We start from the raw sequence: 126,683 nt of genomic DNA, 5'->3' as shown, positions 1-126,683 counted from the left end.
AAAAGCAGGTAGATTTATCGTAGAACTATCAACTGTATTTCAATGTTGTTGCGTACGGTATATTAGTTTTGAATAAAACATATCTCTTAATGTAAAGAATTGAAAATGTCGGTACGTTTTCTAGAGATGGCATGTGTCAATACATTCTTCCTCCGATATGGAATCTTCGAAGGTCTCATTATAAAACGTCAAGTATAGCGATCTGCAAAATGAAAATCAAACTACGATCAAGAATTCATATAATCGTGTAATTCTGAATATTTTAGTTTATACCTTTACTTTCCTAGTTATTTTCTGAATTTCGCTGTTAGGTCTGTTTATATAAGAAGACAGTACGTATATATTCTGTAAACTAAAATGTACTAATTATTGATATATACGAATATTGACATATGTTTCTATATATCCTCTTAACTTTTATGATATATTTTTTAAACACATGTTATTTATCTTTCTAATTATGTATGCGGATCTCTAATACGTCTTTTTGAGATTTACTTTATTGAACTTTATCAATATCTTATTTTGTTATATTTCCATAATCTTTAAAATCAATATCAGATTATAATTGAACCATTAATTTTTTATATAATATTGTTCTAATTTATATATCATAATTGTTATAACAAATAAATTATATCAACTTATAATTTAATTTTCCATTAGTAATATTATATTATTAACAAACTTTTCGCTGGATTGTCATATCGTAATTATTATTAAAAAGGTAATTTCAGTGTGTTATCAAAACTAACACTCGAGAAACTAATGAAAGTGATAATATCCTTTAAAAAACTAAAACGAAATATAAGAACATCATGATCATAATTATAAACAAAAATAGATATTACTATTAAATATTAAAATTTAAATTTAAATTCTAAAACGATATTCGAAAGTCAATCCTTTGTCATGTTAGATCTTTGCATCCATATTTTGTTCTTCTCACACTAGATAGATCCAGAAGCACACTTATCATATGTGTTAATTGACTCATTAATAGACATCATATTGTATTCCATCCAAGTATCAAATTGAGATTTCTTGTTCGTTGATTTCAATATACTATCTTCACCGTCAAGAATGGAATTTTGAACGTTAAGATGCGCCAATGAGTTCTCTTCATAAGATCTTGTTTCTTTACTGGTTTTTCTAGTTTTTTTTTAACTGGTTCCGGAATGCTATCCTCACAATAGAAAATAAATTGTTCTGGTTGAAGTTGCGAACGAAGTGCATCTTCATCAGCACCTGAACTTTTCTTGGTGGATCGACTAACTCCAAATGGACGTTTCATTATGATTCTGCACATATACATTTAATACATGTGAGTGTGAATTTACAATAATACAAAATAATGTAAAAGATTGATTTTTGCGTTACCTTTTACGTCAAACAGCAAGAACTCAAGAATTGGTTCAGCTTTTTTTTTTTTTCCAGTTGACATGGTAAAATAATAAGAGTTATATATATAACATGTAGAAGATAAGTGTTCACATTTGATAATATTATATTTCCTAAACTTTCGTATTGAATAATCACAATATTCAAAATTACCATTAAGTTTTTAATATAAATTTTTTGTTAACATAATCGTTAATGAACATTTTCCTCCATTCTCGTATTGAATATTCAGACTATTAAATTTGACCGTTTATTTTTAACGTATTATCGTTATTTTTGGAATTTTGATTTATTTCAAAATAGTTTTACTTTGAGCTATAGGGATATCCTAACTATCATTATTTCCCAAACGATTATATAGTATGTATTTTATTTATGTCATGTTATATATATAAATATAATATTTGTTTATTTCTAACATAATTATAGTAAATGACTAAAATAAATTTAAACCAATACCAAAACAATAAGATGTTTTGAAGCGATTGAAATTGTCTAAAATAATTTAAACTTTTGTTTAAAAACATAAACCAAGAAAAAGTCTAAAATAAATTTAAACCAATAACATGTTTTGAAGTGATGTAAATTGTTCAATCTCGGTGTTCAATTTTGATTTTTTTCCTTGTCTTCATGCTATGACTCTCGTTCGACACAACATTGCTTTATGTATTATCTCTCTTAGATGAAGACAAACTCGTTTCAGCTGGTGCGATTTGCAACTTATGATCGTCGACATCCGAAGAATTATTTGAAAGTTCATTCCTTCCATAGAGTTCTTACATTGAAATTATATACATTGAGATTAAAAATATATAGAATTCATAATGGTATTATGGGTATTTGGTTTTTTTTTCTTTAGCACCTTGCCAAATTGCACAACCATGTCATCCTTTTCCCAAAACTTATCGACAACATAAGCAGACTTATCGCTCTTTAAATTATCGATTGTAATCGAAATTTTAAACAGCATAGTCTTCCCTACTAAGACAGAGAGAGATCCAGGAATAGCTACAGTATCATCCTGACCATAGGTGAACACTTGATTCAATACTTTTTTATATATTTTAAAACCGAAAGGAATTCAAATGCTACTATACTTACTTTAGGTTTTTCCAAAGCCAGTTCTTCTGCTTTTTTCCAATAAATAGTTGGGCAAGACCGTCAAAGAAGAGCAGTTTAATCTTTTGAGAACTTCCGTACCCAACATGAAGTATGATTTTATACCTTTTAAACAGTTTGGCATCACTTAAAATGTGCGTATAGTTCCAAATCACAATTCTTAAAAAACATTTTAATAGACTAAGTGAAACCTACTTGTAATCAACATCCGTAAAGCATCACAAACTCCTTAACTATAAAGTAAATCTTTTCCAGTTTGAGATTCTAGTAGATACGGCTGCACCTTCTTATGCAAACTTTAAAGGCAATATAATACCATTTAGGCAACACTTCAATAGAATAAATTGTAGCGATTGTCACACATGTTCGCGCCTGTAAAGAATAAACCAAACGTTTGTTCCCCCCATAGAGTATTTAGTAACAATTTAAGTTTCACGATATCAATTTTTTCTTTAGAAACATTACCTCAAGTGCATAAACGATTTGGTCCATAGTACTCTTTTCGTTCATGTGACAACCCGTCCCGTTGACCCCACTAGCCCACTGCTAGCTTGCTCCCATAGACCCGAAGCTGGCCCTGCAGAGCATCGATCCTAACCCCTCACTGGGCAAATGAAACTATTCATCCAAATCCACAGTAGGTTATTGGTGCGCCAGGCGTTCCTCGAACCCTAGTCCCCACCCTTTAACAACCTTCCCTCAGGACAAGCTGTCACCAATTGAGTGTGACAACCCGTCCCGCGAACCCCACTAGCCCACCGCTAGCTACCCCAACGGACCGTCTGTGGACCCTGCTAGCCCACTGCTAGCCGGCCCAACAGACCCCAAGCTGGCCCTGCAGGGCATCGATCATAATCCATCACTGTGGATATCTCAATCCACCAGTAGGTTATTGGTGCGCCAGGCGTTCCTCGAACCCTGGTCCTCACCCTTTAACAACCTTCCCACAGGACAAGCTGTCACAAACATTAGATATGATATTCCAAAATAATTCTAATTTTAAAGAATATTTATTAAGGATCATTCGTTAAATCTTGCAAATCGAAACATAATTTGACATTATCCTTCCCTTTTATTTTAACGCTATCAAGATTTCCGACACCAACGATCTGGCCGATTACATCTACAAAAAACATATGAATTAATATTTTTTTTCTCTTCAAATTAACTTTTAAAAACAAAGTTAACAACTCACCAAACAATACATTCTTGTCTAGTTCTCCAGAAAAGATAGAAGTAAAATTCTGAAATATTTTTCTGGGACACGAACTGGGAATTCATCACATGGTTTCACGATAGTTGTTCTATAAAAGACGATTTTAAATCCCAAAGAGCTTGTCTTATAACTACTATCATAATCTACTAAACTGAATGTATCAACTATCTTAGATTCGCCGACAGCGAGTTAGTTCTGAAATCTGCTGACCAAACCATCTTCAATAGATGCATGTATCCTTGTACCCTATATATAACGATTAGAAGTTAAAAAGCTATTATCAAGATTTACTAAAAATTTCACAGAGATATCAAATAAACATCATGTTTTAAATATTTTATTAAAAACTTACATCACTGTCAACGAAGACCATTTGTAGAGACTTGAATGACTTCCAAACTCTAATTTTTTTATGGTCCAACGCAGGGTTGAGATTGCCTAACTGAACAAAAGGACGAACGTTCATCTTTTTAGAAGTCATATTGAGTTGTGCATACGACTCTTTAACACGTTAGTGTATCAATATATATAGAGATGTTATACAACCGACTTGATTTCGTTTTTTAGAATAATTACTTACTTTATTTTTAAGACGATAATGATGAGGAATGTAAACATATCATTTATCAATATTCTAAATATGTTTAATATCATTAATTAAAACGTAAATTTAACATATTTTTACTACTGCAAATTTAATGAAAATCATCAAGCACTTTTAAATTACCATATGCCGAACTTTTAAATAAACGTTATTTTGTAAATTATAATAATGAATTTTATATTTTAAAATTACACAAATCTCTATATGTTATCATTCGCAATTAACGTAATTTTATAAATAATTTGAATAATGTGATGTTAATTAATTTATAAAATCTCAACATATTTTGAAATAAAAACTAACCAAATGTGTTTATCAATAAGAAAAATGAAAATACAGAATATCGAAAATCGGATCTGAACAGAGTTCTCAATAAGGAATTCGATGCTTCTCAAAGGAATCCCCAACAGCAAGATGAATATAGGAGTCAAGTGCATTACTGTATTTTGCAGAAGTATAAATTTAAATCAGTATTGTTCGTATCAATTAATCATTAAACAAATAAAGTTCGATTTGTTTATTACCTTAAGTCCATATCGAACCTACAGTCAGTATCGTCCAAATCTTTGATTCTTCACTCTCCATGATCAATGTAATTGTACCTAAATGTTAGTGTAATTAACTTATAATTCAGATATATCCACATATTTAAAATATATAATCAAAAAATGATCTGATATAAGACTTTGACTTACATGTACATGTAGTCTGCAAATTCTTCACTTTTTGGGACCTCTATTATCTCTGAGAATCCATCACTGTTGGTTAGGAGAACATTATCATCTAGCATCACCGATTATAAAATAAATAAACTATTCATTATCATAATTAATCGCATTGAATTTCTAAAATAATATTTTATAAACATATGTAATCACCTTCAAATCTGATTGCTTTCCACATCTTGAACAGACAGACTCTCTTCCTGTTACGCAGTTTGAAAGTTTTGAACATATGATTGGCATAGCATCCTGTTGCGAAGCAGTCAAGTACATATCCCCTTGGAAAAAAATAGTTTATTGATATCAAAAAGGTCAACCAACATATTTTATCAAGTACATATAACAGTTTCAAAAAATATTTCCATTCATATATAAACTTACTAAATCGACTCGAAAGTAAATTTTATATAGCAATCCATCAAACTCCAATGATCGGCACTACCTTGTTTTTTGAAAATCTTGACTTCACCCATATTGGTGATGCATCCAATTAAATTAACTGTCATAAAAACGATTAATATGTATTATAAATAACAAATAAAAGTTTTCTAAAACAATCTGTTATAAAGTATGACTTACCGTAAGGCCATCTTCCATGAAACGCACTATCATAAACACGTTTAAAATCTTCATTATTAAAAGGTTTGCAAATGATAGGATCTCTTGCAAAACTGATTATAGTTTTTTCTGTGAAGAAGATCCAATAACCGATATTAGTTTTCTGGATTTGTTCTTTGTCGTCCTTAACTTCGAACTACTCTATAACATAAGTACGATCCTCCGACATATTAAATTCCGGAACACCATAGAGTGATGTCGGGATAGTAACATGTCCAAATGTACCCTAATTCAGAGTATGACTATCCATGGTATTTAGACACACCATACATATGAAGAAACAACAAAATAAATTTGTAAAACATACCTCTTCGTCTACCAAGATTAGCTATGTTGATACATCATTCAAACAATCTCTCACTCTCCATGAACGGAAAACTTTGACACAAATCATCCATCCCGTTGTCCAATGATTCAATTTGTCGAGCATCACAAATCTCGTCATTTTTTGAAAAAAAAAAGACAAAAAAAATTTATGTTAGAGAGAAGTTTTGAAAGAGAGTGAAATGTAGAAGTTGAAAAGGTAATAGTTTAGTTTTAAGTTTTTATACTCTACTATAAGTATTTATAAGGTGTTACTGGTTGCATCAAAAGTCTTGACTCAAAGGGATGTTCCACTCACACCTGTTGACTAAATAATTGAAAGATTCATGAATATGTAGATATCATTGAATTATACAGACGGGAAAACTATTATGAATACAAAGGGGAATTAATATAATAAAAGACTTCAATTTATGTAATATACAATTAATGAAATAGTATTATATATCAAATTTAAATCATACACTTTAAATTTAAAATCTAACTTCCATATCAGCAAATGCATCCAACATCTGTGTGACTTGAAGACATGGAGGATTGATCATGACACTCGTACAATTGTGCACCGTGGTTGCCATCCATGTATCTGCATTAATAAACAAATTTTAGTTAGTTAACTTATTTTATAAAGAAAGCAATTATAAATATATCAGCAAGAAATGATAATATCATATGATAATATCATTGTCACGATGTATCCAATGATCATAGAAGCTGTTCGCGTAGTCCTTTGGTAAACGATATGAGAAACGATCACCCCTACAATTTTTCATCATTGAGTACTTTTCAAATCATCGGGAATTTAAAACGTAAAGCTTAATAATTTAGAACAACTTACTCAATATTTTCAAGAACAACAAATAACTCATTCCATTCTTTGTATGGTGGACCTTGTTCCAAGCTATTTCCAACACTAAAGACTCTTCCGATAAGATCTACGAATATTTTCCAATAGTTAAACTAATCAAACACTTCAAACTTAACTTATAATATAATAATAAATTGTTACCCTTACCTACACAATTAGCAGAATCTAAATATCCACTTTTAATATCACTGAATGATAAAAAAGAGAAAAATTGATCTGAAGACAAAGGAAGAATTTTCTTAAACCATGTCCCATCTCTCCAATGTATTCTAAAACGATGGTCAGTTGGCCTAAAACCGCCATCAACATTGCTTAATGAGAAACTTGATAACATTATCCATTCAGCTTCTTCCAAATCGTTTAGAAAGATGTAACGATAAGGAGAACCCATCAATACATGGATTTTCATACCCTACGTAAACGTTATACATAAGTACATAAAAATTAAAATAAATTTAAGTAAACACTATATAATGAAAAATATACCTTCTCATCAACTACGATTAAGTCTGTTGATTTGAAAAGAGGATGACGACACTCAAATTTCCTCAGAATTCTTACGTTAATTTTCTACTCATGATCTAAAATATTAAAATTGTATGATCTACTCAATGAATAATTATAGTATTATAATTAAGCAATAATAATTATAGTATGATCTACTCAATGAATATAAAATTGTTTATTTTAATCTACGTTAATTTTTACTTTAATTTTCTACTCAATAAATAATTTTATATTTTAGATTAATTTACGTTAATTATTGCTTAGTTTCAAATTGTTTATTTTAATCTCAAACAATCTTAATGTCAATTAATCTATTAATACAATTTTCTCTGAGAATTACTTTAAAATAAGTTTATTGTATGATAATCACCAAAAAGATTATTTTTAAAATACATATATATCAAATTAAAATCCAAGCTCAAATTTCATAGCTATTTTAATAATATCAAATTACACTTTAATTTTTTTTTTAAATCAGTTTTCCATTAAGGCAAAGTACTCAAACATTTGCGTGACTTGAGGACATTTAGGATTGATCATGACCATTGTACAATTGTGCACCGTTGTTGCCATCCATGTATCTACATTAACAATATCTAACTAATTAACATATTTTAGTCTAAGCAATAATATTTTGAACGTGTAGAAATAATTCAAACCTTTGATAGTCTCAAGTTTGACAAAACGTAATACACATATGATATCAAAATCACAATGAATCCAATTATTGAAAAAGGCATTCGCGTAGTCTTTTGGTAAACGACATGATAATCGTTCAAACCTACAATTACACGTCGTTTAGAATTAGAGACATTAATGAATACGATTGTATTATTAAATTAAAATTTTGATAATAGAACGACTTACTCAATATTTTCCAAAACAACGTACAACTCATTCCATTCTTTATATGGTGGACCATCAAAACGATTTTCAATAGTGTACATTCTTCCAATAATGTATGTTCATAAAATTTCCATTAGAAGTTAAATTAACAGGTATATTTAAATTTATAATATAGTTTTTTTTTATCTCACCTACACAATAATCAGGGTCTAAATTTCCACTTTTGATATCATTAAATGATACAAAAGAAAAAAACTGCTTGAAAGACAAAGGATGAATTTTTCTAAACCATGTCTTGTCTCCCCAATGTATCATAAAACGATGACCAGTTAGCTTAAAAACCCCATCAACCATGGTTAATAAGAATCTTGATAACATTATTCATTCACCTTCTTCCATATTGTTTATAAAGATTTTACGATAAGGAGGACGCATCATCACTTGAATATTTTTACCCTACATTAAGAAATATATAAGCAACAAATTTTTTTTTTGGAAATTTATCAAACGCGATGTATACTGTAAATTTACCTTATCATCAACTACAATCAAGTCTGTTGATTTGAAAAGAGGATGACGGACCTCAAACTTCCTCAGTATTTTGACGTTAATTGTCGACTCATGAATGAAGGGGTTTAGGTCATCCACATCATAAAAATTGTCTCTCTTCCTGATATTTTTTTAATAGCATTGGATAGAAGGTCTGCCATGTTTACAAAAGGAAAAAAACTTATGGTAAAACGAAACCTACAATCTTGATTTTATAAAGTTGTAAACAAAAATATATATATATATATATACATAATACAATTTTTTTTTTTGGGAATTTTTACATTTTACGATATTGTCAAAACTCAAGATTTCTTTATCACTGGATAAACTTAATGGTATATGTACATTTTTCATTAATCACCAAATATATTATAAGATTTCCCAATTCTTTTTAGAAACTTACGATTTAAATAAGTTTTTAATATTTGTATAGATATCTCATTCAATGAATATAGGAACTATATAACCATGAACATTTTTGGAAAATATTTAAGTCCAATACTAATTTATGTTTATTTTCAATTTATAAAAAAACTTTAAAATAATTTTTTAGATTTCGTAAATATGTCAATATCTCTATTTTATATTATCGCTTTAACGAATTATTAGGTTTCAGAATAATAAAATAAATTCCCCGATTATATTTTACGTCAGATAATATAAAAAAAAAATACTCAAGTACTTTAAATGATTAAGATAAAACTCTTAACATTGTTAACCACTAAAAGGAACACAAACTTTATCCCAATCAATATTAGGAACAACACATTCTTTGACATCTTTCTCAATAACAACCCTAACATCTTCTAGCCTGTTACGCTCTGCAACCAAGTCGATTTACCCCTCCAAGATATCGTTCATTAGCGAGATCTGAGTATCATTTGTTTCAAGTTGACAGATTAAGCCAACAGATTCTTCCTTTTTCTTGATATACTCTTTCAACATATCAAGGATCGCAGTAAAATGTCTCGTCGTTTCCTTTACTACCACGTCTCTCGATTTTTGAAACGCTTCTTTAACCTTGTCGATTGCTCCATCTTCTCTTTCGAAATCTCACATGAGCTATTTCCGTTTCCTAGAACTTCCACCTTCCATCTCAAATTCTGAAAAATATTTATGAAAAACTTTAAACTTGCAAACTAAGAATTCATGAAACGAAAAAAGTAAGTAAATATCGTTTGAGATCTTACCACAAGGATATGGATGATAACAAACTTTTTTTTTTCTCTTTGTTGACAGGGGAAAACAAAAGGTCACAATATTATTATAAAGACGTAGAATGCTTAAATATTAGTTCTAAGAGCCGCGAAGGTTCTCATATTGGCGTCTATTAAGGCCAGGCCCATATAGGTTAACCAAGAAAAATCTTCGATCCTCTTTGTCAAAATTTAGAATAAAGTTTAATTAAGATCAAGTCAGACTACTTTTTAAGATATTTTATATAAGTAAAATACTTAATGAAATTAATAATAATCATTCCAAACATAATTAAATAAATAAAAATGAAAATTCATGTCCAAAGTTTCATCAAATTAGTCTTTGAAAGTCTAAAACAACAGTAGTAAAATTAACATAATAAGAAATATTGAGAAGTGGAACTATAGCTTGCTGCTCGAACCACAAAATCAATCTTCATCTTCATTGTCTTCATCACTGGAATCCACGTCTAGCCAGCGTCTGTAAAAACTGAATAATTCAGGATTAAAATTCTCACATAATTTTGTTTATACTATTTTTCTCAATTTATTAAATTAATGAAATTACAGCATATCGCCAGTATTAAATCCAGCCACTTCATCTTCAAGAATGACCTTTGAGCATCGTAACTGAGACATCAGACATTGCATACCTAGCATCCTCCGTGTTGTCACCGACCTCCACCACACACGTGCATCACCTGACAAGTAGTACACTGCCAAATCCACTCTAAACTGGTCGGGACACCGAAGCGAAAGGAAAAGATCCTCCATCCGCTCTCTCCACTCATCTGCTACACTCGGATCTGTACCTCCTGAGAAATACCCCGCTCCCACTCGCTGCAGCTGCACCATCATCTGCACATACTGAGCATCCACTACCTCGGCCCCCGGCTGCACACCTACCTGCAAACCCGCCACAGGCTGCACTGCTGGAACCAGCCCACCAACCACCGGTGGCACTACTGGAACCTGCCCACCAACCACTGGCGGCACTACTGGAACCTGCCCACCAACCACTGGCAGCACCACTGGATCCTGCACACCAACCACTGGCGGCACTACTGCTGGAAGTCGCTGCAAAACCTGAGTTAGCAAGCCCATCAAGACATCCTCCCTGCCTGGAGCACCTCCTGCTGCAACCCCACACCCGGGGCAACACCGTGACCGACACCGGGCCCATCCGCCCTGCCGTTACCCAAACCAGCCTGGTCTCCAGACACACTAGTATGAGCCGTTCCAGTCAAGTGGGATTCAGCTTTCGACGTCTTCATCAAAGTTATAGGTAATTGAGTCATCTTTCCAATGCTGTTTATTTCAAGCCAATCGGAGGTGTGGTTCAAGAGTTATAATCGTTTTAGTGGATGTGTATACACACACACGAGCCACTCTTAGCGGCACCAATCGAGCCACTCTCAGCGGCACCAATCGAGCCACTCTCAGCGGCACCAATCGAGCAACTCTCAGCTGCATCAATCGAGCCACTCTCACCCAAGCAATCGAGCCACTGTCGCCCACTCCGACTCGATGCACATGTCAAGAAGACGTTCTGTCTTACACGCTTCAGGAGATTCTCAAACCGACGCTTCACCTTGTCGTTTTAAGTTTTAGGATTCAGATGTTTTTACTATAAGTAAGTTTTGTTAAGTCTTGGCAGTGGACATCTTAGTTTTTATCTCGGTTTCTTTTGTAAGGTTTACCTAGCTACCAAAAACGTACTCCGATCTTGTAATTCAGATAGCTTTGATTTTATTGAGTTTTTGCATTGGATTTCTTCCACAAAGTTGTTCTTCTCATTTCTATTTATCTACTATGCTTTATTCAATATTTTCTGTGTTTGCATCCTTGATGATGATTTTCGGATCTGAGTAGTGTGGTAGTTCTTGAGGATGAGATAGATTAGGTGGAGGATCTTAGGATGTAGAGTGTTTAAGCTTTGATTGTATGATTCCCTTTTGGACTAGAGTTAGAAATACTAGTTTTTCTCTGATCAATTGGAACTAGGTTTTAGAAATTTCCGCACCCAAAAGGTGTTCGATGAAATGTCTGACCAACTATTGTTAGAGACTTACGTTCCTATCCTAAGAGATTAGTTGTCTAGGATGTTTGTTGACGTGAATGAATTTTTTTTTCATACCATGCTTGATCATGTTTCTCTAGCGAGAGCTAGGTTTGGAAGTGGTTGAGTTTGAGTAGCTTCTGTCAAGAGATTGGATTAGCTAAGAAGTGATGTTCATTGTTTAGGGATGGTTTGCTTGTGGCATGTTAAATACTCTATAGACTAGGATTCTTGAAACAACCTTTCCCGTTTTTTTTTTTAATATTATAAATCACTAGTGGTCCCATACCCACTAACATCCTAACAACAATCAACAACAGCGGATAACCAAGAAAAACAATTCCAATAATCCAATAAGAATTCCAACAATAATAATCCAATAACCAAATGCAATAATCCAACCAACAATGAAATAACAAAGTTCCGACATCCTACAATGTTCTATCAACTCAATACCAGCAACCTAACAATAGCTAGACCACAATCAATCAAGCCTCTAGAACATCCTCCTCCTCATCGCCTTTGATTCCACGATCACACTTTGCCTTTACCTGCATACCACAAACAACAATTGAGATGCGTAAGTATTATCTCAAATACTTAGTGAGGCCGTCCTCCCATCTACTAGGTTATACACACAAGCATATGAGACCCTCATGTTTAAGCAAGCAAACAAAACACAAGCAATACATCAAACCAGGAAAACAAGTCTCGGATAAGACTAGTGTCGACTAATGCTACATCGGTGCCGATCGATGCCACAAGACCAGGTGCCGACCGATACTGAAAGGTGTCGATCGATGCTTCACATAAGGTGTTGACCGATGCTACACAATAAGGTGTCGATCGATGCCTCTTCTGCAGACACGATCTGCGCGAACACGAACGTCGAACTTCCGTTACAATCCACCTCGAAACCGTCTCAAACTCACCCAAACACCGCAGGAATCTCTGGTAATCACGAAAACAACAAGCCCAAGCAAGCAAACACCACAAACAACAAAGAACACCCAAACAAAAGAGATCTCATGCTTAGATCAACCATGGTCAAGCACTCACCTCAAATACAGGAAGATTGGGTTGAGTAATCGATGGAATAAACACCTCCAGGAGCTTCTCCTTCGTTCACAGCAACAGCTATCACTTCTACAGCCACAGATCTCTCCCAAAACACCAAGAACAAGCCCAGAAAATCATAGAAACATTTTCTCTCCTTTTTCTCTCTTTTCTCACTCAACGGCGACAACAAGACTCTCCAAAACCCTTAATTCATCGTTTAGTCACTTATAAATACGATTTAGGGATTCTAATTGAACCAAACCAAACCAAACAGCAATTAAAACAAACCCGACCAAACCGAAACACATGGTGTCGATCGATACACCAAGGGTGTCGATCGATACACCAAGGGTGTCGATCGACACCCACACCAAAACCACAATATTTGGTTTGCGGATGTTACAAACCTCTTTCTTTCTTATTTTTATCACATTCCTGAGACTGTTTCGTTCCTTGCTGTTTTGTTCATGCTTAGACTCGTTTATGTTTTTATTCATTTTCGCTTCTTGTCATGTATTCTCGTTTCTAGTTCTGTGACTCATTTCCGTTTTGTATCGTCATCATTCTAGGTGAAAGGACCGACCTTTTTTTTTAATAAATAATAAATAATATATATATATATATATATATATATATATATATATATATATATATATATAAGCTACAACTAGTGGTCCCATATCCACTAACTACCTAACCACATTCACAATCAACAGCGGAATAACAAAACCAATATCCAATAATAATCCAATAATAAACCAAAAACAATCCAATATCATAGCATAAGCAATATCCAAATACCAAACAACAAGAAACATGAAACCAGCAACTTAGCAATGTTTCTAATGATTCAACTCTAGCAACCTAGCAATGCCAGACAACATCCAATCGAGTCCCTAGAACATCCTCCTCTTCATTGCCTTGATTCCACGATCACACTTTGCCTTTACCTGCACCACAAACACATATTGAGATGCATGAGTATTTGATAAACACTCAGTGAGGCAATCCTCCCATCTACTGGGCTATATACACAAGCAACAATGATTTCAATGTTCCAAACAAGCAACAAACAAAACAAACAAACCAGGAAATCAAACATCGTCTCGCTGGAAGGGAGGTGTCGACCGACACCAGCCGAGTGTCGACCGACACTGGCCTTGGTGTCGACCGACACTACCCCACAGTGTCGATCGATGCCCAATTTGCTGGTGTCGACCGACACCAAGTGGTGTCGATCGACACGCCCTCTTCAACTGCGATCCGCACGAAGTCGAGAGTCGAATCTCGCTCCCAAATCTCCTCCAAATCGTCCAATACTCGAAACCCAAGCCTTATACATCCGTATGAACCTGTATCAACCAATCCCAGCAAGAAAAACACACAAACAAGCAACAAACAAGCAAGAACAAGGAAATCAAAGGCTTAGATTAGCCATGGTCAGGCACTCACCTCTTGCAGGAAGATTCAGACCAAAAGCAACGAATCCAACACTCTCAGCAAGCTTCCCACACGTTCCTAGCCTTGAATCCTCACTCCCACAGCAAGATCTCACCCACAAAGCCTTGAAATCTCACAAAAACACCCAAAAACTCAAGAACAATATTTTCCCCTCTTTCTGTTTGTTTTCAGCGGCTAGACAACAACAAAACACAACCTAGGTCGTTCTCCCACTTAAATATCAAGGTTTAATGGTTCTCCTCAAACCAAACCAACCAAAAATCGATAATTAAATCGAACCGGTCGAACCAGAAAACAACTAGTGTCGATCGACACCATAGGAGGTGTCGATTGACACCACCACCAAATTACCTAAAATGGTTTGCGGGTGTTACACTAGGACTGTTAGACAAACACTCTCTTTAAATTTTCTTGACTTGTGATTTCTTGATTGCATCTTAATTGTTAGTAAAGTTTCCCAACTGGATTGACACCTTAAGTATTACAACTGCATAAGGTTAATTGAACCTGCTAGGATACACAAAATTACCAAAAATGGTTTGCAGGTGTTAAAATTCTCTCCCACCAATCTAGATTCGTCCTCGAATCTTGAATGACCATCAGCCAAGGACTCCCGTGCAACCGTCTCCACGGCCCGCACTCCTCCGACCGATCTACAGAAGGTCACCTCTAGGCGATAGACTCACGCTCCAGGCGTCATTTGCTCTCGACTTTTGGATTTTCCTTTACTCATAGGCCTAAACCTTGAGTTTTTATTGGCTCCTCATCAGACCTAAGTCTGCATGCCATAATGTTGGCTCCTCATCGGGCCTAAATCCGGATGCCATAATATATAAGGAAAATTCATACTCGTCTCTCGGGTTGCCACCTACAGCGCGCCCTCGGATCGCCATCCGAAGTCGATGTACCAACCATATTCCCAAGCCACAAAGTCTCTGAATATGGCAGTACTAGGAGAACCTAAGTCCTCCAAGAGTTGCGAGCAAACAATTCTGAACACGTTTGTGTCCTATCCCTATCCAGGTTTCCTTCCCGTGGCTCGCGTAAAACATCTCAATGTCCTACCAACCACATATCCCCTCATTGGAATACCTCATGACAACACAAGGATCATATACATGCCACAAAGGCCAAACAAAATGTCCTAAAGAGGACCGCCACCAAGGCCAAACAAAATGTCCTAAAGAGGACCGCCACCAAGGCCAAACAAATGTCCTAAACAGGACCGCCACCAAGGCCAAACAAATGTCCTAAACAGGACCGCCACCAAGGCCACTCGTCCCGAAGGACCGTCACAAAGACCGTCTATCCCAAAGGACCGTCACAAAGACCATCTGTCCCGAAGGACTGTCTAAAATAATAATTTTATGTATTTTCAATGTTATCGAAAGTTTAGAATATTCTCTTACTTGTGTTCAAGGATAGTGAATGTCACAACTTCACTCTAATGTAGCCATTTTGATGTTCAAGGAAATCAATTGTCTGCGGTTCGTTTACATGTACTACCATTCCTAAGGCATCTAACATAAAAGATATATCCAATGAAAAAAAAAATATATATATAGAATAAATAAGGATGGATTTATTAAGATGACTTGAGTATAATAACTTACCTACACAACGGTTCTTCTCGTCATGCGTCGAATTATGCATTTTCAATGCATCATACATAAGAATAAAATTGTCAGTACTTTGGGGATTTATTGGAATCATTTTTTTTTATCCTGGATCAGGATCGTAAACCGGATGGTTTGAGTTTCGGAATGATTGTTGACTTCAATCACCAAAAATCCAGAAATCTCGTACCAGTCTCCTTCATTGATATTTCCATAGTAACTGTCTACATAAAGTCCTGCATCTATCTTGGTATCAATCCTATTTCCCTATAATAGAAACATAATATAGAATTTCATTGATTTATTTTTGTAGTATATCTCATTTGATATTTGGAAAAAATAACGGCAAAATGGGATAAGGAAGAATATTTACCCTTTCGTCTACCAAAATCAAACTTTGATAAAAAGGCTGTCCTTGAATAAAATGAGGTGGCCATTCTCTTAGAATTTTCACAGCAACTTTCGGGTTACGTAAAATAGGATTCAGATCTTTCAAGTACAGCACCATCCCGATTGCCCTTTTTTTTTGCGTGTATTTATAAGCAAGGAAAAGTTTCAGAGAGAAATTTCAAATATTATAATATTTTTTTTGTTGTAGTTCATATATTCATAGACCAAAGAAGATAAAGATTATAAGAATCAGAGTTATAGATTTGTGTGGATTGTATTAAAACCCGTGGTCTACACAGGGAAAGCTGCATGAGTCTCTGTTCAATAAGAATGAACAATGTTTTCATTTTTTCAGAATACTTTATTTTTTAAAAAATAAACTGGACGGTTGAAACTCTAAATTTCAGATTGCAAGTCTAACTTTAAATTTTTTCAACTTGCATGCTGACATCTTTTAATTACCATGCATTGGGCTATCTTATCTTTGTTACGATTTTTGTTGAAACTTTATTGGAAACCTAAAAGTCTTTCTTAATATATTTTTGTAAGTATTTTATATGTAGCTATTTTTATCAAATTTTTGTTAAAAGAAAAATTTTATGGTTAATTTAACCATAAATCGTTATATGTAAATAAATTAAAACTTTCATTTATATTAAAGCAAGAATTAAAAATAATCCATCTACTATTTAAATATAAAATAATAAAAACCCCCTAAAATCCCTAATAAGCCATAAAAATGAGGAAATCAGTCTTCTATTTGCGAGTCCTCTTCCTTGGTCTCCTATAAATCAGTAAGTAGTACATGAAAGAATTTTAGAAATGAAATTTGTTTTCAGCTAATATATAGCATGAACAGATATGATATTCTTACAATTCCATCATTTTCGCCACCTCTGAATTTTGCGGATTGAGTTTTATTAGCGTACAAACTGTAGAAGATATACTTCTTTTTCCTGCAAAGTTATAACAGAATTTATTCTTTTAATACCCGATCAACAAAACTGTGCAATAAATATCATCAAATTAAATTTATACCTTGGAAATCTTCAATAACACCCCATCGAATAACACAAATTAAACGATCACCCCGGAAAGATTTTAAAGCATCATAGAATTTTGCAGCCGTTGTTTCGAATAATTCACACCTTATTAGGATTCCACTAAAATTTCAAGAATTAAAATTGTATGTTTCAATATAATGGCTCAATATTAAGATTAAGTATAATATATATATATATATATATATGTAATATATATATATATATATGAGTATTATAATTTACCTGAAATCACGAAGATCAAAAGAGATTTTGTGGTTAATTGAGTAATCTTCTGCTCTATTATTCATTTTAAGATATTCTTCAGTACTTTGCAGCTCATCGTCCTCTTCATCCTCCTCTAAATCTTGGACATATTTATCGTCATTATGATCATTGTTACCACTATTATCTGATTGGTATTCGCCCTCATCATCAGTTTCTTCTTCAGTATCATCCTGAAACAACCCGACCCGTTTTTTTAAAAAAATACAATATATAATTAAGCATCCCATACTACTTAATTAAACAAACCAAACCACAATTCAACAATAACAAATCAACATGCACAGCGGAAACATACCAAACATACAGAACCAACACGTCATCAATGCAATAACATACCTAAGCATTCTATCCATCAACCTAGCATAACTCTATCCAAGGTTCCAACATAAACAATATAACCAAGTCCAACAACACATAACCGAGACCCTAGATCATCCTCCTCCTCATCGTCATGATTCCACGCTACACAATACCTGCACCACAAACACAATGAGATGCGTGAGTATTACTAGATACCCAGTGAGACGATCCTCCCATCTACGAGCTATACACACAAGCAAATCAAGAGTACAACCACAAATAAAACATAAAAAACCAGCCATTGAACTGAACATCCAATAACACATTCATCACACCTACACAACTTCACACAAAAAAAGTTATACAACCCAATCGCTTAGATAAGCTCATGGTCACGCACTCACCTTATCAAACTGATTATAACAACGAATACAATCAGTTGATACTCTCCTAACGTCTCAAACAGCCCAGCAACGCCCTACAACAAGCCACACAACCAAAAACGACTTATAGCAAAACTAGACAGAAACATCATAAAAGAACAGTCTCAAAGATGAAACCCTAAAATAAAAACCAACCGTTAACTATTAAATCCCTCCGGTGACCAGCTAGCCCTAGACGTCAGGAAGCTTCTCACAAAAGCTCATGCCGATCAGGAACCAGACAAGACCACGATCTCAGTTACAATCCCCGATAGTTCCAACTCGCGTCTGAGGAAACGTGTCTCACAAAACTGCCAATAACTCATCGAGTTTAAATGAAAATCTACTTCCGTAAAAAGGAAAGACTTGGGAATAAACCTACCAAATTTCATTACCTTTGAAAACGATTTGATATGTCGAAACTGCTTCCTCCCAAACCCTAACGATTTTGCTCTCTTCTCCTTCTCACTAAGACAAAGCTTTGTTGATCTCTTTCTCTTTCTCTTTCAAACCAAATCTACCAAGGCTCTCTCTCTCTCTCTTTTTCTGATTACAATGTCGACAGTAGCACAAAAGGAGAGTAGGCGTCGACAATTAGAGGAGAAATTAGGGGTCTTTGGTTTAATTAGGTTAAAAAAGGATTTAATTAAACCGATAATTAAACCAATAATTAAACCAAAATTAATTAAAATCCACTCATTTGGTTTAATCAACACAGCCCAAAATGCAATCCCGGAACACGGATGTTACAATTCTCCCCCTCTAACAGAAGATTCGTCCTCGAATCTGAACACACTGCCACTCATCTGCAAACTCACCAAATCACCGTCGCAACGGTTCGTATCATCCAACCATTTGGTCTGCCGCAACAAGGACACCACTGGTCAAAACCACCCTGAACCCACTGGTCATTGAATTCGAACCAGACTCCCCCAACCATCATAACTTTGGTCCCCCCCCAACCAGCATGCACCTGACCCTCCCAGTCAACAGACAGAAACCCAGAGATTGAACCCCCATCAACCCCGAGATCCGCATCCAATCACAACCGGAAACCTGAGATTGAACCCCCATCAATCTCATAAATCCACATCTGGATACCATGCTTATCCCCACGTCCTTAACACTTTTGCCACCAACTCATCTGCTCTTAGGTCGAAACCTTCAAGCCATACCGATCACACTCTCAGACCCCCCGTCTTCGAGCCATACCGTCTCACCCTCGGGTCGTCACCCTCGAGATCTCGGTACCAGGAGAACCCCCATCTCCTCTGCCACCCTTAGGACCGCAGTCCCTCGAGCAGTCCCTCGAGCTATCGGTATCTAGGGAACCCCCCGTCCCCTCAGGAGAACCCCCATCTCCTCATGAGTTGTTCAGGACCCCCCGCCCTTATAGCAAACGGTCATAACGTCTATAGGCATTTCTCCAACCAAGACCACCCCCGTGATCCGAGTCAAACATCTCGATGTCCTACTAATACCATATTCTCTCCCAAAATATCATCACTACCATGGCCACCCCCAGGCCTCACTCTAAACACCCCAAACACTTCGGTGTTTACAAACACCATTTCCAAAAAAATAGACAAATTCTAACTAGTCATAGAACTTTCCATTTTTAGAAACTTTCTATTTATGACAACTTTCCATTTATAGAACTCCCGAGTGATTTCCTTTTCCACAAGACACACAAGTCAAAAATCCAAACGGACTCCATTTGCAAAACAACCACTTTCACAAGTCACCGCCAACGGTATTTCCCAATACCGGCGTGATCCACCACTTTCCAACAACTTTTCAATAGCCAACTGCACCTCCCGCACAGAAGCTAAAAAAAAAAACACTACACAACTAACAACACACAAAACCACTTACCGTGGAATCTCATTGAAGGCTCGAAGAGGATGATACTAGGACTCCATACCACAAACAAATTGACTAACTACTCATAATCAATTTCCATCTCACAACAACATGTATCAAGCAACAGGAAAATAATTCACCCAATTAAATTCCTAACCGCTCTAACCATCCACTTAACCATCCTAGAACCGTAAAGGCTCTGATACCAAACTGAAACAACCCGACCTGTTTTTTTTAAAGATAAATACAATATATAATTAAGCATTCCATACTACTTAATTAAACCAACCAAACCACAATTCAACAATAACAAATCAACATGCACAGCGGAAACATACCAAACATACAAAACCAACACGTCATCAATGCAATAACATACCTAAGCATTCTATCCATCAACCTAGCATAACTCTATCCAAGGTTCCAACATAAACAATATAACCAAGTCCAACAACACACAACCGAGACCCTAGATCATCCTCCTCCTCATCGCCATGATTCCACGCTACACAATACCTGCACCACAAACACAATGAGATGCGTGAGTATTACTAGAAATACCCAGTGAGACGATCCTCCCATCTACGAGCTATACACACAAGCAAATCAAGAGTACAACCACAAATAAAACATAACAAACCAGCAATTGAACTGAACATCCAATAACACATTCATCACACCTACACAACTTCACACAAAAAAAGTTATACAACCCAATCGCTTAGATAAGCTCATGGCCACGCACTCATCTTATCAAACTGATTATAACAACGAATACAATCAGTTGAGACTCTCCTAACGTCTGAAACAGCCCAGCAACGCCCTAGAACAAGCCACACAACCAAAAACGACTTATAGCAAAACTAGACAGAAACATCATAAAAGAACAGTCTCAAAGATGAAACCCTAAAATAAAAACCAACCGTTAACTATTAAATCCCTACGGTGAACAGCTAGCCCTAGACGTCAGGAAGCTTCTCACAAAAGCTCATACCGATCAGGAACCAGACGAGACCACGATCTCAGTTACAATTCCCGATAGTTCCAACTCGCGTCTGAGAAAACGTGTCTCACAAAACTGCCAATAACTCATCAAGTTTAAATCCAAATCTACTTCCGTAAAAAGGAAAGACTTGGGAATAAACCTACCAAATTTCATTACCTTTGAAAACGATTTGATATGTCGAAACTGCTTCCTCCCAAACCCTAACGATTTTGCTCTCTTCTCCTTCTCACTAAGACAAAGCTTTGTTGATCTCTTTCTCTTTCTCTTTCAAACCAAATCTACCAAGGCTCTCTCTCTCTCTCCTTTTCTGATTACAATGTCGACAGTAGCACAAAAGGAGAGTAGGCGTGGACAATTAGAGGAGAAATTAGGGGTCTTTGGTTTAATTAGGTTAAACCAGGATTTAATTAAAACGATAATTAAACCAATAATTAAACCGAAATTAATTAAAATCCACTCATTTGGTTTAATCAACACAGCCCAAAATGCAATTCCGGAACACGGATGTTACACATCCTCTTCTTCATCCATTGTATCATAACAAACATCATCTTCCTCATCGCTTTCTTCTTGTATATAATCATCATTGTCCTGATCTCCAACATCACTAGCATCATCAGATTCTTCAAAGATTGTGCAATCTGATTCAGAGTGATCATGATAAGAAATGTTTTTCTTTTTCTCTGAACCATATCGAGTACAGTACTTAAATAACATACGAATATTATCACTTTGTGTTACGTCCACATGTTTCTAATTATGTTCCAACCCCTTGATTTCCTCTTTTTGTTGTAATTTTCTGGAATTACAATTGAATTCGCCAACATTGACAACCTCACCAATGACGTCTGTATAAAATTTAAATTAGTTCAAATACAAAGAATTATAAATAATAATTGAAATTAGTTTTAAAATAACTAAAATAATTCCTCACCGACTAAGCAATCTTCACATTGGGTACCATCATGAATGAGTCTGAAATCGACGAAATCATAGAAATCTTCCCCACCAACGAATTCTCTTTGATCTTGGTATTGTACAAAATAACAATTTTGTAACGATGTGTAGTAGCTAAACATGAACCATTCTGCTCAACAACCTTAAAGTCTTCGAAAACAAGCCAATCACCAACCTTGAACTTTGAGACAAAACGATCATAAACATCTCCAAGAAAGGAGCATTGGACCTTTACACCCTAATAAAACATAGAATTAATAATTGTCACATAATATAATTTTATATGTCAGAACAATATACTCAAAACTTGTTAATATAACTTTAAGGTATAATTGCATATATGCTTTATTTTTGAATATATAATGAGCTTGTGATTAGAATAAACTAAATACCTTAATATCAGATAAAACCATCTCCAAACTTGGACATTTCTCTTCCGACAGACACAAGACCTTCACACGAATTTTCCATTCATATTTGAAGAATTCAATCGCGAAACATCATCGAAAAGGCTATACCACTACAAGAAAACAGTCGATTAGCGACTACAAGTAGCGACTACATTTGTAGTCGCCAAAAATAACGACCAGATAGTGACTACGTTGTGACTACAGTAATTTAGTCGCCAATCAGTCACTACTTTACCGACCACAGTAGATAGTCGTACTATAGTCGTCAATTTAGCGACTATTCTGCGACTCATTCGGCGAGTCATTAGATAGTCACCCCTTAGTCGCCAAATAGTCATAAAATACAGTTAAAAAACGTGTTTTTCTGTGGAGGCCAACTGATATTGAGTAGTCGTCTATTAGTGGCATAGGTGTAGTCTTTAAAAACAAATTGCACCCATTTGTCATCTTCATTCCAACACAATTGTCTTTCTTTCCCAAAAAAAAAATGTAGATCAAAAAAAAAAAATGGCTTTATAAAAACTTTTATTTTCTCCAAAAAATATATATATATAGTTCTTAAAAAAAACACAATTTATATATATATATATATATATAATGGCGGGAAATTTTTCATTAGAATTCGAATTAGTGGGGTTGGACCAATTCTCGTTTGGAAGTAGCCAAGATACAGTTCAGAATAATGGCGGTAAGTTTTTCTGTTCATGTAGTGTATACAAGAACAATAGATGTCTCTCGGGAAAGTAGAAGAAGAAAACAAACATATGTTTTAAGAAGCCTATCATTTTCTTACTTTTATTCACAAACAATATTTGCATAGGATTTGGACTTATGAATATGCTCTATTTAAAGCATCTATATAGGTTATATATAGAATCTTTTCCTTATTTCTTTTTTTGTTTCAATATTCATTAAGGATTAGTAAGTACTAAAATAATTTATGTGAAGATTTATTATTATAATTAAGATAAAAATTATAATATTAAAATTAATTTATTATTTTTCTAAAAATTATAATTACAAATTCTTTTAATTATTATTATAATTAACATAGAAATTATATATAGAATCTTTTCCTTATTTCTTTTTTTGTTTCAATATTCATTCAGGATTAATAAGTACTAAAATAATTTAAATTTGTAATTATAATTTTTAGAAAAATAATAAATTAATTTTATTATTATAATTTCTATCTTAATTCTAATTTCTATCTTAATCATTTAAATGTTTAAGGCCCAAACCCACTACCTAATTATCTAATTAGACCTTGTAATTCCTAAAAATCCATTAATCCACTAACTAACCTAAACCCATTAACCCACTAACTAACCTAAAAAACCTAATCTCACGACACAACTCACAACACAACTCTCATTCTCTTCGAAACTCTATCGCCTCTCTCTCTCAAACCCTAATCTCACAACACAACTCTCAGTCTCTTCGAATCTGTCAGTCTCAATCACCAAGAAGATGTAAAATCGAGGGAAGAAGAGGAAGGTTGGTCCTAACGTTACTCAGAGAGCGACGGGGGCAACACCAAATCGACGGCCTAATACTCTGCCCCGTCGGTACAACTTCACGCCGGCGGGACAAGATCCTCCTCCTCTGCAGACGCCCGAAGCACAAGTCGGCGGTTTGCAACGACAGTCTCCAGCCCAGATCCGGAACTATCCTCCGCCGCAACAACTTTTTCAGAACTCATCTACACATCCACCTCAACCTGAGCTACACCGGACTCCTTCAGAAGAAGTCCACTTCAATCCACAGACTCAGGCCAGAAGTCGGGATGTCTCTCCGCCTTCTCCAGTTTGACCCTCTCAAACTCAGGCGAGATGTCAGGCGAGAAGTCAGGTGAGAAGTCAGGCCAGAAGTCGGGAAGTCTCTCTGCCTTCTCCAGTTCGACCCTCTCAACCTCAGGCGAGAAGTCAGTCGCATCCATCGCATCCATCGTCTCAAGGGAACAACTTTGAAGAAGAATCTTCTCCGGTGTTGCCCGAACTACAGTCGGATGTGCTGCGTGCTCTAAATGCATTGCTTGTGGTTCCATACAGGGATAAGTTCACCACTGTCCTCTCTCCCACACCCGCACCGAACACCCAATGGTATGATTTTCCTCTTCAATTATTGTGGTCTTGTCTTGTGCGAATATAAATGATTGTGCTTTGTCTTGTGCGAATAGCTTCTAAGTTGGTCTTGTCTTGTGCAAATAACAATGATTGTGGTCTTGTGGTCTTGTCTTGTGCGAATAACAATGATTGTGGTCTTGTCTTGTGCGAATAGAAATGGTTGTGGTCTTGTCTTGTGCGAATAACAATGATTGTGGTATTGTCTTGTGCGAATAGAAATGGTTGTGGTCTTGTCTTGTGCGAATAACAATGGTTGTGGTCTTGTCTTGTGCGAATAGAAATGGTTGTGGTCTTGTCTTGTGCGAATAACAATGATTGTGGTCTTGTCTTGTGCGAATAGAAATGGTTGTGGTCTTGTCTTGTGCGAATAGCAATGACTGTGGTCTTGTCTTGTGCGAATAGAAATGGTTGTGGTCTTGTCTTGTGCGAATAGCAATGACTGTGGTCTTTTCTTGTCTTGTATTGATCTCATTTCTGTTGGTCTTGTCTTGTGCGAATAGAAATGGTTGTGGTCTTGTCTTGTGTGAATAGCCGTGACTGTGGTCTTGTCTTGTATTGTACTAAAATTACTGTTGATCTTACTTATTTTATTGGTTCATGTGTATGGAGGTTTACTCGTGACAAAGGATTGAAACTTGTTCGGAAGATTACTAAAATTCTTCAAAATAAATTCGAAGTTCCCTTCTACAGCTGGACATGTGTGCCGCGGGACAAACAAGAGAGATACTTCCTTGAGTTCGCGGTAAGGATAGCTCCTTTTTACATAGCTTTCATACATAGCTTTACATGTCTTCTTTTCACTCACAATAGCTCATTTTTTTCTAGAAACCCCACACTTGGGATCCTTTGATAACCGGGACTGTTCAAGCTTACTTTGAGGGAATCTGTCAAAACCGGATCAAAGACATGGTTAGCAGTGTGAGGACTAGTCGGGTTCAACCAAACTGGATTGGCGACACTCTGTAGATTACGATGGAGGATTACTGGGACACTGAAGAAGCACAACAAAGGAGTAAAACCTACTCAGATGCCCGTATGTCTGACCGTAACGGCCTAGGTCCTCACGTACACCTCTCAGGGCCAAAGTCGTATCGACAGCTTCAAGATGAAATGGTTAAGTAGCTGTTATTTTGCCACTTTCAATTCTTACATAGCTGTTATTTTTTTTTTAGTTAATCTCTGTTTCTTTGCTAACATTGCAGGTTGAGGAATTGGGAAGAGATGTCCGACTTGGTGAGGTTTTTATCAAGGCACATACAAAGCCTGATGGTACATATGTTGATCGGAAGGCAGAGAAGATTGCTGGAACTTATGAGAAGACTGTTCAAGAGAGGTTGTCTCAGCTCGAGGCAGAGTCTTTTGCTGTGTCGGATGGAGAATCACGGCCACGGGACCTCACAACAGAAGAATATACATAAATTTTCCTTGAGGTAACTTTTTTAAAAAACCAATACACATTTATAGTCTTGTAGTTTCATTTGTCATCCACTAATCTTAACTTTTCTCTTATTTTCAAGTCCACTGAGAAAGATACAAGAGGAACACCTTATGGAGTTAGAAGCCTCAAGGACTGCCTTGTCAATGGAAAGCATAAGCAAGCATGTGGCTCTTCTACCTTTGTGGCTCTCGAAGAACAGTTGAAGGAAGCTCAACGCATGATAGAAGAACAGGCTGCTCAACTGCGGAGGCATGATGCAGAAACAGCTGTGCGTGAAGCTGAGCAATCCAAACTTATTGCTGCCCAAGCTGAGCAATCCAAAGTTATTTTTGCCCAGAAGGACAAGATTGACCATTTATCAGTCGTCGAGGATTTTCTGAGGGAATGTGATCCGCGGTTTGAGAATTTCGTTGCAAGGAAACAGACAACCACAGAACCTCTTCTCCAAGATGATCCAACTCCAACTCCATCAACCGCTGCTTATTAGGTTTCTTCTATGTCTTAACTCTTTTTGGATGAACTCTATCTCACTCTACTCGGATGAACTCTATCTCTCGCTCTTTTGTATGAACTCATTGCCACTTTTGTATGAACTCTATCTCTCCTCTTTTGATTTCTGTAACTTGAACATGTAGTGTATTTCAATATTTCGATATTATGTCTTTCCAAATTCGAATCTTACAATTAAAATTGGTATACAAGAATGAAAAGAAGAGGATAATGGGAATGAAAAGAAGAGGATAATGAGAAATTAGTATATGAAACTTTCAAATAATGAAATCAACAGCAGTGGCTAAATAGTCGTAACATACAGATTCTGAAATCAACATCAGTGGCCAAATAGTCGTAATGTAGTTTCTAAATAGTCACTACGGTAAGTGACTATATAGCGACTATAAACATTCAGTTACTAATTAATCACACTATAGTCGTAATATAGTCATACTTTAACGACTATGATACGACTACTTAATGACCATATAACGACTACATTATATGGTCGTACAGTAGTCGCTTAAAGGCGACTATAAATATGACTACATAAATTAGCGACTATCGATCTCCGACTACTTGAGTTAGTCGCTATTTGGTCGTAAACACAGTTTATACGACTACAAACCGACTAATAGTATAGTTGCTAACCGCCTGTTTTCTTGTAGTGTACCTAACCATAGTTTTTTTTTGTTTTCTGTTTTCTTCTTTGATTTAGGTTAAAAGCCAAAAAGAGTCGAATAGACGTATATATATATATATATATATGTAATTTAATAAATATATTATTTTTTACATTTATTTTTTGTAACTGATATTTAAGAATACATGTTTAGCGAATCATTTAACTAATTTTTATAGATCTCCAGGCATAATATCTCTACACTTCCCTTTATTTTAGAGATAAATAGTAAACTTCTTAATGTTTATCATTACGGCTTTAAATGCTTATTTTACGTTTTCTATTTTTACATTAATCGTGATAATACACCGTATTCTATTCTGTTTTGAATATAGAATACTTCTAACGAATTAATAACCTTACATTAACTTAACAATAATCTTCAAAATTTTGAACAAATTTTTTATCACAGTTTCTAGAAATAATAGTTATCAATATAGCGATTAATTAATTTATTCAAATTTTGATAATGATCAAGAACTTTAGTATCCGTTCGATTGTATTGTTAATAATTGTATTACACGATTTTTATTTTTGGTCGATATTATAAAAAATACCAGATTTCATTAACAAAATAATTAAACTTTCAAAATATTCCTATTTCATAAAATATTCATCCATATAAAACAATATTAAAAAAAAAACAATTATAAGATCTCAGAACATTCATCCTATTATTCTCTAATTTTTGTTCTTCTCCTCTCTTCACGCCAGAATACTTGCTATGACACCAATCATTTCTTCTTCCATATGCAGTCTATTTAAAAAAAAAATAACAATGTCATATATTAGATCTAATAGAAAAAACTAATGAGAATATTTTTAGATAATTACCGTGTATCTTAAATGGAAAAAAACGGCTTAGATTCTTTGCGATTAATAGCTTCTCTGCATATAACACCAAAAAATTAGGGTTACGGTTAAAGAGATTGATCATAAACGCTAGTATCATGTTGTTATTAAAGTATTAGTATCAGGATGAATTTTAAACACAAATTGTTACCGTGTTAATACCAAATTAAATAAGCAATTAGTAACAAACATTGGAACATGTTTTAAACAAAGAATTAGGGTCAAGTCTGCTTTTTTAACATAAACCACTACCGAGCAATAGCCAAAAGACGTTGTACTGCTGACCCTGAATCTCTAGTATGTTGATAAATCAAACTAATGATGTTATATCCGAGAAAAAAGAGTAGATAATTTTAAACAATAACAAAATCTTTTATTTAAGAATATACCATAAATGTTGGGATATTATTAGCACCATTCATAGTCTTTCTGCAACAATAATCAATAACTGCAAATATTAATATGATTTTCTGAATCAGATATATAATATTAATAATCTTTCTTATAAAAATTAAAACAATATCTGTTTTTCTCCATACGATCATCGGTAGAATCATCTAAATAATGTTTTAATTTTAATCATTATATTTTTTTTAATAAAGCATTAGAAATAGTTTTAAATATTAACAAAAGAATTTAAAATTTAACAACATATCTTTTATCAACGATGAAGATGCAGAATTCAAATAAAAATGTTCAATAGTCCTCGCCACCTCTACCTATTGATTTATGTTTATTTATTAGAGCCACAAACAGATGAATAAAATTCAATAACGATGATAGAATAGTTTACTATTTAAATTACCAAACATATCTCATTAATATTAGCATCTTCAGAAGCTTTCTTGCAACTATAAACATGAGCCTTTTATTTTAGCATCATCAAGGTATAAAGAATTAAGTGTTACGCATACCAAAAAATAAAATACCTAGATCTCTTGTGCGGGAACATAGAACTAAGATCATGAAACGATCCAACCCGTTTTTTTAAATAATAAATAAATACTAATAATAATAATAAATATATAAACTACAACTAGTGGTCTCATACCCACTAGCCACCTAACCACAATCACAATCAACAGCGGAATATCCATACCAATAAATATACAATAAATAAATAACTAATATTCAAGGCATAACCAATATCCAAATAACCAATCATCAGAAAACATGGAACCAGCATCCTAGCAATGCTTCTACTGACTCAACTCTAGCAACCTAGCAATGCCAGACAACATCCAATCGAGTCCCTAGAACATCCTCCTCTTCATTGCCTTGATTCCACGATCACACTTTGCCTTTACCTACACCACAAACACATATTGCAATGCATGAGTATTTTATAAACACTCAGTAAGGCAATCCTCCCATCTACTGGGCTATACACACAAGCAATAGAGTCATCTCTAACCATCAAACAACAATCAACAATCAACAATAACAAACCAGGACTCTGCATCGACCGACACCAACATGCATCGACCAACACCAATTGGGGATGCATCGACCGACACAGGGTTGCATCGACCAATGCAAGTTACACATGCATCGACCGACACCCAAACTGTATCGACCGACGCATGCTCGACATAACACGAAAACCCTAAGGTTTTACGCGCCGTCCTCGCACTTGCATCGACCGACACAAGATATGCATCGACCGATGTAATTCTGATCATCATGTTTTCCCCAAAGCTTCTCGCCGGATCTTCGTTCCTACAACCACAAAACTCGATCCCAAGCCACAAGAAAGCTTCCTAACGTCCCAATTAACAATCTAACAAGTATAACAACACATAACAAGTAAACTAGAGAGTTCTCTGGCTTAGATAAGCCATGGTCCTGCACTTACCTTTGCCAAGACGAATCTGAACCTCAAACAAGCAAGAAAACACTTCCAGGAAGCTCCTACAACAATCCCAGCTACATATCTCTACAGGAACAGCCTCAAATCACCCAAAATCCTCAAGAACACTCAAGAACCTTTTCTCTCTTTCGTTTTCTCTCAAAAACAGCCAAATCCATTGAATGAGACAAAAACTCGACTTAAGGGTTTCCTAACCCAAAACGCAGCGTTTAACTTAAGTCAAAACGCAGAAATCTGAACCTGCATCGACCGATGCAATCCCCAAATCGGGATTTCGGTTTACGGATGTTACAATTCTCCCCCACCAATCAAGATTCATTCTCGAATCTCGAACAACCATCAGCCAAGGACTCCCGTGCAACCGTCTCCACGGCCCGCACTCCTCTGACTAATCTACAGAAGGTCATCTCTAGACGATAGACTCACGCTCCAAGCGTCATTTGCTCTCGACTTTTTGGACTTTCCTTTACCCATAGGCCTAAACCTTGAGTTTTTATTGGCTCCTCATCAGACCTAAGTCTGCATGCCATAATATTGGCTCCTCATCGGGCCTAAACCCGCATGCCATAATATATATAAGGAAAATCTAATACTTGTCTCTCGGGTTGCCACCCTACAGCGCGCCCCCGGATCGTCATCCGAAGTCGATATACCAACCATACTCCCAAGCCACGAAGTCTCTGAATATGGCAGTACTAGGAGAACCTAAGTCTCCCAAGAGTCGCGAGCAAACAATTTTGAACACGTCTGAGTCCTATACCTATCCAGGTTTCCTTCCCGTGGCTCCCGTAAGACATCGTACTGTCCTACCAACCACATATTCCCTCACTGGAATACCTCATGACCGCACAAGGATCATATACATGCCACAAGGGCCAAACAAATATCCTAAACAGGACCGCCACCAAGGCCAAACAATCTGTCCTAAACAGGACCGTCACAAAGACCAAACAATCTGTCCTAAACAGGACCGTCACAAAGACCGAACAATCTATCCTAAACAGGACCGTCACAAAGACCAAACAATATGTCCTAAACAGGACCGCCTAAACAGGCACTCTGGCTAAACAGCCCGCCACAAAGGCCATCTGTCCCGAAGGACCATCTGTCTCGAAGGACCATCTGTCCCGAAGGACAGGGGCGGACCCAGCAAAAATAATTAGTGGTGGCAGTTTACCACTAGGTGGAATTGAAACCTCATCCTTGAGCATATTTCACTTTGTTCTCAAACCATTCTGCTACTTAGCCTTTTCTCTATAGTGTAAATTTTTTTGATATTTCAATATTACTGGTGGCAACTGCCACCACAAACCATAACGTAGGTCCGCCCCTGCCGAAGGACCATCTGTCCCGAAGGACCATCTGTCCCGAAGGACCATATGTCCTGAAAGACCTCCTAAACATGCACTCTGGCTAAACAGCCCCCACAAAGGCCATTAATCTGGCTAAACAGCCCGCCATAAAGGCCACACATCTGGCTAAACAGCCCGCCACAAAGGTCACACAACTGGCTAAACAGTTTGCCACAAAGGCCACTCAATGTCTAAAAAGACTGCCACACACGGGCACAATGACTCAAAAGTCCGCCACTAAGGCCACACAAACCCCTCCAATGCTCTTCACCGCTAAAATGGACAAATTCTAACTCACATAAAACTTTCTATATTTAGCACTTTCTATTTTTTGAAACTTTCCACTTTTGAAAACTTCTATTTCAGGAAACTTCCCCCAAAACCCCGCCTCACGGAAACTTTATACCCCGAGCACCACCTCATCTTGTTACTGAGTTGCACAACCAACCACCCCAAGCGACCGAGTAAACAAGAGAGATGGGATGGAATACTCCATTCCCGCTCCAGCCACAGATTACAGATGGGACCAGGCTAGACAAGCTCAAGTGGCGGCTTGCTTCTCATACCACTTCTTGAACCTTACCTTCATCTTCGCCTCAGGCTCCCAAGTCTGCTCCTCAACACCATCACAGTCCCAAAGGACTCTCATCAAAGGAATCTTCTTCTTCCGAAGTTCCTTGATCCTCCTCCCGAGCACCCTCACTAGTCTTGCCTCCAAAGTCAAGTTAGGCTGAAGATCCTCAGGAATTTTAGCCAACACCCGCTCACCCTCACGGAGACACTTCCGCAACATAGAAATATGAAACACCTTGTGGAACGCACGCATAACCTCAGGCAACTCCAGCCTATATGCTATCGGTCCCACCCGCTCAATCACTCTGAACGGACCCATGAACCTCAGACTCAACTTAGTCTCTGTCAATAACCTGTTTGGTGCCCGCAACATGGCCATCTTGAGGTACACTCTGTCTCCTACCTGAAACTCAAGATCTCTCCTCCTCCTATCAGCATAACTCCTCTGCCTATCTTAAGCCTCCTTCATGTTCAGCTTGAGAACCCGAATCTTCTCTGAGGTCTCGTGAACAAAATCTGCCCCGAACATGCTCCTCTCCCCCACCTGTGTGACAACCCGTCCTGCGGACCCCACTAGCCCACCGCTAGCCGCCCCAATGGACCGTCCGTGGACCCTGCTAGCCCACTGCTAGCCGTCCCAACGGACTCCAAGCTGGCCCTGCAGGGCATCGATCCTAACCCATCACTGTGGAAATCCACATCCACCAGTAGGTTATTGGTGCGCCAGGCGTTCTGTGTGAAGGTTGTTAAAGGGTGGAGACCAGGGTTCGAGGAACGCCTGGCGCACCAATAACCTACTGGTGGATGTGGATTTCCACAGTGATGGGTTAGGATCGATGCCCTGCAGGGCCAGCTTGGAGTCCGTTGGGACGGCTAGCAGTGGGCTAGCAGGGTCCACGGATGGTCCGTTGGGGCGGCTAGCGGTGGGCTAGTGGGGTCCGCGGGACGAGTTGTCACAACCTGAGTCCAGCATAACGGTGTACGGCATGGTCTCCCATACAAAGCCTCATAAGGAGCCATCATAATACTCGCCTGATAGCTGTTGTTGTAAGCAAACTCTACCAGGTTCAGGTGATATGCCCAATGGCCACCCCAATCCAACACACACATCCTCAGCAAATCCTCCAGCGTCTGGATCGCCCTCTCTGACTGTCCATCAGTCTGGGGATGATAAGTTGTACTCATATGCACCTTAGTGTCTATCTCTGCCTGAAATGCCTTCCAGAACACCGAAGTGAACTTAGAATCCCTATCAGACACAATGCTCGCTGGCACCCCATGCAATCTGATTATCTCCCTCACTTACTTCATAGCCAAGACCTCTGCTCCATCAGTCTTCTTAATGGCCAGAAAATGTGCTGACTTAGTCAACCAGTCCACAATGACCCAAATAGCATCAAAGGTCCGTGACACTGGCAATCCTACCACAAAATCCATAGTGATCATATCCCACTTCCACTCAAGAATGGGTAGACTCTTCAGTAACCCACCCGGAACCTGATGCTCAGCCTTCACTAGCTGACACACATCGCATCTCGCGACCCAACTAGCTACATCCTTCTTCATCCCAACCCAGTGATAGTACCTCTTGAGATCACTGTACATCTTAGTCGCTCCTGGATGAATAGAAAACTTGCTCGCATGAGCCTCTCTCAGAATCTCCAGCCTCAACTCCTCATCCTTGGGCACACAAACCCGACCGTGCACCAAGATAGTTCTATTATCTGAGACCTGATACTCTGAATCAACATCCCTAGAGGCATTACAAGCCCCAAATCCTTCTCCTGTGCCAATTGCACCCTGCTCATAAGATCTGCTCTATCAACTGCCTCCAAACTCAACGGTTCCTGTTAAACAGCACACAACCTCAAACCACTGATCTCTCCTACCAGAGACTCCATCTCCTGCTCCTGAGCCGAAGCCACCCTCTTCCAACTAAAAGCATCTGCAACCATGTTAGCCTTACCAGGGTGATAAGCTATCTCCAAATCATAATCTGCCACAACCTCCATCCACCGCCTCTGTCTCAAATTCAGCTTAGGCTGAGTGAATATATACTTCAGGCTCTTATGATTTGTAAACACATGTACCTTTGCACTATAAAGATAAGATCTCCAAATCTTCAGGGCAAAAACTACATCAGCCATCTCCAAAATGAGTAAGGAAGTTGCCCTCATGCTTCCGCAACTGCCGCGAAGCATAGTCAATCACCTTCCCATGCTGCATCAGCACAAAACCCCAAACCATCTCTGGATGCATCAGTATAAACCACATAGGGTTCTCCCTGCTCAGGCAAAGCCAACACTGGCATAGTAGTCAACATCTCCTTAAGGCTTTCAAAGCCCTCCTCACACTCATGTGACCAAACAAAAGGAACATCCTTCTCTGTGAACTTAGTCATAGGACGTGCCCTACTTGCAAAACCCTGCACAAACCTCCTGTAGTAATCTGCCAGACCAAGGAAACTCCTGATATCTGTGGCATTCTGCGGTCTAGGCCAATCCCTGATAGCCTGAATCTTCTCCGAATCTACAGAAACCCCCTCTGCAGAAACAATGTGACCCAGAAAACCCGTCTCACGCTGCCAAAAACTACACTTGCTCAACTTGGCAAACAACTTCTACTCTCGCAGCTTCTCCAGAACTACCCTCAAATGCACTGCATGCTCCTCAGGACTCTTAGAATATACCAGGATATCATCGAATGAAAATGATGACAGACACATTAAGAAACTCCTGAAACACGTTGTTCATCAATCTCATAAACGCTGCTGGCGCGATGAAAATGATGACAGACACATCAAGAAACTCCTGAAACACGTTGCTCATCAATCTAATAAATGATGCTGGCGCGTTAGTCAACCCGAAAGGCATCACCACAAACTCATAATGCCCATACCTCGTCCTGAAAGCCGTCTTCCTCACATCTGCCTAATCTATCAGTATCTGATGATAACCCGACGCCAGAGCTACCTTGGAAAACCAAGTAGCACCCCTCAACTGATCCAACAACTCATTGATCCTATGAAGAGGGCACTTGTTCTTCACAGTGACCCGGTTTAAACCCTGATTATCAATACACAACCGGAAACTCCCATCCTTCTTCTTCACAAACAACACCAGCGCTCCCCACGGTGATAGACTAGGACGGATGAATCCCTTACTCAACAAATCTTCTAGCTACTTCTTCAGCTCTGTCATCTCTGCTGGAGCCATTCTGTAAGGAGCCTTGGATAACGGCATCGTCCCCGGTTCCAGTTCAATAGTAAAAGGATCCGACCGAGATGGTGGTAATCCCTGCAATGATTGAAACACATCCTCAAACTCCTCAACTATCGGAATACCGCTAACCGTAGACTTCCCCACTAACTCTGGCATAGATATAGTAACCAAATAAGCCTCACGGCCCTTCTCGATCATCTTCCCAGCCTGAATGGCTGAGATCACGAGACTCCCCGAAGTCGTTCTAATACCCTGAAAAACCAACTTTCCTCCTGGACGCTCAAACTCCACTCTACCCCGATGGCAATCCAGATGCACCATATGCCAATGCAACCAATCCATCATGAGAATAACATCATACAACTCCACTAGACTAATAAGAAAATCCGCTGGCCACGACTCTCCTGCGATCTGAATATCAACTCCTCTAACTCGTCCAGTAACTCTCAAGAACTTTCCTCCCGCAACTCTGACAACACCAGTACGCTCTCTGGGATCCCCTCTGATCCCCGCACCCTCTGCACACTCCGGAGTAATGAAGCTGTGAGAAGCTCCAGAATCAAACATAACGTGGGACTTAAACTCGCCCACCAACAAGGTCCCTACACAAACCTCATGTGTTGAGAACCTAACACTTTATCAGAGGAAAACATAAAATCTGAACCTACTAAAATTTCACAAAGCTTAAGTACCAGAAATTATACATGTGATCGCCCCGGTACTGGTTCAACCAGTCTCTGCAGTCGTGTAAACCCGTGGCGCCTGCTCAATTCGTGCCACCTGCTGACCTCCAGGCTGCACCTGCTGCAATGCTGCCACTGCTGCCGGCTGCAACTTGGGACACAAGGGTCTGATGTGCCCTGGCTCCCTACAATGATAGCATACCCGAGGTCCTGCCGTCGGAGTACTCCTCTTGGGACAGCTAGCAAACCTGTGTTCCTTGCTCCCACACTTGAAGCAACCCGCACCACTCTGCGCCTGTGTAGCCTCCCACCTCCTCTTGGTTCCCGGCATAGGCTTGCCGCCCCTGCTAGAACCTCCATGATGCTGAGCCTTACTAGGCTGAACTGCTGGACTAACCGCCACTGACTGTGCCCGGATATCCTGCTCAATCTCTGTTGCAGTCTCAACCAGCTCTGCACGCGTAGCATAACTACGTCCTCTACAATGGACCCTCAAGTCATCACGAAGAGCCCTCATAAACCTCCTAATATGGGCCTCCTCAGGCTCCCTCTGCACTCTCCTAGCAGCCATTGATCTCCACCACACCTCCGCATCACCACTCAAATGGTGGACCCCTATGTCCACCCAAAACTCCTCAGTACATCTCAGAGTATGGAAGTTGCGTTCCACACGTGTCCTCCATGCATGCGCAACAGTAGGGTCTGTACCACCCGAGAACCTCTCAGTGAAGAGACCCTTCATCTCCTTGAGCATGGACAAATAACGTCCATGTACTCCTGCATCCGCAGCCACTGGCTACCGCTCCTCCGCCACCACTGGTGGCACAACCTGAGCCTGAGCCGGTACCACAGCTGGCAACCGCTCTAACACATGTGCTAGCAAAGCTGCAAAATCAACACCAGGGACTCCACCCGCTGGGACTCCCACACCCGGGACCCTAGCACCACCGGCCACTGGAGCATCAACACCGCCCCCTCCGGCCACACTCACAAAATCCCCCGGAACACCCTGCGACTCGCCAACACCCTCACCTGTCACACTCCGGTCCTTGGTCTCACTAACCTCTGGGACTCTGCCCCTACCACGACCACGTCCGCGTCCACGACCACGACCAGCATCAGTACCATCTCTAACCATCTGCACTACCATGAACAGAAGACTAAGCAAACAGTTACTATCATAACACAGAAACATAAACTCACCGTGGAATCACACAATCGGCTTGAAGAGGATGTTCTAGGACTCCATACCACACACAATTGACTAACTCACATAATCAAACAAAGCATGCAAATCCCAAACATCTAAAGCACAAAGCCTAGCGAATCCAAACCTAGAACCGTAAGGGCTTTGATACCAAACTGAAACGACCCAACCCGTTTTTTTTTTAATAATAATAATAATAATAATAATTATATAAACTACAACTAGTGGTCCCATACCTACTAGCCACCTAACCACAATCACAATTAACAGCGGAATATCCATACCAATAAATATCCAATAAATAAATAACCAATATTCAAGGCATAACCAATATCCAAATAATCAATCATCAGAAAACATGGAACCAGCAACCTAGCAATGTTTCTACTGACTCAACTCTAGCAACCTAGCAATGCCTGACAACATCCAATCGAGTCCCTAGAACATCCTCCTCTTTATTGCCTTGATTCCACGATCACACTTTGCCTTTACCTACACCACAAACACATATTGCAATGCATGAGTATTTTATAAACACTCAGTAAGGCAATCCTCCCATCTACCGGGCTATAGACACAAGCAATAGAGTCATCTCTAACCATCAAACAACAATCAACAATCAACAATAACAAACCAGGACTCTGCATCGACCGACACCAACATGCATCGACCGACACCAATTGGGGATGCATCGACCAACACAGGGTTGCATCGACCAATGCAAGTTACACATGCATCGACCGACACCCAAACTGCATCGACCAACGCATGCTCGACATAACACGAAAACCCTAAGGTTTTACGCGCCGTCCTCGCACTTGCATCGACCGACGCAAGATATGCATCGACCGATGCAATACCGAGCATCGTGTTTTCCCCAAAGCTTCTCGCCGGATCTTCGTTCCTACAACCACAAAACTTGATCCCAAGCCACAAGAAAGCTTCCTAACGTCCCAATTAACAATCTAACACGTCTAACAACACATATCAAGCAAATTAGAGAGTTCTCTAGCTTAGATAAGCCATGATCCTGCACTTACCTTTGCCAAGACGAATCTGAACCTCAAACAAGCAAGAAAACACTTCCAGGGAGCTCCTACAACGATCCCAGCTACAGATCTCTACAGGAACAGCCTCAAATCACCCAAAATCCTCAAGAACACTCAAGAACCTTTTCTCTCTTTTGTTTTCTCTCAAAAACAGCCAAATCCGTCGAATGAGACAAAAACTCGACGTAAGGGTTTCCCAACCCAAAACGCAGCGTTTAACTTAAGTCAAAACGTAGAAATCTGAACATGCATCGACCGATGCAACTTCTACATCGAGAATCCCCAAACCGGGATTTCGGTTCACGGATGTTACAGATCACGACCATCTACTAACTAACCTGAAACATAAGAATTAGTATAATTAGTTTTTACAAAACTTTAAATAAATCAAGAAACATATACAATATAATATAAGAAGTAAAGAAACCATACATAAAGTTTTGGTAATGCTCGAACTTGCGTTCCAAACAAATAATACATAAAGAGGATATGAATCATTAGAACACGAACACGAATACGAAGAACCATATAAAGAATCATCAAGACTATAATACATATATAATTTCAAGAACATGAGATAATTTTAGGGTTTTTTCTTTTTTAAAGATTTCGAATTATGGAGAATGGTTAGGGTTGTACCTATTTATATATTTGTTAACAACCTATAATTTTAGGGTTTCGAATAGGTCGGTATATTTTGATTGGGTTATATATAAAGCCCATTATTTTAGGTTTTAGGGTTTTTTAATTTATAAAATCACGTTTTGACGATTGTATAGATTAGATATTTAATTTTCTTAATTAATTTGAAGGGTAAAAAGGTCCAGTTTTGAATCTCATTAATGGCAAATTAGTAATCTTAAGTCTGAGGATGAATGTGGTACGTTTCAGCAACCTAAATAGAGAATAAAAGCTTGTCCAATTTTTTTAAAGGGTAATTTCATTAAGGGTAAACAACGTCAATTTTTGTGAGATTGACTGTGAGCTCTCTCGACTTCTCCTTTAATATATTAGATATACATTTTTGGAGACATATATGAAATAAATCCTCAAGTTCAAACCTATTTACAATCATGCCATTAGCATTAAATATTTTTAATTTTAATTTATAAATATGATTTGATTATATTTCTCTCTCTTATAAAGACCCAAGCTCATGTCTCAAACTAATACTTTTAAGAATAACAAAAGATTTATCATATTTTATGTTTTTTTATTGACAATTCCTATGTTATAATAAGCTTCCCAATTTTTAAAAACAATTACCCCCCCCCCCAATCGCAACTTTCATAAACAATTGGAATCACTACCATTATCATTAAAGACTCTTATATATTTTAAGTTAACAAAACTCACTTAGAGTAAACTCTGTAAAGTATGTAAAGTAATGTACACCAACGTAAAGACATTTAGATGGTTCATTTGATCTACCAGATCTTATAGTGTATAATTTCATGTTTTAAATACATTTACTAAATAAAAAATAAAAATGTAACATGTAAATGTAAAATTATTTTTGTGGGTTACTAAAGTAATTTAAGTAAATACTAAATTAAATGCTTATGCCAAAAAATGTTTTAAAATAATTTTAGTTTTGAATATCACGGGTTATATAGCAGGACATATTTGAGTTGATATATATATATATATATATATATATATATAAATTAAAATACTATTAATTTGGTGTTTATCTTATTATTATTTTATTAACCCCTCAATATTAGAATATTAAAAAAATTAATTAAGTTACGCTTATGTAAACAAAAATGTCATACAATAAAACACAGATTAAATCCTAAAATTAACAATCTAAATACAATTATATGATTTCAAACACTAAATAAAATCAACAAACAATTATAACTTAAAACTAAAAGTTTTCGTTCAAGAAAATATTGCCCGCGGTATACCGCGGGTGAAAATCTAGTCCTTTACAAAATAAAGGTTAGTTTTATAAACAACTTTACTTTTAATAGTAGGAATATATAAAATGAAATCCAATTTTTATATTATACTACATTAAGACATGTGCTAGAGCACAGGTTGAAAATTATTTTATTTATATTGTAATATTTATATAAAATATAATTTATATGATTTTTTTTAAGTTTTTTTGGATAAAATATTATGCAATAAAATCATATGCTAAATATAATGACTTTGAAAAATACACTTATTTTATAAGTTTTATATTTTTAATGATTCTAGATAAGTGTCAGTGCTATAACACTGGTTAAATTTTATTTTATACAAAATGTTATATATTTTCTATTTTAAAATAAAAATTTAATATGTTGTATTAGTTTATGTACGTGAAGTTATTTCAACAATGTATGTTCTACCTCATGACTTGAATGTCATTATAAGACATAATTTTGTGAATTAGATTTTTAAAAAGTGAGTTATTATATTATGAGTAATTTAATATATTATTATACTTTTTGTTTTAATATATTTGTTTTTTGAAATTCTTTCATATTATCGTGACATATTATTGACATTGCTATAACAAACCAATTTAGATAGTTTATAGTTTCTAACTTTAATATCTAGTTTCAATATTTTAAAAATATTTCAAAATAAATTATTTAAAGTTTATTATATCATATAAAATTATAAAATTCAACAAAAAGTATGAAAATGAATTTAAATATTCAAATTTTGATCCGTTACTCAGTAAAAAAATTAATTCAATAGATATTATTTTTAAAGAATAATATTAATTAAACTTGAATATTTTATAGATTGAATCATTTATATATATATATATATATATATATTTAAATTCAACTTATGGTATATCCGGAAATAAATGATTTTTTAATTATAATAAATAGTATGATAATTTGTTTGTTTCACAAAATAGACTCATACATAAAAATGAGAGGTGAAGTATGATGATAATTAACAAATTAATATGTTAAGTTAGATATCAAAAAAAAAATTTGATGAATAATTTAATAAAAGAAATTAATATGGTAAGTTAGATGATATCAAATGATTCTTTAGAATATTTTTTAAAAGATTTTTGGAAACAATAAGTCCAGACGGGAAAAATGTCAGAAAAATCACGAACTTTCAAATTGTGGCCAAAAAAACCATCAAGTTTAAAAATGTCATTTAAATCATCAACTTTAGATTAACTTTTTAATAAAATCACTAAGTTTTGTTGGTAGCGTTGATGTTGTGCGTTTTGGAGGTCACGGGTTCGATTCACAAATCTTCCAAAATGTTTTTTAAATAAAATGGCGTCGTTTTATGTTCTAACAGAAAATTTAACCCCAAGACTTGACCCTGTTAGTATTTCTGTTAGTTGACTTAACGTCATGTCTTAAATGGCCTAGTCAACAAAACTTAGTGATTTTATTAAAAAGTTAACCTAAAGTTGATGATTTAAATGACATTTTTAAAGTTGATGGTTTTTTTGCCACAATTTGAAAGTTCGTGATTTTTTTGACATTTTACCCAAATCCAGACTATACAAATAATAGAAAACTTAATATATAACTTATTTGCAACCAACTTATTAAAATTATATAGTATACAAAATAATTTGGGGATTAAAATAAACAACTCATGAACTCAATAACTTTGACTAAAATCATGGTCAAAATACCGAAAAAAGAGCAAAAACCGAACCGGGATAGGATAATTAATTAAATTAAAGAAAGAACCGATTCAATTGGATATTTTTTGGGTTGCTTCGGTAAAGTAAAGTGTAAAACCAATCTCCTGCTTTGCTATATTTCTTCTCTCTCTCTCTGCCGCGTCGATAAAAAGAAAGAAATAAACGAATGATTATTATCAACGAGAAACCCCACAGAGAGAGAATCTCCTACAGGTGCTGATCATTCATCATCGATTCCGATTTTATCTTCCTTGGATCTGTTCTTATACCCCCCTTAGTCACGATTCACTTCGCTTGTTCGCCATCCTAAGCCAAGCCTCTGATCACACACACAATTTCACGCCTCCACTCCCTCGAATTGGTACGCGCACGCGGATGAGTTTGATTTCTTTCTCTTTTTTCTTTTAGCTTTTTCTTAGATTGAGCGATTTCTGTTTGAAATTTGATGGTTTCTTCAATTTTATCTACTCGATTGGATTGAGTCAAATGATATGGCGGAGTTGAGGTGTTTTCTTAGGGATCTTTCAGGGAATATTCTTTGAATTTATGGAATTTGATCAAATTTTTGTTTTTTTTTTCGTTTTTTCTTTTTCGAGTGATTTTTGTGTTTTTTTCACAATTTCTTGGGTTTATGCAAGTTTTTTTGTTGAAAGATGCTTGTAATTCAAGTTTTTTACTTGATCCTTCTTATTTTTTGAATCAATTGGTCAAGTTGTGCTTTCTCTGTATGTGTCTTGAGATATTTGTATTATCTAAATTATACGGCAGTGGCATGTAAAGATTATACAGTTTTAGACTTGACTTAAAGATCAAGCTCTTGATAATCTTGTTTAGTTATATGAGTTCCATTTTCGTGTAATTCAGACAAAAAATAAAATAAAAAAAGTTATACATTTTCTGGTCTGTGATTCTATGTTTTATTTCCCCCATGTGATATTTTCGTGTCCTTGCTTGTTCATGTCATTTTGCCAAATGTATGACTTACGCCACGATGGTTTCCTTGATATGGACTTTATCTTAGTGTTGTACCTTTCATACTTAAGGTTGGATTGTCTCTCTGCAGTTTACAATTCGATGTTTTTGATTAGCAGGAATTTTACTCAAATCGGAACTCCCTCAAGCATTTAGATGGCAGAAAAATCTTGTATAAAGCGACTTCAAAAGGAATACAGAGCACTTTGCAAGGTATTGTCTCTTCTCATTCTGTCCATCAGTTTTATATTAATCTTATTAATTGTGGTTGGTTTCTTTGCTTGTGCAATTCGTCATGGTTTTTGGTCAGGATATGTATTTGTATTCTGTTAGTAATATTGACTTGTTATGTTCTGGATTGCTAGGAACCAGTCTCGCATGTTGTTGCTCGTCCTTCCCCAAATGACATTCTTGAGTGGCGTAAGTCTAATCTAGCTTTCAAGTTTTCTTTTCTTCTTGTGATTTCTGCTTCGAGTTATTCTATTACGGTTTGGCAATAGGGATGCTTACCGTGCATTAGGTAGTTGGTATATGTTTCTTCCATTGGGCATATAGAAAAAAATACGAAATAGGGCGTTGCTATGGTGACGGAGATAGTATTCATATCATGTTTATGATTAGTAGTAATATGTAATGGTGAAGAAGACCTTTTTATAAAACTAATAGAAAACCTCAAGTTTTTCTTTTTCATTGCCTAACTGAGAAGGGTCATGCTATTCTTTTAGCATTTAGGGTATTTCAATCCTGCTACCAGTACTACTGCACTATTTATTTAAATGTTAATTGAGTTTTATCCTACAGATTATGTTTTGGAAGGCAGTGAGGGAACACCTTTTGCAGGTTCAAATCTTCTTTGTTAATATATATGTTAAATGCGATCTTCAATGTGGTATATGATTCTGATATTCGGATTCTCTTTGATAGGAGGATTTTACTATGGGAAGATCAAGTTCCCTCCAGAATATCCTTACAAACCACCTGGAATCACGTGCGCTCTTTATTCCTTTAGAATTCCTTCTCAATATTCTCAGTTCCTATGTTTTAGTCCGGCTTTGTAATGAACCCTGATTCTGTGGCTGCAGAATGACAACACCAAATGGTCGATTTGTGACACAAAAGAAAATCTGCTTGTCTATGAGTGACTGTAAGCACAGTCTTCTTTTTCGTTATTTGTAAGTTGATCTCATTTCAACTTGTCTGTTATCTAATTATCTTTTTCCTGGCATGTACAGTTCATCCAGAAAGCTGGAATCCAATGTGGTCAGTGTCAAGGTATAAGATTTTATGTATATTTTAAATGTTTTCAAGTTATTCGAATAAAGAGAGTAATGGGTCCTTATTTGACTAATTCGTTTTCCTGAATGCAGCATACTTACTGGACTTCTCTCATTTATGGTAAGTTCATTGTAGGTCTAGAACTTTTCTTCTTGCATAACCTCTTATTTTTTCTTTTGTTGTACCATTAGATCTTTATTGATTTAACATAGCGATGTCCTTTGTTACTGTGATCATTCATCCTCCGTTCATTAAATATTTTTCTGCATTACAACGTTGTGGTATACAGATGGATAACAGCCCTACAACAGGAAGTGTAAACACTAGTGTAGCCGATAAACAACAGTTGGCCAAGTCATCTCTTGCTTTCAATTGTAAAAAGTAAGTTTCACTCCCACCAGAAACTGTAACTGTTTTGAGTTTAGGATAATCTCAGAGATTGACTAGTGTAACTGTAAAGCTTCACATGTCATTCACTTTTTCTCAACTGTTGTGGCAGTGCAACGTTCCGGAAACTATTTCCCGAGTATGTAGAGAAGTACAGCCAGCAACAAGTAGCTGAAGAGGAAGCAGCCACTCAACAGACAACACCTGAGGATTCTCCTGAGAGTGAAAATTCGAAAGTCGAATCAGAGAAAAGTGTTGGTATTAAAAAGGAAGGCATTCAAGAAATGGGACTGAAAGAGAGGAGAAGGAACAAGAAAGAAGCATTACCGGGTTGGATAGTATTGTTGCTAGTATCGATTGTCGGAGTTGTAATGGCTTTGCCTTTGCTTCAAATGTGATTAGATGCAATGCAACGCAACCATGACTGCAAGTCAATCTGGTAAAGTCTGTTTTATCATGGTCTCTCACTCTCAGTACTTAAGTAGTAGTGTCTTTTGTTCTCTCTCCCCTCTCTTAAAAAGAAAACAGATACATCGAGTTTGGTATGGCTTTTGAAATTACGTATAAATATAAAGGTAGCTTAATTTGAATGACTACTCCGTAAAGCAGCACGAGGCATGTTAGTAAATGATGGCTTCATATTACAGTTGTAGAGGAACAAGTTATTAATTCCCCCTTTGTATTTTCATCTTGATATGTACCATTACCTGAGTACAAAACACGTCAATAAACCTAACCGGCTATATTAAATCGATCAGTTTTAATTTTAATAAAATTTTGAAACCCGGTATGACCTGTACCGAATCATTCTCCTCAACCAACACACTGTCACCATCTCACTAGTCGGGTAGTTACAGAAGAAGAAATCATTAATCTTCGTCTTCACGCTCCATCTCCATACTTTATCACTACTTCTTCTTCTTCTTCAATGTTGTTAAGATTTCTCAGAACTTTCTTTGAATCTTCCATCGAATTGTTCATGCGGAGCTTCAGATTCTAAGAAATTTGAGTAGAATCGTACAATTAGGTTTCGCGAGATGGAGCGTAACTCGTCAGACGACGAAGAAGACCACCAGCATTTGATTCCTCAAAACGACACTCGAAACCGTCACCGTGAAGATCCAATTTCCTCCACCGCCACAACAAGTCCGAGACCATCGACGTTTCAGATCGAGGACATTATGCAGCGAGTTCAACAACACCGTTGGAAGATCTCGCTCAACAAGCGCTACGTCATCGTCGCTGTCTCTCTAGTTATCTCAATCGGTCTTCTCTTCTTACTCACTGATCCTCGTGAACTATTCTCGGCGAATCTCTCGAGATTTAAGCTGGATCCATTGGCGAATCGAGTCAAGGAATCTGAGCTCCGTGCTCTGTATCTTCTACGGAAACAACAGCTCGAGCTTCTCTCTCTTTGGAATGGTACGTTGGTGAATCCTTCTCTTAATCAATCAGCGAATGCTTCTAGTTTGGGATCGTCTGTGTTGTTTGAGGATGTGAAATCTGCTGTATCAAAGCAGATTTCATTAAATAAAGAGATCCAAGAGGTGCTTCTGTCACCACACAGGACTGCAAATTACTCCGGAGGCGGTACCGGAGTTGATTCGGTGAATTTCTTATACGATAGATGTAGAAAAGTGGATCAGAACTTGTCAGATCGGAGAACTGTAGAGTGGAAGCCGAGATCTGATAAGTTTCTTTTCGCTATATGTCTCTCAGGTCAAATGAGTAACCATTTGATTTGCTTAGAGAAACATATGTTCTTCGCTGCATTGCTGGATCGAGTTTTGGTGATTCCAAGTCCTAAGTTTGATTACCAGTATGATAGAGTGATAGATATAGAGCGGATCAACACTTGCTTGGGAAGAAACGTTGTTGTTTCTTTTGATCAGTTTAAAGAAAAGGCCAAAAAGAATCATTTTCGCATTGACAGGTTCATATGTTACTTCTCATTACCACAGCTTTGTTATGTGGATGAGGAGCATGTTAAGAAGCTGAAAGGTTTGGGGATTTCCATTGATGGGAAGCTTCAGGCTCCTTGGACTGAAGATATAAAGAAGCCGAGCAAGAGAACTGTGCAAGACGTACAGACAAAGTTTAAGTCTGATGATGATGTGATCGCGATCGGGGATGTCTTCTATGCTGATATGGAGCAAGATTGGGTGATGCAGCCTGGTGGACCTATTAACCACAAGTGCAAGACACTGATCGAACCTAGTAAGCTTATTTTGTTGACCGCACAGAGATTCATCCAGACCTTCTTGGGAAAGAATTTCATCGCGCTTCATTTCCGCAGGCATGGGTTCCTCAAATTCTGGTATGTCTTTTTCATCTTGCTTTCTAGCGTACATTACCCTGAAGTTCATAGTGTAGCTCGTACTTTATGGATTATGATTATCAAAGCAACATTATGTTCTTGGTTGTTAGTCTATCCCGTTAGTATATGACATATCATGTAGGCACTGCATTGTAGTGGTAAGATATAGTACTGAGATTGATGTTCTAAAGACTACTAGACTAGGTACCAGGTTAGATTTGTAGTTTTCTGAAGATGGCGATTTTCTTTTTTTTCATGCCAGCAATGCAAAATCTCCAAGTTGTTTCTATCCGATTCCACAAGCTGCAGAGTGCATCGCTCGGATAGTGGAAAGATCCAATGGCGCGGTCATCTATCTTTCAACAGATGCTGCAGAAAGTGAAACAAGTCTGCTTCAGTCACTTGTTGTGGTAGATGGAAAAATTGTGCCTCTTGTCAAACGTCCACCGCGTAATTCAGCTGAAAAATGGGATGCATTGTTATATCGGCATGGTATAGAGGATGACTCCCAGGTAAGAATCTCACTCCTTGAGCCTTTTATCACTTTGTTTATAATTGAAACCAAAGTACAGATCTCGTGAAAACCTGTTTGCTTTTTTCTTGGCTCTGTGCGGTTTGCATATGGTTGTTCGTTAACAGAAATGTGGATTTATGAATCACTGTTAGTTTCATGGCCTGATATATTATAATCTTCATGCAATGTGCAGGTGGATGCAATGCTTGATAAAACGATATGCGCCATGTCCAGTGTATTCATTGGAGCCTCTGGATCTACTTTCACAGAGGATATCTTGAGGCTTAGAAAAGATTGGGGAACGTCCTCTATGTGTGACGAGTACCTCTGCCGAGGGGAAGAGCCAAACTTCATAGCAGAAGATGAATAAGTAAGCACATTTTTCTTACAAAAATCGGAGTTGTTCTCAGATCTCATTGTTCTCTTCTTATAGTTGTTGAATTGTGTATAGTGTAATTATAGAAATCCAATTTTGGATACTTCTCCAATTCATTTATTTGTAACACTCGTGTACGCTAATGGACATAAGAGTGTGAAAATCACTACAAGAGCCTCAGTTTCTTACAACAAAGTAGAGTCTGTAGATTTGTTCCACAAAGATTGTCGATTGCTTTACTTGGAAGATTGTTTCTTCTATCATTGTTTTTTAGAAATTGGTGTGTACTTGTTATCCTGTAAACATTCATTGCACTTTTAATATAGTAAGTACATTTTTCATTGTTACTGACAGTCTACTACTTACTCTAATAGGAGTACAGAAAAAAAAAAGTAGAGAAACAACTAATAATGACGTGTAATTAAACCACAAAGAATAAGGAGAAGACGGTTAAGACAAAAGCGATAAACTTCAGTTAATTACGAATTTGTAAGTGATAAAATCTTGTTTTGTAATAAGTGAAAAAGAGGAAAAATTAACTGAAGTACTTTATTTAAAGATAAACATTTTTTCAACCAGACCACTACTGTGTGAAACCACAAACAAAGAAAGAAAAAAATGTCGAATTCGAGTGACGAAACCCTAGAACATGAAAAGGGGCAGCAGCGATTGGAATCGGATGACAAAATCTCAAACGTGAACCAGAGAGCAGAGCCATCTCAGGAATGGGAGACAATGGCTCGAGCTTGGGTCTCAGCTTTCCCCGACGCTAAAGCCGTCGTAAGCGTCGGCGAAGTCGAGACTTGGATCGGCACAAACTTAGATTCCTTACCGGCGGATCTCCGTCACATGCCTCGCTCCGAGCTCGTAGATCGTCTCCTCTCAATCCAACATTACATGAGACCAACACCATCGTCAGATCAGAACGAGGTAATTAACCAACCGTCACTTCATTTTTGATGATGCAACTCTTTCGATTTTGATTTTTGGATTTGATTCTGTGAATGATATATACAGCAAAACGTGGAAACGGATCAACAACACCCAGCTCGATTTCAGAGGACTGATCAGTGGTTACCTGTGTATTCGTGGTTAGAGTCTTTGGATAATGGAGAGTTGGTGAAATCTAAGGATATTTCTGAGTGGCTTGATGCTAATCCTGAGGTTAAACAAGAGCTTTCTTCTAGGCATTCTCGTTATCACTTGACTCATTATGTCAAGAAATGTCATCTCAAGATTCTTAAAAGAAAGGAGAAGAAGGTTATAGCTTGCTTTTGGTGTCTTTCTTGAGTTTGATATGAAATGTCAAATCCATTTTAGGTTTATATTAACTTATTTTTTCGGCATTTCGATTAGGGACTAATCCGGTTGAGCAGAGCAACTGCGATGGAAGTTCACAAAGAATTTGGCGAGAAACACCTTGCTATGCTTTCAGGTAACGTTATTTCCTGCTTTGAAACTATTGTTGATTAGTGTTCATTTGATAGCGTATTGAACATTTAGTGATATTCTACAGATACAAGATATTTATCTAAGTGGAACCGTGAAGTTAGATGACACTTGTGTGTCTTATTGTTTCCTTTATGTTTGTCAACATTTAAATGCATATGTTAGTGATGTAATCTCGTTCTTAATCTTGTGTGCAAATTTGTGTAGCTGATCCGTTGAGCAACATACCGAAAGACAGTGACCTTTACCGCACAAAACAGAAAGAAGCTAAACGCAGATATGAGATGTAAGTCAGAACTTTCTTAAACTCACTTATGAGATAGCAGAGCAGAAACTTATGATAATATTTTCATTAAACGTGTTTCTTTACATGGTTTTCCAGCTTGGTAGAGCTCGAGAAGAGACTGGCTCCGCATTTTTCAAAGCCTCGGATAGCAAACAGATGAAAAATCAGGTTATCTACCAGATGATGCTGCTGGCCTTTGGATTAGCTTTGTAAGTATGTTCTCTGTTTCGGTGCTGTAGAACTGTTTGTGAAATTGTACGATCATGTAGCTGTATCCAAATATAGATGGAGTCTAGTTTGGTGATGTAACTTGTAATCTTTTCCAATGTGAACAATAAAGAAACCAATTCCAGCGTTATGTTGAGTGAGAGACTTTTCATGAGAAGTAAAACCAATGTTTGTCTTCCTTCCCACTATATTCAGTAGACAGATTATGTGGCTGTGTTTTTTTCCCTTCATATATACATAGAATATTACACACAGCCTAAGAATATTCTTTTATGAAGGAAATGGGCAAAATATACTTAAAAAATTGAAGAGCAATTTTTCCTTCTTGATTTAAAAAAAAAAGATGAAAAAAATGTGAAAGAGAGACATCCCCTTCACTATATATTCTAGAAAATTAAATGAAATAAAACTACAATCATCATATTTCTCTTCATATTAATATCATTTTTTTGGTTTATTTTTTTCGAAATAAGAAAATTTGATAATGACAAATTTTCTCATTGACAAATGTTACGACATTATGTGCTCACCTCAGTGACAATTATTTTTACAAAGTAAAAAATCAGACAACTTCTTTGGTTCTGTCTTCCTAAAAAAGAAAAGTTTTTGTTGTCTCTGTCTTTTCCTCCTTAACGCCTCGATGGAGGGAGGAGATAAATATATATTTTTGATCAAAAACCCAGAATCTTGAAAAATCGTAGATCATATACGATTACAAAGATTTAATCTTGAACGAAACCAAAGAAGAGAAGGATGAAACTCGCAATGATGGGTAGGGATTTGTTGGCGATTCTGTGTTTCATCGTACATGTGGCTTCGAGCTTGACCTCAAGTTACGAAAGTGGACGTCGAGATCAAGCACTGTCTCAAATTGATATTTACAGCATTAATTTTGCTCTGCATCACCCTGCTTCCATTAACGCTTCCCCTCGTGTTCTTGGTTCTCAGGTAACAAATTTAGTTTCAGACCAGACTTAAAAACTTGTTCTGTTCCTTGGTCTTTCCTGTAAACCGTTTGTAATACCAAATTCGATGATGGTTTCTGCTACAGGGTGAGGACACTGAATGGGTAAATGTTGATATTTCAAACCCAGAGCCGTCTTCAGACGATTGGGTTGGAGTCTTCTCACCAGCAAAATTCGAGTATTTACATATTCATCAATCTCTCTTTATGAAATCATATGTTCGATTGTACTTGGTGTCTTAATAACATGTTTTTGTCTTTATCTTCTTCTAGCTCATCTTCTTGTGCTCCAACTGATGGCAAAGAGTTAGCTCCTTTTATTTGCTCAGCTCCAATCAAGGTCCTTTATTACAATCTGACTGTTGATTTCTCTACTTTTGACAAGGCTACTTCATCTCATTTAGTTTCTTAATTTTGATAGTATATGTATGCCAAGTCCAATCCTGACTACATGAAGTCCGGTAATGCGGTTTTGAAGTTTATGCTTATTAACCAGAGAGCTGATTTCTCCTTTGCACTCTTTACCGGGGGGCTTTCAAATGTCTGTTGAGTACACAACCCTTCAATTCCCTCCTCCATTTGAAAATACCAAATGAGACTCTAATTAATCTGTTTTATTGCTCTGCAGCCAACACTTGTTGCTGTTTCGAATCATGTATCATTTATCAATCCTAAAGCTCCGGTTTATCCGCGTCTTGCTTTAGGGAAGATTTGGGACGAAGTAAGTTTTCCTTCCATAGCCTGAGTCAACTATGACATTTCTTAGAAAAACTGTTTTATCAAAGCTTTACAGCATTCAAAGACTCTCATACTATGATTTTGATAGATGACTGTAACATGGACGAGCGGATACAACATAGATGAGGCTATTCCGTTTGTGGAATGGAGTCGGAAGGGAACTCAAAGTAGAAGATCGCCAGCTGGTACCTTGACTTTTACCAGAAACAGCATGTGTGGTATGTTACACTTTGAGAATATGATACAACAAAATCTATACGCCCTCATCTTTATTTTTGGATTCTTACTACGCGGTTTGACGCAGGTGCTCCTGCTCGTACTGTTGGTTGGCGGGATCCTGGTTTCATTCACACTGCTTTCTTGAAAGATCTTTGGCCAAACCTCAGGTATGTCCACTATTTAGAACTTAAAAAGTATCAGCTTCCTTTAGTTGGGGTAACGGTTTTGTACTGTAATTTATTTTGGATCATCTACTACCTCAAGGTACACATACAGGATGGGTCATGAGTTGATGAATGGTTCGATAATTTGGAGCAAGAATTTCACGTTCAAGTCTTCTCCTTATCCTGGACAAGACTCGTTACAACAGATCATAATCTTTGGCGACATGGGCAAGGTATTTCCTAACTGTTTGAGTGTTTTCTATGCAAAAACATAACATTGTCTAAATCTTTACTCTCAGGACTTATGTTTTGTATTTTAAGGGAGAGCGGGATGGGTCAAATGAATACAATGATTATCAGCCTGGTGCCCTCAACACGACTGACCAACTCATCAAGGACTTGAACAACATTGACATTGTTTTCCACATTGGAGATATCACTTACGCGAATGGTTACATTTCTCAGTGGGATCAGTTCACAGCTCAAGTTGAACCTATCGCTTCTACTGTTCCATACATGATTGCAAGGTTAGCTTGCCCGGGCCATATCAGTCTTTGCCATAACGGTTTTGTGGATTCTTGTCCTTAACTTGTGTTACTCTGCAGTGGCAACCATGAGCGGGATTGGCCAGACTCTGGTTCCTTCTATGGTGGTAAAGACTCTGGAGGGGAGTGTGGGGTTCCTGCTGAAACCATGTACTATTTTCCTGCTGAGAACAAAGCTAAGTTCTGGTACTCTGCGGATTATGGAATGTTTCGGTTCTGTGTAGCGGATACTGAACATGATTGGAGAGAAGGGTCAGAACAGTATCTATTCATAGAGCGTTGTCTTGCCTCTGTTGATAGAAAGACTCAGCCATGGTTGATCTTTATTGCACATCGTGTCCTTGGTTATTCGACAAATGATTGGTATGGTCAAGAAGGTTCCTTTGAAGAGCCTATGGGAAGAGAGAGCTTGCAGAAGCTGTGGCAGAAGTACAAAGTAGACATTGCGTTCTACGGCCATGTCCATAACTATGAGAGAACCTGCCCCATTTACCAAAACCAATGTATGGACAATGAGAAGACTCACTACTCAGGAGCCTTTAAAGGAACTATACACGTGGTTGTTGGTGGTGCAGGAAGTCACTTGTCTTCCTTCAGCTCGCTGAAACCCAACTGGAGTATCTTGAGAGACTATGATTACGGGTTTGTAAAGTTGACGGCATTCGATCACTCCTCGCTTCTCTTTGAGTACAAGAAGAGCAGCAATGGAGTTGTCCATGACTCCTTCACCGTCTCTAGAGATTACAGAGATGTCTTGGCTTGTGTTCGGGATAGCTGTGAGCCGACCACATTAGCTTCTTAATGTGAAGTCTCAGTCTTCGTGAAGAATCAGTCTGGTTTCGATTCCTTAGACTTCACGTAATGTTTTTATGTAATTTAGTTATGTTTGTTCATGTATATTTGGTAACATATGCAAGACCTCTAAAGAAACTCATATTGATGAAGAAAAAAGATACAACCAAAGAAGATGAGGTTCCTTGCTCATCTCTACAACTACATAGCATAGATACATAGAATGAATAAAAGCAACGACGGAACATAACACAAAGAATAAACTCAAGTAAAGAGCTAAACCGGGGAAAATAGAGTAGAAACGGAATGCGAGGTAAAGGAGACCGTAGATGCTACTTAAACATCCAAATATGTTATTTGCAACTATGATCTTGTAGGGAAATAGATCGTCCCCATGAGTTGTGCCGTATATCACGGCTGCGACCCACACCGCGACAATGCTACATTGGCTGAAGATGAGATAGTCATACACGGAAGATTCGGCGAGTACCGTGCTTATAGGAATCTTGTGGCGTTTCATATACGAAGAGGTTGCAATGATAAATCCGAAGACTAACACTTGAATCCCCACCGATCGGTATACTAGACTTGCTAGTCTCCACTTCTCCTTCCTACACCTACCCAAAATCTTTATATAGTTAGAATTTATGAAATTCGACAAATAAATAAAGGTTTTCAGATGATTGATATGGAGTCTCTCACCATGATGAAAGTTCTGTCTGAGATGTATTGACACAAGCAGGCTCAGCAGTAACATCCATGGCTCCAAAATCTTAACTAATATCGATGTTGAAGACTATGCAATCGCGAGCTCAGCACTTGATTAACCCTAATGTTTGTATATTATATATAGAGGGTTAACCTAAATTCTTCCTTTTTTTTTTTTTTTTGACAAGGTTAACCTAAATTCTATTCCAACTGGAATTGGGATAATTTGACGTAACAAATTGTAAAATTATCTTGAATACTATTCCAAACTCGAACTGGGATTATTTGATACACAAATTGTAAAATTAAATTGAATACTATTCCAAACTCAAACGGATTTAAATCTCAAGATTCGAAAACCTGAGTACGTATCCGATCCAAACTCCAACTCGAACAAATATCCGAACATCTATATATTATAGCAAACTCACTTTTTTTTTTTTTGTCAATTTTAACCAACAGATGAGATTAGTTCTATTATTCAATCTAATGGTTTAAACTTATTTATGATCCCAACAGTTGCAAGTTTTTTCGTTCAAATAATTGTGTCTTTTCGTCGTACCCTCATCTTTCACAAATCGCATCTATTGATTTTCACATCTCTCAGTCGTACCCCATCTTTCAAAAATCGCACCTATTAATTTTTGCACCTTTTTATTTAACAGCTCTATGTTTTACACCTTTATATTTCACACATCTTTGTTTATTATATATAAACTTTTATGGACTACAAAAACAAGTTTCGAATTTATTGTTTTCTGAGTATTTTTTTAACTTACAAGTTAATAAATAAAATCAAAGAATTGTTTTATTGGAGTGTTTTTTAATTAACCTGCATCAATTTTCAATTCAAGGTATTCTTATATTTGCATACAGATAGATTTATAAATCTATATATAATAGCAAACCCACTTTTTGTGTCAACTTTAATCCAGCGGATGAGATTATTTCTATTATTCCATCTAATGGTTAAAATTATTTACGATCCCAACAGTTGGAAGTTTTTTTTCCTTCAAATAATCTTGTCTCTTTGTCGTACTCCCATCTTTCATAAATCGTACCTATTAATTTTTGCATCTCTTCATCGTACCCCTCCATCTTTCAAAAATCGCACCTATTAATCTTTGTATCTTTTTGTTTAACACCTCTATGTTTTACACTTTTATATTTTACACATCTTTGTTTATTATATATATAAACGTTTATGGACTACAAAAACAAGTTTAGAAATTATTGTTTTCTGAATATTTTTTAAACTTACAAGTTAATAAATAAAATCAAAGAATTGTTTTATTGTAGCGTTTTTTAATTAAACTGCATCAATCTTCAATTCAAGATATTTTTATATATGTGTTGCGTTGTAACATATATAAATAGATTTATGAAACTCAGCGAACCAATGACAAAAGCTTATGAATGAACCTGTCAGTGTCTACTTATGAACTTGTTAGTGTCCATTTGATTAAATACGAATAAGTAAATTTCTTCTCTGTTAGATTATTATTATTATACATGTGGTCATATAGTTCGGAAAGAGTATAACATTAATGATCTTATAAAGACATAAACTTTCACGCATACAAAGTTTATTTTATTCTTTTTTATATTGTTTCTATTTCTAATAAACCCATTTTTGGGGGGTCAATTTTAATCTAACGGATGAGATTATTTCTGTTACCTCATCTAAAGGTTTAGAATTTTAATAATCTCAACAGTTGCAAGTTTTTTTCTTCCAATAATCGTGTTTCTTCATCGTATCCCCATCTTTCAAAAATTGCACCTATTAATTTTTACACCTTTATGTTACATGAACGTCATAGAGCTAGTCATTTTAGATGAATTTGACTAGTATATATAAAAGAAAAGAGAGAAAAAAAAAGAAAAAAATCCTAATCACTAGAAGTCTAGAACTCAGTGACCACCTTTTTCTACTTCTAAAATCTCATACTCATTACTCATAGTCATAGACTAATCTATGAATTAAACTCGAAGATACACTAGTTTTCACTTTTCACCCTTAACACAAACTTGAAAAATTCCCTTATATAGAGCGTAAGACCAAGATATGGGCCAATACTTTACAAGCCCTTAAGCCGATATTTTATAAGCCCATAAAACTATGTCCAATCTTGTTTTAATTTTGTAACGGTCAAATTAAGAGCATGTAAAGACAGAGGTTGCGATGTGGTGTCAAAAAAAAAAAAAGGTTGCGATTCAAATCTATCTTTCGCTAACGATTTTCGCAATTGCGATTCTCTTTCGTCGATCTCTTCTCTAGAGCGATCTCTTGTTTTAATCTTGTTTATTTTAGTTGACCTGACAAAAGAAACAGTAGTAGAATTCCTAGATAGGAGTGAATTTAGGTAAAAACAGCAAAAATTGTTAGATAATTTGAGTATTTTCTAGCATTTTGGATAAATCTATATACACAATATTTTATTTTTTTAAGAAATTTGAGTAATCGGTATCGGAACTCTAAATCTAGAAATATTCTACTAATGTACCTTCTGCTAAAATAAGCCTAATATATACCTTTAAACCGGAAAACCCGAGATATCCCAACCCACCCAGAATAAATGGATACCCGGACTTATATTTTCCCCAAAATTAAACTGCTATTAGATCTGGTGAAAGCGACGTAGTTTCTCCACAAAAGTCTTAACCATCTCCAACTGCCATCAGCGGAGCTCCCAATGCTTTGATGCTCTTCTCTCTATTTTTTTTCAAAATCTCCTCTCTTTTTTTTTTTTTTTCTTTCTTTCTTCTTTAGACATTGCGTAGCATCAACGAAACAAATCCATCTTTTTCTACGGAGCCGAATCCGATCAGTATGGTCTGGATCATCTGTTTTCTCCCATTCTTTTATTGATCTCATTACCTTTCCAATCATGGAGATTCCACTCTCGTTTTACCAGAGCATAAGCTTAGACGAGAGTCGAGACTCTTATTCCAATCACAAAGTTTTCAATTTCCCACGAAAGTTTCTCTTTTCTGGATACGATTTCTCACTCCGGGGAAGAAGATGGAAGAACCCATTTGGGAGGATCACATGTTCCTCTGTAGTTCAAGGTCTGAAACCAAAGCCAAAGCTGAAACCAGAGAAGATCAAACTCGATGTTGATGATGAGTCGAAAGCTCAGGTTTTGGATGATACCCAGATCAGGAAATCTGGAGTGAGGATATGTAGTCAGATTGAGAAGCTGGTTTTGTGTAATAGGTTCAGGGAAGCGTTTGAGTTGTTTGAGATTTTGGAGATTCAAGGTAGTTTTAAAGTAGGTGTTAGTACATATGATGCTTTGGTTGAAGCTTGTATTCGTTTGAGATGGATTCGGTGTGTTAAAAGGGTTTATGGGTTTATGATGAGCAATGGGTTTGAGCCGGAGCAGTACATGATGAACAGGATCTTGTTGATGCATGTGAAATGCGGGATGATTATAGATGCACGTAGGTTGTTTGATGAAATGCCTGAGAGGAACTTGTTGTCTTATTACTCGATTATCTCTGGGTTTGTTAACTTTGGTAATTATGTTGAAGCTTTTCAGCTGTTTAAGATGATGTGGGAGGAGCTTTCTGATTGTGAGACTCATACATTTGCGGTGATGCTTCGTGCCTCGGCTGGGTTAGGATCTATTTACGTGGGGAAACAGTTACACGTTTGTGCGTTGAAACTAGGAGTTGTGGATAACATTTTTGTGTCGTGTGGGTTGATAGATATGTATAGCAAGTGCGGGGACGTTGAGGATGCTCGATGCGCTTTTGAGAGTATGCCTGAGAAAACTACAGTTGCTTGGAACAATATCATAGCAGGTTATGCGCTCCATGGTTACAGTGAGGAAGCTCTGTGGTTGTTGTATGAGATGCGAAACTCAGGTGCTTCTTTTGATCAGTTCACACTTTCCATAATGATAAGAATTTCGACTAGGCTTGCAAAGCTTGAGCTTACAAAGCAGGCACACGCTAGTTTAATTAGAAACGGTTTTGAATCAGAAATTGTAGCCAACACGGCTCTTGTGGACTTCTATAGCAAATGGGGCAGAGTAGATACTGCTAGATATGTTTTTGATACATTGCCGAGGAAAAATATAATCTCTTGGAACGCTTTGATTGGTGGATATGCAAATCATGGTAGAGGAACCGATGCTGTTAAGTTGTTTGAGAAAATGATTGCTGCAAAAGTCGCTCCAAATCATGTCACATTCCTTGCAGTGCTATCAGCTTGTTCCTATTCAGGTTTGTCTGAACAAGGTTGGGAGATTTTCCTATCGATGAGTGAGGTTCATGGGATCAAACCAAGGGCTATGCACTATGCCTGCATGATTGAGCTGTTGGGTAGGGATGGTTTATTAGATGAAGCCATTGCTTTCATCAGAAGAGCACCTTTGAAACCGACGGTTAATATGTGGGCGGCGCTTTTGAATGCCTGTAGGATGCATGAAAACTTGGAGCTAGGAAGAGTGGTTGCTGAAAAACTATACGGAATGGGACCAGAGAAGCTTGGAAACTACGTTGTGCTGTATAATATGTACAACAGTATGGGAAATACTGCAGAAGCTGCAGGAGTTTTGGAGACATTGGAGAGCAAAGGATTAAGCATGATGCCAGCTTGTACTTGGGTCGAGGTTGGAGATCAGAGTCACAGTTTTCTTTCAGGAGACAAGTGTGATTCTTACGATGAGACGGTGAAAAGGTAATTTATCTGATAGCAGTACAATCTTTCTTTACCTTTTATTTCTCTCTCATTACCTAAAAAGATGATGCAATGAAACAGGGAAATATACCAAAAAGTCGATGAATTGATGGAAGAAATTTACGAGTATGGGTATTTAGCGGAGGAGAAACACATTTTACCAGACGTGGATGAGAAGGAAGAAGAACGAGTAGGTAAATATCACAGCGAGAAGCTTGCGATAGCATATGGATTGGTGAATACGCCGGAATGGAATGCACTGCAGATAACGCAGAACCATAGAATCTGCAAAGACTGCCACAAGGTGGTTGAGTTCATAACATTGGTTACAGGAAGAGAGATGGTAGTGAGAGACGCGAGCCGTTTCCATCATTTCAAAGAAGGGAAGTGTTCTTGTGGAGGTTATTGGTGAATCACAGGCAGGTAGAATTAGACTCCATTCTTATTTGTTTTTTGTTCCTTTTACGCTAAAGATAAATGTATAACACAGGGAAATGAAATAGTGTGTGGTCATGTAACGATTTCTATTATTCTTTTTAGCATTTTTATCAATAAAACGTAAAAAGTTTTGTTATCATTCTCTGCTTATAATAAAAATAGACCGATGATCATGGAACCCATAAGGAAGAAGAAATGCGTTTATCAGTATGATTTGGGGCTAAAAACTGCGGGTTAATCCTAATTGAAAACTCAAATTTTAGTTTTTTTTTTCAATAAAAAAAACAAACCCTAAAACAGAAAAAAAAAAAAAAAAAAAAAACCAATTAGTCCATCTTTTTATTTATTTTCCGGGGTTTCAGTGACTATATACATTTTTGGAGACATTTATAAAATAAATCCTGAAATTGACACTTATTTACAAGCATGCCATTGGTATTAATTATTAATTTGTTTTTCATTTAATTAATTAATATTATGTTTCTATTTTTGAAAACAATATTTCTCAATCTAAATAAATTTCCAAAACAATTGGAACCTCTCTCTTTAATATTAAGTATTAAGTTTATAATTAATTTAATTAACATTAAATTTCTAATTTTACAAAACAATATTTTCTCCATACACAATTCAGATTGTTTAAATAAGTGTTTAACATATTTATTTTTATTTTAATTACGTATTTAAAACTAAATTTTACTTTCACGGGTTTCGTATGATGAGTTTTTGCGGATTAAAAATCTTTGAACATGTTGGCTCACCCGCCTAGCATGGCAGGTTTGGACTATAGAAACTATAGATTTTTAATCATAGTTTTGAAAATTAACTTGTAAAGTATTTAGTACATGAATTACAAAATATTAGACATACTATAACACATTCTTAATATTCCAAAAAAAAAAATACACATACAAAAATATACTAACATACTATATAGGCATATACCTCTGTTTAATTCTAGAGAACAAAACAAATCTAGAATTTTATATTCTATCTAATAAAAAATGTAATGTGATTATATAAACTTTATAAAATGTAGGAAGAAGAAAAAAAATTCTAAAAAAACTAAATTAATTAGACAAAAGTTAATGAATTAAGAACTTGAAAACTAAATAAATTAAAAATATTATTTAAAATACAATAATTTATAATTTAATCTCGCAGTGTACCGCATGTGAAATCCTAGTTTTTCATCAATTTCAAATCATTTAGGAAAAAAATCAAAATACGTGTCAAACGCTCTTTTGTTTATCTGATTCTAATCATATATATATAGATATACACATATATTTTTTTTATAATCCTTAAGTAACTCCAAAATTTTAATTAAATTTCTAAATTTTCTTCACGTCTCTCTCGCTCTCCACGAAAAACTAATTTTAAAATCAAAACTATCTCCGGTGATCATGGGGAAGTATCGTCGTCCTACTTGTATACACTATCTAGGCGGTCATGGAATCTGCTTGAAAGGAGATAATTGTGAGTTTAATCACTCAGGAAATTTTGCCTCGTGGAGATGAAATTGCTGCCCATGGTTATTTGGTTCTGAAGAAGATTGTACGCGCTTTGGGAGGAGATCAAGATTCTTCGAGAGAGTTTAAAGATGTACTTAGTGCATATGTTACAGGGAAGATCTCATCCTAAGAGCTTCTGGATCAAATTCACATCTTTGACACATAATGTATGACTGTTGACTTTTATATACTAGTATATGATAAATTCAGATCAACATGCATAATTGTTTATGTACAAGTAGTATTATATCAATGTTAGTTTCCAAAATGAGATCTTTTTAGCCATCAATAATCAATGTGTTGGCCAAAAAATAATAACAAATGTATTTATGTAATAACATGGAGATGTTGTATGTTGATGGTGGTGTGAAGTGTGAAAAATTGGGATTTAGATTGTTGCAAGAAAGAGGCAAAAAGCCAATGTTGATTCTCTTATTCCTTTAGTCTCGTGTCTTTTGTTCCTTATTCCTTTTTTTTTTTGTATAATAATAAAAAAAATTCACACATTAAACCGTTTTTAAACCTAATCTATCTCTATTGTTAACCAGTGTATGATACAAAAACATAGATTTATCTTAGCTACTTTAATAGTGTTTAATATGTGCACATATATGTCAAGAGATTAATATAATTCCTTGTGACAAAGGGTATATCCCGCAACAGTTGATAAATTTGCAACTAGCCTACCAAATAAATTATAGTTAAAATACAATAATATCAAACAAAATAAACATCATTGTAATATAAGAATACTTACATATTAATGGGTTTTGATATGTTCTGCATGTAGCAGTCGGTTATCTTCAATGATCTTGCCTTCAAAGTTCAAACAAACATGGTAATTTCTTAACATTATTAGATTTTTCATGAATGAATTTTCATGGTGATATTCTAAGCTGTAAACATTAAAATAAATCAAACCAAATGTATATTCTCGTATAATCAGATTATTTTATGTGATTTGTTGACTGGATGATATATTTTTTTTAAGTAATAAGTTTTCAATATAACAAATTTACTGAAATAAAAACGTTATTATATGAGAAACAAACAAATATTTTAGAAAAATATCAATTAAATATAATTTGAAACTGTCTAAAATAAAATTTTCATAGTGAACAAACAAAAAAAAATTCTGCTTGGTATTTGAAACAGTAAAACACGTTGTATACAATTGGAATTAGCCTAATCCAAAATCATTCCAAATAATAAATAGAAATTAAGTTGAAACACATGTACAAAATTAGTTATTTACCTTGCATAAAAAAAAATAATAATAATAAAGGAGTAAACCGGTAGATACCAAGAGGAATAAACCAGAATTAGCCGGTACCCAAAAAAAAAAACATTTCGGTCAACGAAAACGTTTTTGACTCTTTATTTTTTCTATTGGAAAGACAAAAAAAAAAAAAAAAGTCACCTTTGTCTTCCATTTCGCTGTCTTTGTTCCACTCAAACCCTAGGGAAAAAAAAAAGTTATACTCCATTTCTTCAATTCAATCTCCCACAAGTTTGAATCCTAAATCTCACAACACGATCCATGTCCTCATCTTCTTGATTCAATCCCTCTTCTCAATTCTGTTTTCTCCTTTTCCGATTTCTCTAATTCATGGCCGCAACAACAACCACGGCGGCTAGTATCAACGCCGGAGCCGGTGGTGGTGTTGGTGGAGCTGAAGACCGTGTTCTCGCCACGGCGCAACAGATCGTGAATAGCCTCAACACACCTAAAGAGGTTCGTGAAGATATGTTACTTATCTTCTCTAGCTTCGATAACCGTTTATCGAATATCAAAACTGCGATGACGAACCAGGAGGAGGATCAAAACGACGCTCTTGCGGCGCGTTTAGAAGCTGCGGAATCGGTTATTCATCGTTGGGACGGCGGTAACGATTCTTCTCGTCACTCGTCTTCGTCTTCTGGTAACTATCGTTCCTCTTCGTTTTCTCTTTCGTTCGATGAATCTCCTGAGGAAGCTACGGAGTTTCTCTCAGCTGTTGATGAGGTTATCTCTTTGCTTGAGGATCTTTCGTCTGAGCATAAGCCTGATATGGTCGATAGAGCTGATAGTGCTTTGCAGATGGCTATGTCTCAGCTTGAGGATGAGTTTAGACGAATTTTGATTCGTAACACTGTTCCGTTAGATGCGGAGCGGCTCTATGGCTCGATGCGCCGTGTCTCTCTGTCGTTTGCTGATGGTGATGTGGTTGAGGATTTTGAGAATTTTGGATTGGTGGCTGATGGAGATGGTAGTGGGAGTGGGAGTAGGAGGAGGTTGTTTCATGAGAGGGGAGGGAGTATTGGGTGTGATCTTTGGGTTGATTTGATTAATCCGACTGCTGTTGAAGATTTGAAGGAGATTGCGGAGCGGATGATTCGTGCTGGTTATGAGAAGGAGTGTGTTCAGGTTTATAGCACGGTGAGGCGTGATGCTTTGGATGAATGTTTGATGATTCTCGGTGTGGAGAAGCTGAGTATAGAAGAAGTTCAGAAGATTGATTGGAAGTCTATGGATGAGAAGATGAAGAAGTGGATTCAAGCTGTGAAGATCACTGTTAGGGTTCTTCTGGCTGGTGAGAAGAAGATATGTGATGAGATCTTTAACGTTTCGGAGTCGAGTAAAGAGGTTTGCTTTAACGAGACGACCAAAAGTTGTGTGATGCAGTTGTTGAATTTTGGAGAGGCTGTGGCGATTGGTAGAAGATCGTCAGAGAAGCTGTTTAGGATTCTGGATATGTATGACGCGTTGGCTAATGTGTTGCAGACGTTAGAGGTGATGGTCACTGACTGTTTCGTGTGTAACGAGACCAAGGGGGTGTTGGAAGCACTGGGTGATGCTGCGAGGGGGACTTTTGTTGAGTTTGAGAATAATGTTCGGAATGAGACATCTAAGAGACCGACGACAAATGGTGAGGTTCATCCAATGATACGTTATGTGATGAATTACATGAAACTGATTGTGGATTATGCGGTTACCCTTAATTCTCTTCTGGAGAATGATGTGTTAGATGGCTTATATGGGGATGATAGTACAGAGGAGATGTCTCCTCTTGCGAAACGAATATTGAGGTTGATTACGTCCTTAGAGTCAAATCTGGAAGAGAAATCAAAGTTGTATGAAGATGGTGGGCTGCAATATGTGTTCATGATGAATAACATTTATTACATAGTTCAGAAGGTGAAGGATTCTGAGCTGGGGAAACTATTGGGTGATGATTGGGTTAGAAAGCGAAGAGGGCAGATACGTCAATGTGCTACCGGTTACCTCAGGGCTTCCTGGAGCAGGGTGCTATCTGCTTTGAGGGACGAAAGTATGGGTGGAAGCTCAAGCGGTAGCCCGAGTTATGGACAAAGAAGCAACAATTCGTCCAAGATGGCGTTAAAAGAGAGATTCAAAGATTTTAATGCTAGTTTTGAAGATTTATACAGGCTTCAAACAGCTTGGAAGGTCCCGGATCCGCAACTTCGTGAAGAATTAAGAATATCTATATCAGAGAAAGTAATTCCGGCTTACCGGGCTTTCTTCGGAAGGAATAAGAGTCAATTAGAAGGTGGTAGGCATGCTGGAAAGTACATAAAATACACACCAGATGACCTGGAGAGTTACTTACCAGACCTGTTTGAAGGAGCGCAACTGGTTATTCACCACCCAAAAAGAAAAAGTTAAGTTCTCTTGCTGGAAGATGACGACGACTCTCTAGCTGGAAGGACAGTCTTGTTTGTTTGAAAGATGACAGTGGCCAGGTAATTTATAAGTCAGGGGTTTAAGTTATATATGTGAAAGTCGGACTTAGACCCTTTTATAGACTGTCAAAATTCTTATGTACATGTCTTAATACTTATCATGTTATGACCAATGGGTTTTATATAATGACTATGCTCTTGTTACAAATGGTCTTTGCTCTGTGTCACAGTTGGTTTTGAGATTATAGAGCACAAACTGTTGTTAGATAGTTGATTGATAATATTACTTTCTTGTTGTACCTTGAGTGTCTGTACTTACTACTTAAATTTGATAGTAAAGTGTGTATGTTACATACAAACGAGATTAGAAAATTTCGATTATTAATAATGGTGATTATGTGTGGCCTAGTGAGGAGGTTTAACATGGCTGTATTTGTATAAACCAAGTAGATTCGGCGTGTGGGGGCAGTAGGCAAAACTCTTTTAGACTTGAATGTTATGTCTTGTGGGGTTTGCACTTGTGGTCGTTGTCATTAATATCATGACGATTAATAATCAAGGACCCTTTTTGTGTGATGTTAACAAATTATTGGATGCTAAGAATTAAGAAATCTTCAAAAAGGTGGAGTAGCACTCATCATGTGGTACTATGGTTGAATCCTCGTGTGGCTCTCTGTGTTGTATTTGGACATGGAGCAAGTCACTTCAAAAAGTGAGGCTTTGTATGGTAGGTGGATCTCGAAAAATCTTTATAGAATCTCTGAGGCCCGTAACTTCTTTTATAACCCATCAAAGAAACTGCTATTTTTGTCTAAAATTTGTCCATCCAATGTGCAAGGGAAGACTTGTGAAATACTGAAATTTGTTATTAAGGTGCCATCGCCGTTCTCACGGAAAGGTCTCTTGGCATTTCTTATAATAGTATCAGTTGGGCATGGGCAAAGTATCCGAACTAGACTCAATCCTATCTTTGACTCGAACTTGAACTCGAGCAAGTACTTGAATATAAGTAAGATAGTAATAAGGGAATTTAGTCAAAAATACCACTTTGTCCCAAAATCTTAGCTTGAATGTCACATTTGTTAGACCTTTTCAGAAAGTGGCAGAGTGCCATAAAAGAACTTTTGGCATGTGTAAAAAAGACAGAAATGCGCTCGATGTAGGAAGCGTGAGAATGAACCCATTTTAGAAGGTCTGTCGTTGGATTTGACGTTTAGCGGCTTGGAGTGAGAAGGGGAGCATTAATGTTCTCTATTTTGAAATCAGAGATGCATAGGTCTTAGGTTAAGTTGGTGAGTAAATCTAAACAAATCAATAGTAGGTAAGAAAAAAAAGAAAGAAAAGAACGTCGAAGAAAGAAGCGTTATTGTCTACAAAGTAAGCGTTTCAGTAGACAAGTTGAAAGCGATTGTGTCTTCGGACAGAATGGTGAATCAGTTCGATCCATAATGAACACAGATGGGACATGTTTAAAGCAGATAGATCCAAATACATCCCGATTAGAAAACAAAATTCGTCGTCCCGGTTATATTTAGAGAAACGACGAGTACAGAGTTTTTAGACAACGCATCCAGCACAAACATGAAAGAATAAACTAGATTTTGTGGACAGGAAATAACGTGGTCCATTGGAGGATTAATTAGTATCAAGTTTACGTCACCATAAGGTGAGTATTAAGCTAGGCTGTTTTTGATCTTAGCTTATGATACTCTTTTTAACTTTAGTTGGCTAACTCGATAATCTTGAAAATGGATAGGTGTAATTCTGCCTTCTTATCGGGTGTGACATTGTTGCTCCTCACTTGCATTGTGAGGCTAAATTCGGTTTCTTATGCTCCTACTTACTACACCATAAGAACTGTGTGTTTTCAACATCTTGCTTTATTATTTTTTCTTACTGATAAATAATCATCATCACTGCGTTGTCACCACTTGACTTCACCTTCCTTTGTACTTCTCTAGCAGTATATAAAACCTATTGTCAGAAACTCAAATCATCCTTGAAAAGGAGATCTTCTATATGCTATTGAAAGAGTGTTGAAGCTTTCAGTTCCAACTTTATACGTGTGGCTTTGCATGTTCTAGTACTGCTTCTTCCACCTTTGCTTTGGTATGTTGCGTTCCCTTCTCTTTCGGGATATTTTCCAAAGAAGAACAACAGAAAAAGCTACATCTCATCAAGATATTGACAATTGTAGTCTCTCCTAGTCTTTGATGTGATTTATTGTAACATTTTTTATTCTCTTTATTTTCACTCTACAAAGCTTTCACAATCTTTGTTCAATTTGTTCTTTTAAAAAGTTAAAAACTAAACTTTATTTTGGAGGGCCGTATGTAGCAATCCTCTATGCTATATGTATTCAACCATGTACTTTTATCATCTGCCCAATTCACCATGTATGATTAGCTATATCCTATATATAAACTTTTAACCAAATTCAATTGATTTTTTTAACTACGACTTAATATTATTGTATTTATGGTTTCACGATTAGAGTAATTTACCCCCAAATCCATTATGGTTTTGAGGAAATGAAAACCTCTATGTCAAAGAAAGGGTTGCAATTAAGTTTATAAGATTTGGCTTCGAGTCAACAATTTACATTCGGGGTTAGCCTATTCGCAATAATGTTAACGTTTACGATTTTAAATCGCAATTAAAGGAATTACTTAAATTTGGTTAACTGGAGAGAATTTTATAGATTGGGTGGAAATTGCACCGTGGAATATGAAGTTTACAAGTAGCACATGGTGAAATATATAGGCTGAAAGTATAATGTGAAGTTGTGAACCGAGTTAAACGTCTATAGTACATGAGGATTGCTAGAGGCGGTTCTATTTTAGGAAGTGTTCACTCATATAAGTTTAAAATACTTAACGTTTATCTTTCTGGTAAATGTTTCAAGTACTGAACCAAATTAGTATATGTTTCAAGTACCGAACCAAATTAATATATCTCATACAAATTAACTCTTATGGTCTTATAAGGTCTTATAAGAAAATGTCTAATTCAACAAACTATTGGTAGAATTAATATAAAATAAAAGGGATAACAATATCTAAAAGTTGAGTACTTGTCACAAACACAAAATTATACATTTAGCATGGGACACATACCCTAAATATGTAATAATAATACAATACATTTATTTTATTGAAGTAATATATAACATAGTATTTATTAGTGTATATATATAGTTGAATAGTAAATCTGTATATATAAATTATTAAAAATTAAATTGATAGGAACTAGATTCTAGAAATCTTTAAAATTTTTATCAATCACTAATATATATATAACTAAAGAAAATATGTTTCAAAAAGATACACGCGGCATAGCGTTAATCTAGTAACTTTAAAAAGAACACGTGCGTGTGTTAACCTAGAACACGCGCCATAGCGGCGCGTCTGTTGACCTAGTAATTACTTCAAAAGAGAAAGCAATCCAAATAAATCCAAAGCAATACCTCATTACCATTTTTTTTTTAAAAATAGTCTTTGTTCAAACTTCAAAGTATTGTATTCTTGAAAAAAATATGAGTGAAATAGATAGCATACCTAAATATACAGATTTATTTACACAATCAATTAATGTGGAAATGATATGAAATTAAAACTTTGACTGAAAAAAGTAGTGAATTTAGGTAAATAGTACATTACTGGCAATGCAAAACATGGTGAAACCATAAAAAGTCACATGCACCAAATCATTTCCCCCCCTATATATATATATGTTCATCGTTCTATGGCTTTGAGGTTGGTTTTTCTTTCACCTTGAATACAAAAAGAACTAATCTGACCAAAACCAAATCACTCACAAAGTCTGAAACTGTTCTTCCTCATTCGCAAAGCAAAGGTATCATTATCTTCATCATTACCTAAATTACGTTGCATTTGTCTTCTTTTTCGTTTGTTCTCATATGGTTTTGTTCTTATTAGCAACTTGCGTACTTTGATTTAGATTTCGATTTGTCTTGTTTTACACTCTTCTCCTTCGTGTTGATAAATGGGTTTGCCTGATTCCATTTTACTTATTTCGTTGAACAAGTTTGATATTTAAGGAACTTTAAAGTTGGCGCAAAAACCATTTATTCAAATATCTTTTTCCACATGTGTGCTTGGGGCAAAAGCTATCCCACTTTACTCTGTTTCAAATTTTAGGGTTGTTTCATTTTTTGATCAATCTCTCTATCTTGTAGGATTTTGTGACACTACTTTTGACGAAGAGAAAATGTTGCAAATGGACAGAAGAATTGGTGAAAACATCCGCGAAGAAGCTAGAAGAGCGAAAGCGATTGCTGTGGAGATGTACAGAGCCGGTGATTTCTGTGGAGCCAAAGAGTTTGCTGTCAGGGCACAAAGGCTTAACCCTTCACTCTGTGGTCTTCTCCGTCTAAATGCGGTTCTTGACGTGCGCATGGGTTTCGCCAAGCAAATCAACGGTGAAATTGACTGGTATGCTGTTTTATCGGTGGACCCGACCGCGGATCTTGAAACAATCCATCAACGTTACAGGAAGCTGTCTCTGGACATCATCCTTGATGACTGTGACAACACTGTTTGTAGCGTTGATGAAGCCAACATGTTACTGACTGGTTCCTGGAATCATCTGTGCAATGAAGAGACGAAGCAAGTTTATGACATGCGACGTCAAGAACAGCTACAACTACAGAATCTGAGAAGAGCTTCAGAGGCGTTTTCTAGTTCTGTGGATAATAGCACCTTCTGGACATTATGCCGTTCTTGTAGCATGAAGTATGAGTATCCAGGTAGATGCAAAGATCTCAGGGTTATGTGTGTTCATTGTTGCAAGCCATTTGATGCTTTTGAGTGTCCTGGACCATCGATGAATCGTGTTACTCCATGGACTTACGAAAAGCAGCAGCAGCTCAGGAGAGCTGGAACGAGTCAGGTTCCGAGCTTCACTAACAATCTGTTGGTTCTGTCAGCAGTGCCTGCACCTGTCTTGACATCTCAAAGAACTTTTGATCAAGTAAACAGAGTTGGTCAAGCAACAGTTGAAGCTAGGGTTGAACAACCTCCACCGAGAGTTTCTGGTCCTGTGAACCAGTTAAGGAGAGCTAGTGGAGGAGATAACAAACGAAAGGGACCTCTACTAACAAATGTTCCTCAGTTCAGAAGAATCACTGAAGACGCAGGGATCAGAGGTGATAGACTCGAGCTTACTCCAAGTATGGTTGACAGTACTTTGATTGAAAAGGGTAAGAGTTTGGTCGAACTGACTCTTGAAAGGTTAGTTTCTGCTTCTCAACAAAACAATGTTGCTTCTGCTTCTGCTTCTGCTTCTCAACAAAACAATGTTGCTTCTGCTTCTGCTTCTCAACAAAACAATGTTGCTTCTGCTTCTGCATCAACAAACATACCTCAAGGCTCCAAGAACTGCATTGCAGCGGAAGGAGTAAAGTGTGAAAGCAAGAACACTAATGTCGTGGTTAAAAAGGAGGAACCTGATGTAGTGTTTGTGATTGTTCCAGATACTGATTTCCACAAATTTGAAAAGGACCGAACCAAAGCTTCGTTTCGTGAAGGAAACCAGGTATGGGCTGTTTATGATGATAAGGGAATGCCTCGGTTTTATGCAATGGTTCATGGTGTTGTCACTCAAGAACCGTTCAAGATGTGTTATTCTTGGGTGTATAGCAAGAAGAATGTGGAACTAGGTCCAATGAAGTGGATTGAATCAGGTTTTTACAAGACCACCGGAAGCTTCTCAATCGGTAAGCTCGAATATTGCGATTCTTTTGACTCATTCTCACATAGAGTCAAGTGGGAATTAGGTGCCAACGGGTTTGTGAACATCTATCCGAAGAAAGGTGATGTTTGGGCTCTCTATACAAACTGGTCACCATCTTGGAACCGTTCAACTCCTGAAGAAGTTGTGAACAAGTATCAATTAGTTGAAGTGCTTCATGATTTCGAGGAAGGAAGAGGTGTACCGGTTGTGCCTTTAGTCAAAGTCCCTGGATACAAAGCTGTGTTTCGTCGCCATCCATATCAGTGGACAATCCCAAAGTGTGAACTGTTTAAGTTATCCCATCAAGTGGATTCTCATTTTCTTACAAGTCAAGATGGTGAGAATGTTCCTGTAGGTTTCTTGGAACTTGATCCTGCACATTTGACACCAGAGCTTCTCAATGTTGTCACTAATGAGGAGATGAGAGGATTGGAGAATGTGGCTTTCAAGAAACCAAAGGAGGAGGCTGATGAGGGCGAAGCAAAAAAGAAGCTTGGAATGATGAGAAAACTGGAGACTGTGGTCAAGAAGCCAAAGGAGGAAGGTGATGATGGTGTGGGGAGTTCGAGCAATGTTGCAAGAGATGGGGAAATTACAAATGTGAAGCTTGAATTGGGATGCGACCAAGAGAAGAAGCCTTAGATGCAAGAGATCAATTTTCTCAAGAAACCCCTGTTTTGTTTTTCTAGCTTTGTTTCATTAAAACTACAATAAATCTGAGTTAGTATCAGTATGATGCTGATTCAGTGACTTTTATTTTTACTTTTTGTTTTTATATTTGAAAGTTGTATCTTGAAACAGGGTTATCTGATTGGAATGAGACTTTGATCTTTTATAATATCATTTTAAGACTCTTATCTCCATATATGTCAAAGTTTTCATGTGATTTGCAATGAGTCTTTGGAGATTAAGGGATTCCTCCTAGATTTGTTCTTTGATGTAAAGATTATAAAAACAGAGAGCAGTCTTGTTCTATCTCTCATTATTAAACTGAGAACGGTCTACGGAGAAAGAGCAGAGAACGTGTACTTGTTCGAGGAATCATGGATGGCTTCAGATACGCTCAGGACCAGGTAATGTTGATCCTGGTAATGTTGATGGGTTCTATTGAAACCAAAAAACCAAACGGTCAAAAGAGATTAGTGTTCTGATTATATAGCAGGTATGTACCAGCGTCCCATATGAGTCAGTGACCATAAGGGTACTTCAACAATGGAACAAACGCTATGAGGAAGGAGGTTCTAGAAGTAAGAATCCCTTAGATACTTCATATGATGAGATTTAACCATTTTATGTGAAGTTTTGGTTCATCAAATGGTGTTGTGGCCTTTATGTTATATCAAACTTAAGAGGACAGACCAATACATCGATACCAGTTCCACAACAAAAAAAATTTCATTCTGTTCTGAGATATCTTTGCCAAGTCCATAAGGAGGAACTGAAAAAATAACAACAATGCAGCAGTCATCTGGGAGAAGAAAAACCTCAGAAACATGCCCAAAATCGCATTAACTGCTTCCCCATTCCGTTAAAGTTTTCACGGACACTCTTGCGCAGGTTTCTCTTTCAGTCCAATGCTATTCCCTGAATTGGTGGAAGCAGCCCATCTTTCAATTGTCAATTGGAGAACCATGGTAATCCAGACTCTAGGCATCTTTGTCCCTCTGGTAAAGGAACTATAGGTCCCAAGAAGAGACGCCATAAATCAAGAATGATAGTTACCAACATAGCAGCACCCAAAGCATCAACAGCCACTCGGGATAAATCCCACTCGTTACTTGATTTCTCATCCATCCTGCAAACCCCCACCAATTATGAAAATGCATAAGAAAACAGTAGGACATTTAAGTAAGAAAGTGATAAAACTTAGGAAGGAAAGATAACACTAATGAAAGGTCAAGAGGTCGAGAGATGAAAACATATCACAGAGATGACACAATGGTTCAAAGAACTTCTCCACATATGTCTCTAATTCCTATTTCTTAATACCCTCTAGATAAAGCAATCAATTATCGCTTTCCTCAAGTTTTGATATGCAACAGTCATGATGCTAAAAAGATTCACCGTTTCTATGAAGTGAAGATAAGGAAACTCGTAATATAGAAAACTATGGCTTGAGGCTGTTCTTTACCTGAAGAACATTGGGAAGCTCACGAGGAAGTAAATGGCATAGAACAAACATCCAACTCTGTACATGGCACTTCGGTCCACGAACTCGTAGTAAGGAAACTGCACACGTTGAAAACAAACAAAACATATGAACAATTATCGTGAAGTGCTTAGTTTCCAAACAAGACTCTAGCATGATGAAGTAGATAAACATAGCCTCTAAGCAGATTACAAGTAAGCCAAAAAAAAACAAAAAGGCAGATTACAAAAGAAATTTATACTATTTGATAAAGCACGATGTAAGATGCCTTGTGAAATTTTTATAGGAAGTATCATAGAAATGAAGAAATCAAAACATACATTTGCAATAGCAATAGTCTCCAAGTATGCAATGAAATAAGAAAGCGCCAGTATCCATGCAGCCTCAAAACACCATTTCAGAGAATCGGGTAAATCAGCAGTGGAATGTCGTAGCCTTCGAAGAGTCATGTTGGATGCAACGTGGTAAAAGAGGAAGCAAACATGTGTTAGGAAGAATGTTGTGTGAGGCACCTGTTCAACACACACACACAAAAAATACCCTGCAATGAGCCCATGGACACAAGAAAAATAATCAACAGAACACAGTAATCCACTTAATATTGTTGTGCTTACATTATTCATTTTCCATGACGGAAACGTATAAGACGCTCCAAGAACTTTAAAGAAATAGTGTGTCCAAAAGTAATTTCCCACATAGCTGAAAACAATAATCCAGAGATTTGCCTGTGGTAGTATAATTAAGTTCCAATCAATACAACTATAAAATGAGAATCATGAGAATGAAAACTCTCACCACTAACCTTGATCAAACTAAAATCAAAAGTTATCATCTCAATCTTAAATTTAAATCCAATAAAGAGTGTAAAACTACATTGCACATAGAAGAAAGAAAAGAAAAAAGCCTGCCTTAACCCAATAGCGGTCCTTCCAGCATAAACTTCTGTCAGCCTGAGCAAAAAATGCATATATATATTGATTATTGAGTGAAGAGGATTAGAGGTATACTCTCAATTGGACGCAAGTAGATGATTATGGCCATAGACTAGACAAACAAGTGAAAGCAAAGTTCTCAACAAAGTAACAAAGTCAACACAGCTAAACATATAAGATCTCTGCAATTTTTAATCAAGCAAGTACAATAACGCTGTTTTGGTATCTTCAACCTATACTAGTAAAAGTAGCAGCAACACTAGTCCAAGGTGAAATGGTGACAGAGGCTGTGTTTAAGTAGAGAAACCTTTCCAATGAGTAACATTGGTACGAGGAAAGCAGGAACAGCAGAAACCAAGGCCAGAAGCAGATACTCCAACTCCGTGAATGTCTATACAAAGCACATCAAAATCGTCAGATCTCTTTATATAAAAAATAAAAAATAAAAAACAATGAACTGTTGAATACAAAGTAAAGAAGAGAGAGACCTCGTAAAGCTTGTAAGGAACAACGATGCCTAAACAGAGAGTGAGCCAGAAGGGAGTATATAAGAGGAAGAAGAGCTCCCCCCATCTCTTACTCGGATTCGCCGCCAGCCACAAGCTCGGCGGCGGTGATGAACTTCCTATATCGATAAATCAGGTGAAAAAGGTAACCAGAGAGATTCGAATCAGAAGAAGAGATTAGAGAGAGAGAGAGAGACATCGTCGGCGTTAGATTTTGTTTTTACCTGATGACATAATCGCTCGCTGGCTCCGATGTTGACTTGAGTGTATCACGAGCGACCCACCAAAAGATCTGAATCAAAGGTCACGTGGCAGCTGCACGCTTTTGTGACCCCTTTCATATATTTTACCGTTAATTTATGACATCATCGGCTTTATCTCATACTCCGTAAGCCAAATCCAATTTTTTTCAACACTTGTTTTGTTACTACACTACTATATGTAAATGTAATGTGTAAATGGAAAAAGGTTCAAAGTTGGAATCTGTAAATGTAATTTTGAATTTTTGTGAGTAGAATGTAAATATATGAAAAGTTGTAAATGATTTTAGGAACAAAAAAAAAAAAAAAAAAAGGTTGAAAATGATATATCCTACTATTGTACAAGTTTGGACAAAAACCCTAGTGGCAAAACGTCAACATCTCCCACAAGGCCAGAACCCCACCCAACCCACCAACCACTGTGCGTCTGTGACATTCTCTAAACATCATTTTGTACTCAGAGAAGAGACAAAAGACTAAATTAATTTCATGGCTCAAATCACTGCGACCTCTCTTCTTCCTCAGCCTTCTTCCTCCTCTGCTCTCCCTTTCCGTATTCCCCACTATGCCTATGGTCTCTCTCTCTCTCTCTCTCTCTCTCTCTCTCTGCTCTCAAACATTTATTCTTGATTTATAGACTTTGTGTAATACCATCCTATAATTTCAAACCATCAGTTTGTGATTTATAAATTAATATTTGATTTTTAATCGCAGCGTCAGGTCCCTTCAGATGTCACAATGTAGCTTTCCCGAGAACCACTTCACTAGCTCCAGAGGTACCCTTGTCTACCAATGGCGTTTTGCTCCTGAAACTTCGTCTCAATTTGTGTTAAAAAAAAAAAATGGCTCCTTTTGGTAATTGCAGCTTTTAGGCAATGTCGTTGTTAGCAATCAAGTCACCGCTTCCCGCAGTTGCAAGAATCAAGGTCAATTTAGTTCCTACTCTATTAGAAACACTTTAGCAAATTAGTATTGTCTCTGTCTGTAACTTTTTGAGTCTTCAAATGATTATCTTGTATCTACATAAGTCATGTAACAGTAAGTTTTTTTTTTTGATTTGTAGCTATTCGAGCTGTTCTATCTGGTGATGGAAATGGTGTGGTGGCTACTGATGCAAAGGGTGTTGGGCTTCGTGGGAAACTCAACAAAGTTGTTCTTGCCTACAGTGGAGGTTTAGACACTTCTGTCATTGTGCCTTGGCTCAAGTATGCTTCTTTTCGTTTCTTTTTCTGGAGCTCTAACATGAATTACTTCAATAAATTATATGACTCGGCTATGGTTTGTGTGTTGTACTAGTCAAGTAATAAAGATAGAGATCTAAAACCTTGTATTAGTAGCTAGCTCTAGGCTGTGGATTTCCCTGTTTTTAGATGCTTTGAGCGATGATTTTTGTTTCATGATGTTTACATAACCGTTAACATCTGTCGGCTTACTTTGGACTCTTTGCGTTTCCCATGTTTTTAGGGAGAATTATGGCTGTGAAGTTGTGTGCTTTACTGCAGATGTTGGTCAGGTACATCACAAACTCTGCCAATTATTTGATTCTTGAAAACATGTTTTTTCTCTCGTACGTTTTTATTGTAGTATAGTATCTTCTTCACCTGTCCTAAATGTTTTTTTATCTGCAGGGCTTAAAAGAGTTGGAGGGTTTAGAGCAAAAGGCCAAGGCCAGTGGTGCTTCTCAGTTGGTCGTTAAGGATCTAACTGAAGAGTTTGTGAAAGATTACATATTCCCTTGTCTTCGAGCTGGTGCCATCTATGAGCGAAAATACTTGCTTGGTACCTCCATGGCGCGTCCTGTCATTGCAAAGGTACCATTTTTGAGAACTTATCGGTGCAGATGATGGAATCACATAGTTAATCCTCCGAGATCTTTAGTGTTCTTAATGAATAACAAAGCTTCTATATGATAGGCTATGGTTGATGTAGCAGCAGAAGTTGGAGCTGATGCGGTTGCACATGGGTGTACTGGCAAAGGCAATGACCAGGTAAGCTACGGAATGTTGTGCTAAAAGCCTTTACATTGTTAAGGCTTCTTACATTGGTTTTAATGTTTAATTCAGGTTCGCTTTGAACTCACCTTCTTCTCACTAAACCCGGAACTTAAAGTTGTGGCACCATGGAGAGAATGGGAAATCCAAGGCAGAGAAGATGCTATCGAGTATGCAAAGAAGCATAACGTTCCTGTTCCCGTGACAAAGAAATCTATTTACAGCCGAGACAGGAACCTTTGGCACCTCAGTCATGAGGTAACAACACTAACATGTTTTACATTTTTCTATTCCTAATAAAGTTTGTTCTGCTTTCTGAAATTGGATATTGTCTTTGATTGAAAGGGAGATATTTTGGAAGATCCTGCAAATGAGCCAAAGAAAGATATGTACATGATGAGTGTAGACCCTGAAGATGCTCCTGATGAGCCTGAGTACATCGAGATAGGGATAGAATCAGGAGTCCCGGTATCACTCAACGGGAAGACTCTCTCTCCAGCCACACTTCTCTCCGAACTAAACAAAATAGGCGGGAAACACGGAATCGGCCGCATTGACATGGTAGAGAACCGTCTAGTTGGAATGAAATCTCGTGGAGTCTACGAAACACCAGGAGGCACAGTTCTGTTCAAAGCTTGCCAAGAACTAGAATCACTAACATTGGACAGAGAGACCATTCAGGTTAAAGACTCTTTAGCACTCAAATACGCAGAGATGGTTTACGCGGGAAGATGGTTTGATCCACTGAGGGAATCAATGGACGCTTTCATGGAGAAGATAACAGAGAAGACAACAGGGTCGGTTAGACTGAAGCTGTACAAAGGGAGTGTGACTGTGACGGCGCGACAAAGTCCGTTTAGTCTGTATAGACAGGACATATCATCGTTTGAAGGGAGTGAGATTTATAACCAAGCGGATGCAGCTGGATTCATTCGGTTATATGGTCTTCCTATGAGAGTTAGAGCCATGCTTGAAAAGGGAATCTAAATGTGTTCCATAGTCTCTCTGTCATGATTTGAGGGTCGCTCTTGACAATGTTTTTGGTCTGAAATCATTTCTATACACGAATCCTTTAGCATGTTGTTGTTTCCTTTGTTATTGGTAAAATATTGATTTTTATGCAATTATGAAAAATGTGCGCTATAGTAAGAAAAGAAAGACTCGTTTTCAAGGTTGGGTCGGGTGTATCACACACCATTCACCAACCCCTGGGGCAGGGCCTTGTAGTTGTTGGCATAGTGAAGGGTAATATCGTAAAATGGTGAGACTAAACATTGGAAGCATCGAATCCTCTATACACGCACTTCAAAAAGAGAACCCACCACCAGACCAAATCTAATTCCTCTGTAAGAGACGAACGCAACGAACGAACTATGGCGACGAGCAGTGCGGCTTCTTCTGTAGATATGGAAGACATTCAGACCGTTGATCTCATGTCTGAGCTTCTTCGCCGTATGAAATGTGCTTCTAAGCCTGACAAACGTCTCGTCTTCATCGGTAAAATTATCTCTTTCGATCTCTGAAATTTTTCACTCAATTGTCACTTCGGTGGTGTGATCTCTGTGAATTGTGTAGTGAAAGTTCCGATTTTTACCTGTTTAGTATGCAAAAATTGCATTTTTGCTACTGCCCCTAATCCTTTATCTGATGATCATAGTGAAGAGATTGATGATTTTTAGCTCAGATTCTTGTTTAACCCCTAAGATTGATGTTCCTCATAGTTGAAGAAAGAATGTGAATTTACCTGTTTTAATGTTTGTGCTCTAGGCTTAACTATGATTTGCTTTGTGGCAGGTCCACCTGGTTCAGGAAAAGGTACACAGTCTCCGGTCATAAAGGATGAGTTTTGTTTGTGCCATTTGTCTACCGGTGACATGCTTCGAGCTGCTGTTGCTGCTAAGTCCCCTCTTGGTGTTAAGGCAAAGGAGGCAATGGACAAGGTAACAAAAACAACACACACTTGGTTTGTTTCTGTTAAGCTTTCATGTGTTTAGTTTTTGAATCGTAACTTTATGTCCAGGGAGAGCTTGTTTCTGATGACTTGGTTGTTGGTATCATGGATGAAGCAATGAACAGACCTAAATGTCAGAAAGGTTTCATTCTTGATGGGTTCCCTAGGACCGTGACCCAAGCTCAGAAGGTTTCTGATTCTTTTCTGTGCTCGGTCCTTTGTGTATCTGCTCTGGAAATATGTTCTTCTGACCTTTTTTTATGAAATTATGTAGCTTGATGAGATGCTTAATAGAAGGGGAGCTCAGATTGATAAGGTGCTTAATTTTGCGATCGATGATTCTGTTCTGGAAGAAAGAATTACTGGAAGGTGGATTCACCCTTCAAGTGGAAGAAGCTATCATACTAAATTCGCTCCTCCTAAAGTTCCCGGAGTCGATGATGTAAGGAAAACAATCTTATTCTGATTCATCAATTCATCAAAACCCCTAACACTTGATGAATTAACTTCATTGTTTGCTAGGTTACTGGAGAGCCATTGATTCAACGTAAAGATGACAATGCGGATGTTCTTAGGTCAAGGCTAGATGCATTCCATAAGCAGACACAACCGGTAAGTTTCCCCTTAAAGCATTTGAGCTTGAGTGAGGAGGAGTATTGGAGATTTTGATTGTTGTTGTTGTTGTTGTTGTTGTTGTTGTTGTTGCAGGTAATTGACTACTACGCGAAGAAGGGTAATCTGGTGAACATACCAGCAGAGAAGGCCCCGGAAGAGGTTACGAAAGTGGTGAAGAAGGTTGTGTCTACATGAAAATTGAAATGAGTTTGAGAATTGAGATCTCTCGTTTTTTCTTTCTCTTAAATAACTCTCCTGAGGTTTTGTTCCCCATCCGGAATGTCTTTTGTCTTAAGAGCAACATTTGCTGCAGTTTTGTGCAGTGTTTCACTAAGGTTTATTGTTTGCGACTGGCAATGTCAGGTGAATAAAGAAAAACAAAAAATCAAAATGACAGTAATATGTTGGAACATTGAAAACATTAGAATGTGATATGAACTTCATGATATGGTATTAATACTAAAACTTTTGAATAAATTTCAGTTATTCTACTAAACACCTACGTAGCACAGGAACCTTTATGCAGACTCACAATACATAGTTACAGTTTTTGTTTTTCTAAAACCCTGGCCCATAAAGTATTGTGATGTGTGTTTTCTACTTACTAGACAAAGAGTAAAAAACCACACACAAGACCAAAACCATAATTTCACAGATTATAAATTATTAAGATACATTTCGAAGGTTCACTAAGTTTTCGAGAAATTTTAGTAAGTTTTCTTGCAATTTTATGTATAAAATTATGTTGAATTACACTTATGAATCTTTTTTTTTTTTCAACCATTAGGCCACAATAGGCCGGCCCATTAGCCAAATCCCTACATTCGTAGGGAGCGGGACTCGATCCCTCGTGTGATGGTGCCTTGTGCATTTAGGACTTACCATTGGCCACTGCACTAAAGTCACTTCACACACTTATGAATCTTATTATATGTTAGATTTGAAACCTAAAACGTATAAATTTAAAGATTCATTTATTTATTTAGTATGACATTTCAAATTGTATGAAGTGGTATTATTGAGAACCCCAAAAACATTATATATTTATTTAGTTTTATAACTTATAGAATTATATATATATATATATATATATATATATTGGAGGATAATTTAATAACAAAGCCAGATTGCTACTAATATCACACACAAATTCTTTTAACATAAAATATCCTTGAAAGTTGTTACTCTTTTGCTAGAAAGGTTACCAACTTATCAGAATTTGTTCAAAGTAACATATTTGTGGATTTTTACCAACCAATTTTTTGTGAAGATCTGGACTGTTATATCTTCTCAACTACTAGTAAAAGAAGTTCTATAACAATTTTGAAGATCGTGACTTTGATTTCCGGAGTTTTTTTCAGGAAATTCAAGACTCATGCAAATCTAACATATATAATTATTAAGTTAGAGAAAACAATCAAAAAATTTGATAAAAGTAAAAAGAAAAAAAAAATGTTTACGGAATAAAAAAATCTACCATTGTTAAAAGGCATTACTAACTCCGGTGATTGTTATCCACTATGGATAGAAGAAGTGATATCGTTGTCGATGGTGCTAGCATCGATAAGTAAAAATTTACACTATCGATTTCATTGTATATATGTGTTTGATTATATTATATATATTCAATTAATATCTACTCAATTATGATAAGAAACAAATATGTATATGCAGGGTAAGTACAAAACAAGCGGTGTGAAACAATTTTAGATGGTGGAAAAAACAGTATGTGGTACATGATTAAACTTTATAAGGTAAAAACACAATAAATATGTTTTCTTGTGGGGCATAAATATTTTTATGAATTAAAATTGATTAATGATAATATTAGTGATATTTTATAATATTTGTTAGTGTTATTTTAAAAATTAAAGTTAATTTAAAGACTTATTAAAATAAATTATCTGGTGCTAATTATGTTAGTCATTGTTACATAAAAATGAAAATGTGGATATGGTAATTATCAAAATTTAACTTTGGGTTGGCCAAAACTTGTCTTCTCCTATAGAATTATAGTGGGTGATATCAAATTTTTTAGCTCTTAAGATTTTTTATAAAATGTTTTGAATTAAAACAAATATCATTAATATTAATATTAACCAACTAAAAGCTCGTGTCATAGTAGGATCAACGTATCTTAATCTATATGGAGATGCGCTAATAACACAAAAACCATGCAACTTTAATGCATTTCATATGAATGAACTTTACAACATTCAAGCAAAGGTAGATAATCTTCATGTATTTTGGACGAGATGATGTGTGTTTGAAACAACATTAATCAGCGTAAAGATCATATGGATGTGATGGTAGCGGTGAATCTTAACTATCAATAACATCTAATGTGTCAAACCATCCGGAGCATAGGGAAGAGCAAAAAAACGTAATATGCATTAGTGTGAAGCAAAATTTAAATAGTGAAAAAAAATAAGATACATAAATTAATTTTTTAAAGACACAATACACATATTGTTGAAATTAAAATTGATTAATGATATTATTATACAGTATATAATATTTTATGAATAATTTATAGAGATATTCTACGTTATATATCATTAAATATTAAAAAAAAAATACTGATATTATTATATTTACTGATATTATTATATCAATAAACTTGTTTAAAAATTTAAATATAGTGTTAAAATTATGAAAATGAATATAATTATCTAGTGGTACTGTTAATTAATCACTGTTCAGTACTAAAGAGTCATAAAATTAAATTTAAACTGTATATTATGAATTACAGTGTTATGATTGCAAAACTATAAAAAATACAAACTTTAAAGTTAATCTTTATAATATATAAAGACGTAAAATTGAAAATGTGGATATAATATTGGAATTTAAGTAATAATTATTATATATGGGTTGGCCAAAACTTGTCTTCTCCTATCATGGATGATAACAAAAAAAAAAATCTCTTATGAATTATGTATGTAAACTTATAAGAATACTAGATTAGGACCCGCATATCATGCAGGTTTTCAAATAATTTAATATAATTAAAACTTTAAAAAAAATATATAAATAGTTTTTTTAAGTAAAATATATTTTCCAAAAATAAATAGATAAATATTTTTAGCTAGAAAGAAGTTTTTACTTTAATACACTAAATTATATTTTTATATTTTGAAATTATTATTACAATTTTTACAATAAACTAAAGCTAAATTATCGACCACCAAAATATTTTTTAAACATTAACCATTATGAATATTATTATTGTCAAATTTCAAAAACGTTCTACAATTTATTCACCAAATGTTTTACATATAATCAACCGATCAAAAAGTCATCTTATTAGTATTCACATACAATTTTACTCTCTGTTTTACTACTAATAATGTGTTCTTACACCCTAAAATATTTTATTGTTAAAATATGTTCTTTATCACCACCTATAAAATGTATATGTGAAAAAATTAAACAATTTTTTATCTATTTACTTTCACTTTGATGTAGTTTCTTTTCACCACTAAAATTTGTAGTGACAGTTTGTTTAACCACTAAAGTTGTTTACTCAAAAAATATTTTGGATGAAAAGCAGAGGAAAAAATATCTACATGATTGCAATGAGTTTATGACCAATTCAATAAAAATTTGAAAAATTAAAAGACAGTTCAAAAAATTATATATATATATATATAACCACAATGCTATAGGAGTCCTTGTGACAAAAAAAGAAAAAGAAAAAAAAATGATATAGAAGTCCTAGATAATTTATAGATATAAAATATAAACTAAAATAATAATAAAAAAATACTACTACATAAGAAATTTAAAATAATTATTTAAAAAAATAAATAAATGAAGATCTTATATATCGTTAACTGAAAAATAAAAAATAAACTCAAAATAATAAAAAATTATATTTTAAAATATCACGAATTTCTAATAAGAAAATCTAATTTAACTAAATAATATAACTAAAATCTAAAAATGCTACAACATAATTAAATTAAAATAAAAAAAATGAATAAACAAATATTGATATTACGTAGATTCGTCATCTAAAATTGTATAAGACAAATAGAATAAAAGTCCTTACCATTGTCTAAGTTGCGAAGTTGTAATTTGGGAACCTTGTATTTTGGTAAACTATGTTAGACAATGAAAATCAGTAAATAAAATAAAGTAATAATAAGATGTATCTTATTCATAGATGTGAAAATAGTCAGATAGGTGAAAATAGTCGAAAATATGTGTAATATTATATAAATATTATACTTACACATTGACTTAGTTTGTCTACCCATATATGAAGCATAGTTAAATCCAGCCGTATATGAGATTCATCTGCAAGTATCTTTTTGATCATAGCAATTTGATCATCACTCATAATACCTCTTTTTCTTTTGCTAGCAAAGTTTTCTGATCTTGCAGGATTCGTATTTGTCTCTTTCTTGTTCATATATTCTAATGTACTTAAGATTTGGATTTGATATAAAATACCACTTAATATACATCTTTATATAATAAGACATATGCTTTATTTCTTTACGGTGATAGGTAAATATTTCTTTTTTGCTTTTAGATTTTTTTTTGGTAAATATTTTTATAATTTATTTTTCTAACAATTAACTTAGACATATGTCAAAATCTAAGATCGTTAAATCGACACATGTCGCGATCATGTTAAGCAGTAATCTGGACACGTGTCAATATCTTATCAATACAACTAACACATGTCACGATCTCATTAATAATTAATTTTGACATCAAGCTTTATATAATAAGATACTCAAACTAATATATGTAAAAAAGATAGATATACCATCGTAAATATAATTTTTTAAAGATTAGAAAACTTTATAAGTATTTGAATTGAATCTTTAAGTAATAGTTACTATCTATAAGTATCTTATATGCTATTTTTTTCTTCTTCTGAATGGATACATAATTCTTTTTAGAAAAACACCTATGGCGACGCTTCTCTCTGAGGACGATCCTGGGTGCGATCTCCAGTTCTATCAAAAAATTTCTTGTTCTCCTTCTTGGAGTTTTGTTCCAATTGAATTTTGTGGTCTAAGGACTTTAATTTTCGTCGGTTTCTCTCTGCCAGAACAGTTACATGGCAGTTTTTCTCCTTTCCGTTTATCTTGTTGGATAACCGTTTGGGGAAACCGCCATGGACCAAACTGTAGAATCCTTCCTTTCCTGGCAATTCTTCCCTCTCGATTCTGTTCACAACTACTCTTCCTCTGTTCTCTCCTACTACAATCCACAAAATGAGTGACTATATCAGAAAATCTCTCCAAGATATGGACTTGGGCATCACTGATGCACCGGTTCTGTTGCCTCCCCAATTCATTGCTAAAGTTGTGACTGCTAATCGCTACTCATTGGTGGTACAAACAGTGAACCCTCGCAAGCAGAATCTGTTGATCGGTCATATGCCCAGAATTTGGGGATTCGAAGGTACTGTGATTGGACGAATCCTAGGGCCTGGAAAAGCTTTATTTGTGTTCCAATCGGAGGAATCGCTTAACATGGTGTTACGTCGTGGACCTTGGTCCTTCAATGAATGGATGTTGTCGGTTCACCGCTGGCACCCAAACATCACTGATGAGGCATTGAAGATAATACTGTTCTGGGTTCAAATCAGGGGAATTCCACTTCTCTATCTCTCTAATGACATGGCCAGGTATGTGGGTAACCAATTAGGACCAGTTGACATTGTTGATTTTGATGAAAATGCCCATATGGTGGAGTTTGTAAGGGTTAGCATAGATTGGAATGTAGACTGGCCATTGCGTTTTAAGCGTAATTTCCAATTCACTGTGGGAGATAACACTATCATCAAGTATCGGTTTGAAAGACTTCGTAAGTTCTGTTCAAAATGTGGTTCGCTGAAACATGATGTGGCTGAGTGTGATCTGAATGGAGATGATGCGGATTTCTACCAGGAGGAACCTCCAAATGATACTGACAATAACATGGATGGCCCCTCTGGCGAGCAGAATGTTCTATCTGAAGCCAATACCCTTCAAACCATTGATCCGTTTGAAACAATACCAGGGTTGAAGAATTATTTCTCGTCTCCGGGTGCTGGCCCGAGTTCCACTCCTCCCAGTGAGTCTCCAAGTGTGTTCGAGGATACTGAACTCACGACAGAGCGACTACGATACTTACATGCCAAGTTCAGCAGAGAATTTAGGGACACCTTTTCTTCTGTTCATGAGGATAAGGCTCCAATTGTGGAGACATGTTTAAAGAGTTTGAAGCGTAAGAGGGTGGCTGTTGAAGTTTTTTACCAACAATGGGAAGCTGCTGAAGATCAGGCGGTCCTGTGCCATATCCGCAAGAAGGAACGTGTTGAATCTGCTCGTTCCTGTTATGCAACCAATGAGATAGACAGAGGCGCGGGGAGCCCGGTACCCCATTGTTCCATCCATGATGATCATCTCTTGGAATTGCCAGGGTCTTGGTGGCTCGTTAACACAATCTTCTCTACATAGTATTTGTCGTATTTATAAACCTAATATGTTATTTCTTGTTAAAACTCTAAATAAGTGTGCTATGGTTTGTGACTTTGCTCATTCTCTAGGATTTCCTAATGTAACTACAGTGCCCCCTTATGGTAGGAGTGGTGGCTTAGCTTTATTATGGAAAAACAGTCTTTCAGTGTCCCAAATTTATAAGGATGCTAGAATCATTGACGTAAACATTAAGTATAATAACTTCCAGATTTAATTGTCTTGTGTTTATGGTCATCCTATTCAAGATCAAAGACATTTCTTTTGGGATTATCTGGAACAAATATCTCAGTCTAAAGATGGACCATGGGCATTGGTTGGGGACTTTAATGAAATTCTTTCTAACAATGAGAAAATTGGTGATCCTTTAAGAGCTAACTGGACATTTCAAGATTTTAGACATATGATGTCCATTTGTGATCTCTCAGATTTAAAATCTACAGGAGACAGATTCTCTTGGGTTGGTTAAAGGCACTCACACACAGTTAGGTGTTCTTTGGACAGAGTCTTGGTTAATTCAGAATGGAATGCTACGTTTCCAAGAGAAGAGGCGGAATTCCTTGACTTTTACGGTTCTGATCACAGACCAATGGTACTCCGTTTTGGTTATCATGACCCATGCTTACGAAAATCTTTTCATTTTGATAAGCGCCTATTAGAAGTGGCGAGCTTTAAGAACTATGTAAAGGAAGGTTGGAACGTTTGCAAAAACCAACATCATCACACTATTGTTGACCAAATACGGCATTGTCGCACTTACATGGCTCGTTGTAAACGAAAAAACAATATGAATTCTGCTAAACAAATAGATGTACTACATTACCATTTAAACAGAGCCATGTCAAGCTTTCGACGTTTAGAACGAGACCTGATTCCACGATTGCGACAAGAACTTTCCACTGCATACAAAAATGAAAAAATCTATTGGAAACAAAAAAAGGAGAAATCTATGGTTGCAAGTGGGAGATCGTAATACAAAGTTTTTCCATGCTGCTACTAAGAGTAGGTTTGCTCAAAATTACATTACTTCGATCAAAGATGAACAGGGGAATATTTTTAGTGGGAATACAGCTATTGGCCATCATGCTGCATATTATTTTCAAAACATGTATACAACGACAGGCCATTCGGTTTCACCATTGGAATTTGTTGATTTCACACCTACTGTTACACAAGCTATAAACGACGATCTAACTAAAGAATTTTTGTCAGAAGAGATTTTCAAAGCACTCTCAATGATAGGAGACGACAAAGCTCCAGGCCCAGACGGGCTCACAGCTCGTTTTTACAAAGAATGTTGGGAAGTGGTTGGTGAGGATATTACCAAAGAGGTTAAAGAATTCTTTTCTACTTCAAATATGAAACCAGGCTTGAACAATACCAATATATGAATGATTCCAAAAAATACAGAGCCAGATACATTGTCAGATTACCGCCCCATTGGTCTTTGTATTGTTATATACAAGATCATCTCAAAGTGTCTTGTCAAACGTTTAAAAGGACATTTAAACAGTATTGTATCTGAGTCTCAAGCAGCATTTATTCCAGGGCGTATGGTCACAGATAACATATTGATTGCTCATGAACTTATGCATTCACTTAAAGCTAGAAAACGAGTATCACAAACATATGTGGCTGTCAAGACTGATGTCAGCAAAGCATATGACCGGGTGGGATGGACCTTCTTAGAAACAACAATGAAATTATTTGGTTTTCAACCTAAATGGATCAGTTGGATCATGGCTACAGTGAGTACGGTTGAATATGCAGTTCTTGTTAATGGTACACCATTCGGGAAAGGAATAAGACAGGGTGACCCCCTGTCCCCATATCTTTTCATTATGTGTGCAGACATTATAAGTTATCTTATCAAGTCTCAGGTGTCTTCAAAATGATTACAAGGTATTAAAATAGGCAATGGTGTTCCTCCAATAACTCACCTTCAGTTTGCAGATGATAGTTTATTTTTCTGCAGAGCACACAACCGAAACTGCCAGGCTTTAAAAGATGCATTTGATATATATGAGTATTACTCAGGCCAAAAAATCAACACATCAAAGTCCCTAATTACATTTGGATCCCGAGTTTATGGTCATCGACAAAACTCAATGAAACAAATCCTTCAAATTTCAAACTAAGGAGGCGGTGGAAAGTATTTAGGACTACCAGAACAATTTGGCAGAAGGAAAAAGAAATGTTTGAATATATAGTGGAAAGAGTAAGACAATGCACAAACAATTGGAGTGGCAGGTTCCTTTCACCTGCAGGGAAAGAAGTTTTGATCAAGTCTGTTGCAGCTGCGATGTCGGTCTATGCTATGTCCTGTTTTAAACTACCACTTGGACTTATCTCTGAACTTGAATCTTTATTGATGAATTTTTGGTGGAAAAAATTTGAGTCGTCTAGAGGCATTTCATGGATTGCTTGGAAAAGACTCCAATACTCTAAGAAAGAAGGTAGTCTTGGACTCCGGGATTTAGAGAAATTTAATGCCCTGTTAGCAAAACAGGCTTGGCGAATACTAAAATTTCCTAATAGTTTATTTGCTAAAGTGATGAAAGCAAGATATTTTCCAGATAGCTCAATCCTTGATGCAGCACCTAAAAAGTCACAATCGTATGGTTGGTCTTCCATCCTTACAGGTTTAGATCTTCTCAAGAAAGGGATTCGAGTTATAGTTGGTAATGGGTCGTCAATACGAGTCAATGTGGATAATGTCATACCAAATCATCCACCACGTCCTGTTTGCTCTGTTGATCCTCTGTTTAACGGAACGCTCTCATCATTTATTAATGCCTCTGGTGTTGTTAAATTTTGGGATATACCTGCAGTTCGAAGTATGATATCACCAAATGATATTGAGGTTTTATCACAAATTTACATTCCGCAATTTGACTCTATGGATAAAACTATTTCGTATTACAATGCCTCTGGAGAATACTGTAAGTGTATGTGGGCAAGCTCAAGTTGAAGATGAAGTTCATGAAGCTGTACAAAATATATCTGCACAAGCTTCTGTCTCGGCACAGACATCTGATGTATGCTCAAGCCTCTGTCCTACAAAAGAGCATCAGAGGCTTGTTGATTTTGTCCGTATGTCTTTGTTTTGAAGATTTTGAAGATATACTTAAAGCACGTTTTGGGATATTACTTGGAGGTAAAGCACGAAGAAAAAGGAAGCTTGCAGATATTTAGAAGATTTAGTGGGATTAGGAAATATTTGTTTAACAAAGAATAAAGTTAAATGGAATATTTGCTCTTGATTTTAGGAAAGTTGATAGCCTTGGGAGAGGCACGAAATCCCTTAAACAAAGAGGGTCTAGGACTTAGAAACTTATCTCTTCAGAACGTAAAAAAGAGAGAAAAAACCTTGTAAGCCTTTTGGCATCTTTGAGAGAAAAGGGTGAGGGTTTTGTTTCTAAGTGAGAGTCTTGGGTGTAGATCATTTGTGTTGATCTTAAGGATCTCTTAGTGGGTTGGGAATAGATTGGGAACAAGCTAAGAGAAGATCTTAGGGTTGTGTAAGTCCAATATTGAACACTAACTGTAATTGTGTTCAAGAAGTATTTCCAACAAAGATTGAGGACGTAGGCATTTGCTGAACCTCGTTAAAAATTTTGTGTCTCTTGTCTCTTCTACACTAACAAGTGGTATCAGAGCGGGCATCTGTGCAAAGTCTAACTCAACCAACGGGTGAAGATCTTGGGAAGAAGAACATGGAGGCACAATCAATGTTATTCATGGCAAACGACTTATTGATGTTAGATCCAAATCATTATGGGATGTGGAAGGTGTTGATGATGCATAGAATTAAAGGAATTCATGAAGATGCATGGACAGCAGTTGAATGTGGATGGGAGTCGCCGAAACATGCTGTTGTAGATTCTGACGGGAATCAGGTGGCTGTTGAAAAACCCAAAACAGAGTGGTCAAAATCTGACAAAGCATTGTCCACACTCAATTCACTGGCACTTTCAGCAATATTTAATGGCGTTCGCAGGGATCAGTTCTCATTGATTCAAGGTTGTACATCTGCTAAAGAGGCTTGGGAGATTCTACAAAATATCTTTGAAGGTACAACAAGTGTGAAACACACAAGGTTAGATATTCTTGCTTCTGAGTTTGAGAACCTTAGGATGTATGAGTTTGAGAACATTACTGCTTTTAGTGGTAGAATATATGCTATTGCGAATAAAGCTAGAGCTCTTGGAAAGAATTACAAAAACAGGAAGTTGGTCAAAAAATTGTGGAGGGGTTTAGCTCATAGATATCATCCTGTGAAAATTGCGATGGATGTTGCTCTTGATATAGACAATATGCCTTTTGAGGAGGTAGCCAGTCAATTGCTAAGCTATGAGTTGCAGTACTTATCGTCTGATGTAGGAAACAACACACAAGGGATTTATGTTTGTTCAGTCTGTGATAGTGAAGAGAACACAGAGGCTCGTAAAACAGAAGAACTTGAGAGTCTTGTGGTGAATAAAGAACGCAAAAGTTTGAAGATTACAAGCAAACAGAAAAGGAATAAGGTTCAGTGTCATGTTTGTAAGGGCTTTGGTCATTTTAAATCAGATTGTCCTTCAGTGAGGAAGAAAGGGATCAAGAGTCTGCATTCGCCAAAAAGGAAGAAAAACACACAAAAGCCTCAAACAAAAAGGTCAAAGTTTGTTGCTCTTTGTGGCTCAATGAAACTTGCTGCTGATAAGTTGGAACTAAAGTCTGATAATGGAACAACTTGTTGTACGGATCAGGATTCTGAGCCAGCAGAAGAAGAACTTAAATTGTCGCTGAATGATCAAATCAACACTCTGAGGAAATATCTGATACAGAGGGAAAAGGAAAATCAGAGGCTTGTCACAGAGAAGAATGACTTGGTAAGCAAAATTTCAAATCTGGAAGAAGATCTAGCTCTGGAGAAAGTAAAGTCTTGTGATTTAGAAAAACGTTTATAAGATCAATTAAGAAGCATCAAGATGTTGAGCAGAGGAACAAAGGATCTTGACAAGATTCTGACAATCGGTAGAACATGTAATGTCAGATGGGGTTTGGGTTACCATGGAGGTGATTCTGGTGCAACTACTCAGTTTGTTAAAGGAGAAACTTTGGCTTCAAAATTTGTGGATTCAAGTCTCTGTATATCTCCATCAAAGGTCCGAAACGTGTTTGTCAGCAAGGAGACAGGTGACAATCGGCTGAAATCTTAGCAGGCGTCTGTAGACGACAACTTTAAGAGAAGAATGATTGGTTGTTGGTATTGTAGGAAACCTGGTCATATCAAAGCTCAATGCTACAAGTTCTTGAAGAGGGTAACACAAGTCATGAGAAGGAAGAAAAATTACAAAGAGGGTCAAAGATTCAATCAAGTTTAGATCAAGAAGCATGATTTATATTGTCCTGAAGACTACACAAAACATGCATCAAGCGACAGACGTTTGTATTCTGACAGTGGCTACTCAAGGAATCAGAGAGGTGTTCAAAGCAAGAAACAACATCTAAGACATGTGCATGAGGAATTCCAAGATTCCGGTCAATGGAAAAAAACGTTGGAGACCGAGATGTTGAGCCAAAAGATGTAGTCTCACAGACCAGATAATAAGAAGAAAGACAACTGTCTGTTTGACGACTGATCAAAGTCATGTGCTGATGGTTGATATTTCAAGATATTGTGGCAAGGTAAACTTGAGCTTTTAAAGTTTTTTAATGAGTTTTACCACTCAAGCAGGGGGAGATGGTGTAAGAAGAATATGATTTCTTATTATGGGGGAGTTTCCAAGATGTTGTTTGATTTTGGAGGAGTCTTCAAGGGGTTGTGTTATGGATTTCCAGGAATCATGAAGTGTTGTGCTTGAGTTATAAAACTCAGTAAAAAAGGGGGAGACTGTAAGTGTATGTGGGCAAGCTCAAGTTGAAGATGAAGTTCAGGAAGCTGTATAAAATATATCTGCACAAGCTTCTGTCTCGGCACAGACATCTGATGTATGCTCAAGCCTCTGTCCTACAAAAGAGCATCAGAGGCTTGTTGATTTTGTCCGTATGTCTCGGTTTTGAAGATTTGTGAAGATATATTTAAGGCACGTTTTGGGAAATTACTTGGAGGTAAAGCACGGAGAAAAAGGAAGCTTGAAGATATTTAGAAGATTTAGTGGGATTAAGAAATATTCGTTTAACAAAGAATAAAGTTAAATGGAATATTTCCTCTTGATTTTAGGAAAGTTGATAGCCTTGGGAGAGGCACGAAATCCCTTAAATATAGAGGGTCTAGGACTTAGAAACTTATCTCTTCAGAACGTAAAAAAGAGAGAAAAAACCTTGTAAGCCTTTTGGCATCTTTGAGAGAAAAGGATGAGGGTTTTGTTTCTAAGTGAGAGTCATGGGTGTAGATCATTTGTGTTGATCTTAAGGATCTCTTAGTGGGTTGGGAATAGATTGGGAGCAAGCTAAGAGAAGATCTTAAGGTTGTGTAAGTCCAATATTGAACACTAACTGTCATTGTGTTCAAGAAGTATTTCCAACAAAGATTGAGGACGTAGGCATTTGCTGAACCTCGTTAAAAATTGTGTGTCTCTTGTCTCTTCTACACTAACAAGTACTCTGTTCGGTCTGGCTATTGGTTAGCTACACATGATCCCATGAATCTCATCCCTGTTCCTAACATTCCTCATGGTTCCATTGGACTGAAAAACAAAATTTGGAAACTACAAATTTTACCAAAGATAAAGCATTTCCTTTGGAATGTCTTATCTAAATCTTTAGGTACTGCAATTAGACTTGCTTCTCGAGGTATCAACATTAGCAAACAATGCCAGTGTTGCTAGGGACTAAATGAAACAATCAACCACACCTTATTCACATGCCCTGCAGCAAAGATGGTTTGGGATTTGGCTGACCTACCTTTCCATTCTAGTTTTCATAACACAGATCATGAACTTAATGTCTCTTTTTTGTTCCACATATATGACGATCAATCAATATCCAAAGAACATAAACTTCTTCCCTTTTAGCTTTGTTGGAACATATGGAAAGATCGCAACAAATTCATTTTTCAAAATATCGTATGTGACCATACTCGAACAGTAGCACAATCTAAGGTTGATGTCGCTGAGTGGATATGATCATCTCCGGACAGACAAATTAGTACAGTTTGTATTGAATAAACAGGTAATCCTCATTGGGAGAGACCAGAATATCTTTTTGTAAAATGTAATTTTAATGTTAGTTACAAAGCGGATACAAAGAAAACAATTGGAGGTTGGATGGTCCGTAATCATCTTGGAGTTGCCATTAGTTGGAGTTCCAGTGTTTTAAGGAATGCAAATAACCCATTGGAAGGCGAAGCACAAGCTTTATTGTTTGCCATGCAACAAACTGTTAACAAGGGTTTCAACAAGATTTGGTTTGAAGGGGACTGCAAAATTCTAATTGACTGTCTTAATGGATCTATACAAGGCGCTACTATACATGGCATACTTCATGACATTAAGATTTTTTCCAATTGCTTTGAAGCTGTTAGTTTCTCATTTATTCATCAAACAAACAATGAGGTTGCCTATTTACTAGCGAAATTGGATTGTAATAATGTTGATTTTTATGTTGATTGTTGTAATCTTTTGTTTGGTTGATGGAATCTCTGTATCTTGAACGTTTTTATTCTGAATAAATTTTTTTTGCTAAAAAAAAAAGAGTATCTTATATGCTTTATAAAACTTTATAAATTTTAAAAAGATAGATAGATAAAAAGGAAAATTTTGAAAAAATACATTAAAAGGGGTATTTCTGTTTTGTTATTTAGCCACAACATATTCGATGCGTTTATATGAGTATTGACACATACGGTTCATTATTCCTCATTTCCTCTGTTACATTTTAATAATTATTATATCCATATTTCAATTTTAATAAACTGATAATTAAAAAATACAACCACCATAACATTTAAAATTCTAAATTTTAATTAACAGATAATTAAAAAATACATTATATAATTGTATAGAAAGTTTAAATGTGGTAATAACAATTTTACTTTCACCCTACGTCGTATATTATATTTCATTGACGGCCATACTTAAATACTGAAAATATAACTTGCATGTGGTTCTATAGTTTTGTAACTTAGCGAAATCTTGAAGATTTAGTAGATATTTTCTAATGCATTATAATACTAAAAAATTATACATTCCACCAATAATATGCATACTAAAAGTAAATGTATCTTCTTCTGGAAATAAATGTCACGATCCACATCCAAAGGAGATACGTGTCACCACCTTACTCTCCACGCGTCATCATCTTCCCCATCCTACATGCTAATAATAGAAACCAAACTTAAAACTAAAAAAGAAAATAAAAACGTACAAAAGAAAGAGCAAACAAGATTAGGCCATGTGTCCTGCCATCTTTAAAACCAAAACCCTCGCGTTCAGTTACACGTAACTCCAAAGTCGCAGACTTATTATGTGTCTAACTTTAATCGCACCGCACCTTAAAGCACCCACTCCTCGCTCTCCCATTGGTCCGTCACTCCCCCCTCGTACCGCGAGTCTCATGTTGGACCCAAACATCACGCCACGTCTCTACTCTTTCGTCCAATCACGTCGTTGCGCTGTTCATCGTTTGGTCTCGCACGTGGCAGAGTTTTCTTCCGAACGTGTCGAACGTAACAGTTTCGTTTCTTTATATACCAAACACCAACACGCCTCATCTTTCTCCAACAAAACCAAAACTAAACAGGTTCGTTAGAATATATATATATAAAACAGTACTATGAATTCCCGGGGAGGTTGTTGTATCGCGAGGTACGGTGGCGGTGGATATGATATGTCGAAGGTTGATCGGATTATGCTCCGGTACCGTCCGATTGCACCGAGACCTGATTCCGGTGGATCTCCGTCTTCACCGACGGATAAAAACGGATCGGCGTTAACTAACGTTTCGTCTAAATCACGGCGAGGTAAGAGAAAATATTCAAAGGAGAATAACACTAGCAGTACTAGCGGTAGCGGATCTGTTAACAGTAACGGTAACAGCAAGAGACGGAGAAACGAAGAGACGAAGAGCGGATCTGGTGGTGAGATCGTGACGCTGCCTCTTCTTCCGGAGACTCCTGAGAAGAAAAACTTTTCTCCGGCGCCGGAGTTAGGTGCGGCGGCGTTGCGGCTGAGTTTTAATGACGGAGGTAACTCTATCAGACGTTATCAGACGGAGTTAATGACGGAAACGGTTGTGTACTCGTCGTTGCTGACGGTGGAGGGTGTAACGGAGAGATGGGTGGTGGAGGAAGGAGAGTATGATGAGTTAGGGTGTACGGACGAGGAGAGGAGGATGAAACTGGAGAGAGACACGTGTCCGGGTTTTATATCTGACGGTTTAGGGAGAGTCATTTGGACTAACCGGTCGTACAAGGATTTGGTTGTTGGGAAAGATCAGGAGGAGAAGCAGTGTGGTAGTAAGATGAGTGTGTGGCTTGTGATGAAGGAGAAGCCTTTGGTAACGTACCGTACGTTCACATGTAGGATGAGATTGCAGTATACGTGTCGTGATATGGAGGTGAGTTCGATCACATCGTTCTGTGATGTTTGGAGGATGAGTGATGGTGGCTTTGCCTGGAGGCTTGATGTTGATGCTGCACTGTGCCTCGGACGGTGAGAGATTGGAAGAGTACATTTTGGCCGTTGGATGTTAGACTGGTGACACGAGGATACTAGTACTATTAGGAGCGACATGCAAGTTTAGAGATCTTTGGAACTTACAACTTTTAGGATTGTACATATTTCGCAGTTTTGTAGCTTTTGACATTATGATTTTCCTTTCAGTTTTGCAGTGTTTCTCTTTATTTTGGGGTTTGTATAAATTCTTGGTTACTCCACTTGGACTTGGGTATGTTTCTTCTTTTATTGTCTCCTGCGGAGTAGTACTTGGTTTTATGGCTTTCTTACCATCTTGAATCAAAACTGAAGTTTATTGAGATTGAAACAAACGGTGCTAGAGATGAATCCAGTGGAGACTTTGAACCATCTGTTACATCAAAATGGTATTGGAACGAACCCACATTTATAACCGAAGGATACTATTTACATTCTATTTCGTGTTTTCTATAATGGATATTCATTCTTAGATGATTGGCTCCTCTACCTTATAAGCATATTAACACACAAAAAAAAAGTGAAATCTAAGCCATAAGCGTAACGGTGTGGAAAAATTGACACTCGATTAATAGATACGTACATGTTGTGGCCTTGTGGGCTGCTGTTTACTCCTGAAGACAAACTGCGATTTGTAAAAATTAAATTACTATAATCGCTAAATATATTTGTTGAGCTAACACTACTCTTTTGTTTTAGCTGACACTACTCTTGCCAAAGAATTGCAACCAACATGAAAAATAGACTTTTCCAAAATGAATACGATGGGAAAAAAATATATGAACAATCAAAGAGAAATCACCATCTGTAATTTCTACAATTTCATTTTCTGATTTGCAATATTGAAGATGATTAATGATTAATTACAATAAAACCATCAGTAAAGCTTAGACTAGATGCATATAATTAACCCAGACTGAGTCATATAAACTAAACAATGTTATGATGGAAGTTACCAAATAAAAAATGCTGACTCATAAAATCGAATAAATAAATAAAGATATTATATCTGTTGGTTCTCTGCCTCTAAATTTCTTACCAAACTTTGCAAAACCTATTCAAATATACATGTAAAAATAAAAATAAAAAAATCGGTAAAGATATCCATTTTCTTTTTCTTTTTATGGTTCCTATAGATTCCTCTTTGTCTATATCATTTTAACTCCTTTTAGTCTTTTATTTTGTTCAAAAAAAAAAAAAAAGTCTTTTATTAATCAGGGATTAAGGCAGTAATGGTCAGTAATTTTGGATGACCCCCTAATATCCCGCATTTTAATTTAATGTTTTTGATATCAAACGATTTGAATCGATAAAATAAATAAATAAAAACGGGTTAAAAAAATAAATTAAAAAATTTGGAAGCATTTAAGTCAAAAATGAATTAATTGGGGGGGGAGGGGACAAAAATCATACTAATGCAATTGATTCCTCAAACAGCTCAACAATTCAAAATGTCGAACCATCCGCTCCTCCTCCTCCTTCTCCAGTAGAGTCGAAGCTGTCTCCTTCAGCTTTCAATTCAACGATGAAGCGAACGACGTCGTCACTACCCAAATCCTCTGAGAGCGGCGACGACTCTTCTTACTCTACACGAAGGTCGTCTGCTTCAAGGAGACACCGGAGCTTGAGCCGTTTCTCTCACCGCATGCCGGATCCTGAAATCGAAGTGACTCCGATGAGAAAAGGGAAGTTTGTGAACACCGTCAGAGGTTCTGGATTCGGTGAAATTAGTCTCGATGATTTAGCTGTTGAGTTTTTTGAATCGTTTTCCGGTGAGAGCGAGATTAGTAGCGGAGAAAGAGGAAGATCTGGTTTAAGAAAGTCCGGCGGAGGCGGAGGAGAGGTGACGAATTCGCAGAGGAGGGGAAGGTCTGTATCTAGGGTTGTTGGTTCTGGTGGTGGTTTACGGAGGTTGGATGCGGATACTGAAAGCTCGAGACGGCGGAGGTCGTTGTCTAGACAGCCGGAGAGTAATCGTGGTGGTTCAGTTAGGGTAGATCCGGTGAGTAACAATTCAAGCCGGCGAAGGTCCGTTTCTAGACAACCGAGGGAGAGGAAGGTTAACGGCGACAACGGCGGTAGTTCAATTGGGGGAGTTAGTGATAACGCGAATTCGCGGCGGCGACGGTCGCTTTCTGTAGTTCGTCGCCGGATTGAGAATTCTGAGGTATATAACATCACTTTTGTGATTGGCTTACTTTGTTTCTTCTTATTCTATAGTTTTCTCTGGGCCCTTCGTGTGTGATTATGATGTGATGCAATATCTATTACGAACTTTTTACCTTTTTAGTTACAAATAGGAAGATATATAATTATCAAATTCCATTAACGATTTTAGCTGTAATTATGAGATAACTTTGTAGCAACAGGACAATGATTGATTTGGTTTTAAGGTGGGGTTTTTCATTTCTTACCCTTTCTGATTTTGATATCTTCAATTTAATTAAACATATTCTAGAAATAGTTGCAAAGAGAATGGCTTGATTGGTTTTATGGCTTTCTTACCATCTTGAATCAGTAGGATTAGCGTGTGAGCATTTTCATTCTTGTGTGCATTTGACTTGTTGATATGTATGGTGATTTGTTTGTTACATTTGCAGAGTGATGTAGAACAAGCTCAGTATTCAAGCAGTTCAAGGGATGTGAAGAACTACATGGGTGGAAAGAGTCAAAACAGTGGGTCTCAGATATCTGCTGCTTCAGATAATAGACAAAGTCTTAGGAGGTCTTGTAGCCAAAATCCTATCAAATACCATGATGGCTACTCTGTAAGTCTAACTTTACTATGGTTTAACTTTTGAAATTCAGAAACTCTACCTTTGTTAAATAGCGTTTTGCGATGAATGCTTCTTTGTAAAGGCTAGATTAATCTTTTCATGTATGTTACATGTATATATCTGGTCTAACTTCATATGCTGAACATATTATATGCTTTTTGTTCGGGATGGTGCAGAGCCATTCTTCTGCAGTCACAGATGATGAAGGAAAGGATTCCAGGTCAAGCAAGCATGGAACTGAGAGGATAATTCGAACAGTATATGCCCAAAATAAGGTTTGTGGGTGTTCACCCAACACTAATAATATATACTGTATATGTTTTCCCACTCTCTGCTTGAAACCAATCCAGTCCTCTAAAAGGGCTGATCTTTCCCACTCTCTGCTTGAAACCAATCCAGTCCTCTAAAAGGGCTGATCTTTCTGGATGTTGCTTTAAACTGAGAGAATATGACTGAATATGAATTTAGAATGACTTATCACTTATCAGTAATTAGAGAAGATGACATTGAACATTGTCCTACTACTGTTAATTGATGTACTGCCTACTTCCCTTAGAAACATACGTTTCCTATCTTAATGAACAATGTTTATACAGGCAACACCAAAGAAAAGGTCATCTTTGGGGAACTCTGATTATGGTTCCCAGGAGAAACCCCATGATGTTCACTGTACAATTTCCACATTTAAGAAAGGTTATGCAACAAAACTGCAAGAGGTACAACTTCGTTGTGCATATGTTTGGTAGTTTATTCCCTTTGATGATCAAACATAGAACGCTTTGTTTTCCCTTTGAGTTGACAGTCGGAGGAGCGAAAACGGGATTTGCTGGCTGAAATTATGCTGGAGGAGCAGCGTGGTAGAGAGCTCTCTATGAACTTGAAAGAATTACTCACAGAAAATAGTTCTGAAGCTGAGGAAAAGCCGTTGCGGACTCGAAAGGTGAGTATTACAACCCTCACAACAGCATATGTTTCCTCTTCAGAATTGCTCTTTTCATAAAAAGATTAAAAATCCATCCTATTTTTTTTCTTACAGAGGAGCAAAGATCGGAGCAGGAGGACGTCCATGTGTTTGACAGATGAAGCAGAGCAATTCATCGACGAATTCATATCAAACATAGAAGACACAGACTTTTCATCACTGGAGGATGAGAGGAGCGAAAGTAGTTCAAGTTTTGGGATGATAAAATCACAAAGCTCTCAAAGTACCACTGTCCTGAAGAGTGTACCTGTTGAAATGGACGGTGTTATGCTTCCTTGGTTGCAATGGGAAGCTCCAGACGACACTTCTGCAGCATTGGCATGCCTAAATAAGTCGCCACACACACCAAACACAAAAATTCTCGTCTGGGAGTCGGATCCAACTCAGGTAATACCTTACCGTACCACTAACGGGTCTAAAACTATCGCCGGATAGAGATTCTGGTTTGTATATTCTCTGACATGATTATGTGCTGATAGGATGCATCAAGTGGGCAAGGGACGAGCATTGGTACCATAAGTAGCAGAGGAAGCTGGAGCCCATATTACTCATCCACGAAGCCTGTGAATCCCATAAGAAGACTAAAGATCGATGTAGCTGAGTATCTGAAACGACCTAACAGCTCCGATATTCTAAATGAGACGTGGAAGCTAAGGCACAGAATAAGTTCGGGAAGCCTTGTGCTATGTAGCCGCTCATTGATCTAAGGCTTCGTGACCGCAAAAAGCAGTTGTAGGTTTTTATTTTCTTAATCGTCCTTTGGACCACAACCGAGTCAAAAACATGTCTCTGTACAGTTAACTTTATGGTCTTTATTCAGTCAGGTCTGAGTCGTCCGACTAGTTAAGCAAAGGCAAGTATGCACAGATTTATTACAATATTTTATTTTGAATCACAATTTCTATTTCCTATTCATATGCCTTGTCTGATTCTAATTAGTTCAATTATAACAAAAATAGTTGATCGATTTTATTTTAGTTCAAGGGAAAAAAAACTAGAACTTCAATATCATTGGCTCACAACTGCAAAAAAAAATTCAGATATGTAGAGAAGGTGGCGACCCTGGCGGGTTAAGTCTTAGACACTCAGCCTCGCATACTTTTATGTTCTTTGAACAGTACTTATACTTCCCTCTGCAGCAATGACAATTCTTGAATAAGCTAAAGCTGCAACGTTTTCGAGCGCACGGTGATAGACGTACAACTATTTTGCTTGCCTCAAGATCCTCCTCCATGTTTTCACCTACAAAAAAAATAGTAATCATGTTTTTAAAACACTTAATGGTAAATCTGTTTATGTTTAACGATAGTCTATGTATATATATAACATACATTGATGAAGAACAAAAATTGAAACGAGGATGATGCAAAAGATAGTCAAATATGATGATGACATCGTAGTGTGATTCTTCTCTCAAGGAATAAGTTGTTGTGTTAACATTGTTTGCTTTGATAAGACATGACTATATATATTTAGTTTGTAAATTGATCAAATCTCGTACTCCCTCTGTTTCACAAAGAGTATCATTTTAGAGAAAATTTTTTGTTATACAAAGAGTGTCATTCTACATTTCCAATATGCTTTTAATGCTATATTTTCTTTTTTACCCCTAAACCCAAAGCTCTTTTCATTGAATTTAAACCATTAACCACTAATTAAATAGGGGCAAACATGTATAATTCAATATTTTCTCAATTTGTGTGAAATGTGTCAGAATGACACTCTTTGTGAAACAGAGGGAGTATAAGTAATAGTCTCACATAAAGCTGTTATATTTGTTTGGATATCAATTAGCCAAAATTAGAGTAAATCCTACTATATTAATTCATAAGTACAAATATGAAACTAACCTTAAAATGTGTAAAAAAATTACATTCAATTGACATTAGAAAATTTAATTAAACTTAATTAATTAATTAAATAAATATAAATAATTAAAAATAAAACCGCTGACAGATCAAATATAAAAAAAACCTTGAAAAGTAAAAGAAATCTATTCAAATCAAAACTAATTTGTAATTAAAAAAAAAACAATTAACTGCTAATATAATAGAGTTTATTTTCTTTTTTAATTTTACATTGTCATGCCATTCATTTTAAATAATTATTAGCTTTAAAAGAATATTTTTTCTCTCTAATAAATTATGGACGAAAATTACAAAATATATATTTTAAAAAATATAAACAAATCAGAATTTCGAAAACTAAGATTTTATATCCAAGTAGTCAATATAATTATTTTTAATAACAAGATTTCAAATATTTAGGTAAAATTTCAAATTATGATTCTCCTATCATCTTTATTTTATTTTATTTACAAATTGTTTGGAATTTTCATATAATACTTATGATTAATAAAATGCATTTTTTTTCTTCATATGTTGTGATTTGAACTTTTAAAAACAAAGATATATTACTCGATCTATGAAAATAAAATGTGTGTTTTAATTTTTATACTGGCGGGTTGGTAAAACTAAATTTATATAGTTGATAAATTAATAAATTTTATTTGTTCATAATTGTAATATTAAAATTACTACTTCATATGTCACAAAATAATGATGCAAATACAACTCACAATAATATAAAACTATAATATACGTCTAAAATAAAAATAATTAGTATTCAAAAAAACATATATAGATTTACAGAACAATTAAAAATAAATATTATCTCAAACAAAATATTTTCTTAGAAAAATATAACAATAAATTTTATTATTCTATTATACTTTTTTTTTAAATGTTGACCCATGTTTTAAGCACGGGATATTGGCTAATTTAATGTATTTTACTAATAAAGAAAACAAAATGACAAAACGAAATTTTGATATACGTTTTTATTTTTTATTAGACCTCTCCCTTCTTCATGTGTCATTTTTATTAAATGTAAATTATGTAATAAATCTTTTACTTTTAAATAACCATTTATTGTATTTATTAATATACAACATACATTATATTTTACACAATATATCTTTATATAGCATTTACTTAACAAAATACTGTCAATTTAGATATTAGATAGTTGTATAGAGACTTGGAACATTGTTCTTGAAAGTTGATTAGTATACTATGTAATCCCCTATATATTAATCGAGAAGCACACTTTTAAAAAAGCTGATGTGTTATCGCCAGAAAGCTCTGTGCACCTTTTAGCAAAATACCATTAAATTTTCTACTTAATTATATTAACATGTCATTATGTTTTTTTTAAGAAACAATTAACTGAATAATAATTAGATATGTTTAAGTTACTTATAAATATAAGTCAAAGTTATATTGATTTCTTAAAATCAATATAAATAAATATTGATTTCTTAAAATCAATATACGTAAAATATTCTAAAAAGACTATAAAAACATATCAATTAATATAAAGTTAATAAAATTAACGAACATAGAACTTATTAAACAAAATCATATAAAAACAAAATGTTATTTTTTATGTTAATATTATTACCATAATAATTTAAATAACAAGGTTTCAATAGTTATTATAATTGATTATAAAAGAAGTATATTACTCCTGAATTATCTCCAACTCATTAAAAGAAACTTAATTCTCAATAAATATAGATTTATATATATTCATAAATAAATATAAAAATGACAACAAATTAAGGGATATCATGATGTGTGATTATTCATTAAAAATAGAAATTTTATTCATATAATAAAATTAAATAACTACCGAGTAATTTAGTATATGTTGTTATGGTTACATAATAAACATGCAAAATTGTTATGATTACAAAATAAAATATAAGAAGAGATGAATTTGATACAAAAGACATGTTGCAATAAATAATAACATTTTATCAATATTTCTCTACCATAAAACCTCTTACACATTCAAAGATTACACGGGTGAAAACGTATCTTTTAAATGAAAAATGCAGCTTTAAATAAATAAATAAAAAAACTTTAGTTACATATTATGTTTGACACAAACAAATATTGGTTCTATGATAATAGTTTTAGTTAAAATAATTTTATTTAAATCAATTTATTCCGCACATAGTGCGGGTTGTTACCTAGTAATAGTATATTTGAAATATATATATAGTAATTGTTTAAAATGGATGCGTTTGATTCTAGCTAGCATGTTAACCTGAATTGACCACTCATGGCTCGGTGCCATGAAAGTTCCATTAATGTTTTAAGGGCATCGAAGGTATTGCTCATACTTCTCCTTACTTAATTCACAAATTAAAATCTCAAGGAATTAGGGAGATAGCTCACTAGACTTGAATGAATATTTTGTCAAAATATGGTGTCCGACAAATTAAAAGTAACTAGGATATATCCCGTGCTTAAAGCACGGGTCAACATTTTTTAAAAATATTATAATATAATAATAAAAATTATTGTTTTTTTTTTAATTATTTTGTTTGAGATAATATTTATTTTTAATTGTTATGTAAATCTATTAGTCTATTGAATACTAATTATTTTAAAATATTATAATATTTTATTTTTGACGTATTATTGCAGTTTTATATTGTTTATTTGTTGTATTTGCATCATATTTTGTGAAATATAAAATAGTAATTTTAATATTATAATTGTGAGTAAATAAAAATTATTAATTTATCATCTATATAAATTTAGTTTTACCAACCCGCCAATGTGGAAATTAAAACACACATTTTCATACATTGAGTAATATATCTTCGTTTTAAAAAATTCAAATCACAACATATGCAGAAAAATATGCATTTTATTAATTATAAGTATTATATGAAAGTTCTAAACAATATGTAAATAAAATAAAATAAAGATGATAGGAGAATCATAATTTGAAATCTTAACAAAATCTTCGAATTAAGTTATTAAAAATAATTGTATTGTATACTTGGATATAAAATCTTAGTTTTTAAAATTCTGATTGGTTTATATATTTAAAAAAAATTAGTAATTTCGTCCATAATTTATTAGAGAGAGAAAATATCTTTTTAGATTTTTTAATATTTGATATGTGAGTTTTTTTATTTTTAATTTAATTATATTTATTTAAATTAGTTAATTAAGCTTAATTAATTTAGTCTAATGGTAATTGAATGTAATTTTTTACACATTTTAAGGTTAGTTTCATATTTGTACTTCTCAATTAATATAGTAGGATTTATTTTGTCTTACAGATGAGATCAAAGTGACTTTGGTTGGTGTGATTCGTTGATCAATTGTTTTAAGTATGGGCTAATTGAAATTACAACAATGTCAAGTTAAATGGAGGACCAATCTATTCCAATTCAAACGCGTTTATTATATAATTCGTATTAGAGCCCACAAGAAAAGACAAACCCAAACCCAATGAAATGTCATGTAACTAGGATTTTTAGCCAGATGAAATTCATATATATAGTCATGTAATGTGAACTTTGAGATTTGTCATTCTTCAACCTGATAAAATATTAATCAGATTCTTTTAACTTTTGGTGACAATCTAAAGTTCTTTCCCTGTCCTTTACATTCTTGCACAATAAAGCTCCTCATGAACTATACAATTTTCAGTTTTATATTTCTCTTTCATTAGTAAGCTCTGTAAGAACATAAATCTTCTTGCTTTAGAAATGCTTTCAATTTTATCATGACGAATTATGGAAAATAGAAATGCATTTTGGAAACATAAGTAAATTTTTTTAAGTTTCTTCACATTCACCACGCGTTTTAATTCAAAAAATTGAGGTATTTTTTATTGAAGGTTGTATAAAACAAAATTCAGTGTGCTGCTGAAGACCTCGTGGTCTAGTGGCTCTTGTGAACTTGCACTTGGGAGTTCTGGATTCAAGTCTCTGTAAGAGCATATTTTGAAAGTAACTTCATAACCCATTTAGGGTGGTGAACGGGCGAAAAAAAAATTGACAATCTAGGACTAGATCTAAAGATATGTAAACTCGCATAGACTTTCGATCAATTCCCACATGAAGTTGAGAACGCTACTTCCAGTGTAGCCGTGTAGGAGGTCGTAGCCATTTGGTAAAGGGATGGAATCGTATGTTGTGAAGTCGTTTGCTTTCCAAATTCACAATGAACTACAAATAAAAATCACCAATTTGTGATAGGATAAGACGATAGAAAAAAAAAAGCCCTATCAAAGTCATCTTGGATAGTGACAAAGATGCAACTTGAAGATTCAGAGTTTCAGGAAGAGATGATCGAGTGATATATAAGAAGTCATGTGATAAGGAGGAAATTAACGTTCAGTTAATGAAACATATGCAAAGCAAGTTAACTTTTCTGGTTGATCAAAAAAAAAAGAAAAAAAAACAAGTTATCTTTTCTATGTGCAAAAGGATTTAGAGATTTTGGTTTTGCTTAACAATGGTTTTTTAGAAATATTATTAGAAGTTTTAACAACTTTACAATCATCAATAAAAAAATAGGTTTCCCACATTGAACACTGTTACATTTTATTGCCACATACTTCCAACAAGAAAAGGCTTTTAAAACATACAAAAATGAAATTGTTAAGAACCGGTATCAAGAAAGCTATTACACATAATACATGCTCGATGTAAGTAGTTACACACATTAATTTCTGAAATATTTATACTCAGATATGAATACAAATAAAAACTCAATTTTTATTTTTATTTATAGCACATAAATTTTGGTTACTTATGAATGTTGTTATTAATTATTTGGTCGTAACGATCACAAGTCACAACGTAACTTATGACATTATTTTCGCACAATTAATTGTGTTCATTTTTTAGTAGAGTGAATTTTTAATCTTAATAAATTAATACAACTTAAATTAAGTAAATACTATCAAATGAAAAGTTTAAATTTGTATTTTCGGGTATGCATTCTTAAATAAATGTAAAAAAAAAAAGCATTCTCTATCTCCATCTTCTACAACTTTTTTTTTTCCTTTTTGTGCATAAAGCGAGACTAAAAAGGAAATTCGTCAAAGAAGACAGAAGAAAAAAAAGCGAGAAACTTTTTTTTCACTTTATCTGCATCCATCGCAAATCAGCTTATTCCTCACTTAAGTCAGAAAAACAAAGATATCACAAAATACACTCGTAGTATTCGTCCCTCTAAATTAATGTCGGCTAAATTTACAAATACTATTTTACAAAATACTTCTTCTAGTTTCTGTAACGAGCTTTTTAAAAAAAAAAAATGTTAATATCCAATTAAATGATTATATAATGGTTATTGCTTCATACCAAGCTGTTAAGGGTATTTCTCTTATTTTAATGTTTGTAACACTCCACTGCGTTAATTTTGATGTTTTCCTTTTATCTTTTTCACCCTCTTTTGATGTTTGAATTCTAAATATCAAATTTGTGGTTTCCATCTAACGCAAATGAATCATAATTAGCTGTCAAATCTAGTGTCTACATATTCAGAGGAGTTTCATAATAATAATATGATACAAGAGCTGCCAATTCAATTGAAAGTCAAATTTCAATTTTGAGAACTATATATATGTAGAACATTGCAAGTTTGTTTTTCTTATATAAAAGGGTTAGAACGTTGACCCCAAAAAAAAAAAACAAAAAAGGGTTAGAACATTGCAAGTTAATTATCAGTGCATATAACTGGACATTACTTTTCAAAAGTTGGTAGGAAAAGATTTGGTATTGTGCACTATCCATGATATATTTTCATGTGGATCAACTGTCTCCTTTCTCTTCTTCTTTTTGTCTCTCCCTCTCCTCTCTTTGACCCTTTTTGGACGTGAAATCTTAATCTGTTTGCTTAATATATTTTTTTTTTTTGGTTAAATGAATGTAAATTTTATTCAACTTAAAAAAAATTGTCTGCGTTATAGGCAACTTATAACCAAAACTAATGAAACACTAGAATACAACAAGAATTCGAAAAAGAAAGAGAGCATAACTTAGTCTCCTCTCTCTCTCTCTCTCTTTATATATATATATATATATATATATATATATATATATATATATTATATCTTCCCCCCCCCCACCCCCCCATTTTGTAGTACCTATACACTATGTTGTATATCACAAAAAAGTTCATATTTCTTTTAACATATTTTTGTTAATATAACGAGATAATATACATAATCAACATGTAGCAAAAACTTATAATCTAATTTTGTAACTAATTCTATCTAATTAAGATATTCTAAATGATGTTAGACCCCACTTTTAATCATTTTTTCTTCTTAATTATTCCATGGAAATTTATAATGGTGATCATTATATATATATATATATATGTAGAGTTGTAGACTAAACGAAGTAACGTAATTTAGTGTACGATATATGTTTAGGTCCCACTTTTATTTTTTGAAACAGATAAACAAGTCGATTAAAGAAAAATAATCTCAAATAAATCAGGACTGATGTAGTATATAGGCGATAAGTTTCTAAATATTGTACAAAATGAATTTGCGGACATAAAATCATAAGTCTCACAAAAATATGAAGTAAAATAGTCCACATTTACATTTTACAACAATATAAAAAAAAATAAAGGAAAAAGCACTCTATCAGCTAAGAACATAAGTATACAAACAAATTGATTGATCAAGTTTTGAGATTGATCTTAAATGACCTAATCATGACAATATGATTCTTTGTAGCTAATTTTGTACAAGAATTTTGTACTGTACTGTACTGTAATATTGAATTTCCCGTATATGTATGATTGAAATAATATATGGCTATGAAAATAGTATCGACTTTTTTGTTAGTATATATATGTATGAAATGGATATAGACATTACAAATGCATAGATGTCTTTTTTTCTGGTTAAAGGGTATGATAGATGTATAACTTTTTATACCAAACAAGATATGTAAACTACAACAAAAGAGAATTTATCTTGCAATTTCGTTGGCAATCGTCTAATATGTAAAGATACTCTGCAATTTGGTTAATTTGGTCATTGGATCTTTATTTTAAGTAGAGTTTTGATCACTTTAAAAATTACAGATTTTGGTGGATTTAGAAAGAGTTAAGAAAAGAGTTTAATTTTTTTGTCAAATAGTTTGCATATTCTCCTAGACTATCTTATTACACGATTGGAAAGGAAAAAACATAGATTGAAAACTGATTTGAACTTTCGTTTCAATCTGTAAAAACATATTATTGCAATTGTGCACGTAGTAAATTTATATGTTTTCTGTTGATAACCAAATTTACACACGAGAGTTACTTGCATTGGAGTGAGGGCCACAAAAAGATAAAGGGTCATTCGACTTCGTTCATGTTAGAACCAAGTCTAACAAATTTTGTTATTCGACAATTTAACAAATATCATACTAAAAAGAAACTTAATATATGTAAAAACTGACTTCGGGTTCATTTCCAAAATATATACATATTTAAAATTGTTGCAAATATATGTACGCGATGCGTTAAATATTGTATATTTTCTAGTATATGAACCATATATAGAAAAGACAGTCATGTGAAGTGACAACAATTCTAAATATAGATTGAAGTGTACTTTATTAAGTCGGTCCTAGTAACACCACTCAACATGACTATTGCCACAAAGAATGAAGTAATGGATTCAAGGCACATCTAAAACCACGCAACATTAGCCTCCTCAATCAACGCAAGACAAATTAAACAAACCTTCGAAGTGTATAAGATTACGGCTATATGGGATATTGCAAGTATCAGCTTTAGGTCAATCATGAAGATTACTTTCTGAAAAATTAATTAAAGATTAACTTAAAAATCACTTCGAAAATAACTAACTTAAAAGAACGGAAATATTAAGCTTCTTTCAGCCCTTATAAGTGCCAGCATTTGGCTTTGAAAAATATCCTCATCTTCTTCCAATTCTAATTTACACTACGTAAAAACTTCTTAGAAGAAACATGTCTCGTCACAGCTTCTTTAACCCAGTTGATCGTGAGCTTATCAATTACTTGAATATGAAGATCACCGAAAAGGACGATACACCTGCGGATGACAGCCAGATAAGGGAAGTTAAACTGTGCAGCCACCAACCTGATGAGATACCTGGTGATATACTAAACTAACTTCTTCTCGTTGTTTTTTCGTCAAAGGATCATATTATAAACACTTGAAAACATATAGTTTTTCGTGTTGAGTTTAACAGTTTTTTATGTATCTATATGGCATAAAAAAAGGCTTGGTGAGGATGGAATCTGACCACCTCTGGCACATCATATCACCTGTGGAAAAGTTAAACGGGGAATTTCAACAAACAAAGAGGACGTCCAAGACTGGTAACTGGACCATCTCCGGAAAAGAAACTTATGTGTACGACGTTAATGGTACTGAAATCATTGGCTTCAAGAGACATCTTGATTTCATGTTAAAAGGAGTCAAATCTCCCTCATCAAGGCGTACACCAAAAATAAAATCTGACTGGATAATTCACGAGTACAACTCCCTGATTCAGCATCCTAAAAAGGTATGCTTGCGTAGGTCATATATACATACACATCAATGGGGTTATTCATATATCGAGAATTTAATCATTAATGAATCTAATGTATAGGAAGCTTTTGTGCTTTGCAAACTTATGAAGAGGGCACCCAAAAAAAATCAAAGGGTCATACCAACAAAAAAAAAACTTATGAAAAGGGCAAGAGCTCCACGGAGTGGTGCTACCCGAGAGAACTTTCGGCATGTAGCAGACCCGGAGATCTCTCTTAATCCTGTGCAAGAGGCTTCTCCCGTGCTGGAAGTGGCTCCGGCGATGGTGGTGACTGTTCCGACCATCGCTCCTAATTCTCCGGTGCCGGAAGTGGCTCCGGCGATGGTGTTGACTGATCCGGCTAGCCCTCCTACTCCTGTAAGGATAAACAAAAAAACACATAAACTATTTTTAATTTACGCTAGACCTGCTATTATCATATCTGGACGACTTGCATGAACATGTCGTTAAGAAATAGTATCTATTCAACACGTGAGAGCAGAATCAAAACAGTTGCTCTGTTTTTGCCTCTTTGATTTTAACTCATACGCCGTCTCTTTTCTAACAATCTGAAGTAATTATATCATACGATGCAAATCATGCAATAATATTAAAGATGACATTTTTTTTTTTTTGTTTCTTGTCTTTGTCTTAGTGATAGATAAGGGAATATGTAATATTCACTTACGAACTATGTAAAGAGAATACTTGGAGAACACTCTCCTCTGTTTGTATATATGTCATACGAATAATGAATAGAAAGGCAACTCATTGATTACTCAGTAACATGGTATCAGAGCCTTTATTCTAAAAACCCTAAAAAAAAAATAAATAAATAAAAAAACAGAGCCGCCTCCCTTCTATCTCTTTCTTTCCCGATCTCTTAACCTCCTCTGCCTCTTGTTCTCTCTCGTTCATCTCTACTCTCCTCTTCTCTCTGTTTACTTTCTTCTTCTTTCACTCGATGGCTCAACCACTCGACAAAGTCTTCACCGTGACTCACATCAAGTCGCACATCCCTCTAGTTCTTGATATGCAAAAAATGAACTATGATGCTTGGCGTGAACTGTTCGAGACCCATTGCTACAGTTTTGGCGTCTATGGCCATCTCGATGGCACATCTACTCCGGCCAACGCAAACGATACCATATGGAAGGAACGTGACGGTATCGTTAAGATGTGGATCTACGGCACGATCTCCTCGTCCCTTCTCGACACCATCCTAAAAACTAGAAGCAGCGCCCGCGACATCTGGCTGTCCATCGAAAACCTCTTCCGTGACAACAAAGAGGCCCGTGCAATCCAACTCGACAACGAACTCAGATCTCTCACCATTGGCGACCTCTCTGTTCACGACTACTGCCAAAAGCTCAAGACCCTTTCAGATCTCCTCGCCAACGTCGACTCTCCCGTTACTGACCGTGTGGTTGTCATGCACATGTTAAATGGCCTATCGGAGAAGTTCGACAACATCGTTAACATCATCAAACACCGCCAACCATTCCCCTCCTTCTCTATTGCTCGATCCATGCTTGTGGAGGAGGAACGTCGTCTCTCCAAACAAGTTCGCACCGGTGCGACCACCTCGGCCACTTCCTCATCAGCAAACGTTCTCTACGCCTCCTCCCATGTTCACAACTCTGGCTCTCGAGACAACAATCACCGTGACGGTCACAACTCTGGTTCTCGCGACTACTCTGGCTACCGTGACAACACCAACACCAGAGGCCGCGGACGTGGACGTGGCGGCTCCGGAAGGGGACGTGGACGACATTCATGGCCACAATCGTACTGGCCATTGAACCCGCGCAACTGGCAAACACATCAACCTTGGTTCACCGCGCCGACCCCATATCCGCATTGGCCGCAGCAGCACTGGATGCCACAATCTCCGATGGCACACATCTCCACCACACATCCCGCGGCAGGAGTTCTCGGTCACTCACCTCAGTCGCCTGCTCTTCCGGCTCAACCAACGCAACTCCCCGCTGACCTAGCGGCTGCATTTGGCACTATGACAATGCAAGACCCAAACGATGCCAGTTGGTACATGGATACCGGCGCTACTTCGCACCTCACATCACAACCAGGTACCCTACGTTCTATTTCTAGTTTGAGCTCTGCCCCATCGGTTATTGTCGGTAATGGATCTTCTGTTCCTACCAAAGCAATTGGTTACTCTTCTCTACCCTCTAAAAGTCGTCCTCTTCACCTCAATAATATACTTGTGTGTCCTTCTATTATCAAAAATCTTATCTCTGTTCGTCAGTTCACTATCGATAATTTTGTGACTGTCGAGTTTGACCCCTTTGGTTTTTGTGTTAAGGACTATCCTTCCCGGCTCCCACTTCTCCGCTGTGATAGCAGTGGTCCACTCTACTCGGTTCACTCACCACCATCGGCCAACTTTCGTTCATCACCACCACAAGCCATGCTCACAACGGTGCCTAATACTCTCTTATGGCATTGCCGTCTAGGACATTTGGGAAATACTACTCTTCAATCTCTTATTTCTTCTCGTTTAATAAATTCTTCTAAATTTGATATGCCTCTTTGTCATGCATGTCAATTGGGGAAACACACTAGATTACCGTTTAATTCAGTTATTTCTTCTGTTTCTGAACCCTTTGAAATTATTCATTCAGATGTTTAGACCTCTCCAGTGTCCAGCATCAGTGGGAATAAATATTATGTTATTTATCTTGATCAATTTACACATTTTCTTTGGGTTTTTCCTATCCGCAACAAATCCGACGTCTATTCCACTTTCTTAACGTTCATGGCTTATGTCTCTAACTATTTTGGCCGCAGCATAAAATTTTTCCAATGCGATAATGGTGGTGAGTACCAAAACCGACAATTCCTCAATTACTTCTCTTCTCACGGCATTACCCCTCGGTTCTCCTGCCCCCACACTTCTCAGCAAAACGGCAAAGCCGAACGAACACTCCGAACATTAAACAACTCTATTCGCTCCTTACTCTTCCAAGCAAACATGCCTAACACATACTGGGTGGAAGCACTTATGATGGCAGCTCATCTCTTCAATATTCTTCCTTCGTCTGCCATAAACAATGAAATTCCGTTCACCAAACTCTTCCACAAGCCGGCCACTTACGATCACCTTCGGGTGTTTGGGTGTCTCTGCTATCCAAATCTCCTCCCTACCACCTCCCACAAACTCGACGCCCGCTCCATCGCATGTGTCTTCCTTGGCTACCCTTCCCATCATAAAGGCTATCGTTGTCTTGACCTCACTACTCGCAAGGTAATTATCTCTCGCCATGTCATTTTTGATGAATCAAACTTCCCTTTCTCCACCTTTTCTCAGCCTCAAGTCTCTCCACCACAAGCTGCACCACCTCTTCCGCAACCTATCTCCCCTCTTATCCGCCAACAAGCTTCCCTAAACCAGCCAACTACCACTCCTCAACCACCTCCGGCTCCGCCAGTTGCGCAACAGCCTACACAGGCCGTTAGTCACTCTATGAGGACGCGTAGCAAAAGCGGGATTACAAAACAAAAACAACTCCTTTCCCTTCATACAGAAACTATCTCACCTCTTCCCACTTCTCACTTAAAAGCTTTAGAAGATCCTAACTGGACGGCGGCCATGCATGAGGAACATGGAGCTCAAATTAAAAAGCGAACGTGGGACTTAGTACCACGACCCCCCAATACTAACATTGTGCGCTCTATGTGGTTATTTCGACATAAGTTTGGTGCAGATGGGAAGCTCTCTCGCTACAAGGCCCGCTTGGTCGCCAATGGAAAATCCCAAGAACTCGGCATCGACTGTGACGAGACATTCAGCCCGGTCGTCAAACCAGCCACGATTCGTCTAGTCCTCGAGCTCTCTCTCTCTCGGAACTGGCCCATCCATCAACTCGATGTCAAAAATGCCTTCCTCAACGGCACCCTAGAAGAGACGGTTTACATGCACCAACCGCCGGGGTTCCACGATCCAGAGAAACCCGATCATGTGTGTTTGCTCAAACGCTCCATCTACGGCCTCAAACAATCCCCGCGCGCATGGAATCAACGCTTCGCTCAGTATACCCGTAAAGTTGGTTTCGTGCAAAGCAAGGGAGACCCATCCTTGTTTGTCTACCATCGAAACCATGGCACCGCCTATCTCCTCCTCTATGTCGACGACATTGGTCTCACTGCATCCTCCACAACGCTGCTCAACGAGATCATCACCTCCCTTCACAATGAGTTCGAGATGACAGATTCCGGTGAGCTTCACTACTTCCTCGGCATCGCCATCAAGCGCAACACCTCCGGCTTCTTCCTCTCACAACAAAATTATGCTGCTGACATCTTACACCGTGCCAACATGTCAAACTGCAACTCTTGTACCACGCCGGCCGATTCTCGCACTCGCCTTGCCGCCGCAGATAGCCCATCGGTCTCCGACCCAACCCTCTATAGGAGTCTCGCCGGCGCCCTACAGTACTTAACTTTTACACGACCGGACATCTCTTTCGCCGTCCAGCAAATATGCCTCTACATGCATGACCCCCGGGAATCTCATCTCAAAGCTCTCAAACGTATCTTGCGCTATCTCAAGGGCACTCTTGCTCACGGCCTCCAACTCTACCCGTCACAACCTACCGGTCTCATTGCTTACACGGATGCTGACTGGGCTGGCTGCCCCTCTACTCGACGCTCAACTTCAGGCTATTGCATTTTCCACGGTGACAACTTAATCTCCTGGTCCTCCAAACGTCAACACACAGTCTCCCGTTCAAGCGCGGAGGCCGAGTATCGCGGCGTAGCTAATGTCGTCGCCGAAACAACATGGCTTCGCAACCTCCTCCTCGAATTACACTGTCCTCTCACCAAAGCCACTCTCGTCTACTGCGACAACATCAGCGCCGTCTACCTCTCCACAAACCCCGTTCAACACCAACGCACCAAATATGTCGAGATAGACATTCACTTTGTGCGTGAACGGGTCGCTCTCGGCACCGTACGTGTTCTCCACGTTCCCTCATCTCACCAATACGCAGACATCTTCACAAAGGGTCTCCCAACCCCATTGTTCACCGAGTTTCGATCCAGTCTGAGCATCCTTCCCAACGACGCTAAGACTGTGGGGGAGTGATAGATAAGGGAATATGTAATATTCACTTACCAACTATGTAAAGAAAATACTTGGAGAACACTCTCCTCTGTTTGTATATATGTCATACGAATAATGAATAGAAAGGCAACTCACTGATTACTCAGTAACACTTAGATCCTAAAGGAGAATATGTCTGTGGATGGTCTTATATATAACAACGACGAATATTGGAGAAGCTTTGCCCAGGAGATCTCTCTTAATCCTGTGCTAGAGGCTTCTCCGGTGCTGGAAGTGGCTCCGGCGATGGTAATGACTGTTCCGGCTATCGCTCCTAATTCTCCGGTGCCGGAAGTGGCTCTGGCGATGGTGTTGACTGATCCGGCTAGCCCTCCTACTCCTGTAAGGATAAACAAAAAAACACATAAACTATTTTTAATTTACGCTAGAGCTGCTATTACCATATCTGGACTTGCATGAAATAGTTTCTATTTACGCTAGACCTGTTAGGAAATAGTTTCTATTCAACACGTGAGAACAGAATCAAACCAGTTGCTCTGTTTTCTTTTTCTCTGTTTTTGCCTCTTTGATTTTAACTCATACGCTATCTCTTTTCTAACAATCTGAAGTAATTTTATCATACGATGCAATAATATTAAAGATGACTTTTTTTTTTTGTTTCTTGTCTTTTGTCTTAGTTCCTGAACATGTATGTGGATGATTTTGATTATAACCACGAATCTTGGGTAAGCTTGGAAGATATTTACGCACTGGACCAGACTGGACTGCTTGAATATGAATGGAATAAATGAGGTAGTGCATGGAAGCTCTGGACTTGATGCAAACGGCCTCATTGCGATATCAAGTTTTTTTCTTTTGTTTTCCTCTTTCTTTATTTGGACCACTTCTCAAGTTTTTTTTTTTTTTTTGGCTGTGTCTTTGTTTGTTTGTTTGTTTGAAAAGAGATATCTGATGTTTGCGCTTTTCACTTTACCTTCTTCTTAGTCTTTGACTCTCGAATTTAAACAATCGCCATCATATATGTGCCATGCAAATGCAACCGCCTTTGTGTTAGCACTGTTCTTTAGTCGAAGTTATAATATATCTTGATATACCTTAAAAACAGACTTCAAATCCAGCTCTTTTCGGATGACCAAAAACACAATCCAATTCTTGTAGTGGAGCCGACTGAGCACTATAACTATTTAAATAGCTATTCAAATATTTGGCATGGTTTCTTAAAAAGTAAATTGCAATTTTCAAGTAGTTTTATTGCGAGACAATATATATTCCTAAATTTGTTTGTTGTTTTGTTTTCTTTTCTCACTTGCTTTATCCTATTGTATCCCTAAACTCCAAGAATTTAATAGGCTACCTAGAGAATAAAAAAAAAAATTACATGACACTTTCATATATAAATAAAACATACGAAATAAATATAAGATTAAAGAAAATAATGGTAAAATGTGTAAATGTGGTATGGCTCTTTTCTATAAACATAGAGTATGTAACTAATTATTATCTCTCTCAATATCTAGCACATGAACGTGGCTGCGTGTGCATATATACATTAATTTGGAAATTATAATAAATTTTAAACGTATACTGTACATGGCTCTCATTACGTAAATAGAATATGCTGAACTTTCTGTAAATCGAAGAAAAGTTTGCTTTTCTAATATTATCAAATACTAGATTAAAAAGATTATTTTTCGACTTTAAAACATATACTCTAGGTTCCATTTTGTTTCTACCAATCCCAATGCACGAAAAGGGAAAGTGAATTGACGAAAAGAAAAAAGCAAAAGTGAAGATTTGGTTTCAACTAAAGAAAATATATAACACGAGAGGGAAAAAATGTGGTCCTCTAGATTTCATTCGCACCATCCTCTTGTTTCTTTGCCTTTTTTTTTTTTTTTTTTTTTTTCCACTTTTACTTTTTAATTATACTAGTTTATATCTCATATGTTTAGTGGTTTTTAGAACCACGTTTACACCTCTTTTCCATCGGTTTAGCCTTATATTTAGGTTTGTATAGGCATGGTTTAATATGCGTTTGTCTCTATTAGGTTTTGGCATCCAATCATGAAAGTGACAGGTTCTCGGAGACATTTAAACCAAAATGAAGTTAAAAAAATATCTAAAAGAGGTGAAGGAAAGATCAAGGGAGAGTTAAAGAACAAATGAGAAACCAGAATTGAAGCTGTAACGGCTAACCAAATTTTTGGCTGCCACTTCTACTTTCAGAAATTTCTCCATTATTATGTCTAACACTTCTACTTCAATTTTTTTTTTTTTTTTTTTCCCATTGTTCTTCAAAAGTTTCAAAATCTTCTGTCAAGTTCTTTTTTTTTTGTTATTCTTCACAATCATGTCTACTTAGTCAGAGTTTAGTCTATTTAATTGACTGATCTTTTCCTCTCACAATGCCTTGCATAGTTTACTTGTTGTATTCATCTCGCTTTTTGACTATGTCGGATGTCGCATATTGTCGTTCTAGTCTGTAGATAAGTTTATCTATCCCAACCTTTATGATTATGAGAGACTAATCATAAAGTTTATCTAATCAACCTTTAGATAAGTTTATCTATCCCATTCCATCTCTCTCATCACTTTAACATACCTCACTGGCCAACTCCACAATCCACATATATATATAGACCATTGTTATCTCTCAATCTTCTCAACGTACGTCAATATAAAAAAATGTTACTAAACTAACGGTCTCCAACTTTCTCATGTGAAATCGTCAAGTTCACGCATTACGCAGTATTACGATCTATTGTAGTTCCGGGCGCCTGAGACCAATGCTACCAAGGGTGTGGTCATTATCAATCATTAGTACACTATGGTGCTAATTTATTTTACTATTCGGTCACTTCTGCAAAAAGAACATCGACTCAAATCTAGGAGACACTCTCCTCCACCTACGCAAAGCCGAGTCGTGGTCACATAAGGAAGTCGAGACAACAAGTCAAATCATGGATAAAAGGTATCAATAAGTCAGTCCATCAACGAATACTCCCAGGGACTTGCAACTTCTTGGCAAAACCATTGATCATGAACATCAAATTGAATGATAACCGACAACTTTATGAGACGGTTTTGCTTCATTCTTGGCATGAGCAACCAAAGTGTGATAGCAGCTCAATTAGAGTCGTCCTATATTAATCACAGCAGCTGTTATCTCTACATCATAACACAGCTTTGCTTCGAGATATATAAAGTAGCAACAGGGCACAAGAAGGAACTCATACAAGGTTCTGTATCCTCCTGACCAGCCTAGTACGCTAAAGCGGAAGACCTCAAGAACCTCCAAAGCCCATTAAGTCTTTTATCGTTTATAACTTTATACTTTTTCCTGGTCTCTCTGTAAGAAAAAAACACTTTACCCACTCATATTTTAATAAGTTCTTTCAATTGAAATAGTATGATTGTGACAAAGGCAAACAAAATAAAAATTAATTTACCTTCTTTAATTTCTTTTTTCCAGTAGCGTTTAAGGCGCAGAAGAGAAGACTAAGCGGCAAATTTGTGTTTGTGAAATTGGCGGTTCGAACCACACAGCTCAAAAAACCCTAACCACACAGCACTAGAGAAAACGATTCGAAGGGGTTTTTGATTACTGTTGATGGTGATCGCAGCAGATATGAGATGCTTGAGATGCTTCTACACTCGAGCCCACTCTCTTCTCCTCCGATCTTCAACTCCGGTCACGATTCCTATTTCCCCCGTCCGTAACCGTATCCGTCTCCGTCGCTTCTCATCATCTCCCATCTCCTCCGTTTTCGACCTTCCCTCCTCTAATCAGGACGCGAGTTCGAGCAGAGAAGAGAAAGACACCGCAATTGGATTCTCCGATGAGAAATCGAGAAAAGCCGGTTCAACTGCTCGGGGATGGGATCCAGGGGAAGTTGTTATGAACAAATCGAAGAAAGGCAAATCGAAAACTGTTTGGGTTTGTGAGAGCTGTGGTCATTCTGATGGGCAATGGTGGGGGAGTTGTCGTGCTTGTCACAAGGTTGGGACTATGAAACGTTTCTCTGATGCTTCTCATTTAAGTAGTGCTAGTAGTAGCAAAGCTACTGGCTCTGGTCTTCAGGAGGGTACTGGTTTGTCTTGGTTACCTGACCAAGCAGGGGTGCAGCCTAATCGATTGACTGATGTTATTCGTGGGATTACTCAGCAGCAATGGCGATTTTCTCTGTATGTTCCAATATGCTATTTAGAAAAAAGGCTAATTTTGCTGCTTTTAGGTTCACTTGGTAGAATGGTTTAGCTTATATAGGTTTTGTTTTTGTTACAATCTGAGATATTCTTGTTGTTGGAGATATCATTTCTTGCGATATTTATGTTTAGGCCTGGACTTTTTGGGAGTGAAGTTGGCAGGGTGCTTGGTGGTGGCCTTGCCCCAGGTTTTATGCTGTCTTCAAAATTTTTAATTTCGTTCTGTCTTTAGCTGTTGACTCACTATGGTGCTGTTTTGTAGGTTCCTTGATTTTGATTGGTGGTGACCCTGGTATTGGCAAGAGTACCTTGTTATTGCAGGTTAGGAGATGTGATTTATGGTGTTTTAATTAGTTGTCTTCCCCTTTGCAAATGTTTATTGATTTTTAGTACTGGAAGAACGGTTTGTGCATTGGGTGTTTTGTAATACACATAATGGCTCTACTGATTCTCTCCTTCTTTTCTTGAATGGAAGATTGCATCTATAATTGCTGAGGGGAGTGAAGTGGCCGAACCAGCACCAGTTCTGTATATCTCTGGTGAAGAGGTTAGTAGTAGTCAGTAGTCATGCTCAGTTTTTCTCAAAGTTTCTGTTTCTCCTGCTTGTCTTTCCTTGTCTTCCTCACACCGGGTTTCTGATCAAACTTTTGGATTGTGTAATTCTCTGTGGCTGTTTCTTTTCAAACCATGCTGCTTAAGATGGTCTGGATGATCTTCATGCAAATGTTTAAGATGCAGCAAAGTAATTGTAGCTTGAGATCTAGGTTCTAGCAGCTTTATTTTGTGCAGTTGGACTTTCTCTGCAAAAAAATGTTTGGCTGTTTTTCTTCTCGCGTTTTCTCTTTAATGTTAGAGTTATGGTACTTTTAGTATGTTCTGAAGGATCTCATCCCACGCATTCTGTGGACTTGATTACACATTCTTCATAAGATCTCATCCCAACTGCAGAGTGTCGAGCAAATAGGAAGTCGGGCTGACAGGATGAAAATTCAAACTGAAGAGCTCTACCTGTTTTCGAGCTCTGATCTTCAGGTATATTATTTTATGTTAATTAACATTCTTATTATCTTAATCAAACAGAAGTCATATTTCAATACTTCTTTAAACACCTAAGCAATGGACAGCTGCATATTCCTATTTTGTGCCTAACTATATCCCCTAATTAATTCTCCTCATGTTTACACGCCAAACACCAAATCCATGCTTTGTGAAATTCTCAAGTCTGCGTATCATAACTGAGAAAAAAAATTTTAGTCTCTATGTTTTGATCAGGTAACTGAAGCACATCGTTTGTTCTGATTTATTTCAGGACATTCTAAACAAAGCTCATCGGCTATCTCCCCGAGCTCTCATCATTGATTCAATTCAAACAGTTTACCTAAAAGAAGTGACTGGAAGTGCTGGTGGTCTCACACAGGTAGAACTACTTGAATTTTCTTCTAATTACTATGAGCAAGAAGTTATGCCATAGCTGCTTTTTGTTGCTTCCCATGTTACATGGAATCCCACATCCTTTAATTTATGTTTTAAAAAGGAATTTTTGATGTGTTAGAGGAAGACGGGACTCCAGCATTCTCTTTTTCGTCGCATTTCCCGTAACTCTTCTTTTAATCTGCTGAAAAGGCTACTTTCTTGGAAATCTCTGATGGTGGCAGGTTAAAGAGTGCACATCAACCCTGTTGCGTTTTGCTAAGAAATCTAATGTCCCTGTTTTCTTGGTGAGTAAGCACCATCCTTCCAATTCCTTCCTTCAATATCTGGCGTTTGATCTGGATCAGATGTTTTATGCACGTTACTTTCTGTTTTAGGTTGGACATGTTACGAAAGCGGGAGATATTGCAGGACCTCGTGTTTTGGAGCACATAGTAGATGTTGTCTTGTACTTGGAGGTGCTTTATATTTTCTGTTGTCTTTAGATATGCCTTCATGATATCCTCTTCAATAAATGACGCTCTGTAGTTCTAACTGAATACTTTGGTTTTGTTTCTATTAGCTTGATAACCTCTTTTCTAGAATAGAGACAGTTTATGAGCTTAATTTGTTAGGAAATATAACAGAAGATGATTAGTTGACATGTACTTTACGTCAAAATTCAGGGTGAAGAATCATCAACGTACCGCTTGCTTCGATCTGTGAAGAATCGGTTTGGGTCGACTGATGAAGTATGTATACAAATCCCTCATAGTATGTTATTTTCTCTTACTGCCTGTTTTCTTTTTCCCGAGAACTTGCTAGTTTAAGCATCTTATTTCTGTGGATTGTGTTCCCTTTATTCTTTATGTTGTTCGAGTTTGCTTGTTATATGTACACGTATTTTTTTTTCGAGTTGAGGATTATTGAATAAATCATGGCTATCTCCTTTGTCAGCTTGGAGTTTTTGAAATGTCAAACTCAGGACTTGAAGTGGTCTCCAACCCTAGTGGAATATATCTTAGTCAACAGAACCCAGATTCAGATGTTTTAGCTGGATTAGCTGTAGCAGTTGTTATGGATGGATCAAGGAGTTTCCTAATTGAAATTCAGGTAGATAATCAGAGTATTCTGCTTCGTTATCTTATTCTGCTTCAGAATTCCAAAAAAGTGTAAAAGGCTCTGGCTTGATAAGTGAAACTGCGCTTTGAAAGTCTTTATTCATTTTGCATAGTCAATATGATGAGAATCATGACTTACTTTGGTTGTATTATGTATGTTCAAAATGGCGCCAATGCTGACCTCTCATCATTAGCTGCCTCATATGTACTTGCGGACTTTGAAGCAAAGTATTGTAGTTCTTGTTTAAACATTGGTTTTTGTTATTATGTAGGCATTGTGTTCGCCTGGATCAACAGTTTCAAGGCATGTCAATGGTGTTCAAGCTAGCAGAGCTGACATGATAATTGCAGTGAGTGCTACTACTAACATTGTCTATTCTTACTTTCCAATAACAGTATACTTTGGAACATGCCCTCTCTACTACTTTCCTTTTAAATAACTGTTAACGTTTTGTTATGTGCCTATCTATCATATCACAGGTTCTTATGAAGCAAGCTGGTCTTAGAATTCAGGAAAATGTAAGTTTATAGAGATTTCTTTGTAAATTGTGTCAGTCTGCAATGCTGCTCGTCATGTGCATCTTGTTCTCTCTAATAACGTAGTGGTACTGTCTATACTAAATGATAGGAAGCATGTTAAACTCCAATCTTCACTATCTACGTATCATAGTGATTGCAGTACTGATATAATGATGAATATATGTTCTTTAGGGGATTTTTCTGAACGTTGCTAACGGAATGGCTCTTTCTGAGACTGCTGGCGATCTTGCAATAGCAGCAGCAATTTGTAGCAGGTACGTGTTATTTACTTCATTAAGCTCTTGAAAAGTGTCTTTGCGTTATTTAGTTCCTAGCTGCGAATGAAGCACTACACTTTTATTGCACAATCCAGTTTCTTGGAGTTTCCAATTCCTCACGGTGTGGCATTCATCGGTGAGATTGGTCTAGGAGGCGAAGTTCGCACGGTAAGAAATAATATTTGAACGAATCAGCTAACTCTTATTTTAGAATCTGGATGAATTGTATGACTGAAGGATAATGGCACAGGTACCAAGAATGGAGAAGAGGGTGAGTACAGTGGCAAAGCTAGGCTTTAGCAAATGTGTGGTTCCCAAATCAGTGGAGTCGTCATTAAAAGCGTTGAATTTGAAAGATATTGAGATTATCGGATGCAAGAATCTGAAAGAGTTAATCAATGCTGTGTTTAGGGGATGATGTGATTAAGCAATTCTGTGTTCAAGGGAGACTGAGATTAAGCATTAACTCAAACTTTGTCTCTGTAGCAATTCAATACGGTTTAGTATGGTTTGATTTTTTTTTCCTGGTTTTAGTTTTATCAGTTTTACAGAAACTAAAACCAGTTCAAACCATTTGTAATATGGTTTAGTTTTATTAAATTCGGTTGATGTTACAATTATAAAATATGATTACATATGTTCAATAGTCAAATACTGTACATGTATATCTGAAATTTAATAAACGTTACTTTCATAGTTTAATTAAAATCGGTTTTAGTAAGGTTATTCTTTTTGTTTTTTTTTTTGTTGTAAAACAGTAAGGTTTTTGTTTGATGAAACCAATTGATTTACAATTTCAATTTATACATTTTTGTTTTGTTTTGGGTTACATTCATGTTTTGTTTTGGCCACCAGACAATGTGATGGGGCATTTAATATATGGTCTACAATTCTATCCATTAGGGATTCATGATATTTTTACATGTTAGATATGAAACAAAGACTCTAGTAGGATGGGTTGATGAGTAAATGTATGAGAGGGAAGTGCAATGTATAAAAACCACATAATAGAGAGCAGCGCCGTTTCAGACCAAACATCATAACGTTCTCACATGTCACATGCGACATTGTCCTCTCCACATGCCCATTCTTCGCTCCCCGCCAAATAACACCCAATTTTAATCTTTCTTCTTTACATTTTCTTTCAAATAATTAAACATTTTGTTTATAACAATTGACAAAAACTTCCAACCTATCTACATATGCTTTATCTACAGAAAACTTCTTCAACAACACTGTTTAAATCATTGGTTGTGCTAAGCGTTGCTCATTAAATTATTGACGGAGTTTGATAAATGCCAAAAAGAAGTGAACAATTATTTAGGTAAAATAGAAAAAGTTAAGGTATATACAAACAAATAACATAGTACGAGAAAAAAAGTTACACGTTCTTCAATGTATATCATGCAATATCTCCATTTGATAAATTAAAATGTCGTATCACTTAAGAAATACAGTAACGAATTATGAAATTAAAGAAACATTGTAAGATGAATTATGAAACAAGTAAAAATATGTCCGCAATGATTAAACTTTTACTTTTGTTTAACAAAATCATAAACTATCATATAATTCATTGTTGTTTTTTTTTTGACAAATAGCTCTAAATTATTAGTGGGGGTTTAGTGCATGTTACGAATAATACATTGTTAACACTATACTCTTATATTATATAGTCTCTATATTAATAGTATAGTGTTGGTGTATTAAGTTTCCTTTAGCTTAATACACTTAGTATATAACTAAGGTGTAAGACTCTTATTCCAATTAATGAGAAATCAGATTCTTTTCTTCTCTCTCTCTAACTGTTAACATGGTATCAGAGCAAGTTTGTTAGTGAGAGAAATTTTTCCGCCATTGTTGATTTCGATAGATTCATCATCAGATCTTCGAATTCATCTTCGATTTCTCATTCAATCGGCTTTATCTCTTTGGGTAAATCGTTTTAGAGCTCAATTCCAGCTCGTTTTCTTGTTTTCTGTTACGCGATGAGTGCTTCTTTCGATCAGATTGCTTCAATCTTCGTTGTTCATCTTCTCTTGGCGATTGCGGTGTTTATCTATATACTCGTCGTCTTCGTCGGTGTTCTTGAAGCTCTCTTTTCTAATTAAGGTGGATTCTGTTACGATTCTTTGATTTGGCTACCGGATCCTTCCTTTTTTTTTTTTTTTTTTTCGGCCATGGCGAATCTAACATCTGACTCAGTGTCCGATTCATCTCAACCGACTGATCAGTATAACAATCCTTATTTTCTTCATGGCACTGATCACGCTGGGTTAGTCTTGGTTTCTGATCGATTGACAACAGGTGCTGAGTTTCATTCATGGCGACGATCCATGCGAATGGCACTTAATGTCAGGAATAAGCTAGGATTCATCGACGGTACGATCTCTAAACCATCTCCTGATCACCGTGATTTTGGATCTTGGTCTCGATGCAATGATATGGTATCTACTTGGTTGATGAACTCTGTATCGAAGAAGATAGGTCAGAGTCTTTTGTTTATCCCAACCGCAGAAGGTATATGGCAAGATATTATATCTAGGTTCAAACGGGATGATGCTCCGAGGGTTTATGAGATTGAGCAGAAGCTTAGCTCTATTCAACAGGGAGCGATGGATGTAACTACTTATTACACTGAGCTAGTGACTCTTTGGGAAGAGCTCAAGAATTATGTTGAACTCCCTGTTTGTACCTGTGGCAAATGTGAATGTAGTGCAGCAGTCTTATGGGAAAAATTGCAACAGAGAAGTCGAGTAACTAAGTTCTTGATGGGTTTGAATGACTCTTATGAAGCTACTCGCAGGCACATTTTAATGATCTCACCGATGCCTTCTATTAAGCAAGCTTTCCACATGGTGACACAAGATGAGAGGCAGAAGAATATTGTTAAACCATCTCGTTCTGAGGGCATTGTGTTTCAAGCCTCTGGTCCATCTCCTGCTCTTTTATCTGATCCATCTTCTTATGCGAATCCAGTGGAGAATGTTGCCTATGCCGTTCAAAACTCATATCGTCCAAGACAGGCACGTCCTATATGCACGCATTGTGGAATGACAGGACACATTGTTCAGAAATGCTTTAAGCTTCATGGTTATCCACCTGGCTACATCCCTGGTTTTAAGAGCATCTCCTCTGGTTTTCATGCTCAGCGAGTGAACAATCCACAGGTTCTTCCGCCTAAAGGTCAGCATCAGAGTCAGCATACTCCAAGGACACATGCTGTGGCAAATGTTACTTCGACTATGCCTTATGTTCCTCCACCAGCTTTGAATGCTATCAATTTGGATGTGAGTAAGATGACCTCTGATCAGATGCAGACCTTAATTCAGCAACTATCAACGCACATGACACTTCCAGACAATCAAGCTCTTACCAAGGTTTCTTCCATTTCTGAACATGGTGCTATGGCTGTTGAATCTTCTGCTGGTATTATTTCTTTTCCTTCCACTTCACTTCGTTTTGAACATAACCAACTTACTTTTCAACATCAATGTCTCTCATCCCTTCACTCAAAACTCCCATATGGTTCTTGGATTATTGACACTGGTGCTACTACACATGTTTGTTCTGATCTTGCCTTGTTTAGTGAAACGGTTCCAGTTTCTGGTGTGACAGTCTCTTTTCCGGACGCCACTAGAGTTGATATTGCACACACTGGCACGATTCATCTTTCAGATTCTCTCATTTTGCATCATGTCTTGCATGTTCCATCTTTCAAGTTCAATCTTATATCTGTTAGTAGTTTGCTAAGATCTAGTAATTGTTCAGCACATTTCTTTGCTAATTCATGTTTCATTCAGGAGTTTATTCAGGGCTTGATGATTGGTAGAGGCATCTTATTACATAATCTCTACATACTACAACTTGATTCTCCTGCATCTCATGCTTCGTCTTCCATCGCAAGTTCTTCCACTTCGTCTCATTTCTTTGGATCCTTGACTGTCGATGGTGATCTCTGGCATGCTCGCCTTGGACATCCGTCTGCTGACAAGTTACAATTCATTCCGGGTACTATATCAAAAACTGCTAAGACATCATCTCCCTGTCATGTTTGTCATTTAGCTAAACAAAAAAGATTATCATATATGGCTCATAGTAAACTGTCAGCTTTACCTTTTGATTTACTTCATCTAGATGTTTGGGGTCCTTTCTCAACAGAGTCTGTAGATGGATATAGATATTTTCTTAGTATAGTTGATGATTGTACTAGAGCTACTTGGCTTTATATGTTGAGAAATAAAAGTGAAGTTTCTTCTTATTTCCACGATTTCATACAATTGGTACTGACTCAATACAAATCAACAATTAAAGTCATTAGAACCGACAATGCTCCTGAATTAGCTTTCACAGCTATTGTTAAGAAACATGGCATTTTGCATCAATTTTCCTGTGCTTACACCCCTCAACAAAATTCGATTGTTGAAAGGAAGCACCAACATCTTCTCAATGTAGCTAGGGCTTTACTTTTTCAATCAAATGTTCCCCTTGCATATTGGAGTGATTGTGTATTAACTGCTGTCTTCTTGATTAACCGAACTCCATCTGCTTTACTTGCTAATAAAACACCTTATGAATTGTTAACCTCTCGTAAACCAGATTACACACATCTTCGAACTTTTGGCTGCTTGTGTTATGTCTCTACTTTACAAAAGGATCGCCATAAGTTCAGTCCTAGGGCTGATAAATGTGTCTTTTTAGGATATGCATCTGGTTATAAAGGCTATAAGGTGTTGCATTTAGATACTAATTCTGTTTCCATCTCTTGTCATGTTGTTTTCCATGAAACATACTTTCCATTTCATGATATCTCTGCATCATTCCCATCTGAGATTTTTCATCATAATATCTTACCCATCTCGATTGACCTACCTGATGATGTGACGCATTCATCACATGTTCCTCTTGCATCACCCACACATGCATCATCTGTGCATCCACCAACACCCTCTAGTGTTGTTCAACCGGCTGAAGCGGGTGTTATCACAGACACTGGAGTTGTTTCACTTCACAATGCCAGACCAAAACGCATCAGTAAGGTACCAGGTTATTTGTCTGATTATCATTGTGCTCTTGCCCAGCTTACACCTCCCATTCCTCTTCCAGCCACACATAAAACACCATATCCTCTTTCTTCCGTTCTTTCTTACACAAATCTTAAAAAACCCTATCAGTCTATTGTTCTATCTTTTTCGCTAGACACAGAACCTACATCTTTTCAACAAGCCATCAAATGTAAGAAATGGACGAAGGCTATGGATGTGGAGCTTGATAATATGGAGGTAAGTGGCACTTTTGATGTTGTTTCTTTACCACCTGGGAAGAATGTCGTTGGTTGCAAATGGGTCTATACTATTAAA

General features: G+C 36.4%; 16 protein-coding genes across 22 annotated transcripts; 14 read left to right on the top strand and 2 right to left on the bottom strand.

Moving 5' to 3' along the window:
- The first annotated feature begins 42,076 nt into the window (after nt 1-42,076).
- On the top strand, nt 42,077-45,244 carry LOC104725203 (putative ubiquitin-conjugating enzyme E2 33). The gene is made up of 10 exons (XM_010443823.3): nt 42,077-42,381; nt 43,112-43,205; nt 43,358-43,412; nt 43,794-43,832; nt 43,917-43,980; nt 44,075-44,136; nt 44,225-44,264; nt 44,360-44,387; nt 44,557-44,648; nt 44,767-45,244. The coding sequence occupies exons 2-10, from the start codon at nt 43,149-43,151 to the stop codon at nt 45,050-45,052; spliced, it is 723 nt and encodes a 240-aa protein (XP_010442125.1). The 5' UTR covers nt 42,077-42,381; nt 43,112-43,148; the 3' UTR covers nt 45,053-45,244.
- Nucleotides 45,245-45,410: 166 nt separating this feature from the next.
- Nucleotides 45,411-48,208, top strand: LOC104725193 (O-fucosyltransferase 36). Its single transcript, XM_010443815.3, has 3 exons — nt 45,411-46,971; nt 47,234-47,483; nt 47,679-48,208. The coding sequence occupies exons 1-3, from the start codon at nt 45,692-45,694 to the stop codon at nt 47,853-47,855; spliced, it is 1,707 nt and encodes a 568-aa protein (XP_010442117.1). The 5' UTR covers nt 45,411-45,691; the 3' UTR covers nt 47,856-48,208.
- A 197-nt stretch (nt 48,209-48,405) lies between these two features.
- LOC104725185 (uncharacterized) lies at nt 48,406-49,954 on the top strand. Its single transcript, XM_010443803.3, has 5 exons — nt 48,406-48,791; nt 48,879-49,121; nt 49,218-49,296; nt 49,518-49,596; nt 49,693-49,954. The coding sequence occupies exons 1-5, from the start codon at nt 48,480-48,482 to the stop codon at nt 49,754-49,756; spliced, it is 777 nt and encodes a 258-aa protein (XP_010442105.2). The 5' UTR covers nt 48,406-48,479; the 3' UTR covers nt 49,757-49,954.
- A 302-nt stretch (nt 49,955-50,256) lies between these two features.
- Nucleotides 50,257-53,417, top strand: LOC104725174 (putative inactive purple acid phosphatase 27). 2 transcript variants are annotated; one of them, XM_010443791.3, is made up of 10 exons: nt 50,257-50,772; nt 50,876-50,967; nt 51,062-51,128; nt 51,210-51,329; nt 51,417-51,509; nt 51,615-51,744; nt 51,831-51,912; nt 52,010-52,142; nt 52,231-52,436; nt 52,515-53,417. In XM_010443791.3, exons 1-10 carry the CDS (start codon nt 50,578-50,580, stop codon nt 53,254-53,256), a joined length of 1,860 nt encoding a protein of 619 aa, XP_010442093.1. In that variant the 5' UTR covers nt 50,257-50,577; the 3' UTR covers nt 53,257-53,417. The 2 variants fall into 2 exon arrangements, 1 of the variants encoding a protein (XP_010442093.1); XR_015580555.1 differs by having other exon boundaries at nt 50,259-50,772; nt 52,209-52,436.
- A 3,102-nt stretch (nt 53,418-56,519) lies between these two features.
- LOC104725164 (pentatricopeptide repeat-containing protein At5g50390, chloroplastic) lies at nt 56,520-59,218 on the top strand. The gene is made up of 2 exons (XM_010443781.3): nt 56,520-58,641; nt 58,723-59,218. Exons 1-2 carry the CDS (start codon nt 56,843-56,845, stop codon nt 59,051-59,053), a joined length of 2,130 nt encoding a protein of 709 aa, XP_010442083.2. The 5' UTR covers nt 56,520-56,842; the 3' UTR covers nt 59,054-59,218.
- Nucleotides 59,219-61,985: 2,767 nt separating this feature from the next.
- On the top strand, nt 61,986-64,485 carry LOC104725158 (exocyst complex component EXO70B1-like). Its single transcript, XM_010443769.3, has one exon. The coding sequence runs from the start codon at nt 62,203-62,205 to the stop codon at nt 64,258-64,260; it is 2,058 nt and encodes a 685-aa protein (XP_010442071.2). The 5' UTR covers nt 61,986-62,202; the 3' UTR covers nt 64,261-64,485.
- Nucleotides 64,486-67,896: 3,411 nt separating this feature from the next.
- Nucleotides 67,897-70,874, top strand: LOC104752304 (uncharacterized). Its single transcript, XM_087485614.1, has 2 exons — nt 67,897-68,132; nt 68,476-70,874. The coding sequence occupies exon 2, from the start codon at nt 68,508-68,510 to the stop codon at nt 70,671-70,673; it is 2,166 nt and encodes a 721-aa protein (XP_087341740.1). The 5' UTR covers nt 67,897-68,132; nt 68,476-68,507; the 3' UTR covers nt 70,674-70,874.
- Nucleotides 70,875-71,337: 463 nt separating this feature from the next.
- On the bottom strand, nt 71,338-74,315 carry LOC104725142 (cycloeucalenol cycloisomerase). 3 transcript variants are annotated; one of them, XM_010443751.3, is made up of 8 exons: nt 73,843-74,315; nt 73,601-73,737; nt 73,420-73,503; nt 73,089-73,130; nt 72,795-72,905; nt 72,501-72,692; nt 72,163-72,260; nt 71,338-71,826 (listed from the first exon to the last, which is right to left on the bottom strand). In XM_010443751.3, exons 1-8 carry the CDS (start codon nt 73,850-73,852, stop codon nt 71,649-71,651), a joined length of 852 nt encoding a protein of 283 aa, XP_010442053.1. In that variant the 5' UTR covers nt 73,853-74,315; the 3' UTR covers nt 71,338-71,648. The 3 variants fall into 3 exon arrangements, with proteins under 3 accessions (XP_010442053.1, XP_010442060.1, XP_087341751.1); XM_010443758.3 differs by lacking the exon at nt 73,089-73,130; XM_087485625.1 differs by lacking the exons at nt 73,089-73,130; nt 73,843-74,315 and having other exon boundaries at nt 73,601-73,821.
- On the top strand, nt 74,313-77,027 carry LOC104725133 (argininosuccinate synthase, chloroplastic). Its single transcript, XM_010443741.3, has 9 exons — nt 74,313-74,452; nt 74,593-74,654; nt 74,744-74,804; nt 74,942-75,083; nt 75,343-75,391; nt 75,507-75,689; nt 75,792-75,866; nt 75,942-76,127; nt 76,215-77,027. The coding sequence occupies exons 1-9, from the start codon at nt 74,368-74,370 to the stop codon at nt 76,854-76,856; spliced, it is 1,485 nt and encodes a 494-aa protein (XP_010442043.1). The 5' UTR covers nt 74,313-74,367; the 3' UTR covers nt 76,857-77,027.
- A 13-nt stretch (nt 77,028-77,040) lies between these two features.
- LOC104725123 (adenylate kinase 3) lies at nt 77,041-78,826 on the top strand. The gene is made up of 6 exons (XM_010443731.3): nt 77,041-77,366; nt 77,664-77,809; nt 77,890-78,009; nt 78,095-78,262; nt 78,343-78,432; nt 78,529-78,826. The coding sequence occupies exons 1-6, from the start codon at nt 77,243-77,245 to the stop codon at nt 78,628-78,630; spliced, it is 750 nt and encodes a 249-aa protein (XP_010442033.1). The 5' UTR covers nt 77,041-77,242; the 3' UTR covers nt 78,631-78,826.
- Nucleotides 78,827-83,669: 4,843 nt separating this feature from the next.
- On the top strand, nt 83,670-85,576 carry LOC147948827 (uncharacterized). Its single transcript, XM_087468761.1, has 2 exons — nt 83,670-84,815; nt 85,361-85,576. Exons 1-2 carry the CDS (start codon nt 83,670-83,672, stop codon nt 85,574-85,576), a joined length of 1,362 nt encoding a protein of 453 aa, XP_087324887.1.
- A 7,563-nt stretch (nt 85,577-93,139) lies between these two features.
- Nucleotides 93,140-94,779, top strand: LOC104725112 (uncharacterized). Its single transcript, XM_010443721.3, has one exon. It carries the CDS (start codon nt 93,678-93,680, stop codon nt 94,557-94,559), a length of 882 nt encoding a protein of 293 aa, XP_010442023.1. The 5' UTR covers nt 93,140-93,677; the 3' UTR covers nt 94,560-94,779.
- Nucleotides 94,780-95,946: 1,167 nt separating this feature from the next.
- LOC104725102 (uncharacterized) lies at nt 95,947-99,229 on the top strand. The gene is made up of 7 exons (XM_010443710.3): nt 95,947-96,722; nt 97,156-97,323; nt 97,509-97,607; nt 97,929-98,048; nt 98,135-98,272; nt 98,369-98,701; nt 98,794-99,229. The coding sequence occupies exons 1-7, from the start codon at nt 96,081-96,083 to the stop codon at nt 99,019-99,021; spliced, it is 1,728 nt and encodes a 575-aa protein (XP_010442012.3). The 5' UTR covers nt 95,947-96,080; the 3' UTR covers nt 99,022-99,229.
- Nucleotides 99,230-99,233: 4 nt separating this feature from the next.
- LOC104752294 (EMBRYO SURROUNDING FACTOR 1-like protein 11) lies at nt 99,234-99,709 on the bottom strand. The gene is made up of 2 exons (XM_010474400.2): nt 99,646-99,709; nt 99,234-99,556 (listed from the first exon to the last, which is right to left on the bottom strand). The coding sequence occupies exons 1-2, from the start codon at nt 99,707-99,709 to the stop codon at nt 99,351-99,353; spliced, it is 270 nt and encodes an 89-aa protein (XP_010472702.1). The 3' UTR covers nt 99,234-99,350.
- A 17,489-nt stretch (nt 99,710-117,198) lies between these two features.
- LOC104725093 (uncharacterized) lies at nt 117,199-121,948 on the top strand. Of its 4 annotated transcripts, none has more exons than XM_010443701.3 (15): nt 117,199-117,974; nt 118,128-118,183; nt 118,258-118,316; nt 118,471-118,542; nt 118,944-119,027; nt 119,305-119,412; nt 119,651-119,713; nt 119,804-119,884; nt 120,092-120,157; nt 120,363-120,518; nt 120,799-120,876; nt 121,007-121,045; nt 121,238-121,320; nt 121,419-121,491; nt 121,574-121,948. In XM_010443701.3, exons 1-15 carry the CDS (start codon nt 117,400-117,402, stop codon nt 121,739-121,741), a joined length of 1,761 nt encoding a protein of 586 aa, XP_010442003.1. In that variant the 5' UTR covers nt 117,199-117,399; the 3' UTR covers nt 121,742-121,948. The 4 variants fall into 4 exon arrangements, 1 of the variants encoding a protein (XP_010442003.1); XR_015580514.1 differs by having other exon boundaries at nt 117,205-117,974; nt 120,092-120,179; XR_015580515.1 differs by having other exon boundaries at nt 117,205-117,974; nt 119,548-119,713.
- Nucleotides 121,949-123,485: 1,537 nt separating this feature from the next.
- Nucleotides 123,486-125,584, top strand: LOC109126772 (uncharacterized). Its single transcript, XM_019230545.2, has 2 exons — nt 123,486-124,752; nt 125,127-125,584. Exons 1-2 carry the CDS (start codon nt 123,504-123,506, stop codon nt 125,153-125,155), a joined length of 1,278 nt encoding a protein of 425 aa, XP_019086090.2. The 5' UTR covers nt 123,486-123,503; the 3' UTR covers nt 125,156-125,584.
- The last annotated feature ends 1,099 nt before the right edge of the window (nt 125,585-126,683 follow it).

This window comes from Camelina sativa, chromosome 2 (genome assembly GCF_030686135.1).
Source record: "Camelina sativa cultivar CO46 ecotype springtype chromosome 2, ASM3068613v1".
In the NCBI taxonomy this organism is placed as follows: domain Eukaryota; kingdom Viridiplantae; phylum Streptophyta; class Magnoliopsida; order Brassicales; family Brassicaceae; genus Camelina; species Camelina sativa.
The sequence above is the reverse complement of the archived record's forward strand: the minus strand, read 5'-3'. Positions and strand labels throughout refer to the sequence as shown.

Excerpts from the sequence above, each read along its gene's own strand:
- LOC104725112 (XM_010443721.3), top strand. The coding sequence starts at position 93,678 with ATGAATTCCCGGGGAGGTTGTTGTATCGCGAGGTACGGTGGCGGTGGA.
- LOC104725158 (XM_010443769.3), top strand. The coding sequence starts at position 62,203 with ATGGCCGCAACAACAACCACGGCGGCTAGTATCAACGCCGGAGCCGGT.
- LOC104725142 (XM_010443751.3), bottom strand. Across the intron at positions 72,693-72,794 it reads CGTCATGGAAAATGAATAAT|GTGCCTCACACAACATTCTT; the intron begins GTAAGCACAACA and ends TGTGTTGAACAG. Across the intron at positions 71,827-72,162 it reads AGCTTCCCAATGTTCTTCAG|GATGGATGAGAAATCAAGTA; the intron begins GTAAAGAACAGC and ends GGGGGTTTGCAG.
- LOC104725193 (XM_010443815.3), top strand. The coding sequence starts at position 45,692 with ATGGAGCGTAACTCGTCAGACGACGAAGAAGACCACCAGCATTTGATT. Across the intron at positions 46,972-47,233 it reads CATGGGTTCCTCAAATTCTG|CAATGCAAAATCTCCAAGTT; the intron begins GTATGTCTTTTT and ends TTTTCATGCCAG. Across the intron at positions 47,484-47,678 it reads GTATAGAGGATGACTCCCAG|GTGGATGCAATGCTTGATAA; the intron begins GTAAGAATCTCA and ends TGCAATGTGCAG.
- LOC104752294 (XM_010474400.2), bottom strand. The coding sequence starts at position 99,709 with ATGTCATCATCATATTTGACTATCTTTTGCATCATCCTCGTTTCAATT. Across the intron at positions 99,557-99,645 it reads AATTTTTGTTCTTCATCAAT|GTGAAAACATGGAGGAGGAT; the intron begins GTATGTTATATA and ends TTTTTTTTGTAG.
- LOC104752304 (XM_087485614.1), top strand. The coding sequence starts at position 68,508 with ATGTTGCAAATGGACAGAAGAATTGGTGAAAACATCCGCGAAGAAGCT.
- LOC104725093 (XM_010443701.3), top strand. The coding sequence starts at position 117,400 with ATGGTGATCGCAGCAGATATGAGATGCTTGAGATGCTTCTACACTCGA. Across the intron at positions 119,714-119,803 it reads CTAATGTCCCTGTTTTCTTG|GTTGGACATGTTACGAAAGC; the intron begins GTGAGTAAGCAC and ends TTTCTGTTTTAG. Across the intron at positions 119,885-120,091 it reads ATGTTGTCTTGTACTTGGAG|GGTGAAGAATCATCAACGTA; the intron begins GTGCTTTATATT and ends GTCAAAATTCAG.
- LOC109126772 (XM_019230545.2), top strand. The coding sequence starts at position 123,504 with ATGGCGAATCTAACATCTGACTCAGTGTCCGATTCATCTCAACCGACT. Across the intron at positions 124,753-125,126 it reads GGCTGTTGAATCTTCTGCTG|GAGTTTATTCAGGGCTTGAT; the intron begins GTATTATTTCTT and ends TGTTTCATTCAG.
- LOC104725185 (XM_010443803.3), top strand. The coding sequence starts at position 48,480 with ATGTCGAATTCGAGTGACGAAACCCTAGAACATGAAAAGGGGCAGCAG. Across the intron at positions 49,122-49,217 it reads TTAAAAGAAAGGAGAAGAAG|GGACTAATCCGGTTGAGCAG; the intron begins GTTATAGCTTGC and ends CATTTCGATTAG. Across the intron at positions 49,597-49,692 it reads GCTAAACGCAGATATGAGAT|CTTGGTAGAGCTCGAGAAGA; the intron begins GTAAGTCAGAAC and ends ATGGTTTTCCAG.
- LOC104725164 (XM_010443781.3), top strand. The coding sequence starts at position 56,843 with ATGGAGATTCCACTCTCGTTTTACCAGAGCATAAGCTTAGACGAGAGT. Across the intron at positions 58,642-58,722 it reads TACGATGAGACGGTGAAAAG|GGAAATATACCAAAAAGTCG; the intron begins GTAATTTATCTG and ends GCAATGAAACAG.
- LOC147948827 (XM_087468761.1), top strand. The coding sequence starts at position 83,670 with ATGAGTGACTATATCAGAAAATCTCTCCAAGATATGGACTTGGGCATC. Across the intron at positions 84,816-85,360 it reads ACAGAGGCGCGGGGAGCCCG|GAGACAGATTCTCTTGGGTT; the intron begins GTACCCCATTGT and ends TAAAATCTACAG.
- LOC104725203 (XM_010443823.3), top strand. The coding sequence starts at position 43,149 with ATGGCAGAAAAATCTTGTATAAAGCGACTTCAAAAGGAATACAGAGCA. Across the intron at positions 44,265-44,359 it reads CCAATGTGGTCAGTGTCAAG|CATACTTACTGGACTTCTCT; the intron begins GTATAAGATTTT and ends TCCTGAATGCAG. Across the intron at positions 44,388-44,556 it reads CTGGACTTCTCTCATTTATG|ATGGATAACAGCCCTACAAC; the intron begins GTAAGTTCATTG and ends TGTGGTATACAG.
- LOC104725133 (XM_010443741.3), top strand. The coding sequence starts at position 74,368 with ATGGCTCAAATCACTGCGACCTCTCTTCTTCCTCAGCCTTCTTCCTCC. Across the intron at positions 74,453-74,592 it reads TATTCCCCACTATGCCTATG|CGTCAGGTCCCTTCAGATGT; the intron begins GTCTCTCTCTCT and ends TTTTAATCGCAG. Across the intron at positions 75,867-75,941 it reads CTGGCAAAGGCAATGACCAG|GTTCGCTTTGAACTCACCTT; the intron begins GTAAGCTACGGA and ends TGTTTAATTCAG.
- LOC104725123 (XM_010443731.3), top strand. The coding sequence starts at position 77,243 with ATGGCGACGAGCAGTGCGGCTTCTTCTGTAGATATGGAAGACATTCAG. Across the intron at positions 77,367-77,663 it reads CAAACGTCTCGTCTTCATCG|GTCCACCTGGTTCAGGAAAA; the intron begins GTAAAATTATCT and ends GCTTTGTGGCAG. Across the intron at positions 78,263-78,342 it reads AAGTTCCCGGAGTCGATGAT|GTTACTGGAGAGCCATTGAT; the intron begins GTAAGGAAAACA and ends ATTGTTTGCTAG.
- LOC104725102 (XM_010443710.3), top strand. The coding sequence starts at position 96,081 with ATGAAGCGAACGACGTCGTCACTACCCAAATCCTCTGAGAGCGGCGAC. Across the intron at positions 96,723-97,155 it reads GCCGGATTGAGAATTCTGAG|AGTGATGTAGAACAAGCTCA; the intron begins GTATATAACATC and ends TTACATTTGCAG. Across the intron at positions 98,049-98,134 it reads ATGCAACAAAACTGCAAGAG|TCGGAGGAGCGAAAACGGGA; the intron begins GTACAACTTCGT and ends TTGAGTTGACAG.
- LOC104725174 (XM_010443791.3), top strand. The coding sequence starts at position 50,578 with ATGAAACTCGCAATGATGGGTAGGGATTTGTTGGCGATTCTGTGTTTC. Across the intron at positions 50,773-50,875 it reads CTCGTGTTCTTGGTTCTCAG|GGTGAGGACACTGAATGGGT; the intron begins GTAACAAATTTA and ends TTTCTGCTACAG. Across the intron at positions 51,129-51,209 it reads TTTGCTCAGCTCCAATCAAG|TATATGTATGCCAAGTCCAA; the intron begins GTCCTTTATTAC and ends TAATTTTGATAG.